The sequence below is a fragment of the Mchenga conophoros genome, linkage group LG12 (genome assembly GCF_057382185.1).
Source record: "Mchenga conophoros isolate Kocher_MC1m ecotype Shallow Benthic linkage group LG12, M_conophoros_male_GT1.1, whole genome shotgun sequence".
Lineage (NCBI taxonomy): Eukaryota > Metazoa > Chordata > Actinopteri > Cichliformes > Cichlidae > Mchenga > Mchenga conophoros.
In genome coordinates, this window is record NC_140537.1 from 10405067 (window position 1) to 10549245 (window position 144179).

General features: G+C 41.2%; 7 protein-coding genes and 1 long non-coding RNA gene across 10 annotated transcripts in view; 1 reads left to right on the forward strand and 7 right to left on the reverse strand.

Moving 5' to 3' along the window:
- The window catches only part of LOC146562153 (lymphotoxin-alpha-like), a 6680-nt gene extending 5011 nt beyond the window's left edge, over positions 1-1669 (reverse strand). The window contains exon 1 of the mRNA XM_085293661.1: positions 1227-1669. Within this exon, the coding sequence (XP_085149787.1) occupies positions 1227-1439 (213 nt within the window). The 5' untranslated portion in view covers positions 1440-1669. The remainder of the gene's footprint in view (positions 1-1226) is intronic.
- Positions 1670-3613: 1944 nt separating this feature from the next.
- On the reverse strand, positions 3614-45122 carry LOC146562154 (multiple epidermal growth factor-like domains protein 9). Its single transcript, XM_085293662.1, has 6 exons — positions 44433-45122; positions 37507-37726; positions 18813-18952; positions 13698-13847; positions 6199-6468; positions 3614-6002 (listed from the first exon to the last, which is right to left on the reverse strand). Exons 1-6 carry the CDS (start codon positions 44977-44979, stop codon positions 5491-5493), a joined length of 1839 nt encoding a protein of 612 aa, XP_085149788.1. The 5' UTR covers positions 44980-45122; the 3' UTR covers positions 3614-5490.
- Positions 45123-51131: 6009 nt separating this feature from the next.
- Positions 51132-64765, reverse strand: dhfr (dihydrofolate reductase). Its single transcript, XM_085293668.1, has 6 exons — positions 64610-64765; positions 64086-64135; positions 54771-54876; positions 54445-54568; positions 54086-54201; positions 51132-51859 (listed from the first exon to the last, which is right to left on the reverse strand). The coding sequence occupies exons 1-6, from the start codon at positions 64699-64701 to the stop codon at positions 51778-51780; spliced, it is 570 nt and encodes a 189-aa protein (XP_085149794.1). The 5' UTR covers positions 64702-64765; the 3' UTR covers positions 51132-51777.
- On the reverse strand, positions 64764-73306 carry gtf2h2 (general transcription factor IIH, polypeptide 2). Of its 2 annotated transcripts, none has more exons than XM_085293667.1 (15): positions 73232-73306; positions 72478-72578; positions 72315-72392; positions 72178-72214; positions 71643-71729; positions 71505-71555; positions 70855-70909; positions 70548-70653; positions 70378-70468; positions 70075-70270; positions 69245-69308; positions 69051-69154; positions 68854-68956; positions 68736-68775; positions 64764-67328 (listed from the first exon to the last, which is right to left on the reverse strand). In XM_085293667.1, exons 2-15 carry the CDS (start codon positions 72531-72533, stop codon positions 67218-67220), a joined length of 1179 nt encoding a protein of 392 aa, XP_085149793.1. In that variant the 5' UTR covers positions 72534-72578; positions 73232-73306; the 3' UTR covers positions 64764-67217. The 2 variants fall into 2 exon arrangements, with proteins under 2 accessions (XP_085149793.1, XP_085149792.1); XM_085293666.1 differs by having other exon boundaries at positions 73025-73250.
- Positions 73307-73971: 665 nt separating this feature from the next.
- Positions 73972-89747, reverse strand: oclnb (occludin b). The gene is made up of 9 exons (XM_085293665.1): positions 89635-89747; positions 88971-89033; positions 86942-87611; positions 85898-86062; positions 84456-84571; positions 83104-83208; positions 82774-82945; positions 74195-74236; positions 73972-74109 (listed from the first exon to the last, which is right to left on the reverse strand). Exons 2-9 carry the CDS (start codon positions 89009-89011, stop codon positions 74011-74013), a joined length of 1410 nt encoding a protein of 469 aa, XP_085149791.1. The 5' UTR covers positions 89012-89033; positions 89635-89747; the 3' UTR covers positions 73972-74010.
- Positions 89748-90771: 1024 nt separating this feature from the next.
- On the reverse strand, positions 90772-99768 carry marveld2b (MARVEL domain containing 2b). 2 transcript variants are annotated; one of them, XM_085293664.1, is made up of 8 exons: positions 99632-99768; positions 97208-97550; positions 96324-97090; positions 95134-95169; positions 94861-95039; positions 93175-93346; positions 93047-93097; positions 90772-91840 (listed from the first exon to the last, which is right to left on the reverse strand). In XM_085293664.1, exons 2-8 carry the CDS (start codon positions 97533-97535, stop codon positions 91724-91726), a joined length of 1650 nt encoding a protein of 549 aa, XP_085149790.1. In that variant the 5' UTR covers positions 97536-97550; positions 99632-99768; the 3' UTR covers positions 90772-91723. The 2 variants fall into 2 exon arrangements, with proteins under 2 accessions (XP_085149790.1, XP_085149789.1); XM_085293663.1 differs by having other exon boundaries at positions 96324-97550.
- Positions 99769-101590: 1822 nt separating this feature from the next.
- Positions 101591-108113, forward strand: sdf2l1 (stromal cell-derived factor 2-like 1). The gene is made up of 3 exons (XM_085293669.1): positions 101591-101824; positions 107214-107410; positions 107506-108113. Exons 1-3 carry the CDS (start codon positions 101647-101649, stop codon positions 107782-107784), a joined length of 654 nt encoding a protein of 217 aa, XP_085149795.1. The 5' UTR covers positions 101591-101646; the 3' UTR covers positions 107785-108113.
- Positions 108114-110041: 1928 nt separating this feature from the next.
- LOC146562160 (uncharacterized) lies at positions 110042-111059 on the reverse strand. Its single transcript, XR_014894535.1, has 4 exons — positions 110976-111059; positions 110778-110864; positions 110535-110673; positions 110042-110403 (listed from the first exon to the last, which is right to left on the reverse strand). It is a non-coding gene; the product is annotated as an uncharacterized LOC146562160 (long non-coding RNA).
- Positions 111060-144179: the final 33120 nt, after the last annotated feature.

A 144179-nucleotide genomic window follows, 5' to 3' on the forward strand; every position in this document is an offset into this window, starting at 1 on the left:
CACTGTCATACCATGATCGGATATGGGTCGCATAGTCAAAAAAGTCGGATTTGATGCGCTTTCGCCTGCAGTTTGAACGTAGCCTAAAAAGCGGTTAGTGCAGTGTCCTGTGGGACCTTTTCCTAGGCAACGAAACTAACACAGATGATAGGTTGGGTTCTTCCTCGGTGTCTTTTACAGAGGCCGTTTTTAAGGTTTCAGCATTTTTAAGCAAGTACGTTTCTGCAGTGTTGCCAACTCCTCAGTAAGGAAAATCGCTATTGGCTGTCCTAGAAGTCGCTAAATGACGCCATCGCCTAATTTTGCATAATTGGTCATGCTAATCCAATTGTAACCTATGTTGTTGGAGAGAGAAATAACATCGTGGAAGAGACATAAAGTGAGTAAAAACGTCCTAAATGCATTTAGAGTTTATTTAGAACTACAAATTAAATTTCTTTTAGCAATTATTGTTTTTTTTTTGTTTTTTTTAAATATCACAATTCCAACCCTACTCCTTTACCCGGGCTTGGACCGGTGAAAGTGACCCGAAATAGGCACTCTGGTGGAGTTACTTTGTGTGTGTGTTTATAAGTAGCTTTAAACCTTGTGATCCACAAAACAGCAGAAGAGTAAAAGAAGAACTGACTGCGTTACAGCACCCGCTGCTTGTTGAGAGTAAAAGCGATACGCGCTTTCACGTCTTTTTTTTTTTTTAGCGAACTTCCCAACAGTCGCTAAGGGGTCTGAAAACTCGCTAAATATAGCGACAAAGTCGTTAAGTTGGCAACACTGCGTTTCTGTAACTAAGCACTCCAAACTACAGCTGCGCGGTAACAACATTTGGGCACGTGCGCTCTGTTTTGCTGGCCGTGTGCGTGTGTGTCGAGCTACCGCGCGTGCTTGGATTCAGTGTGCCCACGACTCACAAGTGCGAATAATTTCGTGGAAAGTACGCCGCCAACGCGCTTTGGCTAATGCTGTAGCCAAGTTTATCAAAACATTGCATGAGGGAATAAACTTTGACCCGGCTGGCTTGGAAACATAAAGAGTAGAACATATCTTGAACGCATCAGCCGAGGATTTAAAGGCGTATGAGTTAGCTGCGTTTATAATAGATTACATTGTTTAATATGCGCTAAACTATTCTCCTCTCTTTTTGATTTTTTTAAAGCAGTGTTAAAATAATATTTCAGCAGCAGCAGCTCTAAACGGAAAATCTTAAGAGTGTGTCGGGTATATGTTACCTGGCTGCCCGGCGGTGCATGCCTTTGACTTCGGAGTAAAATCGTGATTAGTAAAGGCAGAACTCCTGCAAGCACCAGAACCAGCACCAAGGCTAAAAGCTTAGCCATTCGCCTGTTTCGTGTCTCGTTCGGCGACAGTAACTGAAGAGAGGTGTTCGGGCTTTGAAGTACTGCCTCCTCCCCTACTTCAAAACCCCATTTGTCTTCCTCCATGCCTCTGCTTTGCTATTCCCGGATTAGCCGCTGGCTCCCATACTCCATCTCCATTTATTAGCGTGGTGTCGCCCACGTTGTTGCAAGTCTCGCTTTAAATGAGTTTCACCGGGTATCGAGTATCAAGCACGAACTTCCTCTTTTTTGGGGCTGGCTTTTCTCTAACACCGTGAAATACGTTGGCTAGTTTGGTTTTTAGTGGAACCAAAGCACGAATGCTAGGAGAGGGATTGATTATAATATAAAACCACGACCATAAAAACTCACCTCCTGTTGAACACGCTGTGAATGACAGTCCCATTAATGACCATTGGCTAGACTTTGTTTTTCAGCTGCTTGTGAGGACACTGACAGTGTTTTCGAATGAACGTCAGCACTCTGCTAGCTGTTATCTGCCCCTTTGTCCAGATGTAATTTGCAGACTAGCTGTAATCACGTCCGTGTAGTCTAGACATAATAAATAAATAATTAGTGGTATGCTGTAGTAGGTTTACACATTTTCCAAAGAACTAGAGGATGGTGTAGCTTGTGAGCGGAAAAACAACATCTAGTATAAAACACATAGTTATGAATGCATTGAATCAGTTTCTGCAAAAAAAGAAAAGAAAAAAACCTTTACAGTAAAACAAGCTGAACGATAACTACAGATAAATGGACTGATTCTTATATAGCACTTTTCTACTCTCCCGGAGTACTCAAAGCGCTGTATACAACATGCCACATTCTCCCAAACTCACAAGCACTGACACTAAACTGAGTGCTTTTCTAACAACATCCACACTCCGATGGATGCATCAGAGAGCAACTTGGGGTTAGTATCTTGCCCAAAGATACTTGGCATGCAGACTGGAGGAGCCAGGGATCGAACCACCAACCTTCCGATCAGTAGGTCACATCTGATAAGGTTGATTTAACCTCTGCTGGGGGTTTAAAGGCAGTCGCCTGCTGGGTTATACAACCAAAAGGAAACGGGAGCTGCTTTGCAAGCGACATTAATTTTTTCCCACTTATGCAGGGCTGGTTCATGGGGGCAGCTGCCTCAGCAGAGAAGCCTAGACCCTCTTCTCCTTGGCCATCTCCTCCAGCTTGTGCAGGGGAACACCAAGGCATGCCCAGGCCAGCTGAGAGATATAATCTTTCCAGCATGTCCTGAGTCTGCCTTAGGACCTGCTCCTATTGGGACATGCTAGTAACACCTTGCCCAGGAGGCATCCTTGTCAGATGCCCGAAACACCTCAACTCTCTCCTTTTGATGTGGAGGAGTTAAGGCTCTACCCTGAGCCCTTTATGAATGGCTGAGCTCTGTACCCTATCTATAAGGGAGACACCAGCCACTCCTGGGAGAAAGATAATTTCTTGTATTTTGCTTGTATCTGCGATCTCGTTCTTTCGGTCACTACCGAAAGCTTGTGACCATAGTTGAGGGTAGGGACCACGGCCTAAGACTTGGTGCTGATTCCCATTCCTGCAACATCATCTGTGAAAAGCGGAGATGAGATTCTAAGAGCACCCAAGTGACACACAGTCTATTACACTGCACCTCCTATCGTTCTCATTTATTTGCAGTTTGTAGTCATACTGGCATTTAATCTGTCCTCCATTATTCATGTGCCCTATGTCATGTGACATTATTCAATGTCACATGACATTACGACAAATTTCTCATAATGTTATATAAAATAAATGCTGCTGCAGCATTAGTTGCTTACATAGACAAAAAATTCAGAGTGCTATGAAAACAGAAGCTGATAATATATCAATCAATGAAGTGTTGTAGATTACTGATCTGAGTAAGTTGGCAATGTTAAGCAATTTTAAGTAGCCTGCAGTTGAAAAAGACTTTGAAAAAGAATTTAAGAGAGTATGTCAACTGGTTAGCAGCAGTCAGCCTGCAGTAATTAGGGCATTAGTTACCTAGAAACAATCTGTGAGTAAATCAAGTTCCTCTTCACTCATCTTTGTAATTGTGACTTCCTTTGATTGTTTCGGTGAACAGTAAATGTTTTGCATTCTTCGAAAGGAATGATTCCTTGCAATCACCTTCAACTTAACAAACAGGATTTTGCATCATCAGAGCCAATATGAAATCTCAGCTGTCCAGTAGAACTTGGAATATTTTCTTGGAATTTCCCACGTACTTTGGTTTATGCAATGTAGCAGTTTAAATAACTGAAATTAACTGAACAGAAACTGACTTTTTTTTAATCAAGGGAAAGGAATAATGTTACATTTTTCAGAATGTCACCGGATACCTTTTGATAACAATTCCCTTTTATCATATATAAACTTTTGTGTGTTGCGTACAGGATGTAAACTGAATGTTTTAATTTTTTTAATTTGCACAGTGGAAAATAAAAGGCTTAAAAAACCCTGCTTGCAGTGTAAATTTTAAACAGCTAACATGTGAGTATATTTCTGTACTTTTTAAATGAATTGAGACAAGTCTTTTTTATGTCTCAGGAGGGAATTGTTAAAATGTGATAAAGAGATGTGCAACAGACATAAACAACAGTTAAACCCGTTTTTATTTGAGAGTTGGGCTCTGACTGTGAGGTATTATTTACACTGCTCTTTTTTTTAAATTCTTTGTTATGAGTTGTGGGTGCATTTGAGTTCTGTAGCTGCGTGTATGGCAAAGTCAACTGAGAATAAGAAATCAAAATACAAAAAGCCGCAGGTCGACCGCCACATCACGCTCTGGGAAGTGAAAGGTTGGGAGCTTGTTGAGTGACAGTGTCCACATGGTATTCTACCTGTACAATAATAGTGCTACTATTCACATTCATCTGTACAATAATAATATTTACAGAGATCACATTAGGGAAAGAGCCAGTACCTGAGGAGTTGGTTTCATAATTAGCTTTACTCATTCACCATGGTAAAAAGAAGCACACCCACCCAATGGTAGCTATATTCACACAGAAAACGTGGGGTCCTGTCTGGGATCAGGTGGAAATTGCATCAATATTACAGCAACTCACTGCTTGAGATGATGCAATTTGATTGTAGGTGAGAACAGGATGTGTGTGGGTTTTTTTAAACATCTGCAGGTTGGTTTCACTACACAACAGTATCAACAAGACAATACTGTTTATGTTTTTAAACTCTCTATCATCTGAGTCACAGTACTCACCCTATCTAAGAATGAGAAGCACTTATTGAAATGGTTTGTTCAACTTTTGCTGAGGAAGGCAGCAAAGAGCAGATTAGATTATAAGATTATGGCCTTTTACACAATCCGAGTATGTGTCACTGTCTCACCATACTGCCAGAAGAAAGCAGTCTGTAAATACCAGTTGCAGTTTCTTTAAACAAAACACTCCTCTTAGATGTTTTAGGTGAGCTGGCACACTTTAACAAAAGTGAGAAAGCTATGAACAAAAGATGAGGTCACTAAGACGCGTGTGCTAACAGACTTTGTTTCCTTCTACAACTCTCTCTCCCTCTCTCTCCAAAACACACCAACTATACATGAAAACATATCAGCCAGTTCAAAGTACCATTTGACAGCACATAAGATAAAACACCATGAATAAACACAGCATACATGTGCAGCATTTCTCCCAACCAATAAATAAGAACAGAATACAAATTCATTAAATAACAATCATCGTCTCAGATTGAAATCACCATACCAAGTGATTCAGTTATAACTTAAACAGTCACAAATTCATTTTAAAAATATCTGAAATGTTAAGCTCCTGGAAGTCCTCTGACTGGTTCCAGAACCATTGTTTCAGCCAACAGGTGCATACTTTCACCAGCCTCTCACCGGCCCTCATTAATCTCCCCAGCAGTGCCCTCTGCAGGCAAGACTTAAACTGGTTTCTTTGGACCCCGTTTCACTGATCACCCATTCCACCCGAAATCGCACGAAAAAGTGGAAACTCTTTACTTTGAACTCTCTATCAGGTTGCCAGGTGCTGTAAATGCTGCAGATGAGCAGTATAATGACAAACTGTCAAACATGAAGGAGCTTTGGATTTGGTGTTTTCCAGCAGCTTTATGTCATCTGTAAATCTAGGTGACTGCTTTGGAAATGGATGGAGAGCTAAGCTTTGTAGCAGTTTCCCTGCGTGGTGAGTGCCAGCTGGCCATTGGGCGCTACTTCATTAGCCTCATCCTCCAGCAGGCCTGACACGTCAGCGTTGGGGATGCTGTCGTGGTAGCTGCTGAAGCTGATGTTGTCCTCTTTCAGTTCAATGGTCCAGAAGGGGGCGTTGAGCTTGCGGTTCTGGTACTCCCTGTAGGTGTACACGCCTCCGACAAAGCCCAGCAGTAGCAGCACCACCAGGATGATGACAGCCAGAACGATGACGTTGAACTGAGTCCAGGTGACCTCTGTCAGGGCAGCTGTGGTGTTGTCAGTGGGGCTGCTTAGACTGGTCAGCAGAGCCTGGGTGGTGGAGGAGGTGCTTAGTGTGGTACTGGTGTTGCTGCTTGATGTGAAGGCTGGGATCCCTCTTGCTCTGGGAGACATCAAAGTAGTGCTGGTGGTTATTGTGGTGGAGGAGGATGTGGGGTGCTTTGCTGTAGCTTCTGGTGTGGGAATAATTCGGGGAGCTGAGGAGAAAAAGCATTTCAAGTATTTAATCATTTCAGATTTTATTTTTAAACATTTGAGACTACAGAAGACCTTTTCTTCCAAATTTTAACCCATTATTTTTATTCCTTCACTTAAGTAGCTTTGCATGGTTTGTAGTTCTATATAATGCTCGTTTGTAATCATCTTCAACCCAGCAGTGTGTTTTGGACTTACTCGGATGGGTGCAGTTAAGTTTGCGGTTGTCCCCTATGAAGCCGGGAGCACAAAGCTGGCACTGCGTCCCAGTAGTGCCGTTGATGCAGCGGAGGCAGTGGCCAGTGTCAGGGTGACAGAGCTGGGGCGGGCCCAGAGGGTCTGCATTTCCATTGCAGTCACATGGAACACAAATCCTAGCTGATTTGTAGAAACCAGCACTGCACTCAACACAGTGTGGTTTGCTGTACTGGGGAAGGCACTGGTCACATACTGGAGAGCCACTTTGATCTGTACAGGAACAGAGGAAGTTGCACATCAGCTGCTGATCACTGCTATTTATGACTTTCAAGTACACAAGCATGATCTGAGCTTTGTTTGAGATTTAAGTTTACTCATGTTAAATATGAGCATTTGCTAGATTACACTTACTGCAGGGACAAAAAGAATGTTAAACACATATAAAAAAAAAAAAACCCACATCAAAACACATTCTTTAGTCTCAACTTTGATCGCTATATCATTAACATACATCCATCTTATTTCTTCTGCTTTACCAGGAGTTTATCCCAGCTGCCACAGGGTGAGAAGCAGTTTGCACCCTGCCATCAGTCTGTCACATATATTACAAGCAGAGGTTCTAAAATCTAGCTGTAATGATGACTAGCAATATTATGTTGTGTTTTCTGAAGAACCCTCTGAACATGTATGATCTTGTGTTATATTATACAGCCCGAAATGAAACAGCTATTGTCGGGCCACTAGGTGGCTCAAGCTGACAGTATATGGATGTGAGAGAACCATGTTGTGTCATATCTCCAGAGGAGGGTGTGATTTTCCCTGTTTGTCCTGTGCAACTCAGTGAAAACACAGAGTGCTTATGCCTCAGCCAGGCCCACTATGAAGTACTCTGAAAAGGTTTTACATTTTTTTAGTGTTTTTTTTTTTTTTTAATTCTGGGTTAAAAAACAACAACAGTGATTTGTTTAAAGCTCAGTAATAGCTTGTATTCAACCAGAATTTACATGAACACTGTTCATCTGCAACAAGTGCATGTCAAATGTCAGCTTTCTCCTAGCCTTGAGCCACTGGTCACATGACATCTTCTGGCACGTCAAACAGAGACTGCAGTACTGAAGTGCACTCCCTTCAACAGCGTTGTGTCACCAAGACACCACCGTCATTGGCCTCATTCAGGATGGTGATGAGTCTGCATACCGGCAGGAAGTTGAGGTACTCTGGTGCAGTCAGCACAACCTGGAGCTGAACGCTCTTAAGACTGTAGAGATGACAGTGGACTTCAGGAGACATCCCTCAACTCTGCTCCCCCTCACCATATCAGACAGCCCTGTGTCGACAGTGAAGATCTTCAAGTTCCTGGGTACCACCATCTCCCAGGACATGAAGTGGGAGACCAACATCAACTCCATCCTCAAAAAGACCCAGCAGAGGATGTACTTCCTGAGACAACTGGGGAAGTACAGTCTTCCATAGGAGCTGCTAATCCAGTTCTACACTGCAGTCACAGTCTGGTATGGTGCAGCCACTAAACAGGACAGGAGCAGACTGCAGCGGACTGTACGGGCAGCAGAAAGGATCATCGGCGTCTCCCTGCCCTCCATCCAGGACCTGTACCTCTCAAGAACCAGAAAATGGTCAGGGAAAATCATCACAGACCCCTCACACCCTGGACACATACTTTTTGACCTGCTGCCCTCTGGCAGACGGCACAGAAGCCTGCAGACCAGGACCATCTGACATAGGAGCAGTTTCTTTCCCCTTGCCATCTCCCTTCTAAACGGTTGACCTGTCGCACTGCTCCCACTGCCAGACTGCAACTGCACTTTATGTGCATTCTGTAGTATTCATTCCACCTCATTTAATTTCTGTCATCCTGTATACTATGTATATAAGTTTAGATTGGTTATTTATAGTTGGTTTACACAGCTTTGTGTATGTATGTGTATGCATGTATAATGTATATATATCGACACGTGTGTGTGTGTGTGTGTGTGTGTGTGTGTGTGTGTGTGTGTGTGTGTGTGTGTGTGTGTGTGTGTGTGTGATTTACATTGCTGTGCTTGAGAGTCACCATCTACCGGAACCAAATTCCTTGATTGTGTCTGCACATATACATGGCCAATAAACACGATTCTGATTCTGAAGTAAACATGGTGGCAGCCTTGATGATTAATCAAACCAAATGATCAACGCCTTATTTGAACAAGTAAATCAAGTCTGAATTGGATAAATTTCTTATCTGCCAAATGATTAGAATTCTTATTTTGTAATAAGTATTCAGTTTTAGATTTTAATTACAAGTAATATTATTTTAAGCTAAGTATGTGTTACACTGCCCAAAGGGCTCCAGTGTTTGGCTAACCAGCCTTTGCTTTTAAAGGGTTAATCTGTCTGCAGTAGGAGGATTTTTGCCATATGACTTAGAGGTGGGAATCATCCCCATGACACAAAATTATCACAATAATTCATTCAAAATGTGGTATTGTGATTTTGAACATTTAGTGATATGCTTAGTATTGCAATTTATTACCTTTTGTCAACTACAAATTGTCAAAGTCAAACCTTTCCAGTATCTTTTTTAATTAATAAAAGTTATCTCATGTCAGTTATCTTTTTGGCTGCAAAATGACATCAAGCATATAATATGGGCAGAAATCTGTGACATTTTCAAACCATAAATTCAATTTCAAATTAGACTAATTCAAATTCAGTTTCTGATGGCACAGATTTCTGCCCATAATACAACGCTGCCAGTAAAAACCGCCATAATTGCCATAAGACAAAAATCAGTCAAGTCTGCAATCAGTCTGAAATTGAACTTGAATCCCCTCGAGTTGTGCTTATTGAGAGACTCATACAGACTGATGACAACATGTTGGCAATCTGTTTGCATTTATAAATTAAACAGCAAGTATTTGCAAACTTTCAACAATCTGTCAGAGAGTTATTTCAGTCAGTCCAAGAGAATATGAGAACAACATAGGTAACTATCACTGAAGAATTCATAGTAAGACCAGTGGTCATCCTGAGGCATCTTAATTGGCGCCATTAAAAACTAAGGAGCAGCGTTGCTCCTTCTCAGCCACTGCTTGTCCAACTCTGGAACAACTCTGGTCTAAGTTATAATTAAACTAATTTAAGTGACTGAATTGTATCACAATACATTATGCTGCTAACAAAGCTTTGTCTCTTTGAGAGCATATGCACAAGCTAATGTGTGCTAATGTAAAGCTAGCCAAGAACGGAGACTGATGCTCAAGCCCAGTGCACGCTGACCCCAGCCCTGAACTTCAACAGACAACAGGGATGTGCAGTCTTCCAGAATAGTAGTGTTTCTATTTCTATTTCTACATGTTTCTACAGTAGAACATTGAGGTGATTACCTTGGAGTCTTTTTTGGCCCATTTTCAACTTCTCTTTGTGTATCTGATGTAACTGACCAAGCCTGCAAAATTACTTTTACACACATGCGTGTGCAACAGACAAAACACAACATCAAGATGGTGGGGATTGGAGGATTGTGTTATTTACCTGGTAGAGGGGAGTTTTTAACACATCATATAGCAAACATTTACTTCAATCTAAAGGGGTTAGACAGGTTAGTAGTGAATATTCCACCAATATAGGTAAAAAGTTTTTGCAACATGAACAATATGGCAAACGGTCCCATTGTTTTCCCCTTTTCAACACAAGCTGACAAGCCTGCAGTTCCATTTTACTGGTTCCCAGATTGCTCTTCTCATCAAAACACTGTTGCTGTCCAAAGAATAACAGGTTCCAACTTTCTTATAACAAAGACTGGTTTCTGGCACAGAACCACAGAATGTGTGCTCCAAAACTAGGAGCCACTGATTTTCTTCTGACAGAACTTAGTTCTGCACTGCTCAAAGTTCTGCTCTGAAACTTGTTGAAAAGTGTGTGTGTCAACATGTTGGTGGTGGAAAATAAGTAAAGAAAAGAACCATCAGTTTGGTTCTTAAATGTTCTTTTTATTTCTTTGACGCAATCTGATTCTGCAGTGGGATAAATCTCACTGATACCTGAGCTACTAAACCTTACTGTTCGAGCTTTGATTTGATGTGTAAAACTGAACAGCAAAAACTGGGTCATTGAGCAGGGGGTGAAGGCACACAATTTGGCTATGAGAAGTTGAGAACTCGTATAAATAATGTGTGTGACACTGCAGCATAGTAGACCATTCCCTCTCCAGTCGTCAGCACAGGAGAGCTGTTGGCATTGAATGATTTAAGCACAGATAGCTGCCTTCCAGTGGCCTAGATGTTGGTCTCCATCTACTGTAGTTACACGGCTGTGTTGATTTCCAGCAAAACTAAGGAAGGCACATCTGATAAGGTTGATTTAACCTCTGCTGGGGGTTTAAAGGCAGTCACCTGCTGGGTTATACAACCAAAAGGAAACAGGAGCTGCTTTGCAAGCGAAAAGTGCAAAGCACTCCTCTTTCCAACAGCACACACATACACACATTTGAGTGGTACTGTTAGGCAGGCAGGTCCCACATACACAATTATATAACACAAGACGATTTAAACAAATGAGTCAAAATATCTGATGAAGCTTAGAATAAACTGAAATACCCTGACTGTTCTATACCACTGGGTAAAGACACAATCATACATGGATGATTTAATATGTGTGACCCACATTCTGAACTGGTGCAATGCTCCATTTCACCTCTCCGAGTGTCAGTACAGAGGATATTCATTTACTGCAACAGGCCACATCAGCACATTTAGGAAGCATCTGCCCCTCACAGTGGAGCCATGATACTGCATTGTGGCATCTTCTCACTTGTCACTGTTGCCGGGGCAACCTATACAGGGAGGCTGATCTCTTTCCAGTTCTAGTCTTGAGTCTGTGAGATCCTCGACAGCTGTGCACCACTAACATGAGAGCACCTCACCCTGTGAACCATCCCAAGCATATTTCAAGCTGTCTAAATAGAGGACACGATGATGCCCATCCCCCTGCTCCAGTCTGCTGCTGCCTGGGTGGCGCTGAAATGGCCCAGCTGTGAACATGCCGTCCCAGCTACGCTCTGCCTGGTTCATGTCCCATCCCCTCCCTCCCACATTTTGTAACCTCTGCTATGGCCCCTGGCAGTGGCAACCCTGATCCGCCAGTCTAAGTGCATCTATACATGGCTGTTGCCATGCAGGCCACCACCAATAGTGGTGGAGGGCATATCAAGATGTAGCAAAGCTGTGTGCCCCAAAAGGGGGAAGGGCAAGGTGATAGAAGACAATAAGCAGTAGAAAGCGAGGCCAGTGATGCAATGCTGAACGCAAACCTCCAAAGGCAGTTTGCAGAAAGGGTTATGGTGCAGTTCAACAAGGATGAGCTGTGATGTCTGAAGCACACAAACTCACACCATGAGAGACTCATCACTTGCACAGCACATGTAGCAAGGTTCCTGGTCATATTTTATTTAACGCCTGGAATGAAGTTCAGGCAATTTGAAGGTAACTGCCAAATTCCCTTGTTTGGTGGACAGCACAGTATCTTATTTGAAATTAAATAACTGCATTTCAAAACTGCAGTATTCTGCAGGTTCATCACATGCAAACTGGTCTGCCTTGCATTTGCTTTAGTTTCAGCTGATTCTTAACTTAAGTATATCTAAGGAAGTATATCTATGCATGTTCTTTCATAGGATGGAGCCTATCCCAGCTGTCTTAGGGCGAGAGGCAGGCTACACCCTGTACAGGTCGCCAGTTGCAGGGCTAACACATAGACACCAACAACACTTTGCCCTCACATTCGCACCTATGGGCAATTTAGAGTTTCCAGTTAACCTATTCCCACTAACTGCATGTCTTTGGACTGTGGAAGGAAGCCAGAGTACCCGGAGAGAACCCACGCAATTAAACCTATTTACAACAATTTGAAAAGGTGTGTTTTTTAAACTTCAAAACAATAGCAATTGAAAGGCTTTCTTTACTGACATATTGATGCCAAGCTCATCTTTGGTCCATGATTTTTTCTCTATTACATATATATGTTATTTATGTTATGTGTTTCTCACTCACCAAATGTTAAATTTTGATTTTTTTTACTCAAGAAAATTGAAGGTGATTGCACATTGATATGGGACATGTGATACACCATTTTATCATTTCAAACATTGTTGTTGACCAGATGCTGATCTTCATTTTTTTTTTTAACTACTTCCTTGCGATGAAATTAAAGGAAGAATTGAGGTAGTCTGAGAATGTTATAGAGACTGTAGTTCAACTCAGATGTCAGCTCCACAGAGACCTCCAGGAGGTTGTGGAAGTAGGGCAGCAGCAGCCTGAGGTGAAAGAAGTGGGAACTAGAGTGCTGATCTTTGTCTGGAAACGTCGAAAAGACTGTGGTTTACAGTTGAAAAGTTATCAGAAAAGCGCAAAGGAAATAATTGATACTCAATTTCCAAAAAAGTTGTTTTTGCAAGTCAGTTAAATCCCACATATAAATAAAAATAATACAAAAAGAACATATCTAATGTTGTGACTTGCAACCATGTTGGCATTTAAAAAAATACTGCATTTTAACACACATATCAGTAAAATTCAAGAAATGTTGCAATACACTTGGTGAAATATACACAAATAATAAGATCAGTTAATTACACGACTGGATATAGAAAAAAGCAGCAGATAACAATAGGGAGAGAATTATCACTTTTCATAGATGGTATGTTTCCAAACTGTTCAGCAATTTTTGAAATCATTATAATTTCAGAAAAATAAGCCATGCTAATGTAATATCTTAAAGGACTGAAAGAATCCTAAAATGACAATGTGAGTGACTCATCTTTGAGCAGTGAAGCAGCACTGTATTTAATGGTACAGTTACAGGGTGCAAAGCAGTGGCTGCACAGTGAGAAACATGCTGCTGTTATCATATTCAAAATGAGTTTATATCTGGAATAAACTTTCTCAGTTTCAATATGTTGCCTTTGAAATAATAGTTTTCTTTCAAATGTACAGTGGATTGCAAATCACTGGATTCTCTTTATACTTTACATTTTATGCGGTGTTGTGAATAGGCAGATCCAGGAACAGGACCAGACCTTGAAAGGCTCATTTTAATTTCACTCCATTCAAAATCTGCCAACAAACACAAGGTATGTATGCAGTATATGTGGTATTATATGTAGTTTGCTTTTTAGGTTATCTAACATTTGGCTGCTGGTTGCTTATCTACATAATTTCTCTGATGTCACCTTCTTTCCTTTTCATTACATCTCCCTTTGACTGCATTTCACTTTTTAGTTTGTATAACCAGCCAACAGTAGACACCATGATGTCATTCCGAGTTATTTTCAGCAATAACAGCTTGAAGGTGGAAAATGCTTTCCAAGACATCATCACTGTCAGGTTTTTATGTCATAAATCCCAGGATTAATGGAGTATAAAGCCAGGAGGCCAGATCTGCTTAATCACTGCAACAAGCCATTGGATGAGCGCTAAATGCCTGACATGTGAACAAGTGCTCACCAGTGTGACAGGTGCCATTGGAGGTGGAGTTAGAGCAGGGGCATGGCACACAGGCTTCGGTCAGGGCAGCTCCAGGACTGCGGTAAAAACCAGGCTTGCAGTTCTCACAGTTCAATCCGTGGGTGTTGCCCTCGCAGTTCAGACACACTCCTGAAAGGTAGAACAAAGGTCACAAGATTAGCTGTTATTCTTTCTTGATCTGCTTATGACAGAAAACGAAAGTAGTTGGTTATATAACAATGTAATCTGACGACATTTTAAAAATCTAAAGCAAAGTTTTTTAAGACCTTTTTAAGACACTCAACAAATGTGAGTTACACTCTCAGTCGGAGGAACTCTCATTTATACAGTTTTAAATATAAAGCAATACTCAGATTGGTGCCTTCCTATATATGTTCCCTGTTTGCAATGCAACATGCTGGTAATTTCTCCGTCCACAAGGTTACTTGTTGCTTTCTGTTGTACTTGCATGAACTGAACTTGGCAAAAAGAGCTTTTGTGCAGAATGACTGGAAAATGACAGAATTCATTTCATCAAGTGCTTTAAAGCAAAACTAAGAATCCTTCAGGCCAATTCCAAAACATGAAATGGTTTCAATTTTAATTGAATATTAAATTAATTAATTAATTTGTTTGTGTGTGTTTGGCGTGTGTTTTATTGTATAATTTTTGTAATTGTGAGATAGTTGCTGGTGGCATCTTGGCCAGGTATCCCTTAAAAAGAGTTCTTTAATCTCAATAAATGTTAATTACAAAAAATTAACACAGAACCATACTAAAATCTTTTATTATATTTGGGTTTTCATAAACAAGCAACTACTAGTGCAAAACAACGCAAAAAGTCTTGAAGCAGAGTGTATTTGATGTTTTTGTTAATACATAGCAGTAAAATGTCTTTGGATTCTGGACTGGTGGTCAGACAAAAAAATACATATTTTTTAATAGTTTTCACTGTTTACCATCAGGGTGAGGAGTAAGAGTCATGATTCCTATTTTTTTAAACATACCATCAAACCATTATTCGCTCTTACAGGAACCTCATTTAATGTCTATCAGGAAATAGCCAAATAATCTATTAGAGCTTCCTTGGGTTGACATACTTAACCACATTCTAAAACATATCAAATGGCTGTGAGGACAAAGCAACAACTATGCTGAGACCGCTTAAGGTAACAGTTGCAATTTCACCAAATGTGCAGCTAATATTGCTGAACGCCAACTAGCATGCTAATATCGCTGAACTGTGAGCTACCAAACAGACAGACAGTGGATGTGATCTGGCTATTGGAACTCACTGGCTAGCCTATTGCCATTTAGAGTTTTAAGTAATATAATGTAATAGCGAAATGGTGAATTTGGTTTAAGGTTTAAGATAATCTGGCACATTGCAAAGCAATCACCTTGCACTACATGCAGGCAGCCAGGTGGGCCAAAGAGAAATACTTTTAGAATGCTTTGAGCATGTTAACAGGAATGGATTTTTAACTTTCATGTTACTATATATACTTAATCATTCAATAAAAACCACAGCTCACTTCAGGATGAAGTATGTCGAGGTTATATTGAACTCCAAGGTAACATCCTGGCCTGTTACAACATACCAATCCTGGATTGACCAATTGCTTTAATGTAATCGCATTATATTTATTAGGCTTGCAATATATCCAAATCAGTCTAATAGATGCCAGGGTTAACAGGACACCGGTAGAAAATACAGGTACTGGGGAACTTGTTTTAGTCTTTCTTTTAGGATGCCTGGGTCGTTGACCCAGGGTTTTGAATTTATTATATTATTTATCATTTCTAATCTTGGGTTTCTTTGTTAGAGTTCTCTTTTATGGTTTATGTCTCTGTGCATCCTTAGTTGCTGTCTCCCCTGTCTGTGATATCCCCATGTCCAGTCAGTGTCTGTGTCTGTCCTGGTCCCACGTCTCTGTTCCCTCTGTTGTAGTGCCTGCGTGTGAGTCTGTGTCTTTAGTTCAGTCTGTGTTATGTTTCCTGTTTTATTTTGAAGGTCCATGTCTGATGTTAATGTATCTGGTTTCGCTTCCCCTTGTCTCGTTAGGCCTGATTTGCCCCAGCTGTGTTTCCCTCCTGTTACCCATTCCCTGATTGCTCCCTCTGTGTATTTAAGCCCTGTGTTTCTCTGTGTCCGTGTTGTGATCTACCCTCATTTATGCTGTGTGTTCTGGCTGCCTGCTTATGTAAGTTCATTTGGATTTTTGTTACGTTTTGCCATCCAGCATTAAAAGCTGAGTTTTGAAATACACTTTTGCCTGCCGTGAGTCTGCACTTTGGGTCCACTACTCCTGCCTGCACACAGCGACACCTGACACTTTCCAGCCTTGTAATACCTGCAAGTCTCTTTTAGGCAGCTAAATAAAATCCAGGATGCTATGCCTGAAAAGGTGGGTACAGCTTTATTGCTCACCTATAGAACTTTCTTTCCCAAATAGGAAGCATTTCAGAAGTAGATGATTTAAAAAAACAAAAAATATTTTTGCACTCTGCAAAAATGTTAATAATGTTACAAAGGCTGTGCAACTGCACCTTTAACACACCAACCAAGAAACAAGTTTTATTTATTTATATATAAATAGATCAGTCATGTCGACAGATATGATTAGGACAGATATGACTGATAGGTGTGGATGTGGGATTAATACAGTTTTTAGACTACATAAAGAAAGTGCAGTTGTTTTGAATGTTCAGTGAGACCAGGGAAGGACTGCATAAATACCAGTTCATTTGCATGTTGTATTTACCTCTTCACTACAACATGCTCTGTCTTTCAACTTTACTCTCCTTCGTACCTTTATTTTCATTTAATGTTTATCTACAGATAACATTTAAATTTTACTGAAAACATATAAAGCAGGCTTTAAAACACTTGTTGGAAATACTTAATGTGGGTTGTTGCATTCAAGGAGATGTCCATGCTAATTCTCACTTTAGCATAACTGCATATTTTTCACCTTTTTTAAATTTAAAGAATTTTCAAAACATACTCTTTGCTTCAGTGCTTTATTTAAGAAAAAGAATCCCAGATTAAAGGCATTGTTATTCTTGTAAATATCTGTGACGGCAATCACCACTATTGTGCTGTTTGGAGTTGAGCTTCGATGTTTGTTTGAACTGTTTTGCCTCTATGAGCTCTGACAAAGGTTATGTAGATGTGACTCAGTCTGCCTACAGGCTTATGCCATATCGTTGTGTAACCAGGATTTCAGCCATCACCACACAGAGATTAAATTACTGTTTAAAGAAGAAGACAGAAAAGTGAATATCTAAATGCAACGACAGCTTGTTTTCAGTTCAGAGACACCAATTTATAAGCAGAATTTAATATGTTAAAGTATTATGAAATTTGAATGTATGTTTTAAGGTTCAGAGAGAGAGATTCTAGTGAAACATCATCTTGTTTACTTATCCCTGCATTAGATACTTTTAAGGTTGAAAATAATGTGTTTATGAGACAGTGTTTGGGATACTGCCTAATTTGCATTTGTGCAAGGAGTTCCTGTGTGAGCAGCCTTAGGGAGAAGCCACAATCTCTCTTTAAAGGGAGCTGTCAAACCTGAGCTATGGCAATCCATAGCACTATGAACACTGAGCCCAAGTGAAGGCTAAAGAGCTCCATCTGCGCCTGCATTATAATGCAAAGACATATGCCGTCTAAAACTGCTACACACATGCCCCACCCACACACACTGCCCCCTGTGCAGTTCCTCCTTTTCGGGGTTGTCACTAGCCAGTGATTTCTAAGTCTCAAGGCCTGACTGCTGGGAAGCGAGCAGCAATCCTCCTTTACATTTGAAGAAGGTGCAAACTCTCAAGAACACAAACCGAACTGGAATTGCACCCTAGTGTTTAACTTGCTTCTCGGGTTGCTGAGACCACAGACTACAGCAAATATTTACTTCAAGGAAGTAAAGTGGGGGAGTTTTGTGCTGCCAAAGATTAATTAAACTCGGCATTAGACTGTTCTCTGGGTATGCGATCAAGGTGTTACTGTAACCTGGACAAATCCAACATTTGAATTTAAAGAGTTTTGAGTATTTAATCAGCAAAGACTGGACAATTTGCACTGCTTTTCTTATGCAATGCCAATGAACAAAACAGTGCATGTTGAAAACGCTGCTTCTTTCATTCCAAGCTCTAACAGATTGGTGTTGTCCATGTCAGGGTTCTCAAGAAAAAGCCCAATGCAAAAGCATCCAACTGAAATTGACTGACAGTCAACTTTGGGATTTGCTTGTCTTCGCCTTGCTCAAGGACACTTTGACCCTACAACTAGTAGGTGTAGCTGATCAGTGTTTAAGCTTCAACTCTATTACCTGGAGTCTCTGAGCTGGACTTGTTCGCTGCCTTTTGGAGCGTTTCAATTGAATCATCTGACAAATAACACAAGCTGGTGTATGCTACAGACCGCCAAAGAAGTCTGCGCCTTTATTGAGTGAAATTGTAGTTGCTAGCAATAACATTGCTCCAACACAGTTTACTACTGGCTCTGAAAATCCACTCTGACAGCCAAAAACCAACGAGTGATGTCATGAATTTGGGGTTAAACCATCACAAGATTTATATACATAAATATCAGTTCCATTTACAAATACAGGTTATCTGTTGTCATTATTAGTAGTAGTCAGTACTGGTATCATAAAAAAAATATATTTTGTTTTTATGATGATTATAATTTTAAGTGAAGTTTCCATGTAAAATGAAGTAGGATAAAAAGCAGAGAGTAAAAGTTGTCCTCTAAAATGAAGCTGATTGTTTTCTTGGACTTTATTTATTGAGAAAAATGATAAAAAAAAAATAAAAATCAGTCTCTGATAACAAATTACTTCAAAAAGGAAAGTGCTTCCAAATAATATTTATTGGAGTCAGTTTGTCTAAACAAAAGCTCTTATTTTGGAATCAGATTGTGCGGATTTGCAGGATTTTCTGTTTACAAGGCAGATGCTTTCACTAACTAAGCTACTGTGGCTCTTCACAGCTGACTCAGACAATCCTGAATAATGAAAAATTACAAAACAAAATAGGTTAGGTTAGGTTTTAGTGACAATGAAAATGAGATCATTGAACTGCAGCGTTTGTCCTCAGCTGACTCACCGGACTGCGGATGGCAGTAGTTGGTGTGGTTGTTACACTGGCAAGGCCGACAGCCAGTGCTACTGAAGTCGAAGAAACCCGGGTAGCAGTCATCACACTTCGGTCCATACACTCCTGATTTGCACACACATGTCCCTGAACTGTGGGGGCAGAACAGAAGACAAAAATCAATACCCAGTGGATCAAATACAGTCGCAGAAAGCATTTCAGTGGACCATAACACCATGGCAGCATGTCAATGAGGTACTCTGTGTGTGTGTGTGTGTGTGTCTGTGTGTTTGGTTTTAACAAAAGGTTTCCCTCCACGCCTTGATTAATTACATGAGGTGATTTATTAGTGGCAAATGTGGTAAGAAATCATGTAAAGTAATTATATACTGGACAAAGCTATGTGGTGCTGCTGAGTAGCATATAAAGCCGGATTACAAACAAAGGTAGCTTATTAGTGGACCTCCCAGCATGCACTTTTTTGAGAGTGGTTACCTTTGATGAAAAATACACATTGTGCAAATGTATATTTATTACATACAAAGGTAGCATAAATCAAGGTTCACGGTTCTATTTCTTGAATGCTGAAAACAAGCAACTCTTAAGCAGCTCTTATGTTTAAAAATATTAACAGCAGACATTTGAGATGTTTTAAAGAATACTGTGATCTTTGTCTGTCAGGTTATGAAACGTCAGAGCATCGAGAATCAAGGCTTTTATTGGCCACATTTTCTTTACATAACTGAGAATGATTGCTTTCAGCTGAGAAAATCTCATTGTATAAAACATCTCCAAGAATCCTCCAGCAAACTTAAATCCAATTACATCTGAGTTCTTCAGCCATAACACACTCGCAACTGAGTTATTTCACATGATAATGTGTCTTTCATAGATCAGACCTTTGCTCTCATTATGCTATGTTTAAAAATAGCAAATGCTCATTAATACAGTGTGAGTGTCAAGAAGAGATTTTGTTTTTCTCTCTCATCCACCGCTCACTGGAGGTAAATTCCTTGGAAGAGAACAATGCTAAATCGAGCCCGATCAGCTCTTAAACCCAGACAATGGACTCAAAAATGTAATCTTGGGACAATGACTTCAAAACAATTGAAGCAAATCACAAGTGACTCGAAGCACTTTCCATGAATGTGTGCGTGGGTCTTCATACAAACAAGGCTTTGTTAAAACAACTGCACTTAATGCAAATGAAGAGGCCCATAGCGATGCTTAGTGAGGCGTGGGCACTGTTGAAGACGAGGCTGGGAGATCAACAGTCCTCGATCCTCTGGCTACAACACACACACAAACATCAGGCACTAACAAAAAGTATCAGCGTGATACATCATGACCCTAATACAAGCAAGTGAAAGATATAATGTCCAGCTGCCAAAGGAAAAAATAAAAACACGATACAAAAAAACAGATTTATTTAAAATTGCCATTTATTACTAAACAGAAAGATACTTTGCTCATCAAAAAATGACAGAAAATGTAAAGGGATTTGTTTTTACAATAGCCAAATTATTTGTGTTAGATTAGATTACGTTCATTGCCATTCTAAACAAAAAAAAGTTCTTTTTTTTTTTTCTTTAAGTGATTATAAACGAGTGTGTGGGGCTTATAGAAACTAGACTTTTGAAAACTGATTCAACATGAATTTTGTGAACCTGGAAAACTAACTAAACTAAAACACAAATTATTGGGGCAATATTATTTGTCTGTCTTTATCTGTTAGTTTGGTCAAACTTTTAGCTTGCAACTTTCCTGATGAGTCAGCGATGTGTGTTTGTAATCGAGATTCTATTTTGGCAAAATCAGCATGTGGTCAGAGAGCGAGGATACGCCTAATATGGTCATCTTAAGAATACCCCATGTTTACACCTTCTGTTTGTGAGAAGCAGGTAATATGAAAACTGCTTGTAAAGTTAGGGGGGTAGGAGCTAGAGTTTTGTTTTTAAATGTGCTGAAACTTCCATATTTTATTGAGAAGAAAACAACTTGTAATGTTCTATCATTCAACTCTAACATTCACTCTGCATCAGGATCTGCGGTTGAGTGTACTTGAAAGCTGACTTTTGATCAAATGTGCAGCATCCCAGTAAGGCCAGATGGTCCACTGGCTTTGATTCCTTACTTTTCCTTGTATAAAATACAACCTTTCACCTTTGGCTAATTATACATGTGTATTTCTCTAAGAGGAAAAAATAAAAGAAAGATGTCAAACAAAAAACACTATACAGCATGCAGCTGCCTGAAATGAACACTAAAACATTTTTTAAGTATGCTATAATAAATAGCCATCTGTACAGTAATAAATACTACAAGGGACATCAGCTGGAAAATCAGCTAAACTAACATGATGCATTTTTCCTTTAAAACACCGACATGTTTCTGCTCCAGCTGCCTGGCAGTCAGTCACACACTGACCTGTGGCAATGCAATGCAATCTGTCATCAGTTTCTAGTGATCCTTCCTCTGTGTGGAGCTCTAAATAAAGACTCATTTACTAAGAGCTGTGCTGTCTTAGGTGCAGCCTGCAAATCCAACAGGCCCTGTGTTGCTTTGTCTCTCCTTTTAAAATACCTCTAATTCGGCGTTTTTCCTTTGGGGATCTTTTGTGGAATAACTACAACAGGTCTGAAAACCTCCAGGCCTTTATAAAGAGTTTTAACTTGGCTGGAAATTTAAATAAAGCTTTCAACAGACAAACTGTAATGCCAAAATATAATACTTCAATTGAAAGGTAATAGCCTATAGTCCCTGAAAATCGGTTTATAAAACATGTGGATAAAATAAAACCCAGCCTTCCCCCTAGATGGGTTCTACCAGAGGTTGATTCGTTCTGCTGTTATTTCTGCCCATTTAAAAGAAATAATTAAATTTAAATACATTCCTGGAGGGTTCTCTTGGGTGCTAAAAACTTTGATTGTGCCCACATTTTAGTATATAGGAAATGCTCTGCCCAAAAGAGTTCTGCTGGATTCAAATCATTACTTTTGGATCATGATCACACCAAAATAATCCTCTGCTACAAACTGGGAGTCTTGCCATCAGCCAGTGTTTTGGCAGACTCTCAGTGCTGCTGTTCATAAATGTCATATCCCTGCTACCTTCACATATTCAGCTCATTTCAACACACTTCCTCCTCCTTGCTTTAGTGCTGGGACTTCTCAGTTAATATGGTAGTCCTGGCCTGACTGATGTTAAACATCCTGGATCCTGTCAGAGGCAAATAAATATGTCACCAGTGACTGATTTATAATCAGAAAGCTTCTTCTTGCAAAGTTTATTCTTGTATTTCCCTCTTTTGACTGATAAAGGCCACCATTATGCAATGCCCCTTACACTGTCAGAACTGTCACATAAATTCTGATTTAACCTCAAACACTTTGCATGGTGTAACATACAGAGGACAGCAGATTTGATCTGATCTGTATTACTGTGGCTCATTCTATACTCCTACTGTTGCAACTATGTTTCCAATGATTCCTAGCAAGAGCTTTCTAATTCATATAACAATCGTCTGGTGATTAATGGTGAAAATGTGTTAGGATAACAGGATAAAACAAGTGTCAACATTTTGGTTACAGTTAACACAGAATTCTACACTGTGGTCTATATTTTGATCACAATCTTTCTGAAGTGGTTATTCTGAAGAGTTATCTTATCTTAATGCAGCTTTACTAATGACTTTACATTGACGTGGTATTGCACAGCGATGCAGCCCGTCTGTTTGTCTACTGTAGCTTCATCTAATCTATAGGAACTCATAGGTTTGAACTAGGCTTTAAATGTTTACGTTGCGTCTCAGTGGTCCTGCTTGTGAGATTATGAAGACCCTCTCTTTGTCTTCTGTGGCCAGAAGGAGGGGGTTTGTTATTGTTTTGATGTAGTTTCATGGCCCCGTGCTGGCCAAGCTGCTCTGCGTCAGATCTGTGTGTTAAGTAGGTCAGTATAACATAAGCGACAAAGCTTAACCCCATTCTGCTGCTGCTGCCACGCCAGCGCTGCCCCATTGGCTGCTCCTGTGTTGGATCAGGCCAAATGTCCTCTCTGTAACGGGGACGTTGACAGTTCAGTTAGCCACAAGGTTCAGTAAAAATAAACAAGGAAGTACACTAAGCAGGTTTAGTTGCTTTTCTGGTTGAGCAGTGAAATGCTCAAAGGGTGTGTTAACCAAAAGCAGAGCCAGATCTCCCTTTGCCGTCTTAGCCTTTCATCTGTATGAACGTGTCCAAATATTCCATGTTATAGCAGGGCTTAGCACGTCTGGTTTTACGTTCACTTCCCACGATCATGAAAACAAAACAAAAACAAGGGGGAAGAAAAGGTTCTCTTTTTTTAATGTAACATGCTCACATTTTTCTAGCACTTGGCAAAGTCATCTAGACTACAAGTCATATTTAACCATCGTTTATTTAGCACTTAATTCAATTTTAGCACTCTATCTACCTCAAACCAAAGCCAATTTACATTCTCCAATTGTATAGCAGCTCCTCTCCTTACAAGCCCAAACTCACTCAGTATTTAGTTTAGTCTGTGCTAAGATCATTGAATCAGCAGGATCTACACAGGGGGAGCAGAACAGCTTTAATGATTGCAGGGTTCCTTTTTTGGGAATCTCTAATGGTTTCTCACCCCAGTCATCTTCTGCAGTGCCCTGAGGTCTCGATTGGAAGTCAGCACTCCTAAGCTTTCTGTCTAGCTAACAGACAGGTCAACACAGGCACGCAAACCTGCTGTTGCATGTGTTTTCTTATTGGCACTCAAACAACCTGCAGTAGAGCTGCCGGGTAGCAGGGACTAGCAGCTGCCCTTATGAGGGGGGATTACACTCAGAAACTATCCTGTGCCTAACTACTGACTTTACAGACGCAATATTCTGCTTTTCAGGGTTTTCCTTAAATATTTTATACACCTTTTTGTGCATTCAACAGGTCAGCAAAGTGCAAAGGGAGTTCTTCTCTCCTCCAGTAAAGCCTGCTGCTGAACTCTCTCAAATTTCATGCTGACAACCTAGGCTTTTCCCCTGCTACTTATCAAGGTCACCATGTAAAGTTAGGCATGCTCTCAAACACAGAAAAAGCAGCTGCCTCAAAGGCCACCATTTTTAATTTACTAGCTACAGTCACTTTTGCTAAGTTTAAATCTAAAAATGTGTAAAGAAAATTGAATACCCATTGGACTGAGCCAGCTTAAAACTGCAATATGTGAAGAATACTATGGTTGCAATGAAATTCATCTCTCAAATGGTAATACCATTATAGGAAAACATTATTTGTGTACCTAATTAAATTAGCTAAAGGATTCTTTAAAGACATTTTAACCAAAACTTTCAATGTGCATTACCTTTAAGCCTTTAAGCTACCTGATATAAAACACTGAATAAATGTAGTCCGGAAAAAGACTTTTGCATTTTCTGCGTCATTTCTAATAATACTGTTCGCCACTGAAATATCACAATCGGTGCAGAGTAATGCTAGATGAACAGCAAAAATGCCTCCAGTGACCTGACATAGACACAGAAACATCTGTAGCCAAAATCAATATTTCATTACAGACTGTGGTGCTTTTTGACACAGTAATGGTAAAAAAAAAAAAAAAAAAAAAAAAATCCTTATAGACATTGCCCACAGGATCTGACCCACATACACTACTGACTCTTGTGTTCTGACAGATGCAAGATGATATTAAAGCTCTTTTGTCAAAGACTGGCCTGACCTAACCCAACAAACTGGGTAACAGTGTGTGTCCACTTTACATCACATGATTTGCAGACACACAGAATGCAAGATCATGAGAGAGCAAAAGAGGGGAATCTCATTAAGGTTGTTAAGAAGACTGAGCAAGGACAGAGTTACAAATGTCACTCGGCTTTAAACAGTCGCCAGCCCTGAGAGAATTCTATTAGAGTGGGTAATAGAGAAGCTTAGTGTCCTAGGACAGGGTCAGTAATGATCACATATTTATATGTCCGCATACAACAGCTGCTGGTGAGTTATTTAGTTAATATTAACATAAACAGGTTTGACAAGTTCCTCATTCTCACACAGCAAAGCACAGACTGCTATCCAGTACCGTACAGTGCTTAAAACAGTTATTTCCTTTATTTCTTTGTGTTCAAAAGGGGAAGGAAATCTAGCTAAACAGTTATTATTTAAACTAGTATAAGTCCAAAATTTCACTATTGGTGAATAGTGAAATGCATACCGAAATACCTGTGAAACACATTTGTATTTGCTAGACTACCTAGCTAATAACTGATAAGGTAATAATATCAGCTGAAAATATTGTTTAACTGATCAGTCAGGCTCAAACTGAAATTAACATGGTCCTATTAACACTAAAGAGGACCTATTCTGCTCCATATTTAGGTTTGGTTTATTCATGGGTCAAAATAACTGCCACTGCCATAAGAGAGCAGAGAGCAGGAGGGTGGAGTATTCAGTGTGCAATGGTATTTAGGGAAGTGATAAATCAATTCACATGAACGTCACAAAGGTTTAAAAAGCAGAACACTTCCCTGAAACAAGATGCACATCATCCTCATTACTTCTTCACAGCTGTAGATTTCCAGTAAAAATAAAAATAAGGAAATACTTTCTTAAGTAAGCACTATTCTACTAAACTACTGAAGGCAACCACCTATGTTACTATAGAATAATCCCATCTTGTAGTGGGTCTTAGTTAGGGATGGGTATTGTTTAGGTTTTATCCGATACCGGTGCCAAACCGGTACTTTTGAAATGGTGCCGGTGCTTAAACGGTGCTCGAACCGGTGCTTAAAGAATGGAGAACAAACTTTGTCCAAAAACCTCTTATGTTTTTATTTTTAGCAGTCTCTTTTTTCTACAGAATGTTAATCATTAGCTTTTTCTGTTGATACAATATACCTCCTTTGGTTGGAACTGGTGCTACACTGGCAGGGCTAGGGCCAGGACTCTCCTCTTCGGGTTAATGGGGGATGTTGCTAACTCCGGGTCCGATAACAGGCATCACACCCGCAGTAGATGTGCTCGGTGTGAGATCTTGCAGCAAGCTATCAAATACGGTGCATTTCTCGGCTTTTAAAAAAACGCTATGCGTCGCCAGGTGTTTCATCAGATTCGAGGTGTTACCTACTTTGCGCAGTATCACCTTAAAGCACTTGTTGCAGGCTGCTGAGTTTGCATCTTTTGCTGTGAAGTACAGCCAGACTTTTGACCGCTTCGCCTTGGGCATTTTTAATCTGTAGCTCTGCTCTAAAAGAACGTACGTGCCTGGGCCCGCTTACTATTCTTGGAAAGTTAAAATGATTGGCTAGAATCCAAAGTGTATGACATCTCAGGGGAAAGAAAAGCACCGAAATAAAGCACCGAAATGTGCGCTGCTTTTCGGTCTGGTTACCACCGTTTATGTCAGAACCGGTGCCATAATGGCGCTGGATATCGGTACCCATCCCTAGTCTTAGTGCAGGACAACAGGTTCCTGTCATTTTAGCTCCTCTGCCTATCAAGCTATCCTGTCTTTAATAAGAAAACTTTGATTGGTTACCCAATCAAACAGGTATTTGTAGCTGTCCTTGAGGTCTACAATGTTACTTTCTGGTAGTTCGATCCCCTCAGTTCTGACTACCTTCCCTCTCTTTGTTGCCATCTGACTACACTTCTCCAATCCAAATGACATTCCAATGTCATAGCTGTATATCCTGGTGGTGTGGATCAGTGAACGGATGTCTTGTTCACTCTTGGCATACAACTTGATGTCATCCATGTACAGGAGGTGTCTGACAATTGCTCCGTTCCGTAGTTGGTATCCGTAGCCAGTTTTGTCGATGATCTCACTGAGGGGGTTCAGGCATAGGCCTGGGGGGCAGTGGGGACAGAGCATCTCCTTGATAGATCCCGCAATTAATGGTGACTTGTGCTATGGGCTTGAAATTGGCCTCTAGTGTGGTATGCCACATCCCTGCTAAGTGCCTGATAAAGGTTCTAAGGGTCCTGTTGATCTTGTACAATTCTAGGCATTCCAGGATCCAGGTGAGGGGCATCTAGTCATAAGCATTCTTGTAATCAATCCAAGCAGTACAGACTGGTCAGTCTGCTCTTGCAGTCGTGGGACGACTGCTCTGTCTACCAGTAGCTGGTGTTTTGCTCCTCTTGTATTCCTGCCTATTCCTTTCTGTGACCCACTCATGTATTGAGCCATGTTCCTATTCATTTTAGCTGCTATGCTATGATGCCTGACAGGAGCGTCCATGTGGTACTGAGGCTGTGACTGAGTCTCATTGGAGTAACCATCTGGAAACCTGTGTGATTATGCAAATCTTTAAATGGCATTTCTAAAGGTTTAGACTTCTGCAGGAAATCCACCTTCTAACTTACATAGTAACCAGAAACTCCTTTACTCCCTACACCAGAACCTTCAATGCCATTCAACTGGCTGGCATTCCTCCTGGCGTGGAATTGCATTTCTAGGGAGGTGCACGTCCAGTGGCGTAACTCGTGACATAATTTACGGCATAGATTTGATGTAGAAGTACAATTCACGTGTAACAGAAACTACTTTTCATAGTTTTGTTCTCCAGTGAGGCAAAGTTTGGGGGTTTTTTCGTTGTTGTTGTTTTTTTTTTGCTTTGTTTGTTTGTTTGTTTGTTTTTACAATCTTACCCAGCCCTTAGTTTTGTTATATAGTTTTCATTCATTTGTCATCTTTTATTTTCCCAAACTGTGGCTTAATGTCTTTATATTGAGCATTCACCACACTTAACACTCCTCCTGTGAGCAGAGGTCACATCATTATCAGCAGTTCTGTTGAATGGTGAGTTAATCTACAACCCAAGGCACTAAAAAGTTTGCTTGTGCTGAAAGATTTCCGTTTCCCCATTTTGTGTGCCCACTGCAACTTAGTTAAAGAACACAGATGATCATTTCACACTGAGAACAACTAATGTCATCTCAGGGTAAAGAACAGTCCAAATGCAAAGTACTGGAAGGCACTTTGGCCTCTTTTTATCCAACCCGACTTCCTCTTCCTGACATAAGCTACTGCTGTCAATTTATAAATTCATTAGTTTGATCACATGTGACTCTGAGTTTGAGGATAGTGGCAGATATTCATTGAGCAGGGCTTGGGCATGCTTTATTTTCTCTTAGAGGCTATACAAGAAAAAACTGACCTTCCATAAAGTGGTTTCTGCCTCTGTGCAGAAAAACGAAATGAAGTAGATATTCTAGAAAGAAGGTCTTGCTTTTCAATTCTAAGGAACAAATGTGGAATTCTGGCATTTAAATTGAAGTTTTAGAGAACTGAAAATAGGCGCTTTTAAGCATCTGCCTGAGATGTCGTGTCATCTATATTTGGCTAGCCAAACAGATAAATGCACCAGCAAACAAAAACAGTGACTCAGAAATGCAGGGGACATTCTTAAAAACACTCAGCATGTGTATGCAGCATGACAGCACAACCAACAAAAATCTTCTACTTCCACCCCGGCAAATGCCCCAACAGAGGCTCACAGAAGAGCACAGCGTTGAGCACTTGCTGTGGGCTACAGGCTGTCCGGCAGTTACATAATGCTGCTTCACACAGCAAAGCTCAGACTTAGTTGCTCGCTTGGATTTAGGAAACTACAACTGTGTTATAACTAAATGCTGCCATTAAAGCCTATCAGGCTCTCGACAACCGTGCCAGACTTTCTAGACCTTTTAAAAAGTGCTCTAGAGCAATAGTTCTACAGGATTTCTGTGGGTCTTTCAAGGTCGTTTGCAGTTTCTTTTTTTTCCACATGTTTTTGGGTGCAGTATATTTTCAGAGGAATATTTTGTGTTAGTTAAGACACAACACTGACCTATAAATCATTCAATCATAAAAAAGGCAGCTAACCTAGGGGATGAAACAGTGCTGTATCTGCACTTGAAAAATAACTGAGCAAAGACCCAATTAAAGGGAACTTAATTACTAGCAACTTGTCACAAAAACACAATATGTTATCACTTCACAAGCTGAATCTATGAAAAATGCCAAAAATAACAGTTTGACAGACAGTTTTGCACCAACAATGCAATTCCCAAAAAAGCTATTAGCTAAAAACTGTACACAGACATTTTAGGAAGCAGCATTGTTAGTTTCCAACCTTCTAAATATCACATTATGCCAACAACACAGGAACAATATGTTGATGCATAATCACATGCCATGTTTTTGAAATCTTTATGTAGAGAAACAGACATACATAATCTACATAATCTATACATTTTATTCATTGTTAAGTTATGTAGAAGAAACATTAACAATTTACATCTTCCTTAGCAAGGTTTCACCATTTCCCATTTCATATTTAAAAAGAAATAGATTCCAACTCAACAAGTACAGTAAAGGTTTTGGTTTGGTTATACTGACCAATTTTTTTTTCCAAACAGCCAAACTCTCTTATTCCTAAGGGTGTAACTTGCTCTGTCACTCTAGTAGAGTTGGCTTGTGAGCTTTCTGCCATTGTCATAGTTGCAAATTATTCCTGCCTGGCCTTAATTAACCCACTGTCAGTCCAAAAGTTTCAGGAAATTTGTATTTTTAACTTTTTTAGGCACAACCATTTAAGAGTTGTAGTTGAATAGCTTCATTAGCACAGAAAAATGTTCTAATACTATTTTTTTCTTCAGCAGTTCTGGGGCTAAGAGCTTAATTCTTGTGGAAATGCGGCTGTGCATTCTGTTCAGCTCCGAAGAGCAAGCAGACAGTCCTACTTGTGTAAGAAAATTCATCCAACAATATTTTAAGCAACACTTAAAATATCAAACACTTGTTTGATATAAACAAAGTCATATAATCCGCAGTCTTAAGATGTGAAATGTTTAACTGTTTTCAGCCCATTTCCAGTCTTTATGTCAGACTATGTGAAAGAGGGCTCTTAGTGAATCTTCTGACAGAATTAAGTAAATTCTCTAAAATGTTCCAGTTTATATTCTTGCTTTGGTTGAATATGCAACGTTAATGACAGAGAGTAGGAGGAACTTTACAGGTGTGATGAGATGACTGTCAGGAGTGAAACTCATCATGTTCCATGCCTAAAGGTAACTACTCCTCCCCAGCTTCTTGACCAGGTCAGTAATTCCTGAACTAATTCTTTGAAATCTTGGTATAATTTCTGCTGTTATCACTGTGATTTCAGTGAACATGACCACAGCACAGACTGCCTTTACTTCAGCTCATTACTTAATGGGAAAGAAACCTAAAGCAGCAGGCCAGGGGGTCTGAAAGCTGGTTAATCTGGATAAGTTACAATGCTAAGCTCCTGAATGAGGCTAGGCTAGGCCGGGATGGTTATCAGAGGCCAGGCGCTGTGTGAAAGCCCAGAGCCCCAAAATAACCTTCTTGCCTCCACCTTTACCATCATTTGAAAGTGCTGTGCACGCAAAATCTCAATCAGCATGAAAAACACATCCTGTAGTTGCATCACAGGACTCCACCCAGTAGGATTTAGTTCAGGTGAGTAACATGTTTCTCGGGGCATGACAAAACAAATCCTCCACACGCTGCGGACACTGACTCAAGCTTCTAAACAGCAGCTTTCCTTTTCATGGCTAGAGGCAGAAAGTACAGCCGCTATTTTTACCGCATTCCTAACCCACACACGCAGCTTCTTTTCCCAGTCTGTTCTTGTGACTGTAGAAAGGCTGTGTACAAGAGCTGTTATGTGTTCTTTGACTGGATTTGAGAAGTAACCGGGGTGGGTAACATTTTGACATCTTCCAGGAGGCCTGCAGCAAGACAACCTGGATCAATGAGCAGAATAATGATTGCGAATGAACACCGTGTCTGAGCACAGCTGATCCCTTGAACATCTCGGCCCCATCTTTAGAGATAACAAACACTAATTCACAGCAGGCAGTCTGTTCAAGCTTGGTGTGTCACAGCAGTTTTGGAGCTAAAGTTAAGACTCCTTTAAAATGCTGTAGCCAATTTGCAGGTACATTACAAATCAGAGCCTTTGTCCTGATAACCCACTCTATACAAAATGTGTACAGCTGGTCTACATGATAAAAATACCTGAAAGGGTTCATGGAGGCTCAAAGTAAATCTCAGTAGCCTCATAAAGAGGATTTGTTTCAGAGTTTAGATCACAGTGACACAATTAGAATCTTAGATAGTGCTTCTCTACTCAACCTCAGCAATCAAAACGCTTCATACAACATGTCTTATTCACCCATTTACACCAGTTCATACAAGCACTTTTTTCTGTCCAACATTCAGTCTGATGGATGTGTCAGAGGGCAATTTGCAATATCTTGGCCAAGGATATTTGGTATGCAGGCAGGGATCAAACCAGCAACAATTCTGATTACCTTCTGATTAGTAGATATCCTGGTCTACCTCCTGAGCTACAGTCACCCTGTGTTCGACAAACTGGTGGTTAAATGCAGTCACTCTGTCGTTAACTCACGTGCAAATCAGTGCTGTCGCTAAGCCCTTTATGCAAAACATGTTCAAATTCAAGTTAAGCCAGTGACTGAGCCAGTGTTAAAGGAAAGCCCGAATGATGTCTTCGTTTTATTGATTTTACTGTTAAGTACTGACCAGTCGTAATATTTCTCTTATCCAAAATGGGTGAAACCTTTTTTTTCCCTCCAGAATTCAAACAAAAGCTTGAGGTCATTTTCAGGTGTAATCATGTCCTAAAATTTATTAGCATTAGTCCCAAATTGGCTTCCATGGTGTCAGAATTCATTTTTCGAGCAATAGTTCTCCAGTCTTTCTGAAGGTTGTTCTCAGGTTTTTCTTTGAACACTGAACATCAGTGGGAACAGGTCTTCTGGAATAATGAATCCAAATTTTACATTTTTGAAGTAGGACAGAGGTACAGCAGTGAGTGTTTGCAGCCATTTTAAAAACATGCGGAGGCTCTGCCGTGGCTTGTGGCTGCATTTCAGGCTGTAGCATTGGGAGTGGGAGAAAAACCCATTCGATTTTGATGCACCATGGAACACAATCTAGGAAAAATCTGAACAGTAACAGATTAATTTTTCATCATGACAATGATCCCACACACACCACCAATGCAGTAAAGGGATACCTGGATAGAAAAAACACACAATGAAACACTATCAGTCATCGACTGGCCTCGCCAGAGTCTAAATCTAAACATTAGAAACATTAGTAGGGGCAATCATGGCTCAAGAGTTGGGCATTCGTCTTGTAATCGGAAGGTTGCCGGTTTGAGCCCTGGCTCCGACAGTCGTTGTCTCGGTCGTTGTGTCCTTGGGCAAGACATTTCACCCGTTGCCTACTGGTGGTGGTGAGAGGGCCCGGTGGTGCCAGTGTCCGGCAGCCTTGCCTCTGTCAGTGCGCCCCAGGGCGGCTGTCATCACCAGTGTGTGAATGTGTGTGTGGAGAGAAGAGCTGCCCCAGCTGTGTTTCCCTCCTGTTACCCATTCCCTGATTGCTCCCTCTGTGTATTTAAGCCCTGTGTTTCTCTGTGTCAGTGTTGTGATCTACCCTCATATATGCTGTGTGGTCTGGCTGCCTGCTTGCTTATGTAAGTTTATTTGGATTTTTGTTACGTTTTGCCATCCAGCATTAAAAGCTGAGTTTTGAAATACACTTTTGCCTACCGTGAGTCTGCACTTTGGGTCCACTACTCCTGCCTGCACACAGCTGTTCATGACAATTTGTATTTTCTGTTGTACAGTTCATTTGCTGTTATGGATAAAAAGTGTCTTTTTTTTTTTTGTTTCAAAATAGCTGATAACTATTCGCTGATAGCTGCCAGCATCTGCAAACAAATATAATTCTATAAAGTGGTTCTATATAGTGTGTAACTGTTAATATAGAGCGTTATTAAATTTATTGCTAATGCAATCATATGGCACACTGGCTTCTGAGGAAATTTTAGATGGCACTCATCAGAAAGGTTGCCTACCCCTGGTCTAGACTTTCACGCTTTACCTTATACACTGTATTTCCATTTATGTTTGCACGTTTTAACTGATCACTGCACCCATTTCCCAATTTTCCAGGACAATACAACGAAAAAGAAAAAAGGCTCACCCTACTTATCAAAATACAAAGTCATGCCATTGGCTAATGATCAAGTGGACTGGCCCATACAATCTGAGCGCTTAAAGAGCTTTCTACTACAATCTTCCTGCCATCCACATTCATACAATGCTTTCATTCTATGTCTTATAAGCACTTCATCCAAGAAGGACACACTTGCACTCTGATGGACACATAAGGGCAACTTCACTTTGAAACACGCTGGAAGATCCAGACACTGACCGTGGGTTAACAGTAGGTCAACCAACCACTGTACCTTCTGATCAACAGCCACTTCTGCCCTTACCTGAAAGTCTAGGCTGTGATTATGTATACAGGGAAAAAATAATAATTAACTTGCTTATCTGGCTCTGCATTTTTATGCCAAATCCACCAGAGTTGTTGCCTGTTTATACACACAACAGTCAAGAAACCATGTTTAACACCAAAACAGCTTCAGAATTGACTCTCTCTGTTTTGTCCTTCACCAGTTAACAAAATACTCAACTTTACCTGATAAATACTAGCAATGTGGTTCTGGGCAATGTAAACATCTATTTCTGCTGGTCACTGTTGGAGCAAGCAGTAAGGCTGAACCAAAACAAGCTGAAAAAATGCTAAAATACAGCCCCCCTTACATTCTATACAGAGATACAGTTGACATGTGCGTTTTATACCACAGTTAGTCAGAAAAGCAGTAAATATGTAAACAAAGCTTATCTGATTTACTAGTGAGACACAGCACAGAAATGAGTTGGGTAGGTGGATGATTGTGTATAGTGTAAAGCGCTTTGGGGTCCTTAGGACCAAGTAAAGCGTTATACAAATACAGACCATTTACCATTATTGAAGTAGTGTGGGAATATCTTGACAGAGAATGGAACAAAAGGAAGCCAACATCCAAAACAGGCTCTGGAATGACCTCCAAGAACCCAGAAAAAATATTTTACTTAACTACTAAGAGATTAAAAGACAGCTTGCCTACAACAGTCTAGACTAAGCACCCTAAGAAGGGCTAACTGATGGCACGACCATAGCTGGACTGGCCATTGGGCATACTCGGGCATGCTCGGTGGGCCGATGATTTTTTTTTCTTTTGTAAGGGTATAAAAAATGAAAGGTGGTGGATTGGCCAGATACTGGCCGGTGTGTAAAAATAACTCAGTTGTTTGGTGGTGGCTATGGCGGAGCTTCCACAGGGAAAAGGGAGGCAGGAGGAGCAGAGACCCAAGGCAGCACCGGTCCGAGTGTCAGGTGAACTGAACTTCAGGTAAGAAGTTATGACCTGCAGTCTATCTGGGTCAGATATAAATCAAGTTTAGGTGTAGTTTATTTTCGTTGTGCTGACTTTTTACAGTCAGTTACAATAACTCGTACTGCGTACTAGCTAGCATGACAGAGTTTTCATCAGCATTGTTGTAGCGAACTTTATTTTATTCATAAGGTTAGTTAGTAGAGTCGCCAACCCGCATTCGTCCCGCATTCAGAGAAAAATATTACGAGTTTCGTATTGAGCTGAAAAGGAACAGTTTGTCCCGTACTTCAGCTAGAATGGAAAAAGACACAAAGCTGGAGTTATTCTGTCGTTACGCTGCACAGCTGCCTCTTCTCTCCCCTCTCTCTCCTGTTGCTACTTCAATCATGAAACTGATCAATGATCAGCTGATCGGCTTTTCTCTCTTCTTTGTTTATCGCCCACTTTGCGCCAGAAAGAGGAAACCGCCGAATGTTGCGCTAAACAACAGCAGCACGTTTAAGCTTGATCAGCTGTTGTTAGAATTTATTTAATATTAATTTCTAGTATCAGCTGATGTTTGCTGGAGCCACAGCTGTAAAAGCTGCTGGTCATGATATCGGTTTGGTTATCTGGTGAGAGGGAAACATGAAGATGAAACCCGGAGATGTCCTTACTGAATCATCAGAGCTGAACAGGTGATGGAGAAACAGGTTTACCTTTTAGGTGACATGAATGAGTTGAATGGAAGTTATGAACTGTTTCTGAGAGACAAATAACACCAAGTAGCTGACAGCTGGTAACTGTGCAGGGGTCTAGCAAAGTGTTGCCAGGGGGCCAGGTAGGGCATTAACAGGGAAAGGGGGGCACAAAGAAATACTTTCTTATTTTCATTTAAAATGTCTGGCTGTTATTAAATAATTATCTGAAGCTTACAACCAAAGTTTTTATCTGACGTAAAATGAATAGAAATCATACATATACCAACAAGACTGTACATCACTGTCACAATCGCGTTTGTTTTCATCCAAAGGCTTTATGGCTTTAATACCTGGTGGGCCGGTCTGTAGTCAAAATGCCCGGGCCAATTTTTTGTCCCAGTCCAGCCCTGGGCACGACACGCAGTGAATTAATCTGAGAAGGCGCATTAAAAAATAAATGGCCAGGCCAGCGGTGCACATCGCAAAATAGCTCGCATAGACACATTAGTTGTGCCGCTTCTTAATGACGGTATCTTAACCAACAACCCCAACTACCAGATTCAACTTGTAATTGGCTAAAAATAACTTAGCCTACTGGTGAGAGGGATGTTGTTAGCTTTCCATATTCCGACACTTCAAAAGCTTCAGGAGCTGTCCGCTCAGCGCAGCATCAGCACCACGGAAATACACGGATACATCCGTAGACTCGAGACAGAATTCACACTGCGTTTTTGGGGCTTTCAGGTGTATGGACCAATGTTTTATTTTCTGATCAAACCAGAAATCTTTAATGAGCAGCTGGATTTGTCTCGCATTAACTGGCTGAGTTAATGCCAGTTAATGCAACATCGAAGCAGCTGGAATCCATAGCTGTGCGTGTTCATGCAGCTTGCATTTTCACCTGCTGTACATCACTACCTGACAAGTTTAACTGTCTTCAGAACATTGCAGAGGCCTTATTGACAGTATTTGGCTCTACATATCTGTGTGAGCAGATTTTCTCTCACATGACTGTCCTCAGGTAGCTGTCTGAATGCTGGACACTCGGAGACCTGTGTATCTGAGTGGGAGACCAGAGATCACATTAACATGTGTATCCCTGTATTAACAAACATGCCATATTGGCCCAGTTTATTTTACTTATCATTGTTGTGAGGAGACCATAAATAGCATTTGTGTTAGGATGCCTGGGTCGTTGACCCAGAGGTTTGAGTTTATTATATTATTTATCTTTTCTAGTCTTTGGTTTCTTTGTTAGAGTTCTTTCTTATGGTTTATGTCTCTGTGTAATCCTTAGTTGCTGTCTCCCCTGTCTGTGATATCCCCATGTCCAGTCAGTGTCTGTCTGCCCTGGTCCCACGTCTCTGTTCCCTCTGTTGTAGTGCCTGCCTGTGAGTCTGTGTCTTTAGTTCAGTCTGTGTTATGTTTCCTGTTTTATTTTGAAGGTCCATGTCTTATGTTAATATATCTGGTTTCGCTTCCCCTTGTCTCGTTAGGCCTGATTTGCCCCAGCTGTGTTTCCCTCCTGTTACCCATTCCCTGATTGCTCCCTCTGTGTATTTAAGCCCTGTGTTTCTCTGTGTCAGTGTTGTGATCTACCCTCATATATGCTGTGTGGTCTGGCTGCTTGCCTGCTTGCTTATGTAAGTTCATTTGGACTTTTGTTACGTTTTGCCATCCAGCATTAAAAGCTGAGTTTTGAAATACACTTTTGCCTGCCGTGAGTCTGCACTTTGGGTCCACTACTCCTGCCTGCACACAGCGACACCTGACACTTTCCAGCCTTGTAATACCTGCAAGTCTCTTTTAGGCAGCTAAATAAAATCCAGGATGCTATGCCTGAAAAGGTGGGTACAGCTTTATTGCTCACCTATAGAACTTTCTTTCCCAATTTTCCAGGACAATACAAAGAAAAAGAAAAAAGGCTCACCCTACTTATCAAAATACAAAGTCATGCCATTGGCTAATGATCAAGTGGACTGGCCCATACAATCTGAGCGCTTAAAGAGCTTTCTACTACAATCTTCCTGCCATCCACATTCATACAATGCTTTCATTCTATGTCTTATAAGCACTTCATCCAAGAAGGACACACTCGCACTCTGATGGACACATAGGGGCAACTTCACTTTGAAACACGCTGGAAGATCCAGACACTGACCGTGGGTTAACAGTAGGTCAACCAACCACTGTACCTTCTGATCAACAGCCGCTTCTGCCCTTACCTGAAAGTCTAGGCTGTGATTATGTATACAGGGAAAAAATAATAATTAACTTGCTTATCTGGCTCTGCATTTTTATGCCAAATCCACCAGAGTTGTTGCCTGTTTATACACACAACAGTCAAGAAACCATGTTTAACACCAAAACAGCTTCAGAATTGACTCTCTCTGTTTTGTCCTTCACCAGTTAACAAAATACTCAACTTTACCTGATAAATACTAGCAATGTGGTTCTGGGCAATGTAAACATCTATTTCTGCTGGTCACTGTTGGAGCAAGCAGTAAGGCTGAACCAAAACAAGCTGAAAAAATGCTAAAATACAGCCCCCCTTACATTCTATACAGAGATATAGTTGACATGTGCGTTTTATACCACAGTTAGTCAGAAAAGCAGTAAATATGTAAACAAAGCTTATCTGATTTACTAGTGAGACACAGCACAGAAATGAGTTGTCTCTCTTCAGTTGTGTTGACAAAACAAACTGACTTTTTTGCCAGAGGCTGCCCTCGCGGGGAAACTGAAAAAGCAGCCTTACCTGTCACAGAGGTGGTTCACTGCACCGTATGAGTCGCAGGAACAGGGCTGGCAGCCACTGGTGCCATTTGTGAAGTAATCCTCCTCGCAGTCCTCACACTGCAGACCAGTGTAGCCCTTCACACACGAACACTGACCGGTGCTCTTGTCACAGTCGTCGGGATGTGAAATCCCCTCAAAGTCACTGCTGCAGTTACAAAGGATCTCTGAGTGAGTGGTGGCTGGGGTGTGACAAAAAAACAGGAAAGACAAAAAAAATGTAAATAACGCATGAAGGACAACAGTAGTGAAAGCAGGTCAGTACTGACCACACTACACAATGATGAACATTATTTATTTCACAAATATTATTTCACAACAAAACATTTCAAATGCAACAAGCAGTGACTTGTGTAATGTGCAAAACAGGGATTTTAAAACCTTTTTGTTGTGACCCTTAAAGATGAAAATGCATATGTTTCCTTCAAAGTCATAAACCATTCAACTTTTCATCTATAATTTTATTTTTTTTTACCCTGGTTTCACCCTGCTTGTTCAACACTTTCTCCTTTTCACTCCCTGTTTGTTTAGGTCTAGCAACAAACTACTTTGTTGGGATTAGGTAAAAAAAACAAAAAACATTGCGGTTTGGGTTAAAATACATCCTTTCACAATGTTAACCATATCTTAGACAGCAAACCTCTCCCATCGGCAACAAGTGTCTTTGCCATTTCCTTGGATACCACAGTTATGTGTCCCACAACTGTGACAACCGCTAGCAGATCTATACAGTCCCGATCAAAAGGTTAAAGCGCTTGAAAAATGGCAACAACAAAAAAAATATCATATTTTGTACGGTTGGATCTTAACGAGGTTCTAACAAGCTTGGAACCAAGCTTTAACATGGAACAAGGAGAAATGGGAGTGAGACAAAACATTTGTTTGAGCATGCAATTTATTAAAAATAACACTTAAAGTGAAACTTTTTGCATTTGGAGGTCTCTAAAGTTACACCACACCCTCTCCATGACCCTAGATAGGTCACCAGTGACTTGAGCCCTACCCCACGAAGAACCTTCAACAAACTCTGAGTGTAAAAGTAAACTCTGAGTTGATTAACTCTAATCTGTAACTGAGTTCCCTGTTCCAGACCAGCTGATCAGAGCAAGTTCAGTCATTTCAGAGCATGTTCATGCGCACATTCAGCTGCACATGCATGAATGTGGAAAGGACAATCTGCATTTGTAATCCGGTGGCCTGAGAGAAATGAACACATGTCAGTACTGACTATGATATTTACCTGAAATCACAGCAAGGAAGAGGAGTAATTATAATCATCTTGAGATACTATGTCATCTTCATAATAAGTATGAATGTTTAATTAAAAAAAAAAAAAAAATAGATACAAAAAAATAAATGTCTGCTGGCATCTTTTACCCAACTTGAAGTGTCATTAGATGAAGCTGGAACCCTAATTTAGGTTTGATTTGTGAATCTAATTATTCAAACTGTAGGAGTCAGAAACGGAGGATTAAAATATGAAGAAACAGATCACAGTTTACTGATAGACCTGCTGTTAATTACCCAGATAGCAAAAGATCATTTTGTTTTTTCAATATTTATTCAGTAAAAATTGAATCTACTGGAGTACTATAACAACCTCACTTTTTTTAAAAATACAATTTTTTTTATTTTTTATTTTCCCCACTACTGAATAAAAACCCCTTAATGAGATTTACAGAAAAACTCAGCTTTTATGTTCCCTTGTTAACCTGATCTAACAGCAGCTTCCCTTACAAATGATGGCTCTCTTACAGTCATAACAGAGATGCTGTACGTTACTTTCCGTGGAGCTTGCATTGAATAAAGACTTGGAAAAGTACTATTAGTAAAGCTAAACATGATTTTACTTCAATACTTCAATACAGTCTTGGGGGATCAGCCATTTTAAATAAGGAGCACAGATTGTGCCAGGGAGTAAGCCATTATGAATGGATCTAATCAGAGGAGCTAAGAAATGATGAGAACCAAAGATCCGGGCCTGACTCAGTCAGAATCCGTGATCCATATCCATTTTGGATGTCAATGTGAGGACGCCACTTGCACTTGGCCTAACCCATGCAAGTGTTTGTAAAAACCCACTGAGACATGTTCAGACTGAATTTCAGACCATGTACCTTTCAAAATGTTGTTTTATAGAGCCTTATCTCAAAGATCCCAGCTGTGACAGGCATTTTTTATGACTATTACCATTTACTATATGACAAGTTATTCATCATTGATCAGTCTTCTCTGTCTAAAGACCCTTTTCTTTAAATAGTGATTGCTACAGTAAGGCTCAATAGATGTTTGCAGTGGACAAAAACAGGCTGTCACTCTGATAGCTCCATTACTGCCTACAGAGTCAGAGTTAGCAGGATGGAGACTAAAATTTATTTAATATTCCGAGTAGATAATAACTCTGTCCTTATATACTGACAACTGAGTGAATGTCATAGCACTCATGTTAATTAAAAAAGCACACTAACATCTAAGTGTTTGTAAAATGAATTATGCTTTTACAGCAACTTTATGAATGAGGAAATGTGGCATCACACAGGTGGATCAGGTGCAGCAAGAGGGGAAGAGTGAGGAAGAAATTGAGACTTTGAAGTTTACAGAGTCTGTTACCATGGTGACTGATTCAGTTTTTCCTGGAACAGAAAACCCAGAATTTCACTCATCTCAGTTCAAACATTTGACCTAATGTTTTAAGCCTTTTTATAGCTGATCATGCTGTCACTGTCATTGCAGCATTCCACAGCTAATGGAATCGGCGTGATGCACTGTGTTTGTAAAGAGCGAAGTCTTTATGCTAGCATTTGTCATAAACCAGTTTAGCCCAACATTACACAGACACCTGCCTTACACATTTACTGAATCTGGAAACTTTGGAACTGGTAGTGGAAGAGAAATTTAATTTGAAAATGGACCAAATGTGAGCATGCCCAGAAATGAAGACACTAGGTGCTGCCCTGGCTTCCACCATCGTTCACTTTAAGCTGCACAATCGAACCACAGTCCACTAATATCATCTGTGTCTAGGAGCTGCCCACTGTGTTGTGCTAAAGAAGTGCACAAAGTTACACTTTGCTCATCCAGATTTTTCAAATGAAACCTTGTCTTTCTTTGGCTGGTTTCTGTTTTGTTGAAAGCACAATTCACTTATGCTTCAAAAAAACAAAAAACAAGATTCCCATCTCATGGAGACTCTAGACAGTCTAGAGATAAGTGTGCAACTGTGCTGCATATGGAGGATGTAATGACAGACATGTGGATGAATCCACAGAGTGCCAATCTATTATTCATCTGATCTCAGGCTAGGTGTGGCAACTGAAGGCTCGACTGTGTGTCTCCATTCTGTGCTCAGCAGTGAGACAAAGAAAACAGACAAATAAGAGAGCAGAACAGCATGTTTTTATATGTGGTGTGCACACAATATCTCAACTAACATTAAGAGAGGAAAGGACAGCTAAATTTTAATGCATTCCCGCTCAGGCGTCCTACTCAGATTATACTCGTCTGCCACTGCTGCTTGGAGTTTTATGTAACTAATAAAGGCCTGTGGTTACGCAAGCTTGTTGAATATACAGTCTGGGCCTTTGCTACAGCAATGTCCGCATAGGAACTGTCAGTTCTGATCACGCCTGAAAATGTGTGCGATCCAGTGAATGCATCACCCCTAACACACGCACAAAGTTCATTCTTAAAACCCAGCTTCCGCTAGGTGTGAGATGATTCTGTGAGGCCGCGGCAGCAAGTTTGATTTAGATTGCACTGGAACTGCGTGCAGCGAGGAAGAGAAGGTGAGGAGGAACCGAAGCAAGAGTTCATCTTTCTCCTATTTAACTTGCTGTAAAGGGTTGTGACAGCATGGCTGCTGGTATTCAGGAACAGACAGTGGCAGACTGCTCGCCATGAAAAAAGAAAAAGAAAAACAAAACAACTGCCTCCTGTCCTGCCTAATTTAGAGCTTGCTATGGTGAAAACAATCATTGTGCTTTGAGATTTGTTTGGAGAGTCAAAACGCATTATCTTCCATGAAGCACTGGGAGACTTTGCAAAGTAAAGCTGTGGAAAAACACCACATGGTATTGGTCTATGGGGCCTCTGCCCTGGAAGAGAATCTACTGAGGTAGCCGAGCGAGGCGTTATCCCGAATGATGTGATGATGTCGTGTGAGTGGCCTTCACGCTACAAGAATAGAGAGTTTGGAGGGTTTTGAAGTTACAAATCTAAACAAGGCCAGCTGAAGTTTCCATTTATGACCTGACACGTGGCCATGTGTTTCATTTTGACCTCACGGTTCACGTAACAAAGTGGATCAAATGACTTAAAAGGAGAAATGACTAAATGCCTCACTAACATGAAAAAGGATCCAGGAAGCAGTTTGGTAAATATGCTGCATTTTGACTGAACACTTCCTGCACTCTGGTAGAGTATATTTGCATGAATCGCAGTTCAAAAATCTTTATTTATCTGCTCGCGTGCAGAACCTGTTTTTCCTCTTTGGGCTAACTTTTTTTTCTTATTGGCTGTCAATTATGAACAGAAGGTCTGAACAGCAGGTGGGTGGGGCTTCTGTGATCCCAGCCAAAGTTCAACATTTTAACTTTGTTGCTCACTCATTTATTTCTAGCTCCATACTTCAATCCTTGAACTCTACTAGAGCAAGAAAACCATTCTTAGTTAACATATACTAGGCCCTGGCTCACCTCCTCAGTTCGCCTTTTGACAGAGACAAAGCTGTTTGTTTCATTCTGCTTTACTAGCGACTGTCTGTTCACTTTTGTGCTCATAGCGAGAGCTGACCATATTAGGGATATTACCTCTATATAACCAAGAGCACAAAAAACAGCCTGAAACTCAGTGTTTAGAGCTGTAGCCTGAGCTTTTAGCTGATAGGGATTACTTGTAGGTACATTAACCTCATTATTTGAACAATCATTCCTTTTTAATGTGAGCATCCACCATTGTGACAGTGTGCATATGACAGAAAATAAGGTAAACCAATTCAAAAGCTTATTTTGTCCAACCAGAATGCTTATGGCCCAAACAGACTTACATATTTATTACTTACATATTATGAAAAGAAAAACTCGAAAACTGTTTTTTTGATAACGTTTAATCAGTATCAATAGAATTTTTTCTTGTTTATGTGCCATGTTATAGACTTATAGATACTCACAGCTAACTATAACAGTAAAACTACTTACATGTGAAATGGATAATGCTGATGTGGATGTTACTTTGTAAAGGGCCACTCGCGTAAACACTGTTGCAGACCAAGCAGACCCCCATGCCTCCACCCCCTGTTGAAAAAGCACTTCCTGATGGTGGCAGCCTCTTGGCTTGACGAACAAGACAAAGACTCCAGGGTGTTTATGTGGCCTCTAAGCTCCCACAGGATCCCCTGCTAACATGCAGGTACCTGACAACACAGATGAACACCTTGAGGGATTCCATTTCCATAACATAACAGGTCAGAGCTGGGGAATATTGTGCTTGTGTTCATTTCTGGAATACAGTTGTGATCCAGCACCAAGAAATAACCTCTGAGCATCCACCAGGTCAACGGTGATCCACTTGGCAGCAGAGTTAGTTTGTATTTTAGATATATGCCACTTTCAGAAACTAAAACATGTTGCCTCTCAAATTAGGCCTCTTATGTATATTTTAGCATAACGCTACTTCTGTTATAAGGTTAAGCCAAAATCAAACTCGAAACAGTCAAAATGGAAGATGTTCTTTAACAATGTTCCACTGAACATTTGTGCATCTTTAATGGCCCATCTACCAGGAGTTCAACCAGAACCCAAGCTTTACTTCTTTCCTCCCAAACCAGTCAAATCTGGAGATTTCTCAATAGCCATTTATGGCTGCAGTACACCACAACCAGCTTTCTTAATCCGCCACCATCACTAGGATTAATGCTGACAGTCAGGTAGGACACAGTGAGGAGAACAAAGGGGTCACTGTAAAAAAAACATGACTAGATTGGACCCCCTGGTGTGGGGAAGCCAATATCATTCAAATACAGTAGCCTGAATTTTACACTTAGGTTCAGGAGGTGTGCAACTGTGTGTGTACGTGTTGGTGTGTGTAGTGCTCTATAAAGCTACAAGCAGAACACAGTGTGGCCCGGGGAGATAGGGGATGAAGCTTTTACAGACAAAAAGGGAATAGACAGTGTTGAACAAGAACACATAAAAACCATTTTTATGTGGTTACAACAGGATAAGGGCAAAAGAAAGCCAAAGCACGAAGACACACCATCTGCTGAAGGTGAATTTTGGACATTTGTGCGGTATTTGTGGCAGACTGGAGAACAACACCATGGATGCTGAGATGTGTGTGAGGTGTGAGAGGAGGAGGAGGGGGCAGACTCCCCCACTGTCATTGCTCATTCATGGCTTGGCCTGCCTAGCCATTTTGCTTGGATGGCCTTGTTCTGAATATGCCAAGCAAACAACAATGGAGAAGATGAAGCAGCTATATGAGCAGCGTATTCCCTGTCAGCTGCAAACATGGCTGCTCTGACTATACAGAATCAAGGCTTGGATGAATTCTCTGTGAATTGGAGAAACTGAGTGAACAACAACAGGATTACACACCCCCTCAAGCCCCCCACACCCAACCCCAACAACGTAATATATGTCACACTCGTCCTAAAATAATAATAATTAAAAAATGAAACCCTATGTTAGAACGGAGCTGTGCAGGGGAAGCATCTAGGCTCTTGCTTATTTTCAAAGGGGCACACTATGCACTCTGAGGCGTCTGCCCATTGTTGCAATCTGGTTAATTCGGTGGATGCGTCAAACCCACGGAGCCACCATCCGAGCCTACTGATGTGACTGCGCAACACAAACGTTAAATCTGCAAAGGTTCCTGCTTCACAGGACTCACCCTGGCTGCTCTCCACTGAGGTAACAGATGTGTCGATATTATCCGCAGCCCAGGCATCGTTGGCCGTGCGCTGGGAAACCATGGACACCAAGGTCTGCAGCATTTTCTCCGGAGTGAAGAGGGATGTTCGCGCGTCGGCGGACCGCTTGCGCACGCCGGTTAGCCTGGAAAACGGTGTTGTTTGTTCTTTAGTGTATGGGATTATTCCAACATCAGGGGCGTGAATTGTGCTGGTGGGGGTGGGTGTCGGGTCCGTGGTTGGCGTTTTGGAGATGGCCGTGGTGGTGGTGGAAGGATCGGCTGAAACAATAGTCGGCAACGGTGCGAGTCCGGCTGAAGGCGAGAGAGTGAACCAGCTCTCTGGTAAACTGCGAAGCATGTCGTTGCGGAAGGTATCCCAGGCATCGGAGGCTGAGCCGCTTTTCCCGGAGATAGACGACGCATCGTAGGTACTGATGCGGGGCGCAGCTTCAGAAAACCCACTATATACATACAAAATAAATAGTAAAAGCAGAGATATGTACATCATTAAGGACGTTAACGTCATGTTCAGCCTCAGCTCTCCATGTAAGCCCCAGTAATGGTCTTCCTCAGACCGTTCCCTGAATGGACGTGTACTCCAGCATTGATGTCTCCCGGCGGCGTACACTGCTGTTTGTTGCCCTATGAACCACCGTCAACACTTCACCTGCGCTGCAACCTAGCGCGAGCCATTCCTCAGATCGACGTACCAGTGAGCCAATGGGAGCCCAGGAAAAATGCCCACGGGGCATTCGATCGCTCGTTGATTGGATAGTCCCTTTTTCACGCCGCAGACAATAAGTTGTAAATTATCAAGTGTCTCAGCCTCCCCGAAAATTATAACCGGTTTCCATTCATGAATTTTTTGTATTGATAGGGTACTTTGTAAAAATAATGTGGCAAATATAAGTTTATTATTTTTTGTCCCATTTTACACCTCAGTATGCGCCCGCTTAGGTATGGAAATTTCCAATAATTGCTGGCCTAAAGGTCCAATTATTGCCTTGCTCTTAATAACACCACAAGCATTAACTGTCATAAAATTTACTAGCATCATTAAAAAATTTCCTGGAGCTACTCTTCCTGAAACGCAATCTACAGCTTAATAAAAAGCTCTGTGTGAAATAAAGGTGACTTGGGCATAAGTTTGAGTGGATCATGGGTATTTTCTCTCCTGACGTATGTGAAAACGAACACATTTTTGCTAAACCCTGGTTGTGAAACCGCATAATCCATATTCCATGTCCTCACCAGTGACATGGTGGCATATTTGGGCCAAGCATCAAACAGGAAGCTGACCATGGAAAGCGCAGGCTGCAAAAGATCACGGGTTAAACAGCGGGCAAGCTTAATGTACTACATGTACAACAACTAAAGCAGTAATACCATTTTTCCGTTTTTAGTTTTCTCATTTACCCAAAATGGGACAGCAAGGCTATGAGCGAATGGGACCGTGCTAAGGCTTTGCTAATAAAAACGTGTGAGTCCATCAAACATTTAAACGCAGCGTAACCATCACCTAGTCATGGTTAAAAAAAACCCCACAATGAAAGCTGTACAAGCCTTCTACCAAGAAGATGGTTTGTCAGGTCTTCAGTGTTGTTATCCAGCAGATGTGATGTGGGGAGAGCTATAGTCAGAGCATGCTGCTCCTTTAAATGTGTTTTTATATTGCATAATAATCAAAATGAGTCCGGTTTTAATATTGTATTGTTTTAAAAAATTTATAAAAACAAATAATTATCTTTACATACCTGTTTTTCTTCATCGTGTTTTCAGCAATACCTATCTTGCATGTGGTGAAATTGTCTAGAACACACTGACAGGTTTAATGTTGCATTAAAATACTCACCCGTAAGAATTATAGGACACTTGTTATTATAAAACAACAACAAATATGTAAATTAATTATATTCAAGCAACACATTTCCATTTTTGTTCCACTAACAAAGACCAGACCACTTAGAAGATGTTTGGTTTATTAAAAATATAAAAGAGTAAAGCTGGAAAAACTCAGGGTGCAGAGTGTCCTCCTGTGAATCCTATGGTTCCTGTGCTGAGAGAGAGTTACAAGAAAGAAAAAGAAACACAGTTCTGGGATGGAGGTAAATGCATTAGGAAATGAGGTGCCGTTTTCCTTTGAGCTGAGGGTGGCCCCCGCAAACCTCTCTGCAGGATACCCAGCTACTTTAGTTCAATTTTATATAAATAAAATAGAAATGAATTCCACCAGGAATGGAATTATTGTGACACTACAAAAAAGCAAAGCTTTATATTTTATAGATTGTTATTTATGAGTCAATTTATTCATTTTACAATCAGTTTTCATTCCTAATTTTTCTAAGGAAACAACAAAAATGTGCCTTCAAAAGTAGAATGAAAAAAATTCTGCAGCATAATTGATTACTAATTGATTTAGTAATTGATTATTAAATCAGTAATAACATGCACTGCCTTAACCACCCAAATATTCCCTAAAAATATGGACATCGTGCCACTTCAAACATACAGTTAATATCTGCAGTATTACACATATGCGTCACATGTTGATTTTATAGCAAGCAAGTTTTTAAAATAAAAAAAGTTAAGAAAACCCTTTATTCGTGATGTTTTCTCATATTTGTTAGCTGTTCACAGTGCCCGGTACTGGTTAGAAGAATTCTCCAAAAGTTGATTCTGTTCATTTGAACGTAACGTTTTCAGTGGGAGAAACGTTTCGTCACTTATCCAAGTGACTTCTTCAGTCACAGCCGACTACATGTTTCCCCAATCTTAAAAACAGTACATTTGCATAATGACTGAAACCAGCCCACTGAAGGAACAATGGACTGGTTTCCTTCAGTGAGGAAACCTGCAGTCAGCTGAGACTGAAGAAGTTACTTGGATGAGTGACGAAACGTTTCTCCCACTGAAAACGCTACGTCCAAATGAACAGAATCAACTTTTGGAGATTTACTTACCTGGATGATTGAGAATGCATCAAGACATTAGAAGAATTCAAATGTTCAATTACTGTATATGCTGTAGATCTGTTTGCAAAAGTAGTTTTTCCACACTTGACACTTGTTAAGTAATTTGTTGATGATACTAACGCTCTCCTTTGCAGCGCTCCTCTCCTCGCTGCTCCAGATTTCATGTGCCATCTTAAACTCGAGGTGGATGCCAGTGCTGTGTGGGCTGGAGCAGTGCTCCTGCAGGAGGATTCACTCTGTTACTTCTCAAAAAGCAACCATCAACTGCACAATAGTACAGCTGAAAAAGATATCACCCAATATGTATTTATTTATATTTACTCCTGAAATGTTTGTTGAGAGGATTTTGTAAATAATCTTTGTTAAGTAGTGAACTGTGAATATTTCACCACAGCACATTTCAGCAGAAGTGAGTCGTTTTTTGTTTGTTTTTTTTTTTGTTTACCTTTGGTTCCTCTTGTTCATTGATAGGGAGCCTAGATTAGAGAACTGTCTTTTTTAAAATTTCTGTTGTGGAAGCTCAACAGAAGTTTTTTTTTTTATGTTTTGGCATTGCCTACTTCCAGAGCAAAGAAACTGATTCTAGCATCTTAAATGGTATTGTGCTGTTGCTCTTTTCTTGGGGCTGGTGAGGAGTAAGGATTGGGGAGTCACGTTATGTTTAGGTTGTGCCTACGCAAAAGTTTAGACGTTTATTTTAAGGTCACCACAGGAAGTAAGGGTATGGTCCCTTGATTTCTTGTAGTCAGTTTATGATTGGCAAGTGTTTGTTGCCCCCTAGTGGCCTCATGGGGCGATAACAAGTCAGTTTGTTAGAAAAGCTCGGAATCATATGGCCATATTCAGAAACGGTAGTGTAGCACACGTGTATACTGTGAGCAACACACATGATCCGTTACACCAAGGAAAAATACTGAAAGCACGCGCACGCGCGCGCACACACACACACACACACACACACACACACACACACACACACACACACACACACACACACACAAAGAAATGAAAAAAAGAACCATATTTAACAATTCATGTAATTTGACAATATTTTGAAGGTGTTCACCAGAAATATTTTTTTATGTTACTGTGTCCAAGCCAAACTGCTTATCCTGCAAAAGATACAGAGAATTGTCATGCAACACTTGAATAACACAAAACTACTACACTCAGTTTGTTTTGCAAGATGTTTCACAAAATAAAAACACACATTTGATCAAAACACATCATATACAGATCCAATATGTGATTAAAAATAATGACGTCACATATAATCTTTAAATGTGCAGTTTATCAAGTTTCACCTAGCAGTCTATACCTGCCTTCTCCTTTCTTTTCTTACATCTTTCTCCATCTCTGCAGTGAAGTTAGCTCTAATTTTTTCTCTCCCTGTGAGTTCCTGTGATTTATTTTTAATTTTATGTCCCAGGTGTGTGTTACTGGGGCTACAGTTGCCGATACACTGTGCATTGTTTTTGTACTATATCTTCTATTATGTCTTCCCTAGTTCAGCTTTCACAAGAGTATCCTCAGGGCAAATTGTGTAATAAATGATGCAAAGAAATTCAGTGTGCTTCAGGGTACTATTTAATATTAATATGTTATTTAGTATTAGTGTTGTTTCAAAACATTACTGATGGAAATGACCATTTAGCAGTGCTTAAGAAAAGGTGTATGACTTAAACTGAGATTTATTTTACATTATTCCCAGTATTAAGATGAATTGACAGGTTTGAGTTGGATAAAAGGAACCAGCTCCAGAACAATTCACCTCAATTGGAAAATAAAGATTAAGTAAATTCTAATTTCAACAATTTCCCTTCATTTCACGAAGAAATAGTCTGAAAACAGAAAAGGGGATAGTTAGAAAGACTTATGTGTGTGAAGGGTTCAGATTTACATATGGGCCCCAGTTTTATACTCCATTAGACTCCACCAAAAACCTGCCAAAAAAGTTATTTTTACGGTAAGTATCGCTGAAGAATCCTTAATAGCTGCACAAATAATGACATGAAGAGTTTTGTCCCATGCAGAATTCACTTCCTGCTCCTTTTGACAATGCCATAAAGGTCTGTGGTCCAGCTGGGCATGGCAAAGGTTAGCTGCTATCATCATATTTGCTCAGTATGTAACTGTTAACAGCATCAAAATGCTAAAACTATAATAAAGGCAAAGTCAAAAGATGCACCTCATCAATGTTTATAGTTCATGATTAAGAAAAAATTCAAGATTCAAAGATTCAAAGCATTGTCATGTGTACAAAGAAAATAATTTCTCTGTGCAATGAAATTCTTTCTCTGCTGTCCACACACAGATGCCGGTTAATATGTACAAATAGGACTAGAACAGATAAAATACAAATAGTATAAATAAATAGAGACAAAAATTGAAGTATTAAATAGATTTGTGTGCAAAAGAGCTATGAGCTTAATATGCTGGTTTGATATGTAAGATGACCTGATGTGAAAAAATTATTATTACTGTTAAAATAGGTCAGCTGTTCAAGAGTCTGATAGCAGTGGGGAAGAAGGAGTTGTGGAGTCGGGATGTTCTGGATTTCACACTTCTAAACCTTCGTCCCGAGGGCAGAAGTGTGAACAGTCTGTGTTGGGGGTGTGTGGGGGTCTTTGAGGATGGAGGCAGCTCTCCTCTGTTGCTGTGGCAGGGCATGGTTTGTCGCTCTGCTGCTGCGGCCCAGAGGAGAGAGCTGTGGTGTGCAGCAGGAGGTCGTTGAAAAGGTGCTGCAAAGAAGAAATAATTGTGCAAATATACAGTCATTCATCACGTGCTGAGTATCAGTAAGGTGAACAAGGTCTCACAGTTTGACGCTTATCCCATGGCCCAGGTCAGCAAGCTCCTGGACCGAGTAGGCACAGTTCATGTTTATTTATTCATCCAGGGGCTACTGGCAAATTTTCTTGGATTGGATGGATGGAGGTACAGTAACTGGTAAGTACATTCCTAAAACAAAAAAAAAAAAGAGGTGAGGCTGGTCTTGGGGCTTGCCAGTTACTACCACTGGTTTGTGGTCAGACCTGACCAAAAGGTGCCAAGGATCTTGTCCAGTGAATGGAGCAGTACCAGCTGGCATTTGTACAGGTAAAGAAGGCCCTCTATGGGGAACCCTTACTCTACACTACTCAATTTTCTCTCCCTTTTATTCATGAAATGCCTTGAATAGAGGGGTGGGGGCAGTTTTGTCCCAGCAGGTACTGGAGGTCGATTGCCTGGTCGTTTGTATCAGCTGAAAGCTGTCAGAGTGGGAAACCTTGTAGACTTTACTTTGCAGCCATTTAACACTCTAATAAAAGTTTACCAAGTTAACAATCCTTGAACCAACATTCTTTTAATAGCCAGCAGAGGGTGACTCCTGTGATTTCAGAGACACTTTTGATTGTATGTAAATCTATGAGAAAAGGGGCAAAAGTACTCTAGGTCTCCAAAACATGCATCTCAAAGCTTCTCTAACTAATTTTCTATGGTAGCTATCAACATCTTTTTTCCAATGACAGCTTTATCCTACCCTTATTAGTGAACATATAGTGCTTAAGAAGCAAACTTAGCTGTTGTAGCCATCCATTTTGTAGCTTTTGTCAAAAAGGTAATATAAAATAAAACTGATGATGTAGATCAGTGAATCAATTTGTTGTTCACGCTTGGCATTCAGCTTGGTGAAAGGGATAAAAAAAAAAAAATCTAGAACATCTTATACAAGATTTCAAATGTATTTCATTTGAATAACTATAGAATTAGCAACAGTAAATTCCTTGAATATCAGCAACTGAAATCCATCGTACAGGAAAAATTTAATCCCAGTCAACACAATCTATAAAAAGCTACTTGGGTAACAAAATCTCTGTATCCCCCAAATGGTAATCAAAAATGTATAAGGTGTTGTTTAAAATTGACAATTGTTCTTGCAAAAGCAAAATGTGTTCGTCACCACTGTGCATTCAGATCAAAATTCTGATTGCAAAAGGAAAGAGGACAAAATAATAAATAAATTAAACAAGTGACTTTCCAGAAGCCACAGTTGCACTTTATTTTGTTTACTTTGCTGTGACACATTTATATGAGAAAAGAGATCAGAGACTACACCTTTACATACCTCTTCCTTTTCTAAGATCATTCATTACTTGAAGAAAACAAAACTGAACAAACTCAAATCAAACTAGATCTAGTCCCAGCATCACTTCCATCACACCTGTGAAGTGTGGTGGGTCAATTCCAGTACTACTTAACACAGGTTTGTTTTTGTTTTCCGCCGTCTGTTCCAAACAATAAGTCCAGCATTTACATAATGGTGATCATTTACAAATCACATCAACTTTTTTGATTTCTGCGTTGCCTCATCATTCCTGGATGCTCTCATAGACTTCAAATCGGTACTGAATCCCATTCTCCTCCTGCAGCTCATGTGGTACATCTGGAAACCTGTAGGAGAAATGATCTTTAACCTTTAATGCATCTTGATTCATCTACAAATAAAGTTTAGAGGCAAGTGCATTATTTCACATTCAAATACCCAATTTCAACATCATTCACATAACACTTTATTATATAATCAACCTTCAACATTTTCCTTACTTTGTTATGTGTGTACCAAGGAGTATTAGAGCTATTGATCATTTTGAGAAGGAGGTACAAATTTTGAGATAATTCTTGAAATAGTATTTTGAATATAAAGTTGAAATGTGTTGATTAGTTGTTTTTCCATGATGAACTGCCACGGCTGATGTGACCCTATACAAAATGCCCGGTGTAGAGGATCAAACAAATTATTTTCCATATAAAAAAAAATTGTACTGCGATGATGCACTGCACTGCATTATTATTTTTTGTGTAGTGTCAGATACTCCCTCTCGACACTTGCATGGACAAAAATAGTCACACGGCTCCATTATAGAACTTGCAAAGATACAAGAATTTCATGCACTGGCCCACAATGGGACAAATGGGATTCTGGTGGATTACAGTAAAACTTCCAAATATCAGTGGCTCATGGTAGTGCCAACTCCAAGCAACAGTTACCTCAAGCTTTATATTATAAGGTAAAGACCCTACAATAATACAAAGAAAATAGAGAAAACAATCAGATGACCCCATTTGAGCAAACACTTTAGCAAGAGTGGGAAGGAAAAACTCCTTTTTAACAGGAAGAAACCTCTGGCAGAACCAGGCTCAGGGAGGGGCAGCCATCTGTTGCGACCTGTTGGGGGTGAGGGGAGGAAGACAGGACAACGACACACTGTGGAAGAGAGCCAGAGATTAATAATAACTAATCATTAAATGCAGAGTGGTGTATAAACACATAGTGAGTGAAAGGGAAACACTCTGTCCATCATGGGAATCCCCCAGCAGCCTAGACCTATTGCAGCGTAACTAAAGGAGGATTCAGGGTCACCTGATCCAATCTATATGCAAAAATATTCAAAATGAGACCTGGTTCCACAGAAGAGGGGCCTGGAAGCTGAAGTCTCTACTTCCCATTCAGTACTATATTTCAAAGATTTTCAGGGCCGAGTTCAATAACCTTAGTTTTATCTGATTTTAGAAGGAGTAAATTAGAGATCATCCATGTCTTTATTTCTTTAAGACATCACTGAAGTTTAATTAATTGGTGTGTGTTATCTGGCTTTATGGATTGAAAAAGTTGGATATCATCTGCATAGAAGTGAAAACGTTTGCTATGCCTTTTAATGATAGTGCATAAGCATAGTGTAAACAGAATTGGTCCTAGCACAGAATCCAGTAGAACTCCCAAAATTATCCTCTTTACACACAAGTAATTAAGTGTGTGAAGAGGACTCTCAATACAAACAAACAAACTGGAGACTGTTAGATAGATATGTTTCAAACAACTGCAGTGCATCACCTTACCTATCAGCATGCTCTAACCCAGGGGTGGGCAACTCCAGGCCTCGAGGGCCAGTGTCCCTGCAGGTTTTAGATGTGTCCTTGATCCAACACAGCTGATTTAAATGGCTACATTAGCTCCTCAACATGTCCTGAAGTTCTCCAGAGGGCTGGTAACGAACGAATCGGTTGATTCAGGTGTGTTGACCCAAGGTGAGATTTAAAACCTGCAGGACACCGGCCCTCGAGGCCTTGAATTGCCCACCCCTGCTCTAACCACTGTAATAAAATATAAGGATAAGCACAGAGACAAGTAAACTGACAGAGGCCATAAGAAGATCATTTTCCCTTCACTAAAGCTGTTTCTGTGCTGTGATGAGCTCTGAAACCTGACTGACTGTTTGACAACTACTCTTTCAAGAACCTTTGAGAAAAAACAAAGGTTGGAAAATGGCCTATAATTAGCTGACAGATGGGTCAGGTGATTGCTACTGCCAGCTCGACAGCCTGTGGTACGTAGCCAATTAATAGAGATAAGTTGATCATATTAATATTAATTGAAGCATTAATTAATGGTACGACTTCTTCGAGTAAGGGCCTGGTGGACGATAAATAAGAAATAAAACAGTTTTCTGGATTTTCCAGCTAGGGTGGACAAAGCTAAGCATCAGGGAAACTCCTCGGCCTGTTCTTCGAGGATTCCCGACAATTAGTGTGACTCAGGGGTATTTTAGTTCTGTTTAATGATTTGAAATGTGTGACAAATATGCATAAACTAGTGCCAAGCATGTGTGATGGTCTTACTCTGGCAGCAGACGATATTTGTCCAGACTGATCTCAGGTAAGAATGTGTCGCACTGAAACTGCTTCAGAATTTGAGTGACAAACAGTCTTCTCATTCCCGTGCTCCCCATCATCTCCTGGATGATCAAAACATAATTAAAGAGAAAGGTGTGTAGTTGCAGCTTCTCTTGAAGTGCTTCACTATATAACCATCAATAGTAGCAGTCACCAGTGTGACAGTAAAAACCACTTTGGAGTAACTATTTAGAGTCCAGCTGACTATTAATATGTAATCAGTTAGCCTGGCCTACTCTTTTTTGGTTAATTCAAAATGACCAATTTCTGACTCTAAAAAAAAGTGGAAGTGAATACAAACATACCTTGTAGAGAGAACTGCCCCCTATAACCCAGACCTGATCGGCCTGATCAGCCAGTTCTGTTTCGATTAGCCTGAGGGCTGAGCTGAAGTCTGACGCCAAGTAGTGTGCTCCTGCAGGGGGCACTCTGGACCAGAATGACCAGTTACAGCATGTCAGTTAGAACAGGGCAATACTTTGTGTAGCAAAACTCTGCACTGAGTAATAAAATATCCCCCCCCACACACACACACACACACTCACACAGACACGCAGGAAGTCAATGCACTGCACACTGGGCATTATGATAAAACGTGACACCGTGAAATGGCACTGTGTGTGACAAATACTTGCACTTCCTGCTGAGGACAATGTTGACTCTGTTGCTCAGAGGTCTGTTCTTCTCTGGGATGGAGTACCACGTCTTCTTGCCCATGATCACCACATTCTGCTTGCCTGCACAAAGACAGGTTTTGAATTCATTTAATCAATTATTATTATCACATGTTTTAGCGTGCAATCTCCAGTGCATGGAGTGTCAAACTCCTTTTATGTCACAGGCCACATACCGCCCATTTTGATCTTAAGTGGGACGAACAAGTGAAACTCCACTTTGTGTCTGTGTAATTAAGTTAAATATGTAACTGAAATTTGTCAGAACTCTTCAGACTTAAATTGTAAGAAATAAATGTGTAAAATTACAGAAAAAGTCCTGGTAGCTGACCACCCAGTCTTTTGTTTTGTCTTTTTTCTCCGGTCCTCTCCTCAATCAGGAGTGACATGTTTAGCTGCATGTTCTCCTTAAATTGCTGGCTGTCTGAGTGGTGTCCAAAAAAATGATGTGGGCTTTATAGTAGGGGTGCAATGATACTCGTATCGATATTGAACCGTTCGATACAGTGTTTCGGTTCGGTACGCATATGTATCGAACAATACAAAATTTGTAATTTATTTTGAGCGCTCAGTGAATCTGCGTTCGACTACTCTGCCTAGGCTGCACTGTCGAGCGCAGATCCACTGAGCGTTCAACACAGACAGCATTGTCAGAAGGAAGAGCGCAGGGCAAGCTAGCGAGACAGAAGTTAAGCGCTCCTTGCAACATGGCAAATTGAACCTCCCCCACCCTCATTCAGATCTGGCGTTTGGAATTATTTTGGTTTTCATGTGACGTATGACCCTGAAGGTAAGCGCGTCATGGACAAAAGTAAAACAGTATGTTGGATGTGCCACGCAATGCTCAATTACATGGGTGGGAACTAGTGTGTTAGCGCAGTTAGCTCGTTAACATGTTGGCCGTCTAGCCCCACGCACGGGGCGATCCGCGGTAGCTCATTAACGGAGATTTGCCGTGTTGTGGCGTTAACGTCATTTCAACGAGATTAACGCTGACAGCACTAGTGGGAACACAACGAATATGACTGCACATTTACGCCGACATCATCCTAGTGCAAAATCAAGTGGAAGCAGACAAAAACAACAAGCATGCATGCTACAAACTTTACCAGAGTCATTTAGACAGCCGTTAGCACATGATTCTCCTTATGGGGACCTGATATGTTTAATATTGTGGCGAGCTCAGACAAGGAGGAGACGGAGGTGTCGTTTGGTCTTGCTTCCCGTGAGCTAGCCAGGGAGCACAGCCATTTATTGACATCTGCAGAAGAACACTGCCGCTAGCTAACTGCTCAGCGCGGCAACCGCACAGCAACAACAACAACACACAGGGCACCCTCTGACCCCGGAAGGACACACCGTTGCAGCGAGAGGGCGTCACCCGTCACTATGGCAACATAAACAAAACATAACTGTACAAACAGAACCCCGAACAGCCCTGACCCGCTACAATATGCTGCTGAGAATATAGCCCAGAAGAAGCGGATAGTATTGCTTTTATTTTGGAAAGAGCCATTTCTCTGTAATAAACCCTTTTCCAAAGATGAGTGATTCCTCAATCAGATACAGGGCTTGCAAAATCGCTAGCCCGACGTCCTGGGGCTAGCGATTTTTCCAGTCGGGCTACCAAAATCTATCTCTGCCCTGCCCGTCGGGCTATTGAAGGAAAAATATATGTCAATGCTTTTGCATTCTTTCGGAAATGTAGCTGGGTAATTATGTCATTGGCATCGGTGAGCCACTGTCAATATGTGACATATTGGGGGGCAGGGATAGCTCAGTAGGTAAAGTGGTCGCCCCATGATCGGAAGGTCGGCGGTTCGAATCCACTTAACGGCTACCCTGTACCGTCCCTACACACTGCTCCCCGGGCGCCTGCTTGGTGGGCTGCCCACTGCTTCACTGAGTGAATGGGTCAAATGCAGAGAAAAACAAGTAATTTCCCCATGGGGATCAATAAAGTATCCATTATTATTATTATTATTATTATTATTATATTGAAATCGCATTTGAATTTGCGCTTGTTTTTTGCTTTCACTTTGCAATCGCGCAAACTGTGTATAGAGAGCGACAGTACTGATTGGTGAGTGATGATAATTTGCGCACCAATTCCTCTGACATCGTCTTATCAATCATTCGCTTACAATGCAAACATGACAAGTGAAATCTCCCGCAGCTTAAACATGTGAGAGGTTGATCGCGCAGAGAATCGCTGAGCGTTATGTGAGTGCGTGTGTAAAAGCAGCAGGATATATATTTTAGTTCTGCTGAGCCAAATAAGACAGGTCAGGGTAAAGAAGTGACAGCCAAAGAAAAGCTTACCACAAAACGGAAAAGTTATGACAAATAAGACTATAAGGCAAAAAGAAAGTGCAGTTTTATGGTTTCATGGACAAAAGAATTTCTGTGGCTGCAATACGACAAGCTAAATAACCGGGGCTGCACATAAGTGGTCCGCAGGTGCGCATTCGCTGTCCAAAAAAAAACAAAAAAAAAAACAAAACGCGTGTTTGCATACATAAGATTTTCTGGAGGAGGACAGACATTTGTTTAGAACTCTTAAAGATGTCGAAGAAACAAAATCCTTTAAGCAATTACTTTGGTGTTCCTCCACCTCCAAAATGTCAGAAGGAGTCCGAACCATAAAAACAGCACGTATTCTCGGAAAAGTGGTTGCAGGAGGTGAGCTGGCTTCAAACAAATGATGAACGCACAGAGATGTGGTGCAGAATGTGCCGTGAAAATCCCACTCTAGCGGACAAAAACAGTGCTTTTATATGGACACAAACGCGCGTTGCAACTTCTTATCTGGTGCGCGTCTTTTATTTTGACAGCGAATGCGCACATGCGGACCACTTATGTGCACCCGTGTAAATAACATAATGTTCTGCCGAGTGTGTTGTTGGTTTTCTCTCGATTCCTGAGTCGACAAGCGCCTTTGTTACTGGGACCAGTCATTTTAAGAAAGGCCCCCATTAGAACCCATGAGAAATGCAAGAAATGCATTATTGCTCAGTCTGCAATATCTTTCCCAGAACAAACACCAATTGCAAATAACATACTAAAAATAAACCTGAAAAATCTGTTTAGAACAGCGTACTATGTTGCAAAGAGTGAACTACCACTGGCAAAATTTAGCAGTCTTTGCAAACTTCAAAAAGCAAATGGCCTAGATCTTGGTTCCACTTGCCTCTTACCCGTGACTTCAGTGGAAATTTCAAATTCAGGATCTGACACAGACTGATTCCATGTCCTACACAGTTCTTACAAGTTCATAGAAATTTCTGTTCAATTAGAACCAAGTATTTGAGTTGATGATTGTAATTTTTATACAATGTTGTAATTTGTTTTTCAACAATTTTTTGACTGATGTTTTGTTTCCTTTACAATATTATACTTTAATGTATAATATTGTAAAGGAAACAAAACATCAATCACAAAATTGCTCTCTCTTTTTATTCGGGCTACTTACATTTATTTTGGGCTACCAAAAAATGCCCGAAGGGCTACCAGAGATTTTGAAATTTTGAGAGCCCTGAGATATATTTATTTTTTTAATTACTTTTGTTTCAGCAACATTAAATTTAAAAACTGTACTTTTGAGTTAAAATATATATTTATAAGTTTAATAAATGACAAATTAAAAAGGCATGAAAATTTTTTTTGTATCGAAAAAATATCGAACCGTGACACCAAAGTATCGAACCGAACCGAACCGTGAATTTTGTGTATTGTTGCACCCCTACTTTATAGATAATTGGGAAACTTTCTGGAGCCAACCTGGACTTGTTAAGAGAGATGGCATCCATCCCACTTTGGATGGAGCAGCTCTCATTTCTAGAAATCTGGCCAAATTTATTAAACCACCCCAAAATGTGATTATCCGGAGTTGGGAGGAGGAAGCAGAGATGTCTTACATGCCTCTCTGCAGCTTCTCTCCTCCCATTATCCACCCAAAACCCTGACCATAATATCCTATTAAAGCATGCAGTACACGTATTACAGGTACTGTCCAACAGTGGTTTGTATCATATCTATCTAAAAGAGTTCAATTTGTTCATGTAAATGGAGAGTCCTCTTCACACACAGGTTAACTATGGAGTTCCATAGGGTTCCGTGCTAGGACCAATTCTATTTACATTATACATGCTTCTCTTTGGCAGTATCTTCAGAAGGGATTGGATACATTTTCACTGCTATGCAGATGACACCCAACTTTATCTATCCATGAAGCAACACCAATTAGTTAAACTACAGGAATGTCTTAAAGACAAAGACCTGGATGCTTTCTAATTTTCTACTTCTAAATTCAGATATAACTGAGGTCATTGTACTCGGCCCTGAAAATCTTCAAAATATGGTATCTCACCAGATTCTTACTCTGGATGTCATTATCTCAGCATCCAGTAACACTGTGAGGAACCATTTTTTTGACCAGTATATGTCCTTCAAACACACATACTAAACATATATACGACTGCTTTTTTCCATTTGCACAAAATCCCTAAAATTAGAAATATCCTGTCTCGGAGTGATGCTGAAAAACTAGTTCATGCATTTATTACTTCTAGGCTGGACTACTGTATTTTATTATTATCAGGATGTCTTAAAAACTCCTGGAGAAGTCTTCAGTTAATCCAAAATGCTACAGCAAGAGTAAATGGTAAATGGACTGGTTCATATATAGCACTTTTCTACTCTTCTGAGCACTCAAAGCACTTTATTGACAGGGACTAAAAAAGAGAGAACATATTTCTCCTATATTGGCTTCCCTTCATATGCTCCCTGTTAAATCAAGAATTGGTATGATGGTATGGTCCCTGTCTGTCTTTTCATGTGACTGGCCACATAGTGTGCCCCATCAAAATAAAGTCCCACCCCTACCTGCATAGATTCTCAGCAGGGCTGAAGATTCAGCTCCCACATACAAGCGGGCCATTAATAATTAATAATAATAACAACCAACTTCTGACAAGCTTCTGTTTTTTCACAAAACCCAAAGTATGGGTTTGACATAATGACATAATTATGATGGGTCTGGACAGAGGTAAATCTGTGCTAAAATCCTGAGCTACATCTGTTGAATTGGAGTGTGTTATGATACACAGTGAATTACTTTTCGATATATACTACTCTCCAAAATATGTAGTTTCACAATGATAGTGTAAAACATATTACATTATTTACCATGTTGTTTAGTTTATGTGGATGTTGCAAAAAAAAAAAAAAAAAAGGAATGTCACACTTTCCACAAATCTGCTTGGATCCCAGTGACGTAAACTTCGTCATTGAGCAGTGAGTGAAATAAACCATGAGGTGCAATCAAAGCATTGTAAGATGTTGAAAGTAAGATGGTAAATCTTACTTTCAACATCTTACAATGCTATGATTGCACCCATTCCCCAACTCTCTGTGAATGGTACTCAAGGTCATTGATCAGTTTTTGATCAATGGTCATGACAATATGCATATTCATGATTAAGGAATTCTCAATAAAAAATTTTTGACAACAAAAACAGAGTAGCATTCAGGTAGCTGTAGGGCTGCAGCTATCAGCTATTTTAGTAATCAAGTAATTATCGATTATCCCATAGATTATTTTACTCTGATGTGCTGTGTAATCCATTAATTTAAATGTTATTAGGAAAGGATTAGACAAAAGTAGGAAAACAGTCAGGAAATACTCTTAAGTGTTCAGTTTCTATGCCATATGTGCCAGATACAAGATCCAGAACAGGAGTGTCAAATGTATGGCTCGCGGGTCACATCTGGCCCATTTTTGTTTGACACAATTATATCTGTCCCACGATTAATTTCATAAGTCAGTTATTAATTGTCCATCGGTATGTGGGAGCCGAAATCTCAGCCCTGCTCATAATTCATGCAGACAGCCGTGGGACTTTTGATGGGCACACCATGTATGTCTCCCTACACACCAAAGAAAAAGTTAAATAAATGAGCTGCAATATCTGTAACTTGGTCAATCGTTTTTATAGTCACTATCTAGATGGGTTTTTTTCTGTAATTTGAGGTTATCACGTTTATTATTTTTACGTTTCAAAACAGTATTGCCAACAACCAGAGTTTTCTCCTCAACACATGAGGGTGGCTTCGGTCGCACTGACTACAGGTACAAGTATCATTATTACTAAAGGAGGCAGAGGAGTAACTAAACTTCTGACACACTGAGCAGGAAAGTGCAGGAGGGACGGGTGGAGAGGCCATGTTGCTAGAGATCTGGCTACGAGCTAAACTAAGCTAGCAAATCCAGAAAGACACACTGAATGAATACTGCGAATATAATTAGTGGGTGAATCGAATTATGTGCTTTGGCGTGTGTGAGCTTTTTATTAAAATTATAGGCCATTGTAACAGATAAGTTATACAAAAACACCATCATTCATAGTAACAGGAGCAGGGAGTGATACTCTACCATAGCACCAACACCAAGTCGTGTTCTTTCACCAACATGTAGGTAAAATAACAGGTAACTAGTAGGTGTTGGATTAGTATGATCGGAGTCTGCGCTGCGGGACTGTTTTGATCACGCGGACTGGGAAATGTTTCACGTGGCTGCTAGGGACATTGATGAATACACAGACTCAGTCTGCGGATTTATCAGGAAATGCGTGGAAGATGTCGTCCCATCCAGAACAGTTAAATCCTTCCCAAATCAAAAACCCTGGATTAACGGAGATGTTCGCGCGGCACGGAGCACCGCCTTTGCCTCCGCGAACACATCGGACTACAAACACGCACATTACCAACTCCGGAAGACGATCAAAGCAGCCAAACGTGAGTACAGGGACAGGGTGGAGCAACAGTTTGACAACCCTCGGAGTATGTGGCAGGGACTAAACACGATCACAGACTTTAGAGGGAAAACCAGCACACCGCAGACCACGGCCTCTCTGTGTGAGGATCTAAACGTATTCTATGCTAGATTCGACACAGCGAAAACACCATGAGACCGGACAGTGTGCGCACCGCGGATGACGTCAGTGCGCACACTGTGTCTGAGGAGGATGTGCGGAGGTGCTTCAGGAAGGTGAACGCACGCAAAGCTACTGGTCCGGACGGGATTCCCGGCCGCGTCCTCAAGTCATGCGCGGCTCAGCTGGCTGGAGTGTTCACGCACATCTTCAACCTTTCCCTCTCTCTGTCTGTAGTCCCAGCCTGCTTCAAAATGGCCACCATCGTCCCTGTACCCAAATCCTCCACCATCTCCTCATTGAACGACTGGCGACCTGTAGCCCTGACCCCCATCGTAAGCAAATGCTTCGAGAAGCTGGTCAGGGACTTCATCTGCTCTGCACTACCCGACTCACTGGACCCTCTACAGTTCGCATACCGCCACAACAGGTCCACTGATGATGCCATAGCCCTGACACTACACACTGCCCTGTCACACCTGGAGAAGAGAGACACGTATGTGAGAATGCTGTTTGTAGATTACAGCTCAGCATTCAACACCATCGTTCCCTCGAAGCTGGACAGGAAACTGCAGGATCTAGGACTGAGCAGCTCCCTCTGCAGCTGGATCCTTAGCTTCCTGTCTGACAGACGCCAGGTGGTCAGACTGGGCAGCATCACCTCATCCCCCATCACACTGAACACTGGTGCTCCACAGGGGTGTGTACTGAGCCCTCTCCTGTACTCACTCTACACCTACGACTGCACAGCCACTAACAACTCCAACATCATTGTGAAGTTTGCGGACGACACTACAGTGGTGGGTCTTATCACCAACAGTGATGAGACAGCTTACAGGGAGGAGGTCAGCGCCCTGACCCACTGGTGTCAAGACAACCATCTCACCCTCAACGTCGCAAAGACAAAGGAGTTGATAGTGGACTTCCGGAGGTGCAGAGAAGTACACACCCCCATCACCATCAGCGGCGCTGCTGTGGAGAGAGTGAGCAGCTTCCGGTTCCTTGGCGTACACCTGGCTGAGGATCTTACGTGGTCAGTACACACAAACAAAACAGTGAAGAAGGCGCAGCAGCGCCTCTTCTTTCTCAGGAGACTGAAAAGATTCGGCATGAGCCCCCGCATCCTCAGGACCTTCTATCACTGTGCCATTGAGAGCATCCTCACTGGATGCATCACCACCTGGTATGGCAACAGCACCGCCTACAACTGCAAAGCTCTCCAGCGAGTAGTGCGGTGCTCTGAACGGATAATTGGAGGTGAGCTTCCCTCCCTCCAAGACATCTACAGGAAGCGCTGCCTGAGGAAAGCGGGGAGGATCATCAAGGACTCCAGTCACCCCAGCCATAAACTGTTCAGACTACTTCCATCAGGAAGGAGGTTCTGCAGCATCCGGTCCCGTACCAGCAGACTGAGAGACAGCTTTTTCCATCAGGCCATCAGACTGCTGAACACTTCATAGACACCTCAGCTTCACTACTGGAACTTTAACATTATGCACTCCATACTGTACAGTAATGCCACTGTTTTGCACATGTCTCACTCTGTATATTTTATTTTATTTATTTTATATATTCTATTCATTGTTTACTCTATTTAATTTGTAAAATATGTGTACACACACACACACACACACACGTAGAAAAATATTTAGTATACACATCCAGAAATGCATATACTATTATATATTGTACATATATTTATTAGTTTCAGATGTAGCCATTCTTGTATTTTGCTTGTTTACATTATTGTATTTTGCACAACTCTGTTGCTTGTGAAGCTCGCACACAAGAATTTCACTCACATGTGCTGTACCAATGTACCTGCACATGTGATGTGACAATAAAAGTGATTTGATTTGATGTTAAGCAGAGAAATCCAGAAGGACGAATCTTGGTGAATTTTGCAAAGAAAAAAGAAGAAGATTGAAATAGCTGTGGTAGACATGTAGGCCTACCTCAAGAAGAGGGAGGGACAGGGTAAGGGTGGAGTAAGGTGCAGTCTTAAAGAGATAGGACACTGTAAGTTGGTATCAGGAAAGTTTGTAGCCAAGCAGCATTGTTTGTATATGTGTTTTTCTTGCTGCTGTTACAACCAAGGTTACGTCCACACGTACCCGGGTATTTTTGAAAACGGAGATTTTCCGTTTTCAAAAATACCCGGGTACGTGTGGACGTAGCCCAAATTTCCCCTTGTGGGACAATTAAAGAATTATTCTATTCTATTCAACCCTGGCCCTTCGATACAAGCAGCACACTTGTTGCTTTATGTTCATGTTTAAGTTAGGTCACTCAGAGAACTTTGACCTGTGACTAAGCAAAGACAAGGTGGAGATGAGTTACCTTTCACTGACGGAGTTGCTGTCATCTTTCGGAAATGTGCGAATTCCTTACTGTAAAAGAACATGTATGTTTACAGATGTACATTTTAACGTCGCTACATCAGCTCGCTTGACCTTAGGTTAGACTTAGCTTGTACCAACAAATGTCCCATATTTAAACTGTTGTGAATGAATTGTTGGCCTATAATCCGCCAAACACATCTCAGACTTATTTCTCATGAATGATATTAAGTCACTTTGAGCCAGAAACAACATTTCTGTCACAGTGTAGAAGCTGCTGTCAGGTTTTGCCAAAGTCACTTGTACACGTCCATTACCCAGATAAGATATTAAAAATGTTTTCTTCACCAGAGATCTAGCCAAAGCATATTGATTGTCTGAAGATATGTACAGTGATTAAAAATGTAGCACAGCCGATGTACAGTGCCATACAAAACGGTTCATTTCAGAAATCCTGTCGATTAATCAATATAAACACAGATACTCGACATAAGAGATACAAAAACATCGGCCGGCGGGACTGACCTGAGCCTAATGGGGTGCCATGGCAGGTTTCCCTTGTTGCCGATTCCCCGGTCAGGGCACACGGCCACAATGGCGTTCAAAACGCGGGCCATCGTTACCGTGGACTGACACTGTACACTCCCGCCACAGAAACGCCGGAAATGACGACGATTGCTTCTCTTTTTTTTCTCCAACTTTATTTCAACAGAAACCTTTTTTAACAACAGCAAGCATAATACATGGAGAACACAATGTATTATTGTAGTGCAAAATTATAATACAGTGGAACAGTATGTATAATTAAACAAATAGGATAGAAATACAGGTTAAAAGGGGGACAAAAGCGAGAGATGCTTTGACGCCGAATAATTAAAGAGATTAAAAATATTACAAATATTTTTGGTTTTTAAAGCTTTCTTGTTGTGAGAGGAACAAATTGTAGTCAGAGATCTAATTCTTTCCTGAAAGGGGAGAAGTACGGTTTCTTGTTTGAGAACTTACATTTAATGGTGAAATACATCTTTCACTTTATTATTAGAATAGAATAGAATTTTATTTCGAACATGCAAATATAACTGAAATAACAAGAGAAAAAAGAAAAACAAAACAAAACTTAAAAATCATCAAATTTTCATGTATATATTTATGTCTATAGAATGTGTGTGCTCGAAAAGGAGTAGTTTACACTTCTACGGTTCCTACCCCCTTTACCCCCTTACTGATCAAATAAGTGATGATGATGATGATATATAGCGACAACGGTGTAAACTCTGTGCAGGAAAATACTATTGTACGCAAATTCAGCTTTTCTTCACTTCCAGTTAAAGTGGGTTTAAAGCGCACCGCCATATACTGCCCGCTTGTGGTCATCTTACAAACAATGTAGCATGCAGAAGCTGCATGTTGCATATAATGATGCAAGGAGAATCCTTCTTAGGATACCTAGAGGGTCTAGTGCCAGTCAGATGTTTGTAGCTGTGGGTATTTGGACTTTTACGGAATTTAAAGTTCACTTTTAGAGAACGACTGGACGGCTCTAGAAACAGTATAATTTTAGCACACACAGATCCGACAGTGAGCCATCCTTTTAACTATGGAAATAAAGTCTGTCAATAAAGACTGAATTGAAATTGAATTGAATTTATGGATGCGGTATTTGGCGAGGAGTAAAATCAGATTCATGAGGTAAAAAGCTCACTAGAGTCAGTATAACCAAATAAAAACGTGTTTTGATTACAATAAAAACATGGTACAAATTTTGATAAGATGCTGTAAGAGATGCAACTAGTGATATCTCTCCATAAAATCTGAGTAAAGGTACACAGCCAAAAGTAAATGCGAGCAGGTCTCTGGGACAATCTTACAAAAGGCGCAAAATGTGTCTATGTCACTTATATTTTTAAAGGAAGCTTTTAACAGGGTAAAATCTATGAATTAGCTTAAATTAAATCTCATTTTGTTAGTAAGGAGGATTTTTTGTTACAAAGACCAAACCTTTTTCCAGTCAGTGTCCTGACAAAATGAGTCCAGAATTAAATGGATGGAGGAACAGAGATAAGTGACTCTTGAAAAAGAGACCCAATCTTGGCATTCACACCTTTACAAGAGGAGAATCAAATCTGACCTAAAGGAGACTCTTTCAGAACAGGGTAAGACATGAACAGATGTGGGGAGACAGTGGTATTTCTAAACAACATGGATAGCTGAGATGGTATGGCATCAAAAACAATACAGAACTCCTTTGGGTGTATACCCAAAGGAGTTCTGTATTGTTTTTGAGTAATTATATAATAATCCTGCATTACTGAATACTTGACTTACAAGAAGAATCCCTTTATTAAACTCGTTTTCAAAGAATAGTGACTTATTCTTGTATAGAATGTTACAGTTGTTCCAAATATAATATCTTTGTGGAGAAAAGTTATGTTTATAGATCAAAGACCATGCCAAAAGAGCCTGTTGATGAAGGTTTGAGAGTTTAATTGGGATTTTCTGAATACTGTTAGTTGCAAAGGATAATAAAGTCCAAGCCACCCGAACATGAAAAGATACTGACGAGAGATGAAAGATGACTGCTTCTTCTTTCGGAGAGCTATACGGCTTGTCTTCTTTGTGAAATAACACAATTCTGCTGAAAACATTTGCATTTTTTTATTTAGTCAAAAAGCTGCCGTCTTAAAGTACATCAAAGTCAAAGTCAGTCCTAAGTATAAGGGTAAAATGTAAAACGCTTACAACTGACGAGTGGGTGGAACCCCCAAAATCCAAACTCAACGAAACCTGCTGAAATTTAGCTTGAAGTACAAGTGTTCAGCTATCATGCTACAGCCAGAGCTAGAGTACAAAAACATATTTTTACAATGCTTACCAAAGATATCTGACATATTTGATGACAGAAATCTTTATGTATGTGGTAATCTGATGACAGAAACCAATGCAGCAGCTCAGCAGCTGTATTTACAGGAGTCTCTCCACCTCAAATTATGGACTAAAAGCATCTCATACTCCCAGTCATCAGATCTCAAGTGTTCAGTGAGAAGCTCCATAAGAATCATCCTTGTTGGAAAAAAAAAAAATCACGTGACCTCATTTTCATCCTATCAGATGTGAATAAAGCTTGTGTAGAGATTCAAGGAACAGTCTGACAGTAAATACAGCAGGGACAGCAGTGCAGAGACTCGTGGATGAAGAGATCACACTCCACACAGAACACACTGTGACACGATGGACAGCTGAACATCTGGAATGTCACAGGTATGCAGACAGAGCAAATAAATAAAAGGCAGATAAAGACATTATACAGTTTTTACAAGAAAAAATCTAAATGAATCCAGCAGGGCACAAAGTGTCACAGCAACTGAAGGCGGGCCCCTGATTTCACCAAAACTTAAGCTCTGCCAGCCAGCACATGTGGGTGGAAATGTGTGCTGCTTAAATCTGTAAATAATCAAGTAGTCTGCTGACTTATCCTATCTGCATTCATTCTTAGATGGGTATAAATTTATATTTACATATACTTTAAATAATTATTTAATCTTTAAAAAAAAACCTAAATAATATACATATAATAACAACAATAATATTGATACAAAAGGGGCAGCATGGAGACACTTATATAATTATTATTATGAACTGAAGATGATGGCACAAGTCACAGTTTTGACAATTTCACAATGAGGTACATTAAAATTGTTCAAATTTTCAAAGATGCAGTTTTGTGCAGGTTGGTGAAACTATCCATCTTCACTCCTGAGAAAGTCTGTCTCTCGCCTTATTAGCAAATACCTTTTGTGAAACAATTTGCCTCTGTTTAAACATCTTGTGTTTTTCTGAATGAAATGTGTTTGTGATTGTTGCAATGTTTTTTTTCTTTTTTTAAATCTGACAGCATCCCAGCTTTGTGGAATTGGGCTTATATCCTCCTGAGAACCGAGGAAAAAAGGAATCTTCCTGTTGAACTTGTTGTGTGATTTCCTTGCTCTTTGGAGTGAAAAGATTCCACCCAAACACATGAGATATCTATGGAAAGCCCAGCATATCCTCTATTTAGCACATCAGGACTTAGTAGGGTAGCTCAAATAAGTCAAAAGATATAGACTAAAAACACTCTACATGTCCTCCTGGTTCTTAGGAGGACATGTAGAGTGGTCATGGTTTGGGATGCAGACAAATTTCAGCAAGAGTGAGATGATGGCTATCCACTGTATAAGGAAAAAGCAAAAATCTTGCAGATTCTGCATATTCATATGCAGATGCCTGCTGTATGAGATTGTAGGTGTGTTAATATATAAAACTGGTGAACCTCATGGCAAATTTAAAAGAACGGGTAACTATACTGGCTTGTCACAGACCACATTTCCCCCAGTCTTCGACAGAGATGCTGATCTTTAGAGCAAGCCAAACAGAAGCTGGATGTTATGTTTCTGAAACATTTTGTGAATTAAAGCCAATATTAAAGTGTGTCTTGTTATTCGCATACCCGTGAGCAGAAATCACTTGTAAACCTCGACAAATGACTCAATTTACACAGCAAAGACTGAGGGCAGTTGACTGTGACAGGCAAACTGGCTTTTATGAGTAAAACTGGAAGTTCATTTCACAACAAGAATAACACTGTGCTGTGCTGCACAGATATTCAGCCACTTACACTTTTATCCTTCAGCTCTGCTTGACATGCCTGACAGAACCTGAAACCAAACCACAACAGTATAAGACATGCAGTGAAACACCATCTGCATCTCAATGTGAGAGTAGATCACAGCTACCTGTCTCCTTGGAGGTTCTCCACTGGACTCTCTACAAAAGCTTGGAGGGGGAAGAGGTGGTGAAAGGATCTGGCAAGATGGGGGGCCGACACCAGAGTCAAACCTTGGAGATAAAACAGCACATAGGCCAGTCAACACACAACAACAAAAATAAAAAAAATTTTTCCCATCTAATCCTTTAACTGAACAGTACATACCACACACTTTACACTCCACGGGAAGCTCAGTGTAAGTGGCGTGGCACTGTGGACACAAATATCCTCCCAGAGACAGACCTGGACCACTGCTGCTGTCCAGATGACTGGACAAACACAAAGACGAGCGTCAAAACAAATATTCATTTTAACCTGCAGTCTTAGCCATGCGGTTAATCGCACTGCTTTCTACTCACGACATGCTGAACGACGGCTTGGCATCCTGGTCAGTCACAGAGGCAATGGTATGCTGAGGAAAACCTGAGCAAACACAAGGTTCACATCAAGTGGATTCAGTGAGAATGACTTACTTTTTTTCTCCAAATCTTGGTTCTGTTTCAAAGGAATCATTTCAAAACGTCACCACAAGAAATAGCTATCAGAAACTCTGAAGGATTTCAACACTAATCTAACCATGAACAGCAACTTTCACAAGAGCTTAGAAGAAGCATTATACAGACACACAAAGCCACAAAAGCATACAAACACAATTCTAAAGACCTAAAGGTTCATCAGCACATAATAAGATCAACAGTTTACAGATGACACAGAAATAACCACTGCTTTATTTTGAAGGAAAACATCTCCAAAGTCTAGCAGCTGAAAGTGAGTCAGATTTGCTGATGCAGTGAGGGAATAAAACAAAGCAGAACACTACTTAAGAATCACCAGAGCAGCAGCAAGCACTGAAGCTTAACAGAACAAAGCTTCTGTGTTTAGACCTGCTGACAGCATGTACCCACATTGTACCCTGGACAGTTGGACAAGTGCGTTACTTTTACTGGTGGCCTCAATATTGGACGCAACGTACACAAAGAGCTTAAGTATATGAGAAGGTGAACGTGACACTTCCAGTGATTACTTGGGGTTCACCAGTGTCACTGGTTTAGTTCCATTGTTTTTATTAATAACTTTGATCCACAAGGAAATCCTACTAATTCCAAAGGCTTTTGCTGCAGCTGTAGGTAAGTGACGGGAGAGGAGCTGACTGAATACCAAGAGATGGAGACAGCGTCAGCATACTCACCCATGCGGATTAAAGAGCATTCAGAGGAGGAGCTGGCAGGAGGTGGTTTGATGTGAAGCATCAGCAGCTCTTTGAAGTGGCTCTCATCCAGGATCACGTGGTACGAGCCACCTGTCTCTCTCGTCAGCACTGTACATACCCGGACCTCTGCTGACAGACCGATGACAGACACCCGCACCTTCAGAGACTTCAGGGTCTGACGGAGGAGATGGAGCACAGAGCTGTCTCTGGACCTGAGCTAACTTGTCTATAAGATAATCAATGGACTGATGACTCTCAGCACAAAAAACAGAGTGGCTTCACCTTGATCAGCTCATAGATGTTGGCTGGGTCACATGTAGTGAGACTACTGAGGATGATCAGGATCTCCCGGCTCGTGTGTCCAGGCATGTGCCTTCACACAGAGGCAGACAGCAGCTCAATGACGTCTCACTACAGAAGCTAATCAAAAACAATGACTCTGCTAAACCTACTTGAGGGTTTGTATGGCCAGGTTGAGGGAATTGTAGAGGGACGGCTCTCCTACGCAAACAGTGTCCACAGCTTTTTTCAGAGCAGTGATGTGCTTCTTTGGATTTCCTGGTGATGCCGTGAAACAACACACACACAGTACATTTGCATTACAGAACAGATGACGTGAGGTTTAAAAAAAAACAAAAAAAAACCAAAAAACTAACACTGGCACTGGCACACTGATGCTAATTTAAAAAAAAGAAAAAAAGAAAAAGGTTTAGTGGCAAATCAAAAAACATTGGTTCAAAGAGACCAAATCACAGATACCTGCCAGATCAGTCAGCTTCTCAGCCCTTTTGTTCTTTGTGGTGATAATACCAACCTACAAAACAAAACACAGCACAACTCACTTACTAGCAGTCACTCATTAGTCTCTGGAAGTTTGCTGAACATCCGCACACAGCCGAGTGTAACCCAGCAGCAACCTGGGGCCAATGCTGAAACTCTGGCACCTCCAGTGGACCCGTAAGACTGGCTTCGAAAGCATGTCAGGACACTCATATGTTAAACCTGACATATACAGATTAGAAAGCATGTTTACAACCCGGTCAACCTTCACGGACAGGACGTCTCTCCATTAGAACTGCATGTTGGGCCATTTCCACCAGGGTCTGTCACCCTCACTAATCTAAGACACCCAACTGTCTTTGTGCATTTTTATAAAATTATCAGGTGTTGCTTTGTGGTAGCATGAAGTCTGTGCTCCAGGTTGGCAAATCAAACTTTTTTTTGTCTGTCACAATCAGCAGGCGTATAAGCTGAGCAGCCCAGCCTTAGAGGGAGCATGAGGAATTCAGTAGTTTAGGAGGAGCTAAGAGTCAAAAGGAAACTAACTGGATTGGGCATCTGAGTAAAAGTATGAAACCAGTGTGTGTTTGTATACAGTGACAAGGGGCAGAATATGACTTATGGCATACCTGGCTGATGGGATTTTGGTCAAAATATTCATCAACAAATACTTCCATGAGCTGAGGAGGAAAGAAGAGATGAGATGAGATGGTTAGCAGACAATCACACTGTAGCTGCTGGTGTCCAGGGAGACAGCTCTGCTTTACCTTGAGAGTAGAGGTGAGGCGGTTTGGTTTTAAGTCCTGGTCTTCCATACTACGCGAACAGTCAATCACCACATACACGTGACGCATCTGAAGTACAAAACAACCTTTAACATCTTAACTTTCTTTTTCAATTTTTTCAAAAAAATAGATGTTATGCACAATATTAACCAGCGGGTATGTTGGGCTACAAATATAGAATGTGCAGCAGATCCTATATTGACATGAGAGCTCAGAGGCCTTGGCTTTGTGCTACGACAGGAAACTTCTCATTCATTTCAGGTTTATTTATAGAGCACCAAATCACATAAACAGTCACTTCAAGGTTTTAAACTGAAAAGTAAAGATCCAGCAGCATTCTGCAAACACATGATATTATACAGATATACACACAACTACTCACATATTTAGAATAATTAGTTAACTGTGTGTAAATTTTCTATGCTTTATTTCAGAGTGCTGAAACAGCACTCCACTTCAATAACGAACCACAAAAAGTGTTACGCATGTGGGAAACACAAGGCTCTGCACAACTCACCATTCCAAGCCTCACTTGCCCATGGCTCTCTATCACCCTGTGCAGCAAAGAAAGCATGAGATGAGGAGCAGGAGAAGACAAGCATTTTCATCATGGGATGGATAGACAGACAGACAGGCAGACACAAACACGCACACCTTTTCCGTTTGGACTGGTACAGAATCTCTTCCACTGTGGCTTTGAGTGAGCCTGACTCGTCCTCCTTCAGCACCTCCCTGAGGATGAAACATATTCCACAATAATCCAGGGAATGACGACACACAGCTCAAGCTGCAGATGCACATGGCTGAGCAGTCTCACCATGTCCTCTCATAGCCCCCTTCCCAGCGCTTGGCTCTCTCTGGTTCTTCATCCATTGTGTTTGGCGGCCAGAAATTCAACAGACGCTCCCAGCCAAATCACTGCCAAACCAAGTACACACATTCGGTACTACAGACTCACAATAACTCATGACACGCTGCATTAAGGATAGGACGTATGGCCACATTTCGGTTATTGCTCATTCTGCATTTAACCCATGTGCCTTGCTTAGAAGCACAGTGGCAGTTATCGATTACTGTAGATTACCTCGGTGACTAGCTACCTTCTAGGAAGTTGGCGGTAAATAAAAACATGTTAATAAAAACCCCATCATCAGACCAAACAGCACCTTTACGTACGGGTCGTTATCAGCGCCACAGACCTGCCTGTAAGTAGAGTCAAGCTAACAGATGTTGTAAGTGCAGTCCGCTGAGCCACAGCTCATAGCCCTCCATGTTCTTCCAGGACAGCGTGAGGCTGACACTGGGTTCGCTGACCTTACAGTGAGAGAAGCGACAGATGAAGTCGGGTTTTGAAATGAACTTACACTTTCCACCACCAACGAATTACTCCAGCTCGTCGACTCTATTCCGCCTGCTAGCTAGCTAGCTAAAAGTCCTGATAAATCAGTGATTTTCATGCAGTTCAAACAACAAGCATGATGCGGGACTCACATCATGCAGTTACACAGGACTATGATTTTAAACACCTTATAACTTACTATACTAACTAAACAATAAATATAAACACTCACCAACTCTGACTATACTGTAACGCAAGCTGTGCAACAAGACTTTTCCTCCGGATGGAAACGGGCAAAGAAGAGAAAGGATCCGGTGACATACTATTTATTATTATCGTAGCATGATGGCCGCGGCATTATAATGAAAGTTTACACAGTGTCATATACAAACAAATAGCTTTGTGATTTTACATCATACTGTACATATCAGGGAGAGTGCAAAAATCAGTGGGAAAACTAAAAAAAATGACAATGCTTAATGGTAGTTTAATGCAGTACATGGCAATTGTTAGAAGTTATTAGCGCCCAGATCCATGAACATTTATGCTATGTGCTAATAACATAAGCTCTGCGCCCATACTAAACAGAGTTTTCCTTTATATCCATCATGCCAAGGTAATAAAGTATAGAAAAGTTTACTTCAGAACAATCGAAAGAATAAAAATAAACATTTACAAGAGCACATGCACAGCTACTCCGATACCGAACAAATTTATAAGTCTCATCTTAACTGTGCCCACAATTATGCAAAACATTTCGGATCACAAGAGAAAAACAATAAAGTCTATAAACCTTACTTGTTTTTCAAAATTTTACTTGTGGAACTGAGAGGTAAAAAAGAAAGAAAAAAAATCCACATTTTATTTATCCTTTTGTTGTAGAAAAACTCTTACTTGATTGGCTTATAAAAATGCATTTCATAGGCAAGAGCATCACTATAATAATAATCATACAGGAGTTCATCATAAACTGGACAGTTCAGTTCATAGACAGGGTCTTGGGTTGAAGGTTCAGGGTCGACGGTCATATTCACTGATCTTTCTCTTGATGTGCGACAGCTTGGATCTCAGATATTTACACCTCTTCTTCTTAATCTGGTACTCTGATGACTGTGGACAATACATAAGAAAGGTATTGTTGTTTGAATTCTTTACACACAAATTTCACTGCTGAGAATGTGAATAATAACCTTACCTTCTTGAAGTCCTTCAGCCTGTTATAGTCACTCAAGGCATCCTGAGATCAGATTACATATATTAGTTGGCTAAAGAAGTAAGCATCATCCCAAATTCTCACACAGAACTTTCTTTTATGCTAAAGTTTTCAAACCATTTCTAACACTTTATTACTGGATTTATTATTTGATTTTGAGTAGAATTATTTGAATATAAGCAAACACATAATGGATTGCATTTTTATAGTGCTTTTCTAGGCACCCAAAGTGCTTTACAATTCCACTATTCATTCACTCTCACATTCACACACTGGTGGAGGCAAGTTACAGTCTTAGCCACAGCTGCCCTGGGGCAGACTGACAGAAGCGAGGCTGCCATATCGCCCCTCTAGCCAACACCAGTAGGCGGTAGGGTAAAGTGTCTTGCCCAAGGACACAACAACCAGGACAGAGAGAACAGGGGGATCGAACCGGCAACCTTCCAGTAGATGAGCTTCCCAATTCCCCTGAGCCATGGTCGCCCCAACATATCAGTCTTATAAAGTTTCCTATAAAACCAGCCACCTCGCATCTGCTGTTAAACTGTTGACAGTTAGAAGCTAAATTGTTGCCTTGCACTGCAACTTGTACATTCACAATGAAATTGAATACAATGTAAATTTCATCAGATTTAAAATTGTAGGATTAATTGATGGCAAGACTTTTTTGAACAGTCTTTAGGAATGGAGTCTAAAACAAAACAACCCCCCCACCCCCACCCCCCATTTTGCTGGTTCAGAAAGTAAGGACTGAAGTTAACTCAGAAGGATAAATTCCAGTACTGAATTTTATGCCTGTGGCACATATTCCAGAATATGTGAATATTCTTTTGGTTAAAACTTTATTTGTGAAAAAAATTCATGAAGTCATTACTAGTTAAGGTTAAAGAACTAGTCAGTTCAACAGAGATCTGACTTTTTGTCAGCCTGCCTAAAATAGGGGTTGTTATTTTCTTTAATCTGAGATGAATAGTAAGATATTCTAGCTTTACAGGGTTGTTTTTGTTTTGTTTTTTGTTAAATAGAGCAGCAAACTCTTTTTCCAAGCTAAATGAAGATCTTCTAAATAAGTGACATGCCATTTCCTCTGTAACTTATGGGTTATCTGCTTTAAGGTGGACATGTGTGAGTCATTAAAAGGAGTCACCACTTCTGATTTGAGGCTTTTTTTTTTTTTCCAGAGGAGCTACAGTATCCAGAGTCATACGAGTAGTAATATACCTGTACTTTTTTTTGCCCCCCCCCCCCCGAGGGCATTCCCCCCCCCACCCCCCACCCCTCTCCCCCTACACCCCCCACCCGGGCATTTCCCCCCCTCCCCTATCCCCCTCCGCGTCCATGTGCGTGTGCACGTGCGCGAGAACGGACTTTTTGCACGTGCATGTGTGTCCAGGGGTCATATGAGTTCACATGTGTTTAATAGAGTATTATTTAATGAAACCATAATGTGTTTTAATTAAACTCTTTTTAAAGGATTGTATAGGTCTCAGAGTTCTGTTATTTAGACATAGGTGATTTAATTGAACTACTTTAGGGGTATTTTAACTAGTTAGGAGCCTTTTGCATTTTCTTCAGTGCTATTTAGGAGCAAATAGTTTTAAAACAGAGGGCCGCAAATAACAGGTATCCCTTTAGAAATAAACAGTGATACTTCTAAAAACCGTGTATTCCCACACAGCATTTAATTTAGCTAGTTTAGGAAGATTTCACTTTTCTAATAGTTTCACAGGCTAATAGTTTTTAAATAGAGCACCACAAACAACATGTATCCCTTTAGAAATAAACTGTGATACTTCTAAAAGTACATATTCACACTAGCGCTGTATCAACCTCAATGTGGCTTTAATGCAACTAGTCTTATAATTATCTACTAGTCTGCAACAGTTAGACTCGCTGATTACACATAGCTGATTTAACTACTTTAGGGGCATTTCACTTTTCTAAAAGTTTCACAGGCCAATAGTTTTAAATAGAGCACCGCAAACAACATGTATTCTTTTAGAAATAAACTGTGATACTTCTAAAAAACACATATTCACACACTCTGTAACAGTTAGACAGAGGGGGGGTACAGTTAGGCTCCCAACAGTCTGTAAAAAAGGTATGAAGCAACAAAAGAGGAGACCTTATCAAGAGCATCCCAGCCCAAAGGTGTTTCTTCACAAATAGTTAATTCCCACACTCTGCAACAGTTAGACTCGATGATTACACATAGCTGATCAGAGGGGGTGCAGTTAGGTGCCCAACAGTCTGCAAAAGAAGTCATGAAGCAAACAAAAGATGCTCCTTATCAAGAGCATCTCATCCCAAAGGTGTTTCTTCACAAACAGTTAATGGCTTTAATGCAACCAGTCTTATCATGTCAGAGGCCAACAGAAACCATGTCCAACAGAGTCTCCAAAGGCCTGCCACCTTTCTTCCTTACATCATGCTCTTTTATCTCTACATCTCAGAGGTCAACTGAAAGTAGCCCCACCTATATAAAAACACCCCATCAGACACACAGTATTTTCCTCAGCACTTCACAACTGCCGCAAGGTATAGCGTTTTAACTTGTTATTTTTTCACCTGAATGTGCATTGGAGCCGACTTTGCTACCCGCACAGAGCGTTTCTGACAGTCGGACGCTGCTTATACAATAGAGAAAAGCAACAATACAGAGTGTTTCTCTGCTCCAAGAAATCCGAGGGCCTTTCACAAGGTAAGCATGTCTGTTATACCCAGGGCATAAATGTCTGTATGTCAGTGCTGATTATTCAAACATTGTTTAAAATGTGACACATATGTTGTCCGAAAACATTTCCTCTAAATTTGCAAAGTTACTGATTTAAAAAATATATATTTTCGAATTTTTAGTTGCATGTCAAACATATGATAGACTCTTGAGCATATTCGTATAGCTAAATTCACAATGGTATAACCGTGCTAAATAAAAGAGGCCCAAGCACCAATGCACTCTAATCCACTCCGCTAAACTGTATGTTGATAAGTACATGTAGCGTATCTCTACCTCTACAGCTGAAAACAGTTTGTATCCGCACTCTGAGGGTCTGCTGAATTGTTTTAATGGCACTTTTTGACGAACAGCAGATGATGAAATCCTATTTATTGTAGAAACTGTCCCTAAGCTATTGTTGCTCATACTTACTGAGGTCCCTAGCTACTTCCTTACTATGTCAGTAAACTTTTTTGAAAAGGAAGCTGCTGTAGATTTAAAGAAACATCTTAATTGAAGCAAAGGCAAAAAAAAACTGGAATGAATTTTATGTGACTGTTCATATTAAAGCCAACAACAAGTGAAAATCCAAAAACGGCTCCAATCCTTTGTATTAATGATCTCCCCCCCTCTCTCTCTCTCTGTGTGTGTGTGTGTGTGTGTGTGTGTGTGAGTGTGTGTGTGTGTGTGTGAGTGTGTGTGTGTGCCCTCACAGAAGGAAGGTCACAGCAGGAGCTTTTCTCAAACGCATTACCAATCAGTTTTTTACAAGAAGTGTAGCTCATACAATGGTATAAATGTATTCTTTGCGATACTTTATAAATATGAAGCTAAAGATTTTGAGTTCGTGCACATTATGAAGCAAGAATCTAAATATCTGTGTCACAATGATTTCTATAAAAGCGTGTTGTTTATGGGGATAATGTAACAAATCTTTTGTGCGTCCTATTAATGATCAATGATAATTGAAGAGGAACCCTGACTCAGGACATTTTCATGACAAGTGACAGCGCAGACAACTACTAATGAGAGAACCTGTTTTATCATCATAAACACGATGATATGAAGCATCGTTAAAGTGTCACTTCAGTAATGTTGACTCATGTTTTTAATAATGACATGTTTTTAATAATGACTTTAAAACACTAAACTCTAATTTCTGTGGTTTATTTTAAGTTTACAGAATATAACATGTTGTGATACTGGGGAAAAGGGGTAAGGTTTGATAGACTAAACCCTTACACACATAACGTGAAAAACCTAAAGAGTGTGCGAGACTGCTAGCTGTGTTGTTCAGCAATAAACTTATCTACAAATGTGTTAGTAAAGAGTGACTTGTACTTCTGTCCCATTAAGCAATGGTTTAACAAATTTCACTGCAAACTATAAAAGGAATCTGGATTTAAATAGAACACAGTAGTGCAGGAAACACTAGTATGTGTCTATGGAACAAATCTCCTTCAGCGTTCAAATGACCAAAGTGAGGCCTACAGGCGTTTCTCTCAGTTGGTTGTGTTCAGGGAAAAAGCAGCTAAATACACTGAGACTGCTCCACATTGTTAGTGAGTTAACTCTGGATATCTGTAGGTTTTGTCAAACTTGGAGTGAACAAAAGCAGAAAAACAGTAAAAGATGCAGACGGTGAAAGTCTGGTTTATTTCATGAACACAATGAAACATTTTACAGTCCACAGAGCAAAGTAGCACACATGATAAATAGATACACATAACACGGACAGTGAGAAGTAAAACTCGTCGTCTTACCACGTTATATTCTGTAAACTTAAAATAAACCACAGAAATTAGAGTTTAGTGTTTTAAAGTCATTATTAAAAACATGAGTCAACATTACTGAAGTGACACTTTAACGATGCTTCATATCATCGTGTTTATGATGATAAAACAGGTTCTCTCATTAGTAGTTGTCTGCGCTGTCACTTGTCATGAAAATGTCCTGAGTCAGGGTTCCTCTTCAATTATCATTGATCATTAATAGGACGCACAAAAGATTTGTTACATTATCCCCATAAACAACACGCTTTTATAGAAATCATTGTGACACAGATATTTAGATTCTTGCTTCATAATGTGCACGAACTCAAAATCTTTAGCTTCATATTTATAAAGTATCGCAAAGAATACATTTATACCATTGTATGAGCTACACTTCTTGTAAAAAACTGATTGGTAATACGTTTGAGAAAAGCTCCTGCTGTGACCTTCCTTCTGTGAGGACACACACACACACACACACACACACACACACACACACACACACACACACACACACACACACACACACACACACACACACACACACACACACACACACACACACACACACACACACACACACACACAGAGAGAGAGAGAGGGGGGGAGATCATTAATACAAAGGATTGGAGCCGTTTTTGGATTTTCACTTGTTGTTGGCTTTAATATGAACAGTCACATAAAATTCATTCCAGTTTTTTTTTGCCTTTGCTTCAATTAAGATGTTTCTTTAAATCTACAGCAGCTTCCTTTTCAAAAAAGTTTACTGACATAGTAAGGAAGTAGCTAGGGACCTCAGTAAGTATGAGCAACAATAGCTTAGGGACAGTTTCTACAATAAATAGGATTTCATCATCTGCTGTTCGTCAAAAAGTGCCATTAAAACAATTCAGCAGACCCTCAGAGTGCGGATACAAACTGTTTTCAGGTTTAGAGGTAGAGGTACGCTACATGTACTTATCAACATACAGTTTAGCGGAGTGGATTAGAGTGCATTGGTGCTTGGGCCTCTTTTATTTAGCACGGTTATACCATTGTGAATTTAGCTATACGAATATGCTCAAGAGTCTATCATATGTTTGACATGCAACTAAAAATTCGAAAATATATATTTTTTAAATCAGTAACTTTGCAAATTTAGAGGAAATGTTTTCGGACAACATATGTGTCACATTTTAAACAATGTTTGAATAATCAGCACTGACATACAGACATTTATGCCCTGGGTATAACAGACATGCTTACCTTGTGAAAGGCCCTCGGATTTCTTGGAGCAGAGAAACACTCTGTATTGTTGCTTTTCTCTATTGTATAAGCAGCGTCCGACTGTCAGAAACGCTCTGTGCGGGTAGCAAAGTCGGCTCCAATGCACATTCAGGTGAAAAAATAACAAGTTAAAACGCTATACCTTGCGGCAGTTGTGAAGTGCTGAGGAAAATACTGTGTGTCTGATGGGGTGTTTTTATATAGGTGGGGCTACTTTCAGTTGACCTCTGAGATGTAGAGATAAAAGAGCATGATGTAAGGAAGAAAGGTGGCAGGCCTTTGGAGACTCTGTTGGACATGGTTTCTGTTGGCCTCTGACATGATAAGACTGGTTGCATTAAAGCCATTAACTGTTTGTGAAGAAACACCTTTGGGCTGAGATGCTCTTGATAAGGAGCATCTTTTGTTTGCTTCATGACTTCTTTTGCAGACTGTTGGGCACCTAACTGCACCCCCTCTGATCAGCTATGTGTAATCATCGAGTCTAACTGTTGCAGAGTGTGGGAATTAACTATTTGTGAAGAAACACCTTTGGGCTGGGATGCTCTTGATAAGGTCTCCTCTTTTGTTGCTTCATACCTTTTTTACAGACTGTTGGGAGCCTAACTGTACCCCCCTCTGTCTAACTGTTACAGAGTGTGTGAATATGTGTTTTTTAGAAGTATCACAGTTTATTTCTAAAAGAATACATGTTGTTTGCGGTGCTCTATTTAAAACTATTGGCCTGTGAAACTTTTAGAAAAGTGAAATGCCCCTAAAGTAGTTAAATCAGCTATGTGTAATCAGCGAGTCTAACTGTTGCAGACTAGTAGATAATTATAAGACTAGTTGCATTAAAGCCACATTGAGGTTGATACAGCGCTAGTGTGAATATGTACTTTTAGAAGTATCACAGTTTATTTCTAAAGGGATACATGTTGTTTGTGGTGCTCTATTTAAAAACTATTAGCCTGTGAAACTATTAGAAAAGTGAAATCTTCCTAAACTAGCTAAATTAAATGCTGTGTGGGAATACACGGTTTTTAGAAGTATCACTGTTTATTTCTAAAGGGATACCTGTTATTTGCGGCCCTCTGTTTTAAAACTATTTGCTCCTAAATAGCACTGAAGAAAATGCAAAAGGCTCCTAACTAGTTAAAATACCCCTAAAGTAGTTCAATTAAATCACCTATGTCTAAATAACAGAACTCTGAGACCTATACAATCCTTTAAAAAGAGTTTAATTAAAACACATTATGGTTTCATTAAATAATACTCTATTAAACACATGTGAACTCATATGACCCCTGGACACACATGCACGTGCAAAAAGTCCGTTCTCGCGCACGTGCACACGCACATGGACGCGGAGGGGGATAGGGGAGGGGGGAAAAATGCCCGGGTGGGGGGTGGGGGGGGGAATGCCCTCGGGGTGGGGGGGGTGGGGGGGCAAAAAAAAGTACAGGTATATTACTACTCATACGCAGTTAGAATGTAACACTATTAACAAGATAATCAACCTCTGTGGGAGTAGAGTTCAGGTAGCTCCTCTGCATTGTGCTGGCACATATCATTGAAGAAGATAACAGTGGAGGAATTATATCCTTTCACTAAGTTACAGCACTTTCAGAAAGACATCTACTGTGTAATATTGTAAATCTAAATATTATAAAGAAATGAACAGAAAAAAAACAGGTTTTTCTGGGAAGAATGTTATATGTCATATGTAAGAAGAAGATCCAGAGTGTGCTTCAAGTGGTGGGTGGGCTCGTTTACATTTTGAGTGAAGCCAGTTGGCTCTAATTACAGTTTAAATGCTATGTCATTTTTAGTATCTACATGGATGTTTAAAATAAATAACACACTGTAAATATTTTATCTGAACTGAAATCTAAATCACAGTCATTGTTAACTCATTTTGAGTGTTTGGTTTTTGTTAGATACTCATTAGGTCGCTTAACTGTTATTGTCTGAAAATTGTTTGTGTAGTTTTCATTGGTTTCTGTTTTAGATTTAGTTTTTTTTTAATTATTATAATATGGAGAATACTTTTTAAAAAGTGCAGTTTTAATTTTTATTTCAGTTACTTGAAATGCCTTGTGCTGGTTAAGTATAAAAACCTAGGGTACGGCATACATTTATGAAATGTAAGACTGCGTTCTTCCATTTGCGCAACATCTCTAAAATTAGAAATATCCTGTCTCAGAGTGACGCTGAAAAACTAGCTCATGCATTTATTACTTCCAGGCTGGACTACTGTAATTCATTATTATCAGAATGTCCTAAAAACTCCCCGAAAAGCCTTCAGCTAATCCAAAATGCTGCAGCAAGAGTGCTGACAGGGACTAGAAAGAGAGAGCATATTTCTCCTGTTTTGGCTTCCCTTCATTATCTTCCTGTTAAATCCAGAATTGATACATTAAAATAACAGCCTGCATTCCATCGAAATCACTAATGAGATGTTATGGCACAGCAAGAACATTACTAACCAAAATAACAACGTAAATAACGTTTCAACGTCCCTCTTCTCAGCTGTTTCTCTTTCCCTCTTTCTTTCTCCCCTTCTTTCCCCCAGTCAAGTCTGTCCCGTATTCAGTAAGTGAAAATAAAATAAACAATAAAAGGTGAATCAAATGGACCATTACGGCAAGGCTGGGATGGTCAATTTGGTAAAGTAAATCCGTTGGGCATCTTTCTTTGCCTTTAGACAATAATTCTGATGGCAAAAGAGCCAAACGGGACAGGCAAAAGAAAAAAAAAAGAAAAAAAAAAAAGGGTGGACCAGCCACCTTCCCTTCAAAGAACCAGACAGATGCTGCCGCCCTTACCATGAACTCTGGACTGCCATCAGAATGTCGGTCCAGTTCTCGGTCCAGGTCGGCCAGGTCCTGGTTTATGCCGTCCAGCTCAGCCTGTAGGTTCTTGTATTCTTGGTGATCCCTATCAAACTCCTGTTTGTAGGCCAGACGCTCTTGCTCATCCAAAATGGGGGGAAACAAACTATATGCAAGAAGACAATTCAGTACATAACCAGTAAAACAAAAGAGATACGAATCAGTCAAGGTCAAAGACAAAGTTCTTTATTACCAGCTTTGATCTAGAAATAGCAGATTAATTGCAATCAGCTAATAACTGGCAATGGAATCACATGCACTCACACACTGAAATCTTCTTCCTCTAGGTCATCCCCAGATTCCACACCAGTGTCGTAGTCCCTCAGCCTGGGCTGCAGGCCTCCCACATAGCTGCTGATGTCAGAGTCTCTGCAAACAGGATTTACTGATTCATCCATTTTTGCAAAAGCCTTATAAGTATCTGCCATTAAAACAAACACACTTGAACCCTTGTAGCATGTTTACAGAGCCAACTGGTCTCAAATATGGTTAATATGGTTCCCCATTATCCTTCAGTACCTTAAACTTCAAAACTTATGGATGAGCTGACCCATCAGAGATGGATCACTGTGATCGAGTGCTACTACAGAGTTATGTGCACCTCTTCTCTTTGCACCAGACCTCATTTCAAATTTGGTACAGGGACACTGATCGTTTGTTGACCTGATTTGAACAGAAGTATCCCCGTCTGACCAGCTGGAGTTCCCTCTACACAGCACAGGAAACAGTTTCTGCAGCAGCTGAGATGTTCATCTTCGCAAAGTTGATAATGATGCACTTTTACACAACCATGAAGAACAGTTTCTTATTGACCCACACTCACAAATAAATGTATCTTCATTGTACATTTCTATTTGAAATGTTATTATTTTCTGTGTTTCAGTGAGTGTTTTTCACTACAGCACCAACAATAAAATATAATACCAACAATCCCTTTTCTTGGGAATTTAGCGACGTTAAAAATATAATCAAAGAGGCTTTGGTGGTGGATTGTAAGTGTCATGGTCTGTGTGGAGTTATGTTCTCCCATGTCTGTTTGGGTACTGTGTGGGGCATTTTCAATTTGTCCCACAGTCCGAACACACAGATTGACCGTAGGTGTGGGTGTGAATGTGAAAGTGAATGGTTGTCTGTCTTACTGTGTTAGCCCCATCATAGACTGGTGACTGTTCAGCGTCTACCCCTCCTCACCAGCTGGGATAGCAGGTGCCCCACCCAGAAGTCTCCAAGCTGTTTTATTTTAGATGAACTTTGGTGGTTTACAGAGGAAAATTGTGTAACTAACTCCATCAGGCCACAGTCCTGATCATGTGAGCCCCCCCCCGCCTCTGCACCCCACCCCAGAACATTTAGTCCTACAAAACTTCATTTACAAAAACAGACTGACAGTGATGCTGCATGTGCAAAAGGCCAGACACCCAAGGTAAGACTCTATCATGTTTTAAGTAAACAAATTATACACTGTTCAGTCATTTCAGTAATTTATTATTCAAGAATAAAAACCCAATAGAGCTGCTAGCATCACTATATCTGTAAAAAACAAACAAAACAAAACAAAAACCCAATTCCCCCAGTGCTTAATGATACCTTTTCATAACAATGAAGAACATGCTTACCCTGGTAGGTATAGAGGCTTGTTGTAGTCCAGCTGGTCTAAATAGTCTCTAGAGGCCCCAACTTTATCGTTATGGTCATTAACAAACACCTCTGGATCACCAGACACGTTGGTCACCTGAAGCAACAAACATAGTCAGCCTCAGAGTTTCTACAATGCCAGATTGAAATTAAAGGGACTTTTCCAAATGATGAGCAGTTTAAGGGTGGAAGTGGCTCTACAAATATTTTGAGTTTAGGTTTAAGGTGAAAATACCACGATTATGTCTTCAAAGATTTTTCACATTAATGAGTTTCGTCCCATATCGTTAATGAGAGTGCCTTATCATAACCTAATGAGATACTACGCTCATACTTGAGGTCATGGAAACCTGTTTCCTCCATATGAAGCAAGAAGCATCCGCAGGGACCAACCGGTTCCTCTACTTGTCCCTGTATGTCTGAATACCACAAATACCTTCACTATTGTCAACAAGAAGTCTTAGTCAGTGCCTTTAACCAGCACACCTGATGAAATCTCAGGCCTGATGGTGCTACTTGGAAAGTACACAGCTGGAATTAAAGCTACATGGACATAATACTCAGATACACATTTTCCATTTTTATCACTACCATCGGAAGACAGGGAATAAATTAATTAATCTGAACATGTGAAAGATCTAATGAGTTAATGTTTAAAAGAATAAAAATATAACAACATGCTGTTTCACTTTAGATGACATCACAGTGACACCACAGCACATCATGCTGAAACTAAGAGTGGCTAAACAGACCACACCCAGAAACTACAGGTGAAACCTCCTCTGCCCAGTGTCTCTCTCACCTGTCACACACACACACACACACACACACACACACACACACACACACACACACACACACACACACACACACAAACACACACACACACACACACACACATCAATTCTCAGCTTTTGTAACAAACAAGTTGTGTAATTTCTGAAGTAGTAGTAGTGGTTAGAATCTGCAGCCAATTACATGAATTATGCTCCTATGCATCTTTATTGCCATTTACAGTGCTGTTAGGATGTCCCAGACTGTTTTAATGTTCTTAACAGTCTGTTTAGAGATTACACAGATCAAAACCAAGCATTCTGAATAGTGGATAAGAGCAGATAACACATTATCACCCTGCAACTGACTTTAATGTTGTGGAAATTTTAAAGCCCTCTGACACACCTTAGAGATATTGTGTGTTCCAGCTCTTGACTGCAGATCTGTGTCATGTTTACAGTATTTAAAATATTCAAAAATATTCACAGAGAGTTGGAGACTGAGTGGGGAATTTGTTGAGCTGACCTGATATATTTAGTTCAACCTTAATTTGACTGAATTAAGTTACGCTGCAGCTGATACAGGCTTTTGCTATTTAGTAAACAGGTAAATGCGACGCTGATGTCAACACAGTCACACACAGACTCACCCACTCCCCGACGCTGTTGTGGTGACCAACATTGACAACCTTGACTTCCTCCCAGAGAATGCGTTCTGGGCCCCAGCGCCTGATCTGTTGGCGAGTCTTGACCGCAAACACGAGCAGGATGATGAGGGCAACAAACAGCAAAAAGCCCATAACCACAGCGATGGCCTGCAAGAAGCACAACCAAGATCATGGAGCTGAAGTAATACCCATTATCAGGGATGTAAATGACAGGCAAGTTTCACACATTTCCCTAAAAATCTCAATCTTATAACACCTGCCACCAAACAATGAGTTGGCCAAAGGACATTTGCAGGTACAAGTCTGCCATGAAACAATGATTCCAAATTCATGTAGAACAAACTGGGTTTCCAGTATCACTACATGTACTAGTTGGTTTCCAACGGCACACTTGCTCAGTTCAGCTGATTGCTGCTTTAGTGCAAAAATGTGTAGAAACACACCCAATTCCTGATCACCAACATGTATTCTGCTGCTCAAGATATCTCCTGCCCACAAGCGACAGTCAGTGACGCCGTTTCTGTCAGGGTTATGGTGATGTTTGCAGTTCTTACAGTTAACATTTAATGGCGTCAATTTAACAAAAATAAGGCAAGCAAACACTGGTGTTCAGTATTTTCCCCAATTTAAGAAATGTGAAAAGTTTGGAGCTCAATTGCACCAGTCCCTGAGTGCACCCAGAACAAGCTGATTTAGTACTGAAAGAGGGGCACACACATTTGTCAGGTTTTTGTTTCTTTTGCTTTTAATAACTTTGAAGTAGACGAACACATAAAGTTCCAATAAAATGAACATTTGCAGACTTTTCTCTTCCTGACACCACTCAGTTCTATTGCATTTTTCTTCTAGTCTTTTGAAGTCGTAATTTCATCTTCATGTGTCCATTAACTGCGAGTTTAATTTACTGCTACCTCTCTGGCTGAAACTAAACAAACTCTCAGTATACACAGAGAAAGGAACTACACAGAAACCGCACATCCTGTGCCAAAGATCCAACCACACATTATTAGAGAAAAAGTGTCTCACCTCTTGGGGCTCCACCACGCAGTAATGGTAAAGGTATTGGTTTAAGAAGAGGCCCTGGGGCTGGACCTGGTTCTGGAACTGGGCACACATCTGTACCACCTGGTTGTAGTACATAGACCCCGTGGACTGTGCTGTTGGATTTATCGCCACCAGGTACACAATAGTGGCAATAATCATCAGGAATGCCAAGATGGCGCAGATAATGATTGATGCCAGGTAGAACTTTGATGAACGGGCAGTACCTTGCCTTGACACAACCATGATGAATATAATAAGCACAGCTATGAAGGTAATTGCAGAAATGGCAATGATAAAGCCTTTGCCAGATCTGGGATCCATTTTTGTTCCTCCATAGCCAGAATAGGAACCACCATATCCACCACCATATGAGCCACCATATGAGCCACCATACGTGCCCCCATAACCGGTTCCATATCCACTGCCATATGAGCCTGGCATGAGACCAGTTCCGCCCCCCATGAGACTCATTTCGTAATCCCAGGCCAGTGTGGAGGCCACACAGGCAAACACAGCCACACACATGATGATAATGATGATGCACATTATCTTCATCACACCAGGTGGTGAATTCCAGCGATAGAAGTGAAGCACCTTATTTCCAGAATAATAGGAAAATGCTGGGTTGGACATGACTTCACTGTGCCTGTGGCTGGAACAGAGGAGAGAAGATGAGTTGTGGTCATTGTCAAGACATGGAAAAGCAAACACCAAGTACTGATATAAAAATAGCAAGGCTACCCCAAGAATAAGGTCTAATATTGTCAATGTTTTCATCACAAGGGCAACTTCTCATAATGGTGTGATCTACTTCACGTCATTGAAATGAACAGGTTATCACTTTGAAAAAGAAAATCCTCATGTCATCTAAAACCCAACTAAGCCAAAGCCTCATTGATGTCCATCACACATTTTCCAAAGGCTAAAGATGATTTAAAAAAAAAAAGTTTATTAGGGATGGATGCGTTTGTCAAATAGTTAACAAGAACAACAAAAAAAACTTGGTAGAACTCAAGTTTTTTTTAATACAACAAATTGTTTATACACTAATAAGCCAAAGATCTATGGTTTGAGCCCAAAAGGTGACACTAATGCTGTTGGGCATCTGACGTAAAAATCTAATCAAACGTGAATCGGCCCACTGCAGCAATGCCTTGTGAATACTGGAGCGCTGGAAAATGGCAACTATGAAAACTATGCCAACAGTCGGGTGACAAAGAGAAATAGTGTGGGATTGAACACAGACAGGAAAAGCACGCACAGCTAAAGACGTCAGAAAGTCCGGCGCGGAAGCGGTTTACCTAATAACAGAAAATATGCATTCTGTGGCCCTACAAATACAACAATCCAGTCATTTGAATTTTGGGTGGGGGCCACTCCTTAAAGAATACTGAGTTAGTTCCCAGTGAAAATGAAACTTTTTTTTGGATGCCTTAAATTGCAATGAAACATTTTTGTCATGTATTTGAAATTAATGTTAGAATAGAATAGAGTATAATAGAAAAGCCCTTTATTGCCATTGCACATGTACAATGAAATTATGGGTGCTCCATGTCAACTATGCAGAATAAAACATAAAGAGTAGGACAGCAGGAATAAATAACAAACAGGATAAATATATACAGTCAAGAGGAATATATACAAAACAAGAGAAAGCCACAAAATAGAAAGGCATAACTATTATTACCAATTGCCTGAATTTCATCACACAACCTTTTACGGTCTTCTGATGCCTATATTGAAGCTTTTTTAAATGTATTACTGGCAATTTAAAAACAAGCAAACGCTTGCTCAAAAATGATGAAATTTGTCACTTTTGTTATGTGAAAATCCTTTAAACCTTACATTAATTTAAAATCATTGAATTCTGAGGCTTTTCTTCGAACATGTCTACATTTCCAGAGGTTTATTTACCATAAACACTGCACTGAGCTTAAGTCAGCTGAGTCCATAAATGACTAGATGAAGCAGGTGTCTGTGCGTAGTGAATGATAAAGGGAATTCAGCTTACCGTTTTTTGCCACTGTGGTTGCTGTGTTTGTTGCTCGGCATACTTAAGGTCAACTTCCACTCACTCTAGTAGGACAACACACAAGAAGCAATGAGCATTCAAAAGCTTTTGTATAATGTCATGTGTCAGACTAGTTTTCCTGCTGAGGCACATACCAGCTCTCAGCCTTTTGTTACAAATGTGTGTTTGTGCAGATTTCCTAGCTCACATGATTTCTTTGTTTTTCTTGTCTAAGGTAACTGAATCAATTATGTGATACATACTTTTCAAAAGTCAACACTTCAAATTGCGTTTGATTTTCTGAAATGTGGGGCTAGGAATGATTAGAAATGATTGGCACTAATATTCATGAAGTGCCTTACTTTGACGCTTTGTTAAAAATGATATATTTTATGGTCATCTCAAACGATGAATGCGAAAATCTAACAAACTAGTGACGTATCAGGGGACCAATGTCTGGCTATGGAAAGCACTACGATGGAAAACAGCGCCTGTGTTTATGAGGAAGCCTGTTAATATGGTGGCCATTTCAGATTAAAAGCAGCTGTCTGAGCAGATAACACTGATCCATTCCATCACTTGTAAACTGACTTTAACATCAATGCTCATCTCTTCTACTTCAAACTGTCCGTAAACTCTAGTTACACCTTTAAGAGGGACCTACCTGTGTGATGATCGGCGTCCTGCTGATGAACACAATACACACTCACTGAAATACGAACGCAAACACTGTGCTCGCGACCGCCTCCATCCACAGCGCGCACTCAGGTAGCAATGAGACGGGCATATAGGCGTGTGCTCGTCACGTGGTCGCCTCCTCCTTGAAACAGGACTAACCTGTCCTCAGTGCCTGCATCTTCTGGAAACAGGCAGAAGATGCGTGTACTCTTCCAGGAACTGTTTGAGCTTTATTTCCAGTGCTCTTAAAACCAGATTATAAACAAATGAACTCTCAATCTGCTCCACTTAAAATAACAAACATAATCTCTTTTGAACATCTATTTATCCCGCAATTTCGACAAAAAGCAGGGTTACTATCAAGAAATGCGAATCCCGACGTGCCAGACTTGATCGCTGTTAAAATGCATACGTGCACTAATTCGATGTACCTGAAACCTGAGCCGATGTCCCCATCCCGTCTTCCTACTGTTGTGAAACTTGGTAGGACAAACAGTAACCTGTCAAACCTGTTCTGCAGGTAGAGCTTCTGCTCAGTGCACCGCTGTGAGTCCAGCAGCCACCTTGACCCCTGCATCAGTAGACCACTTCTAGTAGCCCGCATGTTTCTTTGCTTTTTGGACAGTTTCTAGCAGACACACCTTGAGAAAATATTCTATTCCTTTACCCATTTATCAGTGTCACTGCTGTCTTTGTATTCATTTTCATTTATACAAATACTCTTACTTAACACGTGAATGCAGAGAAACTCTTTGTTCAAAGTCCATTTTAAATTTGGTGTGAGTGACAATACTGAGTTTTTCAGGAACAGCTGCTGCAGGAAAATGTCGCTGGGTCTGCTGTTTTTGGATAGCTGTTAGTTTATTCATCAGAGTAGCTGCAAAATTAAAACCCCTGGAAGCAGAACTTATTACCAATCTTTCAATGGGCACCGTTTCAGGTAGGGGTCATGGGAGTTGGCATAAGGATTTTTGGCACCAAGAGTCATATTGTGTTCCTTGAACAGAGTGGTCGGCTTTAAAGGTTTTCCCATGAAATGAACAGTGAGTAGAAAACAACAACCTGGCACTAAAGGAAGGCACTGCAGCACACATTGATAGAAACAAAAAACTTTAATGAAGGTTACAAAAGAAAGGTACCAGAAGACAGCTTGGTGTTCATGGAGCTGTGCGGTCGGAGACAGGTCAGAGTTCAAATAGTCAACTGATTCAAGGTTCTGCTGGGAAACTTTAATGTCCTGTGATGCGTTCCCTACCTCCTCATCTCGCTTTAACTTCAAGCACCTAAAAGATCTCTTGTGGAGAATCTGTTCATCATGTGGACTGACCGTACCAACCATTGCACCACCATGTCAGCCAATTTTAAACACATATTTACTATGGCAAAGTTGTACAAATCACAAAGCAGAATTTACATTATAGTTAAAAATATAAATTCAGAGCACAGGTTTCATGTTTAAATGCAAAATAAGGCAAATACACATATCTATCATATGACCCCAAACCAAAACTACAGATAAAAAAAACAGTGTCCAGTCAGAGGAAAGCAGTCAACTATCTTTATTATCTTGCCCATGAATAAAAGTAACTGTATTAAAGTTTCCATAGCAACATCCAACATGAAGATTTCATCTCTTTGCTTGTCTACCAGTGTTCTTTTGAAGTTGCTGTTGTTGCTGTTATGCTAAGCTAACATGGCCATCTTACAGTCTCTAAAACAGCAAAATCCCCAATATGTTCTTTTACAACTATCGGGGAGTGCTGTGTGCATGTTCATTTACCAACACTCTGTTGAAGTTTACGGTTTCCGTGACTTTTACTATTCCCTCTATAATGACGACACATCCCAGACGATGTTCCTTCTAGTGACAGTGAGTCTACCATCCATCATGATGGAGTGACTGCAGTGTTTTCCACCTATTTCAATGTGATAATGTCACCTCTGTTGTCAGGAATTATGGTTCAGCAGTAACGGGGAGTTTCACTTGGAAGAGACAAGCGTCTTTTTTAAATTTACACCACAGTCCCACTGTTGTGTTGTCACAGAGCACACCTGAGCACACCTGTGTTAACTGCTTAGTTGGCATCGCTGTAGCCCACGGACTTGTTGTACTCTTGAATCTTCTGTTTGATGTGAGAGAGCTTGTTCTTTAGATACTCACACCTCTCTCTTTTTTCCAAATATGTTGGGTCCTAACAAGGAAAACATAAATCAGTAAAATTGAGTACATTTCTTCACAAAGATTTCAGTAAACCACACAAGTATTAAGAAACCAGGCAGTACATTTGAACCCTAATGGTGACACACCATTAGAGGTCTCAAGTTGGGTTTTTCAGACTTTCAGTGTTCGTTTGCTTGTCAAAATATGAAAACAGGATAGATAGTACAAGAAAGCTGCCATGATTAATCTGAGCTAGAGCTCCAAATCACTGTCATTGTTATGGCCTTCTATCCTACAAAAGCCATTACCCATCACCTGCTATACCACACAACAGTAAGGTGATTTGGCATCTGCATTTTTCTGATTCCTGTAGTAGGATTTGTATGTACAGCAGCAGAGAGACTTAGAAAACCAACTCATCTATCATCTGTGACAGTGGATGTGAAGTAAATTTAAACAATTTACTTGTGCTTTTTCACTAAAATAAAAGGGAAGAACACTTTTTAAACTTTTTTTTTAATGATTTATTCATTTTAAGTGGTACTGTGCACTGGGTTTGGATATTCAGCAGGTATGACCCTTCTATGAGGAGTTTATATGTTTGCTTGTAGGTTTTATTTTTATTTTATTTGTTTTCTTGTCAGGGAGGTGAGGATGCTCCTGTAATAAAAAACCATGTTAGATTAATGCTGCGCAGTAAAGCACTAGATTATTAACCTCTGGGGTTTCAGTTCCTTGACTAAAGTCCAATTAAAAATGACTTCCCTTCTCAGACTGTTGCATTCGCAACCCAAGCCCAGTGAAGTGACAGAAAATGGATGGATAAAAATAAAACAATAATGAAACAAATACTGGAAACTACAAAAATATGAGTCTAACACAAGAACGATATATAATGGTTAGTGAGACAAGTGTGACTCAGCTGAAAAACTGCATTTATTTTCCAAACAAATTCATATGTTGTAAATAGATTCTTCTGAGGTTTGATGAGAGTTTGGAGTTATGCACTCAAACAAGTGTCTGCTAGGTTTTTTGGTTTATCCAAACCTTTCTGTAAAACATCCCCCCCCCCAAATATATGAAAGCACAACAGAGTGTTAGTGGGGCAGCTCTTTGATCTAAGTATTATTAAAAATAATAACTGTTATTAACAGAGACATGAAGGGATATCTTTTACAGAAACACCCCTTCCCTAAGACCCCAGTCTGACAGACAACAATTCATGATGTATACTCACAGCTTTCTTCCTCTGATACTCCATTAAAATACCATTTATCCGCTCCTTCTCCTGAAACAAAGCAAACGTGTTACTGGATGTAATGTTACAATGTGTGTGTCTGTCTATCTGCTCGCTAGCAAAATTACCATTTGGCTGGAGGGCCGGGATGGAAGGTTCGCCATCATTTCATCCATCTCTTCGAACTTCTTGGCCATGGCCTGGACTTCAGCATGCAGTTCTTTGTACTCAGCATACTGGTCATTGAACACAGCCTTGTACTGGTCCCTCTCCTCATCTGTGTAAATGCTGGGATACTTCCTGTAGAAACAGCAAAGGAAACAATATTTCTTGGAGCACTGGCAGCTGAATGTGTCTAACACAGGTGTTTAACTGGGATACCCTCCTTTATCTTATCTTACTTATCTTATTCTTGATCTTAAACTGCTAATAAAAATCTGATTTCTGAGGATGGTTTAGAAAATAGTTAGTTTGGTAAACTGGTAACTGAATAAACTACTTTCTAAACCATGTGTGCACCTTTAATTTTTGTCTTACTGACACCAAATCCATGAAAAGATCTAAGATCATAAAGGAACCAGTGAAGGCAGCTTAAATATGCACTCAAAAAATAATTGTTTTTGAAGGCTCAGTAATGTTCTACTAGAGCTGGTCAGAGGAGTTTTTAGCAAACTGTTATCAAGCACAAGTAATAATGTACTATTTGTAGTGTGGATTTAACCCACATTTAGAGTTGTGCTGTGTATTTAGGCCAGCAGGACACTGTGTGATGACACTTTCTGGATAACAATGGAGTTCAGTGATAAAGGAATTAAATGTGTGGCAATACTTATTTTTGATTCTCCATAGGGCATTCTTTGACAGTGTAGCACATTAAATGCCAAAGACCAGCACTTCCTAGTCCTACCCACACTGGGCCAGAAGGTCTATCTGATGTGTGTCGGTGTTGTTCCTGGATCATCATAATAATATTTGTCCAGGATCAACATCGCATCTGACCAAACATAGTTATGATGTCATAGCTTTGCGGATGTCCACTCAAGAAAAAAAAAATCCAAAATGAGGGCTGTTAGGGCCAAGGTGTGATTGTGGTGAGGGTTTGGTGTGTGATGTGATGGTGTTTCCACATCGCAAAGCTATGACATCACTACAGTATGACTAGTCACTTGCAATGATGAAACCTGGACCAACATTAAATTTGTTGATCCAGTAACTGGACCGACAGGAGGACATCAGATGGTGTAAACAGAAACACGCGCAACAAGCTACACATGAACTGTATGCCACTTTGTGTGAGATGGGCCTAACGTGAAAGTGTGACAAACAGTAGCACTGGTGAAATGGTTATTCAGCCTTTGTAGCAGTGAGTTTTCTAGAAGAGCCATAATTCACATAGTCTGTACTGGAGTGTTCACAAACTAAAAGAGGTCACACCATTCTGGGTGGTTTGGAGTTATGTATTTTTCATTTACAGACGTAAGTGTGATACTGCTTTCCCAGAATACCCATGTACAAAAACACAGTGGTCATCATTGCACTGCTGGAGGTTTTATTTCTGTTAAAACACTTTAATTTAATTCTATTTTATTTATATAGCATCATATCCAATCAGCAGTCCCCTTGAGGCACTTTATAATGTAAGGTAAAGACACTACAATAGGGAAACACTGCAACACGAGAACAAAATTGGGGACTGTGTTTAATCAGTCTGTTTGTATGTCAAATGTACATGTGACATCTGATACTACACTAGGGCCTCCCTGTTAAATGCACAATACACAGCTGGAAGACGAAACCTAGATGGTAATACTCACGCCACATAGTCGGCTATAACAACAGGTTTGGGGATGTGTCCGGCTGGTATGTGACCACGGAGGATCTCTGGCTCTGGTGCCATGAGAGGAGCAGCTTTTAAGTGGTTGGGAGCATCCATGATGTCTGGCTGAATGGTGGGGAGAGGGGTCTGCTCCGACACCATGGAGGATGGACCAAGCTGCGGCAGGTAAACATAGACACATGTTCAGATCATACATACTGTGTGCACCTTGGTGTCTGCAGGAACATTTCAAACACTTTCTCATACTTACTATAGAGAGTGGGACAGATGAGCCAATGGTTCTTATCTATTGTGTAATGAAAAAGAGAAACAGGAGTTTACTGACATTGGGTAAATACACCCTCTCTGCAAAACCTAAGCTGTGATGCTATGTTCTCTTTAGATAGAAGAGGTTTTCTACTCCCAACCCTTCCAAACAAACCACGCTTGTTCAGTCGCCTTGAGGCGACTTATGTTGTGATTTGGCGCTATATAAATAAAATTGAATTGAATTGAATTGAATTAATTCTACTGTCATGAACTCTCACGTTCACTGAGGCCTGTACAATCTGACATGAAGCTCTTGGGTTGTTTTACTGTGTCTCTGAGCAGTGCATAATCTGATCTTGGGTTGAATTTGCTTTGACATCCACTTGTGAATAATCTTTCTCCTTGTAGAATGCTGGGCTTCAGTTTGTTTCTTAGCTTAATTTCCATGGTGAAATCATCAAGGTGTGCAACACACGAATAAACAAATGGACTGGCTCTTATATAGCACTTTTCTACTCCATCTGATCACTCAATAGAACTTGCCTTATTGACCCAATCATACAAGCACTTTTTTCTATGCTTTTCTATACACAATTGAATATTAGATTAGAATAAAAACTGGAGATAAAGAGAATAACAGCTGGCTAGTTCTTTGGGGGGCATAACTATTCAAAAACACAACAGGATAAGCATCACTGCTCAGTATTACTTTTCAGTTTTATTGTAGGGTTATTACCTAACAGTGTAATGCACTTTGAAATTGCTGTGGCTGTTGTTGTCATTTGGTGCAATAGAAATAACACTGAATTACACTGAAAATAAAATTGTTGCATGTAAAAAAAGCTCATCCAGTGAAGCGGGTGATTACTTAACATTACTTACAAAGCGGTCTTACAACAGCGTCCAGGAATGCTGACTCTATTTTCTAGAGGATTGATTGGCATTAGGTTTTGGTTTTGTATGTGCTGATCTCTTATCTTGGATATAAAAGCACAGGATGGGTGCAAAAACATGATAGTTTACTTACTGGGGTACACTGTCATGTAATAGAATTAATGTTTTATTACATGACAAATTTAACCCTAAGCCCCCAAAATGTTCTCTGGAGTATCTCCAGGCCTCTGCATTAAAGGTCAGATTAGGTATTTAGCTGTGAATATTATTTTTGTGCTTTTTGTGTGTGTGTCAGACCTCCTGTGCCAGCCCCTCTTTCCTCATCCTGGCTGCTTCATGTCTCCACAGCTTCACACACACCGCTGCACTAATAAAGTAGAGCACCATGGTGATGAAGATGAAGATAATGGCTGCTGTCTGGCCAGACTCGGTGCGACAGAATGCACCGTTCACTCCATTATTGAAGACTGGCGAGTAGCACAGCCCCCCTCGAGTTGTGTCATTCACATACACCAATCCTGCGGCTAAATAGAGCACACCCAGCACCAGATTTATGGAACACTCTGTTAGAGGCCACCATGAGGAATCCAGAAGGATGGCTCTGTAGTACAGGGTCATGCCAAGAACAACCAGAATAACTGTCACTATCCATGCAAGGCCAGCCACAACCAGAACAAAAGGCGTCTTGGGTCCTGTGTATAAATAACCCCCAGACCCATATGCAGCAGCGCCTCCACCAAGCCCTCCATACAGCTGCGGCCCAGAGTACCCATACATATTGAACCACTCATTGTCCTTATGAACGTAAGCGCAGACACAGGCAAACACTGCAGCTCCAAGCAGCAGCTGCACACCGCCCAGGATCCTTAGCAAGCCAGCCCATGACTTCATGTAGGAGTAGCGCGCATGATATTCTTCCACCCGCTCCTGGTACGTCTGAACTGAGACATTGGTGGGCACTGCAGATGCAGAGTCAAATGCTTCGGCACCGAGCAGCAGTCCATCTCGCTCCTTTTGAGATGTGTAGCTGCCTCCAGAGCCACCATAGCGGTCTCGATAGGAGCCTGGAAGGGAGGGAGATGGAGGGGCAGAGTGAGGCGGTGAGCAGGGGACTCCTGATGTGGTGTGGCACTTAGCACTCTTTTTGGATGAAGGAGCAGGGGAATCAGGGCCAGACCCACCCTTGCTACCACGGTTACTGCTGTTGCCACGGAAAAAGTTCTTGACAGAGTCAGGGATGAAGCGGCGAACTGGCTTAATGTCCATAGCGTCCCGGTCTTCGTCCATTGGGTCGTCATTGCTGGGGGGATAGAAAGCTTCAGGTCCAACAGGTGGCTGTTCAGGTAGAGGGGGAGGGGGCAGGGAGTCTAAGCTGACAGCTGGCACTGTCCCATGCAGGAGTTGTGGAGGTGGAGGTATTGCAAGGTCCCCATACAGGGAATCTGCTGGGACCTGGTCATAGAGTGGCATCTCCCTCACTCGGTCAAATCTGGAGACTCCTGAAAACATCGCAGCTTTGACTTTCTGCAAAGAGAAACAGAGAGGATTACAATGGCATAGTACCAAGATCTGAACTTACAGCACCTCTAAAATAAAAACACAGGCCTTAGTTTCATTCCTCATCTTCTCGCAGCTGCTTCCTTTAGGGGGTACCAAAGGAGATCATCTGCCTCCATCTCACCCTGTCCCAGCATCCTCATCTGTCACTACATCCATGAACCTCCTCTGAGGTCTTCCTCTTTTTCTCCTGCCTGGCAGCTCCATCTTCATTATTTCATTATCCTTTGGATAAACTGGACACTCTCCCTCCACTGCATATGTCCAAACCATCTCATCCCAGACTGAGCTGTCCCTCCAATGTACCTATTGCTAATCCTGGATTGCTCATCTGAGCATTTTCAGTTTGGCCTTCTGTCTTATTGTCAGTGCCACCGTCTCCAAAGCATACATCATGGCAGGTCTCACTACCTACTTATAAACCTTCCTTTTCATTACTGTACACTGCACCCTGCCTGCACTCTCTTCTTCATTTCTCTTGGGCACTGCCATTGGAGGTATTTAAACTCATCCACCTTGAATACCTCTGCTCCTTGCAGGTTCACTGATACAGTTTCACTGCTTTCCATAAATCATGACAGCACTGTACTTTTGAATTTTTGCCAAGGTCCAAGAAAAAAATATCAGCTACAGCGAGAACTTTAATAAATGATCAGATGACACAAATTGGATGAAACAAATTCAGAATGTAATGTAATTCCATTAATTGAGTCATAAATGCAAAACGTATGCTGTAAAGCCAACTGTTCGTCTGCTGGTGGGTGACCAGTCTTTACTCAATTTGAAGAACAGTAAACTGTTTGGATTTAAATGTCTACGAATTCCAAAATTATCCCTCTAAGATAATAAAAGTACTGTGATTATCCAGTCTGCACTGCTGTGTCAGTGCTCCACACAGGAGCTCCAATAAATACTTGGTATACCGAATACCCACCAACTCTGCTGTGGAGGAATTTTGGCTTGTTTTTCCTTTTCAGAACTGCTTTATGCTGGAAACACTGACCATTCACACCTCAGCAGGTTTGGGTCCAGACTGTGCTTAGGCTATTTTAAACTTAGTTTTGGAATTTTGTGCTTGGTTTAGATGAAAGAGGAACCATGTCTTCTTAAAAGATCATACAATAATCTCTCAACACCTTGAGGCGATTTTGAAGCATGGGAAAGTATCATCCACATAAATATTTCCTAGCTTTCTTGTTTTCTTATATGTGATGTACAAGAAAATGTCCTTCATCAACCAAGTCTATTTCTCGGTCACTGGAGTCTTTAATTCAGGTCCCCACTGTAGGCTTGTCTGCCACTAAGTGTGGTGCAGCTGACTGCAATCCACTGTGTCTCACATCTCATCAGTCAGGTCAAGGTTTCAGCGCTTGTCCTTCATTTGGCTGCAGAGCAGCACTCTTGCCATAATTAAAATGGTGAATGCCTCACACCAGCAGACTTTTCAGTCAAGGCTGTCTACATGAGGCATCTTCCATTTATTAAGTTAATATAACTGTTATTTGTAAAAACTGGGAAAGCTTAAGGGAACTGTAGCAAAACAGCTAATTCCATGAGTAAAATGACGAGAAATGAGCACAAGATCAGAGATTTTGTTTTGTTTTGTTGTTTTTGTTTAAACAGAGAACATTCACAATAATTTCATTTTTACGTTATTTGTGAATATTTCTAGAATATTCTCAGTATGACATTGCACAATAGGACGTTTTTTTCTCTTGCTTCATGGCAGCACTCCTCAATAAGTAAACTAAAGGAGAGATTTGTAGTTTTACAGAGCTTAGCTCAGACTCCCCATGACTCAAGGCTCACAAAATATACACTATTTAGGACTCCTAGCTTAATCTCTTATGTTGGTCACAGGTTCTTCAAAGGGCGTCTGTACATCAGCACAAGGTACCGCCTTTACCGTCAGGTCCCAAAAGCGCACCGACACATGATGAGGGTGGCAGAGCTGGGAGTGCACGGCTTGACCACAACACACAGAGCACTTCAGACTGGAAGTCCATCTGTTCCCCTCCTATTCAAACTTCACTCATTCGCTGACTTACCTTCTCACTGGTGTCGGTGCTGGTCTGTGACACAGGCAACAGCCTCCTGTCTTTGTTTTCTCACACTTATAGGTCAGGCATCGCTATGAACAGTGGTTAAAGCGCAGTCAGGAGCCGGAAAAGCAAAGTGCTCGCACCTCCCCACCGCGGTAAAACTTACCTGACCTGTCCGGCCAGCCTCACGATGCGTTCACGGCCTCTTTTCACATCTGAATCCTCACTCTCTAATTCTTACGCCACATTATTGTGTTCCCTTGAGTAAAGGCGACTTTCAACAACCGTTTTTATAAGTAATATTTTAATACATTTATTTTTATTCTTTTGCAAAAAAAAAGTATCACTTATTATAACTGTAAAAAATGTTGATTGGAAACGTAAGTGATATCGGTAGCTTAGCCCCTTATTTCTTGATAGATGTGAGCGCAGTTTACTCTATAGAAATGTACTTCCTCAGCATAGGGTGATCCTTATGAGTCCTAATATCTGATCCTAATGAGTCAGAGACATTATGAGATGGTGATTAAAAATCTATAAAAAAAATTAAAAATACAAACAAAATACCGCACTGTTGCAGAACATGTAATTAATGCTGCAGAAAACCACCAGTCTGATAGTTTAATGCACAGAGCAGTAAAATAAACATATTAATTCCAGTGACTCGTTTTTTGAATGGCCGATGTGATGATTAACAGGCAGAGTCAATCAATCTGCAGGAAAAAACATTTATCAAATACTGAAATCCAAAGGGACGCTGAAAAATGGCACCTACATCCATATAGCTATGTTGTAGGAATTTTAGGATTTAGGATTTTAGGGTAGTTTAAATTTCACTATTGACAATTTATGAGATTACATTTGATGGTTTTATACGTCTTTTACTTTGCACGTCTTCTCCCAGACACTTTGTGAGTCGATCCAATGTAAAAGTAAACCAAAGAAGAGAGAACCTAAATTCGGATTCTATTCTTTTCTTCTAGATTTAATTATTTTCTTTTCTTTGCTATTTTGTTTATCCTTCTGTCTCACCCTCACCTGTTTCTTTCTCTCTTTGTGTGTGCATGTGTTAGAAATGAAGGATATTCCACCAGTGACCATTGCCAAGTTCTTTATAATGATCGGGTACATTACATTCAGTGTGTTTTTTGGATCAAATGAAGTACTCCCCCGTGCTCAGAGGGCAACTGGATTGTATCGATACAAAGTGACAATAACTATATTATTTAAAAGTTTCAGAAAGGCCAGAAGAGAGATCAGAGGCTGACAGCTGACTATCAATGATGACAGCATAATGATTCAGTGCACTGGCATGAACATAAGTGCACTTTCGTGGTCAAGACAATACATAATTAATACATAATTTTTTCTCTGTCTTGTATGTATAGAAATACGCTTCTAAATTAGATAACATAAACACATCTAGACTAGACAGGTTACTGTGTATGTTAAATTGTACAGGTGGTGGGTGCCATGTGTCCCATCTCCTCCCGCTCTCTTCTCCCTTCCCCTCACTGCCAACTGGTAGTAGCTGATAGCTATCTGGAGGAAGAGCCTTTGCAGTCAGCGACGATCTGAAACATCACCAAATGCTATTTCGTCTTTTGAGAAGATTTTTTATTTTATTTTACTGTTCACAGTATTTGTTAAGTAGATTTGACCTGAATCCATCTGAGTGGCAAAACCACATCTTATCTTGTCTATTTCGGCTCATCTGAGTTCCCAGGCCAACTAATGTTTATGCCAATGTACCACGGTTATCCAATCATCATCATCATCATCATCATCATCATCAGAGGGACAGGCAGTTTAAATCGGGAATAACGTGTGAGGGGCGGAGCTGCTTCTGCATGAATCCTACTACTGTTTGTCGTTAACTGTTATAACGACGCATATGCCTATTCTGACCAATCACGTGTTGACATTGTCTTCCGTATTTTAGGACTTGTCAAGTGGTGATTGGTGGAAAGCAGCATTGCGGTTCGGAAGTGAGTGCCGGTCATGACAGCAGAGACACAAAGATGGAGGTGGTTGGTACTATCCGCGGGCTCATCAGGTCGTTGCTCTTCTTGCTGCTGTGGTCCAGCTGTGAAGGACGAGACTCGGAGCTCAGTTATGTGACCTGCGGCTCCCTAGTCAAACTGTTTAACACCAGACACAACGTCCGACTGCACTCCCACGACGTTAAGTACGGCTCAGGTAAGTGTTCAGAGAGCTGCCGGTGTACGGCCACAGCAGCTCTGAGGCGTCAGCATTGCGCTTACTGTGCTAGAAGAGCTTTGTAGAAGCAAAAAATACCCGGAAATTCAACCCGAGCACAACTTCCGACTACCTTTCCCCACGCTGAAGTTAAGAAGAGGTTCGCTCCATGATTGCATGTCTTAGTTAGTCTTTGGGAGCGTGCTGCTTTTGTGCTATAAGCACAAGAATGAGAAACTGATATTCCCATCAGTGCAGTTTGGCATTATAGAGTTACCTGCTTTATAAGAGCATCCATTAAGTCAGTGAGTTTGGGGTCGTCCCCATCAAGCACCAGGGTTAGGCTGACTTTCACATCTGCCATTTGGTAGAGAGGCTTTAAGTAAGGTTTGCATACTGTAACAGTGACTCACTGAAACTATGAAACTCACTTCTTTTTCATATCTTACGGTCCTAGCAGATGTTTCGGCCTTGTCCCTGAAAGTTGCTGGTTTGAAAGCGAGGTAATGCTTGTTACATGTGTAGCCAGCCTGGGACAAGTGCACATCCACTTTAGCCTCATGTGACGTCAAACTTTCTCAGATAAGTCATTTTAGAAGTGAATATAGCTGAAATCATAGAACAGCCTAGACTTTAACTGATGTCAAGTCAGCTTGCACTGACGTCTCTTTTGGGTCTCACATTTAAATGACAAAATCAACACTTTGAATTCAGATGTAGATATTATGTCTGCTTCATTTGTTATGGAATGACAGTTGAGCAGGCCTCACCCAGCTATCAAGCTACTTGTCAGTCAGTTTTCTGTTAATTTTTTGAACCATTGAAATCAGACATGTGTATAAAGATGACTGTGGATTTTGTAAAGCTGCTTAAATGAAATGTGGTGGTCTACAGGTATATTTGTCCCACAAAATATGGACCAAACTGTCCTGTAATAGTGGGAAAGGCAGGGCACACCTGGACAGGTCACTAGTCTGCACAAAGGGCAGTGGAGAACATTCAAACTCCACACTGAATCTAACTGTAGTCAGAACATTATAAGTTTGACAGGCTGCATCACAGAATAGAATATTCAATTTATTGAGCTTAACATAAAGGGTAATTGGCTCCACATATTAAGCACACAGTTACAAATCTGGGCTTTATATTGGATGGTGATTGTAAAATGGACAGACAAATGGCGTAGCATCTTTCATTTTAGAAAAATGGGTAAAGGTAAAAACCTATTCTCTGCAGGCAGCAGAGACAGTAAAACATGCCCACCCCTTCCTTATTGCGACTTTTAGTTAGGAGAAGTTGGAGATCATGCAGCATCATACAACAAAGTTGACATCCTGTCCACTGTTGCAAGCTGGCATTCCTGCAGGTCATGTACAGCTTGATTTTCGTAACCTGGCACATTGTGCCGTTACTGCTGCAGCTGGGTTGAAGACCGTATCATTTTGTCGGTTTTTACCCCTATTTTAATGACATATCAGTGCAGAAGCTCAAAGATGTACAGATAATACAGAAAGACATGTTGCAACAGTTTGAAAGGGTGAGACTTTGTGGAAAATACTTTGAAAACACGCACTGCAATGTCTTTGCTTCTAGTTTTCTTCTACTATATGAGTGCTGATGTGGCGGTATTGTCAGGTGGGAACATCTTGAGTCTCTAACCCATTCAAAACCCCAACTCACACCTTATGTCAAGTGACCTCAGTAGGTCACATGATAGGGTGGGCCAAGGTGTCACAGTGGTTTCAAGTGAAATCTCTGGGAAACGCAGCTAGCATCTCAAGCTTCAGTGATTTAGTAATGTAACATATTAGTTTTGTTTTTCTAAGCTCTAATGATGATGTTGATATTTATATAACAAAGGAATGGCCCACACCTGCCCATGAAATTCAGTTACAAAACAAATCTGGTTTCTTGCAAGTGTTGTTTGGGCAGAGCTGTAATGGCAGCTGCACTAGCTGCAGTCTTCCACGTGTATTTTTTTCCTGTGCTAGTGGTTGCTCTTTTCCTATCAGCATGTAAGGATGGACAAGAACAATTGTAAGTGTATGCTAGACTCATCTGTTCCGGAAAAACTGCAGCCTTGGTACATAAGCTCCCTACCATGCCAGTGGTACTTGACAGATAATTAAATAAATACACATTATTATAAATATTATATCAAAGGGTATCATAAGTATCAATTCTGGTGACATCCCTGATATATAACAATATAAAATATATACTTAAAGTCTGAACAGGGACGTCCACTTTTACACAAGATCTTCAACATGTGGATGTGACAGGATCTGATGTTGAATAATCTTGTGTACAGAGCGAGACTGATGGGGTAGCGAGCTATGTTGACCTTAAAGCCTTTCTTTCTATGTCAAAAAATTGGCCCTCTTTTTGCCCAGCTAAATCACCATAGCAACTTATTCACCATGGTAACCTGGTTGGGAGCAGGTTATGTGTTTTGGTTCAAAATTGTCTGCAAGAGATTCTTGAATGTTTAAGTGCATTAGACTGCTGTTCAACTTCACTGTCAGCTGTAAAGTACCAGCTGAGACTGCACTGTGTTGTCACTGGAATGTGCATGTGTTCAGCTGGTGCTGCAGAATGGCCAAATGTTTTCATACATAATTCTAAATACAGAATTAAGCTGCTTGTTCTCATTTATACTGCTAGAATTACAACTACTAGGACACAGGACATACACCAAGAATGAATGAATCAATGAATCTAATTAATTTCACTGTGATCTTCAGACAAAAGTGAAGTGTTTTCTACGTCTCCTATATTAGGCTGTGTGACAGTAACATTTTTACGCTATCAGTATTAATGTTAATAGTGATTTTTCTACTGCATTAAACTCTTGTCCTACTTGCAAAAGCATTACGTTTTACTGTTATATTGTCTTGATGTTCTTGTTTGGATTTTTGTCGTTGTCATCGTCATCTCTATCATCATTAGATCGTGTCTGATTGGAGTAGCCCACACTCAATGGGATGATGCAGTCCTTTTCTCGTGAGTGCGCTCAGAACCTGAAGTAGAGAGCCTGACTTATCACAGAAACCCAATAACAATCATGGCAATATACATTTCCTCCAAATAGCATTTCAGTTTTGTTATGGTAGTCAATGTTCAAAGAAAACTCAACTGTGTTGAACTTCCTTCATCGTTCACTCCTTCTGTCAGGAAGGCTTTATATCCTACGTCCCGATGAACAGAATTAAGTTTTTAGGATTTCATTACCTGGAAGATACCATAGAATAGTTTGTAACAACGCTGCTAGTTTCCTCTCAAGTATAAACCTACAGACTGCACACAGTCTCCAGCAATTTCTAACGGAAGAGTTTTATTCTATATCAAAAACCTATTGATTGTCCCTCAGCAGCGCCTGTTGATCTACTTGTTGTTTTCAGAGAGAAGTGCATATTCAATTCAATTCAATTTTATTTATATAGCGTCAAATCACAACAACAGTCGCCTCAAGGCGTACAGTAGATCCTACAATAATAGATACAGAGAAAAAAAAAACAACAATCATATGACCCCCCCCCCCCCCTTATGAGCAAGCACTTTGGTGACAGTGGGAAGAAAAAACTCCCTTTTAACAGGAAGAAACCTCCAGCAGAACCAGGCTCAGGGAGGGGCGGCCATCTGCTGCAACCGGTTGGGGTGAGAGAAGGAAAACAGGATAAACACATGCTGTTGAATAGGCAGAGATGAATAACGGGTACGATTCAATGCAGAGAGGTCTATTAACACATTGTGAGTGAGAGAGGTGACTGGAAAGGAAAAGCTCAATGCATCATGGGAATCCCCCAGCAGCCTACGTCTATTGCAGCATAACTAAAGGAGGATTCAGGGTCACCTGGTCCAGCCCTAACTATATGCTTTAGCAAAAAGGAAGGTTTTAAGCCTAATCTTGAAAGTAGAGATAGTGTCTGTCTCCCGAATCCAAACTGGGCGCTGGTTCCACAGAAGAGGGGCCTGAAAACTGAAGGTGGGCCATTTATATGGATACACTGTAATAACATGGGAATGGTTGGTGATATTAAAGTCCTGTTTGTGGCACATTAGTATATGTGAGGGGGCAAACTCTTCAAGATGGATGGTGACCATGGTGGCCATTTAGAAGTCGGCCATCTTGGATACAACTTTTGTTTTTTTTCAATAGGAAGAGGGCCATGTGACACATCAAACTTATTGGTAATGTCACAAGAAAAACAATGGTGTGCTTGGTTTCAACGTAACTTTATTCTTTCATGAGTTATTTACAAGTTTCTGACCACTTATAAAATGTGTTCAATGTGCTGCCCATTGTGTTGGATTGTCAGTGCAACCCTCTTCTCCCACTCTTCATACACTGACAGCAACACCGCAGGAGAAATGCCAGCACAGGCATTCCAGTATTCGTAGTTTCAGGTGCTGCACATCTGGTATCTTCACACCATAGACAATTGCCTTCAGATGACCCCAAAGATAAAAGTCTAAGGGGGTCAGATTAGGAGACCTTGGGGGCCATTCAACTGGCCCACGGCTAATATCCGCCGAAGGGAAGTTCGACTAATGCCACTCTCCAGTGACGTGCTATGCTGTGGGCTCTTGCTGAATGAAGCTAGGACAGCCACTGCTGTTTCTTCATTAGTGACAGTTTTCTTGCGTCCACATATTGGGCAAATCCAACACTGAACCAGTTTCGCGAAACTTAGCAAGCAGTTTGCTAACTGTAGCATGGGAGATGGGTGGTCTCGTAGGGTGTCTTGCATTGAAATCTGCTGCAATGACCCGGTTACTGCGTTCACCAGATATCAACACAATTGTGATCCGCTCCTCACGTGTTAACCTCTTTGACATGTCAATGGCTGTGAACAAAGAGAAACTTGTAAATAACTCATGGAATAATAAAGTTACGTTGAAACGTTATTTACGTTGTTATTTTGGTTAGTAATGTTCTTGCTGTGCCATAACATCTAATTAGTGATTTCGATGGAATGCAGACTGTTATTGAAGTAAATGGGCAGAGTTGGAGATCATCTGCAGAAGGTTTTGGTTATATTAGCAAACCTTGAGAATGAAATTGTATATAATGGGCATATAGCCTGTTCTATGAGCACAATGCTCAACAACAAGTCTTTATCTACTTGGCTGCTGAATCTTAACAGGCTTGCATGCACTGAGCACTCTGTGCTTCATTGGTGGAACAGTAATTAATAATTCAAGATCAAAAGTACTATAAATGCATGATGCCTCGATGCCACTTAATTGTATAATTTTGTGTGTGTGTGTGTGTGTGTGTGTGTGTGTGTGTGTGTGTGTGTGTGTGTGTGTGTGTGTGTGTGTGTGTGTGTGTGTGTGTGTGTGTGTGTGTGTGTGTGTGTGTGTGTGTGTGTGTGTGTGTGTGTAGGCAGTGGACAGCAGTCTGTAACTGGAGTGGAGAATGCAGATGATGCCAACAGCTACTGGCAGGTTCGTGGGAAGCCCAACAATCCATGTCTGCGTGGTGCTCCCATCAAATGTGGCCAGGCCATTCGCATCACACACATGAAGACTGGACGAAACCTCCACACACACCACTTCAGCTCTCCTCTGTCTAATAACCAGGTCAGACACACACAACTGTTTCTCTTGCTCTTTTAAACACATGTGGATGTTCACCAGGGTACAAATGCTTCCCTTCTCCTCTGCACCATCCACAGGAGGTGAGTGCTTTCGGAGAGAATGGCGAGGGTGACGACCTGGACGTGTGGACGGTTCAGTGTGAAGGCATTCACTGGGAGCGCGACGAGGCTGTGCGCTTCAAACACTTGGGCACAGACGTCTTCCTGAGTGTGACGGGCGAACAGTATGGCCACCCCATACGTGGACAGCGGGAGGTGCACGGCATGAGCTCCCCCAATCAGCACAACTGGTGGCGTACTATGGAGGGTGTCTTCATCCAGCCCAGCCAGGAACCGCTGCGCCACGATGAACTCTGACATCATCATCATCATCATTAGGAGACATGAGCATGGACATGCTTCTGCCTGGACCTGATGTATGACTTGACTGAGAAATCTTTTCTATGTGAAGCACTCGGGGTGTTTTGTGACATGAAGGGGGTTGGCAGGCATTATTTGTGTGTACGTAGTGTAGCCTCAATATGTTCTTTCAGCTTCTTCCTTGGAGAATGTGATGAGGGATAACATTGAGCCAGGGGAGATGCATGAGGATGGCTATAGCCCTGAAGAAAACTATCATTTGATTAATTTTGTCCAGAAATACATAATGACATGTACTGTATGTAATAAAGCCTTTCTTTATTTCATATTTGGTGTATATAGGTGTAATTAGAGCACACTTCACTGTCTGTCTTTTCGCCACTGTTCCTGTGTTTGCAAGGTTCTGGTATCTGGATTCTTTGCTGAGCTTATCTAAGCTTAGCAGGTTGTCTAGATGTCTCCTGCTACCTTAACTCTAGCTGCTGCATTGGGATTGGCACAACACAAGACTGGCTCCGTTATTGATCCTGTCAGCCTTTGTTTACACTGCAGTGTACAACCTGCCAGACTCACAAGGTGGCAGAATACTCCACCTCAGTGCTGAGTCCAATTACAATGCTTGGTTATTTATTGTAATGTGTAACAGTTGATTGTTTTACTGCGCTTTTGTAGAGTGTTGCAATGGAGGAAAACCCTTATCTTGTGACCCCATAGTCCCCCGTAGCACAATGTTGGAGGTCTTTCACAAAGGGACCACAAGCACTCTGCTCACTGTGAGTTTTCTACTGTGGCTCAGGAGATCGAGCAGTCTGGGCAAGATACTAACCCTACGTTGCAGTATGAAAGTGTGTGAATGTTAGAAAGCGCACTCTAGTTTTTTCATAAAGGCAAACTTTAAGAATGGCTCTGTGATGGAGATCAGGGCCCGTATCCCTAAAGAATCTTTGTGCAAAAAGTGGCTCCTAGCGGCCAAATTCTAAGAAAATTCTCAGAGTCATGACGTTTTCTTAGAATTTCCCCTAAAAGTGACACGACTATCCCAGTTAATATAAAAGCTATTCCTCGAGATTCCTAGCGCTTAAAAGGGCTCCTAAGGTGAGATCTGCTAAGAGCAGGGAAGAGGACTTTTAGTGGCTTAGGAGTTCCCCTAAGTAGCTGCACAAAATGGCCAACAGAAGAGGCAGGAGAGATGTCCTGCAAACACTGGATGACAGGGAATTATTGAGACGCTACAGATTGGATCGTGCAGGAATCATGTTTGTGGTGGATCTCCTTAGAGATGCAATTACTTCACCAACTCGACGCCACAACGCTATTACACCGGAGACTAAAGTAATCACAACCCTGAGGTATTTGGCAACCGGGAAAATGCAACAATGCAGCAGTGATGACTTGGGTCTGTCCCAATCCTCCGTCAGCAGTCATCACCCAAACACTGACAGCTTTGTCACAACCTAATATTGTGAGACAATTTGTTTCATTCCCGCTGGATGCCCGCACTTTACACACACATAAAAGGGCATTTATGGACATTGCAGGATTCCCTGGCGTTGTGGGTGTAATTGATGGAACACATGTGAGAATAATTGCACCATCAGAGGACGAGGCTGTCTTTGTTAACAGGAGGAATTTCCACAGCATCAATGTGCAAATAGTATTCAATGCGGCCTGTAAGATTTTGGACATTGTGGCTAAATGGCCAGGCTCCACACATGATGCGAGAATGCTCTCCGAGAGTAGCATCAGACAGCTTTTTGAGAGACGCTATGTGCCAGCTAATTACCACTTGTTAGTGGACAGTGGCTACCCATGCAAACCATGGCTCCTTACACCTTATCTCCAGCCACGCCAAGGGCCCCAACTAAACTATAACAGGTAAGCCAAACAATACAAAAATCATGGAAATGAAATGCAAGCAATATGTTAGAGCATCCAAGTAGTGCAATATTTCCATCAAATAATTAAAGGTCTCTGTATTCTATTGTAGGGCCCACAAGACAACAAGAGCAGTGGTGGAGCGTGGCATAGGCCAGCTTAAGAGGCGCTTTCATGTTCTCCACAGAGAGATGCGGCTGAGGCCTGAAAAAGTCAAAGTCATCATAGCCTGTGCAATATTACACAATATTTGCAAGGTTAGACAGATTGCAGAACCTCTGGAGGATGGTGGTGAAGAAGATATTTACATTCCACAGGGGAACCTAGCCCAGAGTGGACTGCCTTACAGGGCAAACTTCACAAATTTACATTTCAGGCAAGCTGTAGCCCCATGTCTTTTGAGAACTTGTGATGGTATTAAGAACTACCACAGTTTTACTGCACATCACCTGCAATTGTTAAATGCAAGACACAGAACACAATCTGTAAATGGTTTATTTTTTAGGTGTTCAATTTTAAGGCGGTAGTACTCCTCCTGAAGGGAAAGGACTTTTTTGTTGTTGTTCAAACACATCAATTGTGAGTTGCAATCTGCTCTCCTGCAGGGATGCTGACAGAGCAGGTGCTGCGGATGGGAATGGTGTTTGATCCGCCGGGCTATCCTGAGTAGCAGCTGCAGATAGTTCAGGCGGCAATCTCATCGGCAAACTTGATGGGCCCGGTTCTTGTGATGGCTCCATGCTACAGAAATACATAGGCCTAGTTTAATTATTGTTTTGATTAAATTAATTTAATACAATGAGCATGGATAACACATGAAATGGCTTCTGCAATGAATAAACACTGTAGATATGAATAACCCTATGTCCTACCTTTGCTGCACTTCAAGGGCCTGCATCATTGATGTGTCAATGCCTGTTGGCAGCCCGGTGACACTGACCTCAGAGTGTCCCAGGACTTGAAAGACAGTGTCAGCCACCTGGGACAGCCGCTTTGCAGGTGGTCCACCCCCTAGAAAGAAACAGTCAATGAACACAGTACTTAGGCATGTAAATTAACTTTGCCAGCAGGCGCAAGTTGCCAGATTATGTGGTAGGCTATAATATTTTGCTCACCTGTGAGTGAGGATTCCTGCTTGTGTGCTGCAATCTCATCTTTTGCCTTGGACTGCAGCACATATCACCTTATCTCACAACCGTCGCCTGTCCGCACCACCAGTGGAAAAGAGGCATTGATTATTTGGGATATTGTGTCCCAGGCGCGCCTCTTGCCTTGGCTAGTGACAGTTGGGCCAAATTTTCCTCGTAACATACCTTTATGTTCATTCACCAACTGGGCCAGCAACAAACCTTGCTCCTCAGTCCAGTTCGGCTTGCGAGTCCTTTTTTCTCCATTTTCTGTGTTTGTAGGATATTTGTTAACAAGCCTTTATAAATAGACCAGCCAGCAATCACAGACATTGATAAAAGCTGAGCCGTGTTACCCTCATTAAGACCACACTGGACTTGTAACGTTGTGATTTCTACTTCATTAAGGACAGCCCCTTGAGATAGGCCATCTTGTTTTCAATGGGGTCCATATGGGAGTGAAAGTACAAAATATGCCAGCTAGGATATTAATATGAGCAAATAAGACACGAATCATTATTTGAACAGGGTGTAATGAGTTTAAGTTTTCACATATTTTAGATTCTAATGTTAGGCTATAACCCCTACAGCTTACTATTCATTTTCCAGATATTTTCTTGAATGTGAAATATTATTCACAATTACAGTCAGCGTAAGATTAGAGTGTATAATTATGTTTATTGATTTGAGGGTACATCCTTTGCTCATTATCACCAAAAACTCATTTCCATCAAACTTGTAGGATCAACCAATCACGGCTTTTGAAATGATGACTCATACCTAGCAACGGGGTCAACCACACCTCCTCACTAAGATAAGATTTTCCATCCATTCCTTGCTCAGAGTTCACTGAAAATGTTCTGGAATCACTTCTAAGCTAAAGCTCCTGGCAAGGAATTTTTAGGTTAAGTTAGGAGCTCTCTGAGAGGATTCTCAGAATCTTTAGGGATACGGGCCCAGGATAGCAGCCTTTGATACTCGAGTAATTAACATAATTTTAAAATGCTTTAATTAGCCATTCATCTTAAATAGTAGCCTAAGTGAGGAACACGAGTCATTATGTTGTGTATTCATTCAGCATATTTAACAAATTCAGTAATACCGAAGCTCCAGTTTTTCAGTGCTGTCAGCAGATGTACTGTGCTCCATCTGTCAACAACCACCTCTGCTATATCAAGTAAAAACACAAAAGGACCAGCAAAATGATGAATGGATTGAACAGTGGAATGACATCAGTTTTATTATTAAATGTTAAAATATGGAAGATGATGGTAAACACTACTGCTTTTCGCTCTCTCATTTGTTACGTCCCCAGGCTAGTCTAGGGGTTAGAAGGGACCAACATAAAGGTAAATAGTGAAGGAAGAGCCAAGATGGTAAGTTAAAAGGTTTATTTCTTGCTAGAAATTCTAATTCAGTTCTAGTTCAGACTGAGGGTTAACTTCAGGGAGAGGTGAGACCAACATAGCAAACAAAACATCCCTGATATGAAAATAAAAGGAACTTGCCTAACACAAAGAAAACAAAATATACAACCTGTAACAAGTGCCACCTGGCAGTTTGTTGCTCTCTGCCAGGTGATTGGCTGAAGAGCTTTGAAAAGGTAGTGAGTGTGTGGGGTGAGGTCAGTGCTCTTCTGTGGAAAAAAACAGGTGATTAATTCACTCGGGTGCGAGTGGGTATATTGTCGTGTGACTACGAGTTTTAATAGAAGAATTGATCAAGCCCTAGATTGACTGCGTGCAGGGAAACTGATCAATATTCTGTGCTGTCTCTGCTGTCCTTTTTCGTCCTTTTGATTGATTTGTAATTTTGTTTTGGTTAGTCCGTCCAGCTGTAAAGGGGGTTGTTGGTTGGGAGTGAGTTGTGTAAGGGTGGACTAACCTCCCTTTTTGTTTTTTGTTTGTGCCACTTCTCTTTATATCCCAGATTGCAGGTCATGCATTCCCAGCTGTGCTGAGACCTGAATTGTTTGCAGTGCTTGCCACAGATAAATCGATTGCAGTGTCGCTAAACGGGGTGTGACAGTTTGCAGTGTTGTTATTTTTTGCACTGTTTGTGTGGTAAGTCTCATGTGCTGCTGGGATATCAGCAGGACGTGTTTTAAGTTCTGTCTGAAAATAACTGGGAAATTGTATGTTTAATTAATGTAATAAATAAATTATCAATTTATTTCCTTGCCCCTTTTACTCGTACCTTGTCCTCTGTTACAAACCTATAACCTACCTAACATCACATAAACAGGAGGAAACAGGGAATCAAAACAAAAGGCAGCTCTCCCCTACAAGCAGTCTGAACTCAGAAACACAAAATGCACATACAAGTCAAAAAGGCATGCAATCCTGCACAGGTACAGCAATCAAAATGGCCAGGGGGCCCAGAAAAACAGCTCCACAGGCATTAAGTAGTGCTCTGCTGATTGGCAATTAGGTGGATTCTGTGAGCAGCATCCAATCAGGACAGAGGAGGTGGAACCTAGACAGAACATAGGGCATTAGTTCATAAAGGAAAACCAACATCCTCCTGAACACATTTTAAATGGAATCTCATTGAAGTTTGGCCTTTAACAGTGTAGGGTATACCCTAACAGCTGTAGACTAAGAGCTGATTTAGGCTTCTGCAGGGACTCTGTAGAGACTCCCACATAACCTATATGATGTACAGCAATTGTTGCTTTTTGTTTACTTTGTATGGAAAAAGGTTTGCAACTTGTACAGAAGTTCTCTTGTGCAGTCCTCTGAAAATATAACACCTCAGTCTTATCAGAAGAGTTTTTGGTTATATCAAAAGTATATAGATTCTCCTTTGGCTTCCTGTCATTTATCTGAATTGCAGTGATGTTTTCAGGCTGGATTATTGATCCAGTAGTCGCATAATGTTGTTTTTTACTGCAGTGAACAAGCTGTATCTTTCTATATAAATTAAATTAAAGTACATTGCTGATAGGTCACCAAGCAACTGCAACATCACAATGATTTGAATTTAGTAAATCTATCCCATAGCACATAAAAATTAAATCAATCTTATTTTCTTATATTTTACTCTTGTGAACCAAAGTCATTTCTCATCTCATGTCCTCCTCCTTGTTAAGGATTAGGGGGAGGAAATTCCATGATCTGTGCAATTTTATTATACAGATTGTTTGTATGCCAGTGATCCATTACAATAATTTATGGGACAGCGTTTTCTCCTCCTCTTTCATAAATGATGCTCCAGTGTTTCCTATGCTAATGGAAGCACTGAAGCTCCTTTATTTTGTATTTAAAGAATAGAGATAGAGAAACAGCTCTTATTATTGCTACCACACAGATACCTCTGGCTCACCTTTCTCTCAGTTAGGAACCTTCTGAAGCAAAATGGACTGTGTAAAAAAAGTAAGTGGAAATGCATATGAGGGTTTGAAGGGACTGAACAGGCCGATCCCAATAGTTGCCACTGGATCAGTGTGACATGTTACCTTTCCAGGGAGGTGTCCGTTGGGATATGCAGTAGGTTATTTCAGAGGGGTTTGTGGTTGTGATGTACAAATGATGCAGATTTAACACTGAAGTATGAATGCACAATGAAATCTTCTCAAGAAGAAGGTATTCATTGTCTGCAGTTGCATTTAGTTTTTCAGCAGTTTGTCTCTATGGCCACAGTTATCAAATGGACTGGTTCCTATATTTTCTAGTCTGAGCACTCACCAAAAGTTGAGTCTCTTCATCTGGATGCAGTATTTTCAGTGGAACGTTTCGTCACTCGTCCAAGTGACTTCCTCAGTCTCCGCTGACTGCAAGTTTCCCAAACCTTATAAACAGTACATTTGCATAATGACTGACTTTGCATAATAACTAGCACCACAACCACAAACCCCTCTGAAATAACCTATGGCTTGGAATTGAGTTCCTTGATCATTAATATGCAAATTCTTATGACATCAACAACCACTGATCAAAGACCACTGATCAATGGCCATGAGTACCATATACAGAGAGTTGGGGAATGGCTGCAATCACAGCATTGTAAGATGGTGACAGATGTACCCTTAGGCCCCCTCCTTGATTCAGAGATGGTCTTTCCCTTTTCACGTAAATGGCCTCTTTGACTCCCTTCTCAAACCAACGTTCCTCCCTGTACAGGATCTGTACATTCTTATTGCTGAAAGAGTGTCCACCGTAGGTGTAAATTGACTGAGTCCTAGCCTGACGAGTTGGCTGTTCTGTGTTCTGCCGTCCACTTTGCCAGAGGTTGTTTGGTTTACCTAATGTATGGCAGTCCTCCTGGCACTTAACAGTGTACACTATATTACTCTATTTGTGTCGGGGGACCCGATCCTTGCGGTGGACCAATTTTTGGTGCAACGTGTTTTGGGGTTTAAAAGCCACAGAAATGCAGTGTTTAGAAAAAATGCGTCTCAACTGTTCCGATACTCTTGACACATACGGGATTACTAGGTTTTTGTTTAGGCAGCAGTTGTCCTTCTCTCCTGGATCGACTGGAGCTTTCTTTAAGTGTCTTTAGGTGTCAAATAAACAATCTTGAATCTTCCCAGCTTTAACAAATGTCCGGCTGGGATAACCACATTAAATCAGGGCCTTCTTAATGTGATGTTCTTCTGATTCCCTGGCTGCTGTGTCTGTGGGGATGGTGTTCGCTCTGTGTTGTAGCATCCTCATGACACTCAATCTATGCTCCAGTAGATGATGAGAGTCAAACCTTAAATACGTATGCGTAGGTTTATGGTACACATCACCTTTTAGATGTCCCCCATTACTGATGGAAATCTCACAGTCTAAGAAGGCTAACCTGCCCCTTTTCATATCCTCTCTGGTGAATTTGATGTGTTGGTCCACAGAGATAATTTGATCTGTGAATTTTGGTAAGTCCTGAGACTTGATTTTCACCCAGGTGTCATCCACATACCTAAACCAATGACTTGGTGGTGTTCCAGGGTAGGATAACAAAGCCCTCTTTTCCACTTCTTTGATGGCCTGTCCCAGCAATGCAAAACCCCAGCATCCAACATCAGCACGGAGGAGACGAAGGCACTCATAAGTAGTCCTGGACTCAGCAGCTCCACAGTAGTTTTTCAGTTGCACATACAGCTAATTTTCAAATTCAGCACCTTGATCATGATGCGCTCGTGCTGGAAAGCCAAATCTTAGAGCATAGTCATGAAAGATTTTGCATGCAGCAGTTTTACCTGATTTGGAAGTTGTAGCCTGGGCAAAAAGTGTAAAATGGTCAATGACTACAATAATGTATTCATAACTGGTCTTGCACTTTTCAAGGTGTGGGAAATCAATTGATATGAGTTCAAAAGGTTGAGTATTGACAATATTTGTCAGTGGAGCTCTGATCTCATGACATGGCTTCTTCTATTCAATTCAATTCAATTTTATTTATATAGAGCCAAATCACAACAAAAGTCGCTTCAAGGCGCTTCATAGATACAGAGAAAAACCCAACAAGCAATTTGACGACAGTGGGAAAGAAAAACTCCCTTTTAACAGGAAGAAACCTCCGGCAGAACCAGGCTCAGGGAGGGGCGGCCATCTGCTGCGGCCGGTTGGGGTGAGAGAAGGAAGACAGGATAAAAGACATGCTGTGGAAGAGAGACAGAGGTTAATAACAGATATGATTCAATGCAGAGGTCTATTAACACATTGTGAGTGAGAAAGGTGACTGGAAAGGAAAAACTCAATGCATCATGGGAATCCCCCAGCAGCCTAGATCTATTGCAGCATGACTAAGGGAGGGTTCAGGGTCACCTGGTCCAGCCCTAACTATATGCTTTAGCAAAAAGGAAAGTTTTAAGCCTAATCTTAAAAGTAGGTGTCTGTCTCCCAAATCCAAAAGGGAAGCTGGTTCCACAGAAGAGGGGCCTGAAAACTGAAGGTGGGCCATTTATATGGATACACTGTAATAACATGGGAATGGTTGGTGATATTAAAGTCCTGTTTGTGGCACATTAGTACTGTATATGTGAGGGGGCAAACTCTTCAAGATGGGTGGTGTCCATGGTCAGTGTTGGGGAGTAACGGAATACATGTTACGTATTTAAAATACAAAATATGAGTAACTGTATTCCGTTACAGTTACCGTTTAAAAAGGTGGTATTCAGAATACAGTTTCTTTGTTGAAATAAATGGATTACACTGCGGTACTTTCCTGTTTCATATTGTCGCGGGTCAGGACTGTTTGGGTTTTCTTTGACAGCTACGTTCTTTTGTTCCAGGCGGCAGCGTTACGGTTGCCATGGTTACAGGGCGACGCTCTCTCTCTCTCTCTGCGACTGTGTGTTTCCTGGGTGAGAGAGCGCCTTTTCGTTGTTGTTGTTGTGCTAAGCTAACAGGCAGAATGCTACAAGCATAGCTCTAAAGAATGTAGCATCATGGGCAGTGTAGTCCGTGTTGCAGGGAGAATGGACTGCCATACACGTTATATGTCTGTGAGCGCGAGGAGGGAGAAAAAGGGGAGTGGAAAGGTACGAGTTGTCATCGAGCAAAAATGGGAGCTGGAAGCATGTAAATATAATAATAACCACTGCAGCCAAGAAGAGAGCGTGACGAGCCCAGTTGTAAGTAAGCTATTAAGACTCGACTGTACGCTGTGTTCGTGTTTTCCTCCGAAAACAATAAGTTCAACGCCTCTCTCTGTCTCTCGCAAGAAAAGTTGACCCACACAACAAAGTAAAGCTATTTTTCGGCTACGAGCTGACAGGGACCCCGCCGTATTAGTCAGAGGTCCCTTTACTACAGTTCGGAGTCGCGGACCTTCAGTAATAGTAATAAATCACACAGCAATAGTACATTCACGTTGTTGTAAAAAGCATGATAATATATTAAGTAATCCAAAGTATTCAGAATACGTTACTGTCATTGAGTAACGTAACGGAATACGTTACAGAATACATTTTGGGGCATGTATTCTGTATTCTGTAATGGAATACATTTTAAAAGTAACCTTCCCAACACTGACCATGGTGGCCATTTAGAAGTCAGCCATCTTGGATACAACTTTTGTTTTTTTCAATAGGAAGAGGGCCATGTGACACATCAAACTTATTGGTAATGTCACAAGAACTTGTATTTTTATTTTTTATTTTTTATTCCTATTTATTCTATTTATCCCCTTTGTATATTTTATTTATATTTGTCTCTGTATTTATATATGTGTGTGTGTGTGTGTGTGTGTATATATATATATATATATATATATATATATATATATATATAACAGTTCTGTAACTGTAACTTCGGTCGTTGCTGTGCTTTTTTTGGAAGTCGAATTTCCCAGAGGAACCCACCCGAGGGATTAATAAAGTTCTATCTTATCTCTCTCTCTTATCTTAAGAAAAACAATGGTGTGCTTGGTTTCAACGTAACTTTATTCTTTCATGAGTTATTTACAAGTTTCTGACCACTTATAAAATGTGTTCAATGTGCTGCCCATTGTGTTGGATTGTCAGTGCAACCCTCTTCTCCCACTCTTCATACACTGACAGCAACACCGCAGGAGAAATGCCAGCACAGGCATTACAGTATTTGTAGTTTCAGGTGCTGCACATCTGGTATCTTCACACCATAGACAATTGCCTTCAGATGACCCCAAAGATAAAAGTCTAAGGGGGTCAGATCAGGAGACCTTGGGGGCCATTCCACTGGCCCACGGCGACCAATCCACTTTCCAGGAAACTGTTCATCTAGGAATGCTCGGACCTGGCACCCATAATGTGGTGGTGCACCGTGTTGCTGGAAAAACTCAGGGAACGTGCCAGCTTCAGTGCATAAAGAGGGAAACACATCATCATGTAGCGATTTCAAATATCCAGTGGCCTTGAGGTTTCCATTGATGAAGAATGGACCCACTATTGTTTTACCCCATATACCACACCAAACCATCACTTTTGTTGGTCCAACAGTCTTGGAGGGATCCATCCAATGTGGGTTAGTGTCAGACCAATAGCGGTGGTTTTGTTTGCTAACTTCACCATTCACATAAAAGTTTGCCTCATCACTGAACAAAATCTTCTGCGTGAACTGAGGTTCCTGTTCCAGTTTTTGTTTTGCCCATTCTGCAAATTCTGTGCGCCAATTTGGGTCATCCTCGTTGAGATGCTGCAGTAGCTGAAGTTTGTAAGGGTGCCATTTGTGAGTAGCTAATATCCGCCGAAGGGATGTTCGACTAATGCCACTCTCCAGTGACGTGCTATGCTGTGGGCTCTTGCTGAATGAAGCTAGGACAGCCACTGCTGTTTCTTCATTAGTGACAGTTTTCTTGCGTCCACATATTGGGCAAATCCAACACTGAATCAGTTTCGCGAAACTTAGCAAGCAGTTTGCTAACTGTAGCATGGGAGATGGGTGGTCTCGTAGGGTGTCTTGCATTGAAATCTGCTGCAATGACCCGGTTACTGCGTTCACCAGATATCAACACAATTGTGATCCGCTCCTCACGTGTTAACCTCTTTGACATGTCAATGGCTGTGAACAAAGAGAAACTTGTAAATAACTCATGGAATAATAAAGTTATGTTGAAACGTTATTTACGTTGTTATTTTGGTTAGTAATGTTCTTGCTGTGCCATAACATCTCATTAGTGATTTCGATGGAATGCAGGCTGTTATTTTAATGTATCAATTCTGAATTTAACAGGAAGCCAATGAAGGGAAGCCAAAACAGGAGAAATATGCTCTCTCTTTCTAGTCCCTGCCAGTACTCTTGCTGCAGCATTTTGGATTAGCTGAAGGCTTTTCAGTGAGTTTTTAGGACATCCTGATAATAATGAATTGCAGTAGTCCAGCCTGGAAGTAATAAATGCATGAACTAGTTTTTCAGCGTCACTCTGAGACAGGATATTTCTAACTGTAAAGATTTTGCGCAAATGGAAGAAAGCATTCTTACATATTTGTTTAATATGTGCGTTGAAGGACATGTCCTGGTCAAAAATGACTCCAAGGTTCCTCACAGCGTTACTGGAGGCCAAGGTAATGCCATCCAGAGTAAGAATCTGGTTAGATACCATATTTCTAAGATTTTCAGGGCCGAGTACAATAACCTCAGTTTTATCTGAATTAAGAAGCAGAAAGTTAGCGGCCATCCAGATCTTTATGTCTTTAAGACATTCCTGCAGTTTAACTAATTGGTGTGTGTTATCTGGCTTCATAGATAGATAGAGCTGGTTGTCATCTGCATAGCAGTGAAAATTTATGCTATGTCTTCTAATGATGCTGCCTAGGGGAAGCATGTATAGTGTAAACAGAATTGGTCCTAGCACTGAACCCTGTGGAACTCCATAATTAACCTCAGTGTGTGAAGAGGACTCTCCATTTACATGTACAAATTGGAGTCTATTAGAAAGATATGATACAAACCACTGCAGCGCAGTACCTGTAATACCTACAGCATGTTCTAATCGCTCTAATAGGATATTATGGTCAACAGTATCGAATGCTGCACTAAGGTCTAGCAGGACAAGCACAGAGATGAGTCCATTGTCAGAGGCCATAAGAAGATCATTTGTAACCTTCACTAAAGCTGTTTCTGTGCTGTGATGAGCTCTGAAACCTGACTGAAACTCTTCAAATAAGCCATTCCTCTGCAGATGATCTGTTAGCTGTTTGACAACTACTCTTTCAAGGTTTTTGATATGAAAGGAAGGTTGGAGATTGGCCTATAATTAGCTAAGACTGCTGGGTCTAGAGATGGCTTTTTGAGTAAAGGTTTAACTACAGCCACCTTGAAGGCCTGTGGTACATAGCCGATTATTAGAGATAGGTTGATCATATTTAAGATCGAAGGATTAGTTAATGGCAGGACTTCTTTGAGCAGTTTTGTAGGAATGGGGTCTAAAAGACACGTTGATGGTTTGGAGGAAGTAATTATTGAAGTTAACTCAGAAAGATCAATTGGAGAAAAAGAGTAACTTAACATCAACGGTACTAAGAGTAGCTGTAGATAATATTACATCTGTGGGATGATTATTGGAGTTATTATTGGATTTTATTATTATATTATTGGATGATTAAGTTCATGAAGTCATTACAAGTAAACGTTAAAGGGATGGTTGGCTCAAAAGAGCTCTGACTTTTTGTCAGCCTGGCTATAGTGCTGAAGAGAAACCTGGGGTTGTTCTTATTTTCTTCAATCAGTGACGAATAGTAAGATGTTCTGGCTTTGCGGAGGGCTATCTTATAAAGCAGCAAACTATTTCTCCAGGCTAAATGATGATCTTCTAAATTTGTGATATGCCATTTTCTCTCCAGCTTACGAGTCATCTGCTTTAGGGTACGTGTTTGAGAATTATACCACGGAGTCAGGTACTTCTGATTTGAGACCTTAGTTTTCACAGGAGCTACAGTATCCAGAGTCGTACGTAGTGAGGAGGTAAAATTATTAACAAGATAATCGACCTCTGTTGGAGTAGCATTCGGATAGCTGCTCTGCTCTATGTTGGTACAGGGCATTGAAGATGATAACCGTGGGTGGATTATATTCTTAAACTTAGTTACAGCACTTTCAGAAAGACATCTACTTTGATAAAGTCTACTCTCCACTGCTGTGTAATCAATTATTGTAAATGTAAATGTAATCAGGAAATGATCAGACAGGAGAGGGTTTTCAGGAAACACTGTTAAATGTTCAGTTTCTACGCCATATGTTAAAACAAGATCTAGAGTGTGATTAAAGTGGTGGGTGGGTTCTTTTACATTTTGAGAGAAGCCAATTGAGTCTAATAACAGATTAAATGCCATGTTGAGGCTGTCATTTTTAGCATCTACATGGATGAATCACCCACAATAATTATTTTATCTGAGCTCAGAACTAAATCAGATAAAAAGTCTGAGAAATCAGACAGAAACTCTGTGTAAGGCCCAGGTGGACGATAGATGATAACAAGTAAAACTGGTTTCTGAGTTTTACAGCTAGGGTGGACAAGGCTAAGCATCAGGCTTTCAAATGAATTAAAAGTCTGTCTCTTCTGTTTCATGCAAACATCTCATCTGTAGCACAACGTTGTGAACCTGTGTCCCACTGTGCTGTTCCCTTCACATGCCTAGGTCTATGCCCTGGGTGGTATTTCTGTGCTGCTGTAGAAGGGTGCTGGTGGTAAAACGGGCTGCTGAGATGCTGGTGTTGAGTTTGAATGGTTTTTTTTTTATTTGGGTAACTTCAGCCCTCAAATCTTTTAGCAGCACCATGTCAGCATGCATTTCTTTTATATCTCTGAGAAGATCGGCGGGAAGGAGGAACTCTTTTCTGGGCTATGCTTCTCTTTCCCACTGGGGAATCATTAGACTGGACAGTATATACAGTAGCTACTCATGATGGAGCTGGATTTCCATTTCATTTGTGACTGGGATATTTAGCTTCTCTAGCAACAATTCATCTGAAGTATTTGTTTGCAGTAGCTAAGGGATCATATTTTAGATACATACATTCAACCCCCTGAGAAGCAAGCAGGATTTTCTATCTCATGTCCATTGTCCTGATCAAGAAATTGTTGGGCATCTCTCTACTACTCTGAACCTCAGAGATGAGTTGTTTCTATAACTCTGTGGCACTTTTCTCCTGGTAATGAGACCTGAGAAGATAAGTTAGGTAACTCCTTAACTGCAAGCCTGGTGTGATAGCACAAATTATAGCATCAGTTATTTCTGATTCTGGGTAGCCTTTATTGATCCCATTTTCAATTTGTCTGGTCAGACTGGAAAATGTGAGTCTGTCTTTTTGCCCAGGCTCTCCTATTTGACCTGATATCTTAAAATCTTTGCGCCACATGGAGCTGTTCGTGCTTTTGGAACAATATTTCTCACTGGGGTGCGAAGACTTAAGCCAGGTTTCATGCTATTTCTCATCAAGTCAATGGTGATTGACAAGAGGATTTCTCTTACAGGTCAGGGATGGTCCTCAAGCCAAACATTGCAGTGCCTCCAACTTTTGTGCTCTTAAACAGGGGGAAAAGTCAGGAGAGATTAATGAAGATGCTAATGTGCAGCTCTTGCTTTCACTCATCTGTGTTGAGTGTCAGTTACAAAAAAAACACAACCAAAACCATATTTTCTCTGCAGACATTTGCAGACATTCTGGAATTAATTGATAAGCGATTTTCCAGCTTCGGCGCGAGGTTGTCTCTGGTCAACATTCTATATTGTGAATTCAATTTCTTGAGGGAATCTTTGGAATTCAGCCAGCAGCTGAAACACCATCCGGGTGTACATATCCGGTCGTCAAGTCTGACGTCACTAGCCGTGTCTGGGCCTAAACTTCGTTGCAGGTCCATATATCAAACGATCACTATGGCATTACTGAGAGTTGAAAAACTGTCTAAAGTCTTTCATCTTTAATAAAATGATCAGCGTTCTGCTCTACCAGGTGTAACAATTGAGTTTAACATCCAGGCATCCATGAAAACGGAATTTATGACATTTAACGGAGTTAGAAGTTAGCAGGGAGTTAGCTCGCTAGCTTCTATCTAAATACAATATAGCATTTCCTGACTGCGGGGTTTTGGAAACAAATTAAAATGTACAGCTCTGTTATCACTTCCAACATACAGACAGAAAACTAAACAGCAGTGACATTTGTAGGGTTACTGAATGTAACCGAGGACAAGGGATGAGTAAACGGGGCAAAGAAATAAATTGATCATTTATTTATTACATGAGTTAGACATGCAAATTCCCAGTCATTTCCAGACAGGACTTACAACACATCCTGCTGATATCCCAGCTGCATATGAGACTTACCACACAAACTGTGCGAAAATAACACTGCAACCCGTCACAACCTGCTTAGCGACACTGCAATCGTGGCACACACTGCAAACAATTCGGGTCTCAGCGCAGCTGGGAATAAGTGCTATGCATGGCCTGCAATCTGGGAGATAAAGGGAAGAGGCACAAACAATTAAACAAAAAACAAAAAGGGAGGTTAGTCCGCCCTTACACAACTTACTCTCAATCAATAACCCCCTTTACGGCTGGACGGACTAACCAAAACAAAATTACAAATCAATCAAAAGAACGAAAAAAGGACAGCAGAGACAGCACCGAATATTGATCAGTTTCCCTGCGCGCAGTCGATCTAGGGCTTGATCAATTCTTCTATTAAAATTCGTGGTCACATGACAGTATACCCACTCGCACCTGAGTGAATTAATTGCCTCTGGTTTTTTCCACAGAAGTGCGCTGACTTCCCCCCACACACCCACTACCTTTTCACAGCTCTTCAGCCAATCACCTGGCAGAGAGCAACAAACTGCCAGGTGACACTTGTTACATGAAGTTTGGCTAGCTGGTATATAACTTTAGACGTACTGTATGCTAACGTCAAGGATGCATACAGCTCCTCCTCCCTCCCCCCACTTGGTAGGTCAGATCATAACCTGATTCACCTCACCCCCCGCTATGTGCCAATTGTGAGGAGGGAACCTGTGACCACCAGGACTGTTAGGAGGTGGTCAGAGGAGGCAATAGCGGAACTACAGGGCTGTTTCGAGGTGACCGACTGGGAAACACTCTGTGAGCCTCACGCCGAGGACATCAATGGGCTTACTGAGTGTATCACAGACTACATAACTTTCTGCACCGACTCCATTGTTCCAGCTCAGACTGTTCATTGTTACCCAAATAACAAGCCGTGGGTGACTAAGGACATCAAAGCCCTCCTCAACAACAAGAAGAGGGCTTTCAGAGGGGGCAACAAAGAGGAGGTGAGGAAGGTCCAGGTGTTACTAAAGGACAAGATCAGAGAGGCTAAGGACAATTACAGGAGGAAGCTGGAGTGGAAACTCCAGCAGAACAGCATGAGAGAGGTGTGGAGGGGCATGAAGACCATCACTGGATTCAGGCCAACCAACAGCAGGGGAGCTGAGGGAGGTGAGAATAGAGCCGACGAGTTGAATCTGTTTTTCAATAGATTCGACACCACAGTGTCTGCTCCCACCCCCACAACCTCACCTGCAGTCAGCCTGGAATCCAGAGCCACACCACTGTGCCAGCCTCTCTCTTCACATGTTGCCTCCTGTGAGATTCCTGACACCCCTCCCCCACCCATCACCTTCACTCAATACCAGGTTGAGATGCAAATGAGGAGACTTCACTCAGGCAAGTCTGCTGGACCAGACGGAGTGAGTCCCCTTGTCCTCAAGACCTGTGCCCCCCAGCTGTGTGGAGTCTTTCATAAACTGTTTATGCTGAGTCTGAGTCTGCAGAGGGTCCCGGTGATGTGGAAGACATCATGCCTCGTCCCTGTACCAAAGACGCCTCGTCCCAGTGGCCCCCAGGATTACAGGCCCGTGGCACTGACCTCCCACATCATGAAGACCCTGGAAAGGCTCATCCTGGACCAGCTGCGACCCATAGTAAGACCACATCTGGATCCCCTTCAGTTCGCTTATCAGCCTAGTCTCGGAACAGAGGACGCCATCATCTACCTGCTCAATCGTGTCTACACCCATCTGGACCAGCCGGCGAGCACTGTGAGGGTCATGTTTTTTGACTTTTCCAGTGCTTTCAACACCATCAGGCCGACCCTCCTGGGTGATAAGTTAGCAGCGATGCAGGTGGATGCTTCTCTGGTGTCCTGGATTGTTGATTACCTGACAGGAAGACCACAATATGTACGTCTCCCACAGTGTGTGTCTGACAAGGTGATTAGCAACACAGGGGCACCACAGGGGACTGTCCTCTCCCCCTTCCTCTTCACCCTCTACACCACAGACTTCAGCCACTGCACAGAGACCTGCCATCTTCAGAAGTTTTCTGATGACTCTGCGGTGGTTGGATGCATCAGCAGGGATGATGAGACAGAGTACCGGGCTGTGGTCGACTCCTTTGTCACGTGGTGTGAGCAGAATCATCTGCAGCTCAACGTGGCAAAGACCAAGGAACTGATCGTGGACTTCAGGAAGACCAGGAAACACTTGACCCCTGTTTCAATCCAGGGGGTCAGTGTTGACATTGTGGAGGACTATAAATACCTTGGAGTACACATTGACAATAAACTGGACTGGGCTAAAAACACCACAGCACTTTACAGGAAGGGCCAGAGTCGTCTCTATTTTTTGAGGCGACTGAGGTCCTTCAACATCTGCCAGAAAATGCTGAGGATTTTCTATGAGTCTGTGGTGGCCAGTGCGATCCTCTATGCTGTTGCATGCTGGGGGAGCAGGCTGAGGGTCGCAGATGCCAACAGACTTAATAAACTGATCCGTAAGGCCAGCAATGTTGTGGGGATGGAGCTGGACTCCCTCAAGGTGGTGTCGGAGAGGCGGATGCTGGATAAAGACAATGTTGGATAACACCTCCCACCCACTCCATGACATGTTGGTCAGTCACAGGAGCTCGTTCAGTGAGAGACTGAGATTACCGAAAAGCACCACTGAACGACACAGGAAATCATTCCTGCCTGTGGCCATCTCCCTGTACAACGCATCCACTTAACACACTGTTTGCTGCTACAACTACACATGTTTCTTTTCCAAATATTTATTTATAAGTGACTTATGTATGTATGTATGTATATATATGTATATATTGTACTATTCTTAGTTAGCGTATTGTCTGTCTTGTCTTAATGTTGGTTTAAAATGGAGCACTGTAACAAAAAATAATTTCCCCCAGGGATCAATAAAGTATTCTGATTCTGATTCTGATTCTGATTATAATGATGTGCTATGTTAGCATAATATAAACAAGCTAACTTTTTTCTCCACGCAAAAGTTAACGTGAGTGTTCTTGGTGGTCAGGAACAAATGTAATTGCTTGGCAGGATGCTGTAAAAGTACCAAAGTTCAGCCAGGAGAACAACTGAGATAATCCATCCACAATACGAGGTTAGTCATTCATATACTGCTGCATGGGCTGGGCTGTAGTTACATCCTAAGGTTTTAAAAACTGAGCTTAAATAAATGATTTGCGGTAATAAAAGCCGAGGGAGGTCAACAGTGATCACTGACTGTTTTAGGAGCTTTTTGAGATTAAATAGAAGAAAATACAAAACATTAAACATGTTAACAACACAAAAGCCATATTAAACGCAGACTACTTTAGGCCCAGAAGTAGGATTCGTCACGTCATCACTTAACGACCGGATTGCACCCTTATGGAACCTCTTTTTGTTTGTTTGATTGTTTGTTTTGTTTTTTCCTCTCATTCATTTGAACATCGTTTAAAATAGTATATGATCCTGAAAGAAAAAACAACACTTTCGGGGTCTTTTACAAAGCTTTATACTCACAACAGACACCCATCTAAAAATGAAATTGATTTCCAGCAGAATTCTATAAAGAGATAACCCCCCTCATAATAAATCCTAATCAAACTGGTTTCATACATGGGAGGCATTCATCAACAAATACACGTTGATTACTTAATTTGATAGATTATTCATGCAGTAAAAACGCTGAAACTACAATGCAATTGCATCTCTAGATGCAAAAAACAAAAAAAAAAACAAACAAAAACTTATTTGCTAGAGTTAACTGGAAATTTTTATTTGTAACTTTACACAAATTTGGTTTTAGAAACTCCTTCATGAACTGGTTAAAACATTATATAGTTTCCCAACAGCTTGTGTCAGGACAAATGACCAAACATCCTCCAGCTTCTGTCTCCAGAGGGGCACCAGACAGGGATGCCCACTCTCCCTTTCACTGTTTACAATTTTTATTGTGCCATCAATTACACCGGCTATAGTGAGTGAAGAGTGTTGAACATAAAATCATACTTTATGGGAATTACATGTTGCTTTTTCACCACTATTCACAAACCACTCTGTGAGGTAATTATATTAATAAACTCTTTCTCAAGAGCTTCAGATTATTTGATAAACTGGTTCAAATCTATAGTTCTTACAATGAATTGCTCCTTCCATAATTCTTCTTCCACCCCACTGTAATCTGGAGATATTAAATATTTAGGTATTAATGTTTCTCCTAGTCATGCAGATTTAACTAAATTAAACCACATTTCACTTTTGAAGAAAGTACAAGATGATCTGACTAGATGGAAGTCTCTGCTTATATCACTCACGGATAGAGTTGCTTCAATAAAAGTGATGGTTTTGCCAAGAATCAATTATTTATTCTCAGTGATCACGAGTAAACCATTGCCTAACTCGTTTGTATCTCTGGAGTCCTTTACAAAAATAAACCACTGCATTTTAGCTTAAAAACCCTGCAAAGGACCAGGGATAAAGGAAGACTAGACCTGCCTTTCACCACTATTCCATAGCTAACAGAGTACAATACATCTCAGGATGGTTAAAACATACTCTCTCAATTCAATTCAATTCAATTCTTTATTGCCCCACAAGGGGAAATTAGTTTAGCAGCAAGGGCAGCAATAGGAATAAACAAAATGCTAATAAAAAGCCACAAGACATTTATTTGCAATTAAGGGGACGAGTTGCAGTAGGGATAAAAGAAACCTGGAGTCTTTTTGTTTTCCTCACAGGTACTCTAAAACAACGGCCAGAGGGCAACAAGTCAAACTCACCGTGAAGTGGACGGTTAAAACAATTAACAATAAAATGAGCCTTCCTCAGCTCATGCTTGTTATAAATGGCAGAAAGCCCATCTTGCCAACACCCTGAGATTTTACTGGCAGTTTTTACAAAAAAGTCCCAACTGATTCATGTTCTTCAGAGTCATGTTACCAAACCAAGCAGCGATACAGAAAGAAATAATAGATTCAATAAAACGTTCTTTAAAAGACCTAATTTTCCTTAAAAAGAACAGTCTTTGCTGAACTTTTTTGGTAGTGGTATCAACACGAGGCTCAAAACACAGTTTGTGGTCAAGAACAACCCCTGAATACTTGTAACTCTCTACAATCTCAATATCAGCAGCTTTAATAGGAGATGAGCAGCCCTGGGGAGGAGAGGAGAGTACATCAGAAAGAACACTGTTCACTTTTACGCATTGCGACCTATTTGTCAAAAAGCCAACTGATCAAACTAGGATCAAGAAATAAAATTATTCAGTACCTTACCTGGAACAATGACAGCCTGTTTTCTAATCTTAGATACTGTCTGTAACTCTAGAGAAAGTGAAAAAATATGATGGAAAAATCCCACTCGACTGATCAGCACAAGTTTTCAGTAACTGCCCAGAAATGTTGTGAGGTCCAGGACTCTTAATCTTAGTGTGTCTAAAGAGATTAGCTGCCCCTCTCTCATCAATAAAAAATGATGGGGAAGTGGTAGTCAGAATCATAGAAGGCAGAGTAACACGACTCTTCCTCCAAGGTTTTCTTAGACGCTGACACGCACTGCCTTTCTTCCCATGTTTCCTTGAAACCTCAAGGCTTTTCAAAGTTTGTTCTTGACCAGGCATGAGAAACAAATCAGGGAAGCAATCCGTTCCCTCACAAAGTTAAAAATTTGGTTGAAAACTAAGTTAGAAAACACAAAAAAATGCCTGCTGCAGGTCGCCAGAAGAGAAGTGCCCCTAAGGTCCTAATTAATACATACACATTATTAGATACTTACATGGAGAAATCATGGAAGACAAGCACAATCCCACGCACAAATGTACAAACATACACTATCACACTCTATCTTGATTGACTGCCTCCAAACATATATTGTATTATTAGCACTGTGTGCTGTTTAATAACATTTAATATTTGTTATTTACTGTTAGCTAAATTAATTATTTACTGTTAATGCATATGTCAGTTGTTTCTGTGGTTTTTCTGCTGTGTTGGTTGTTTTTTTCCCCCCCAGCAGGGACTGAAGCGGTGTTTCTGTTAACTTTCTTCCCAACTTCTCTTTCTTTCTTCTTTTTTCATTTCCGTCCCATGGTCTTGTCCATTGTGATTGTTATAACTGAAAATAAAACATCCTAGTAAAGATCTAATCTAATAAAATATGGCTATAAAGGGAACCATTTTGCAAATGCTATATGGGTCCACTTGGGAAAGTAAATCTGTTGGGCATTTTTGGCCTTTAGACAACAATTCTGCTGTCCTGCTGGACAGGCAAGCAAAAACAATTGTTTTTTTTGTTTATTTTTACTTCAGTGCAGTTCAGCTGGGTTAAGTGATGGATGGAAAGAAATTTTACTGCAGCCATAGAAACAGTTCACAGGAAGGCAGAAAGGAGTTTCACTGGATCATAACAGTAAAATATAAGAAAGTACCAATTCTATTCATCACAGATTCAATAGAAAGAATTTGCCCACTGTGTGCACACTGCTGAGGCAAAAACAAAGCTAATTTCAAGTAATTTCTGCTCTGTTTCAATAAAATACCTGTTTTATTGAGGAACAATAACTGGGGCTTACCTCTAAACACTCAACATGAGGACTGAATGAAGAGTTTTAGGACAGCCAAAGTTTTGGCGCTTAACTCACAGCTTTGAGCATCCATGCAAAGTGTCGATTCTAAAAATAAACTCCAAATACCAGCTATAACAACCATAATGGGCAGGATTTTTTTTCAGCATTAGATGTGTGCTGAAAAAGACTTTAATTCACATTTAAATATTCTCCTCCTGAAAGTAAAACAAATACATAAGTCAGAAGGCCAGCTGCAAATTATTCCTGTTCACAACTGTCAGCCACAAACTGACGCTGTGCCTCGTCAGTAAATCCAGCAGCATTTTAACGTTAAAAGAACTCTTTCGGCTGCTGCAAACATTAGTAAATCTGACCCTACGTTTTCCTTGTTTTTTATAATTCGAGTCGTTATAATAAAGGCTTATTTGCCACAGGCCATTCTTGTTTATATGACAAACAAGCCACTTTTAACACTGAGAGGGCAGGGAAGCTGGAGGATCTTCCTACACCCCTGTTTCTTGCACCATGTCTGGGTTAGGAGTTGGCTGCATTCCAGAGTCACTGCTGGCTCTGGGGGCATCTTTTTGTCTGCACTTCAGATGTTTGGGTGGCTGTGAATGTGTGCGCGTGCGTGCATGTATGGTTAGGCCTTGGTCTGAGGTTTGCTGAGACTTGGTCCCTTTGGGACATTGTTATTGTGGGTGGGGGTTCCCCTCCGTGCCACTCCCCACTGGTTGTTTGTCTGGGGCTGAGGTGGCTGGCCTCTCCTCTGCTGGGGTCGGCTGCCTACTGCATCTGACTCTCTGGTACTCTTGACCTTGGGTTATGGGACCGCCGTCTGGAGCTGCCCTCTTCCCTCTCTTGGGGTGGATGCACGATTGTCATTGAGATGTCGAGGAGAGAAGGTCGCTTCACAATCAGAATGCAGAGAAGGAGAAACGGATTGTCCTCATGGAAGCGGGCAGTTGCAGTCTGACACATACAGGATTAATGATGCATTGAATTGTGAAAGGACCCAGAAAACAGTGTGTCAGCTTTCTAGAAATACATTTCAAAGGAACAGTTGCAGAGGACAGCCACACCTTTTGTCCCACGGTGTATAGAGGAGTGGGAGATCTCCTCCAATCTGCCGTACAGCAAGCTTGTGTTGTAGTCTGAAGCATCGCCACCTTGGTCTGGCGCCAAATCCTGCTGCTGCGGTGCAGTTGGTCCTGGAAGCAGGATTAACCGAAACCAAACAGCAGAGCACGGATTCCAGTTGTTGGTTTGTCCTCTCAGTTTGCCCATTAGACTGTGAGTGATAGCCCAAGGAGAGGCTCACTCCCACCCCAAAGCTGTGCAAAACCCGCTTCCACGCACGACACAAACTGAGGCCGTCATCAACAAGTAAGAGAGCAGTCTCAAAGACAGAAGGGACTTTAGGCAAGGGAACAAAATGGTCAGCCTTAGAGAATCTGTCCACGATGGTAAGGATGACCAAGTGACCAGAGGAACGCGGCAGCCCCATGACAAAGTTCAAAGTGACCAAGGGCAAAAGCCTAGAAGTCGCCTGGTGACTGCTTTTAGAACGCGCACAACATACTCATGTGCATCCCCCTCCAACAAAGGCCATCAAAAGGACAGTTTCAACAAAGACACCATATGACGAATGCCAGGGTGACAGGCGAAGTGCGCAGTGTGCAGCCAATGCAGGACACACGGGCGCACGGTGGATGGAACAAATAGCTTACCCGGAGGTCCCGATCCCTGATTTCCCATACCAAGGCCCCCACCAAACAGGAGGGGGAACAATTGTGCCCACGTCCGAGGCCTCAGCTTCCGAGGAGAATTGGCGCAACAACGCATCTGCCTTCATGTTATGGGAGCCCAGACGGAAGGAAATCATAAAGTTAAAGCGGCTAAAGAACAACTGCCACCTGGTTTGCCTGGAATTAAGCCGCTTCACGCTTCGAATGTAGACGAGATTCCTATGATCGGTCCAAATCACAAACAGATGTTCTGCTCCCTCGAGCCAGTGGTGCAACTCCTCCAAGACCAACTTAAGAGCTGGAATTTTGCAGTTACCGACGCCGTAATTTCTCTTGGCAGAACTAAACCGCGGAGAGAAAGAAAGCGCACATCGTCCGGCGAAATTTGAGACAGCACAGCTCCTGCGCCCGCATCTGAAGCGTCAGCTTCAACAACAAACTGCCTGGACACATCGGGGTGGGTGAGGACGGAAGCGGAGCAAAATAGCTCCTTAAGTCGTGAAAAAGCTTGTTCGGTTTCCGGTGTCCACTGAAAACCACGAGTGGGGATGTCAAACTAGTGAGCGGAAGCACAACGCAACTGAAATTCTTAATGAACCGCTGATAAAAATTAGCGAATCCCAGAAACCTCTGTAATTGCTTGTGTGTGGAAGAGGTCGGCCAACTCACAATGGCTTACAGGGGTCAGCTCAAAGCCACTGTCCCTTTTCTAGTATGTAACCCAAAAAGGACACTGACTCGGCATGGAAGACACATAACTCAGCTTTCACAAAGAGCTTATTTTCCAGAAACCACTGTAACACACAGCGCACCTGCTGTACGCGGTCATCTAGTGATCTGGAAAAAATTAGAATGTCGTCCAGATATGCAAAGACGAAGCGGTTCAAAAAGTCCTGCAACACATCATTGATCAGAGCCTGAAACACTGCAGGCGCATTGGTCAGTCCAAGGTCCAACTTAGTGAAAACAATCGCTTTCTGTAACGGGGCAAAGGCGGAAGAAATTAGTGGAAGGGCATATTTATTCCTTACAGTGATGTTATTAAGTCCGCGTCAGTCAACACAAGGTCTGAGGGATCCGTCCTTTTTCCCTACAAAAAAGAAACCCCCAGCCACGGGTGAAGAGGATGGCCGAATCAAGCCTGCCTCCAGTGACTCTGTAATATACGCTTCCATGGCAGCCCTCTCCGGCCCAGAGAGATTGCACAGCTCTGGCAACAGTTCAATAGAACAGTCATACGGCCGGTGAGGAGGCAGAGGCAGAGTGCAACGTTTGCTGAAAACTGGCCTCAGATCATGGTACACCTCCGGCACAGACGACAGGTCCAAATCTTCTTGTGTCAATTCGGGACCACTGGCCACCGAAGGAGGTAAAGCAGACTGTAAACAATGTGACAAACAATGGCTACTCCAACTCTCTATACGACGGGTGGCCCAGTTGATATGAGGATTGTGGCACTCGAACCAAGGATAACCCAAGACGACGGGGGAGTCAGGGGACGCGAAAACAAAAAACCGGAGAAATTTAGGATGATTGCCCAAGAGAATTAATGAGAAAGGTTCCGTTTCATGGGTGACCAACGGCAGGGTCTGACCATTGACGGCAATAACCAAAACGGGGACCTTTAGAAGCCCTGTTTCAATACCAGTGTTGTACCAGACCGTTGTTGATCAAGTTCTGTTCAGCCTCAGAGTCTAAAAGAGCTCGAGTAGAGTAGGTCTTGGTGTATTTATACAAGATAGCGGAGAGCTGCATGTGGGGAACCTGAGACCAAGAAAAGGTGCCACCCACTAGTTACTGATGGGCCTCGCCCTTTAACCGAAGCTGGTAGGTAGATACAAAGTGGCCTGACTGACCACAATACAAGCATAGCCGCAAACATAGTCTCTGACGCTCTTCGGGGGCAAGTCTCATACCACCCAACTGCATCGGTTCCTCAGCATTATTCCCAGGAGGCGACCATGCTTGGACCGGAGCGGGATGGAGTGAAGGTTGAGCAACAGTGGGCATTCCCCGTAAATGGTACTAGGGCCGGAGGAGCAGGGTCGTGAGTCGAACCGGCATTCTGGTTCGGGTGGAGGGGGCGAAGGACCGGTAGTCAAGGGAGGAATGAGTCGGGCTAGTGTTTCCTGAATAGCCATCAGGGTATCATTAACCCGACCAGCCTATTGTTCTGACTCACGGAACTGATGGGTCAAGCTCAACAGAGATTCCTCGTGTCTCTGGAGCTCGTCACTAGGAACCCGATGTGTGCGCTCTGCAGAGTCCATAGAATGGTCGGAATCTTCTGTTAGGCTGAACGAGCGGACTCTATGGCAGAACACACAGAAACGCAGGGAATGCAGAGTGCTCTTTATTTACAAGGCCCGGATTATTTACACAGGGTGAGAGGTTGTGTACAGTGACAAATAAACTGAGGGAAACCAGGGAAGGGAGCTGACACGAACTCAGAGTGAATGGGGAAATCAGCGCACGCAGGATGCAGAGGTAAAGATGAAGTTGATCTCTGTAGTGATCCCGGAAATACGGCTTCACCAGCAGCTGACAGGCAAGCAGTTGACGGCAGTCAGGGAGGCGACAATATTCCAACACCAGACGTCTGTCACACTGCTCCTAAAAAACGCTCCATCAAATGACGTCTGATGTACCGCTGGTATGCCAACATCCTACCTGTGCTGAAAAAGGAAGCAAACCCATGACACCACACCAGAGAAACACCACCTAATAATATTGCCATATTTGGAATACTGTGTGGAAGTCTTGGGAAATACATACAAAACTTCACTTCAACCAAGGGCGTAGATTTGGTTTTGGCATTGGTGAGGACGAATGATTCAACCACCAAACCCTGCCCCGTTTCTTTTTTTTCTTTTTTTTTTTCCTTTTTGTCTTTGCTTCTTGATAAAAAAAAAAAAAAGAAAAAAGAAAAAGGGAGAAATATACTTGCCTACATATGCTTTTCTACATGTTTTTAAACCATTTAAAATTACAATTCATAGTTCTATATGTGAATTATATCATGTTAAACTACTATTAAACAAATGACTAAGTATTTTAGACTTTATTTTACTTCAGCCATATTCCATATAAATCAGGTATCATACAAAAATAGCTTCAAATACAGTAATGAACCACCAAGTCATCATCCAGTTTCACCTGTGATCTTGTATCACCATTGCTCTCTGAGCTTTGTGTTGGTTCTTCTGTCACCTGACAAATAGGACATACATGACAATAAGAATAAAATGTGTAGCTGCTTCAGTGTTTCTGTCAATTATATTTGCAAAATCATGACTACCTCATGATATTTTGTCTCAAAAACTAACCACATGAATATCAGAATCAGAATCAGAATCAGAATGGGGTTTATTGCCAAATGTTGAGCAGGTTTACAACATTAGGAAATTGCTGCGGTGCTTCAGTGCAAACATGCTGTCATAAATATGTCAGTGCCGTTAGGATGAAATTATTGTGTCACCAACATTTTAATGTTGGACATATACAGGGAGTGCAGAATTATTAGGCAAGTTGTATTTTTGAGGAATAATTTTATTATGGAACAACAACCATGTTCTCAATGAACCCAAAAAACTCATTAATGTCAAAGCTGAATGTTTTTGGAAGTAGTTTTTAGTTTGTTTTTAGTTTTAGCTATTTTAGGGGGATATCTGTGTGTGCAGGTGACTATTACTGTGCATAATTATTAGGCAACTTAACAAAAAACAAATATATACCCATTTCAATTATTTATTTTTACCAGTGAAACCAATATAACATCTCCACATTCACAAATATACATTTCTGACATTCAAAAACAAAACAAAAACAAATCAGCAACCAATATAGCCACCTTTCTTTGCAAGGACACTCAAAAGCCTGCCATCCATGGATTCTGTCAGTGTTTTGATCTGTTCACCATCAACATTGCGTGCAGCAGCAACCACAGCCTCCTAGACACTGTTCAGAGAGGTGTACTGTTTTCCCTCCTTGTAAATCTCACATTTGATGATGGACCACAGGTTCTCAATGGGGTTCAGATCAGGTGAACAAGGTGGCCATGTCATTAGTTTTTCTTCTTTTATACCCTTTCTTGCCAGCCACGCTGTGGAGTACTTGGACGCGTGTGATGGAGCATTGTCCTGCATGAAAATCATGTTTTTCTTGAAGGATGCAGACCTCTTCCTGTACCACTGCTTGAAGAAGGTGTCTTCCAGAAACTGGCAGTAGGACTGGGAGTTGAGCTTGACTCCATCCTCAACCCGAAAAGGCCCCACAAGCTCATCTTTGATGATACCAGCCCAAACCAGCCCAAACTCCACCTCCACCTTGCTGGTGTCTGAGTCGGACTGGAGCTCTCTGCCCTTTACCAATCCAGCCACGGGCCCATCCATCTGGCCCATCAAGACTCACTCTCATTTCATCAGTCCATAAAACCTTAGAAAAACCAGTCTTGAGATATTTCTTGGCCCAGTCTTGACGTTTCAGCTTGTGTGTCTTGTTCAGTGGTGGTCGTCTTTCAGCCTTTCTTACCTTGGCCATGTCTCTGAGTATTCAAAGGAGCTTGCAAAGAAAAGCATCTGGACTTCTTTAAGTTGCTTGAAGATGTTTCACCTCTCATCCGAGAAGCTTCTTCAGTTCTAAGGTCAAATGGTGGAGAGTCCCAGATATAAACCTAGTGGGAGTAACCCCCACAGAGGGACAAAAGGACCCCCTGATGATCCTCTAATCGCCTGAGCCAAGGTGTGAAACTGGGTGTGGGTCCCAATCAGCCACGACATCCCGGTGTATTTCAGATCCAGCAACACGCTCAGACAAAAACTGGTTCACCCAAAAGACAAAACGCCAAAACACAGACTTAACAATGTGGTGTATGCTGTACAGTGCAGCGAGGAATGCCCAGACCTCTACATTGGAGAGACCAAACAGCCACTTCACAAGCGCATGGCACAACACAGAAGAGCCACCTCCACAGGACAAGACTCAGCAGTCCATCTGCATCTTAAGGATAAAGGACACTCTTTCGAGGATGCCAATGTTCACATTTTGGACAGAGAGGACAGATGGTTTGAAAGAGGAGTGAAAGAAGCCATCTATGTCCACTGTGAGCGACCATCTTTGAACAGAGGCAGGGGTTTACGACACCAACTCTCTGCCATCTATAATCCAGTTTTGAGATCCCTTCCCAGACGCCTTAACGCCCACTCACATCCTGGGCCAGCTGACCTCAGGAATTCGCATGATAAGGTGGGGCCAGGTTTCACAATGAACACACCCGAAACTCTGGCTGATTGGGACCCACACCCAGTTTCACACCTTGGCTCAGGCGATTAGAGGATCATCAGGGGGTCCTTTTCTCCCTCTGTGGGGGTTACTCCCACTAGGTTTATATCTGGGACTCTCCACCATTTGACCTTAGAACTGAAGAAGCTTCTCGGATGAGAGGTGAAACGTCTTCAAGCAACTTAAAGAAGTCCAGACGCTTTTCTTTGCAAGCTCCTTTGACTACGATGACCTGGATGACTGAGAACCTTCACAGACATCTCTGAGTATTGCACACCTTGTGCTTTTGGGCACTCCAGTGATGTTGCAGCTCTGAAATATGGCCAAACTGGTGGCAAGTGGCATTTTGGCAGCTGCACGCTTGACTTTTCTCAGTTCATGGGCAGTTATTTTGCACCTTGGTTTTTCCACACGCTTCTTGCGACCCTGTTGACTATTTTGAATGAAACGCTTGATTGTTCGATGATCACGCTTCAGAAGCTGTGCAATTTTGAGACTGCTGCATCCCTCTGCAAGATATCTCACTATTTTTGACTTTTCTGAGCCTGTCAAGTCCTTCTTTTGACCCATTTTGCCAAAGGAAAGGGCGTTGCCTAATAATTATGCACACCTGATATAGGGTGTTGATGTCATTAGACCACACCTCTTCTCATTACAGCGATGCACATCACCTAATATGCTTAATTGGTAGTAGGCTTTCGAGCCTATACAGCTTGGAGTAAGACAACATGCATGAAGAGGATGATGCGGACAAAATACTAATTTGCCTAATAATTCTGCACTCCCTGTAATTTTAACAGCCTCTGTAAACTAATATCCTGGCTTGTTCAAGGCTGCCGTTTTTTCTGACAGTTTCAATCAAAATTAGAAATGCTAGGAGACTGAGATAACTAATAGTGCTGCCTGATGTGCAGTTAGTTTCCAAAACACGTTATTTATGGTTACATACAATTTTAGACTGATGTGGGCCAAAGCCTAGCATTGCCTGTAACGTTATTATGACGGACACATTTTATGAGTGAACTTGACTTTAAGTGACTTACAGGTTTCTTTGAAAAATACTTTCTTATATCCAGGTTCTTCTTTTTGCTGCCATCCTCCTCTCCTCCTCCGGGTACTCTCAGCGCAGGCTTGCCGCTGCTAAAACTAAACAGAGCTCCCTGAAAGGCACAGCCAATAACATTGGCCATATTTGTCACATGAGGTAGGACTCCAGTAGAGAGCGTAACTCTTTCTGCACCGCTAGGTGAATGAGACGTTGACAGATCTTTTTTTTTTCTTTCTATTTTTTTTTTCTTTACTCGAAGAGATCAAATTATTGGTGGGGACAATTCAATAATCACTGGATATTGGTGGGGACATGTCCCTTCCGTCCATGCCAAATCTACGCCCTTGACTTCAACCATTATGTAAAATTTTGAAAAAAGCAATCAAGATGATTACTAAAGCAGGATTTAGAGACCACACTAACATTTTTTGAACATGTTCTAGAAATTAAAAATCCTGAAGTTTATGGATCTTATAAAATATAAAACTGCAAAAATTATGTACAAAGCCAGATACAATATGTTACCAGGAAATGTACAAAGGATGTTTTTTGACAGAGAAGGGGACTATGATTTGAGGGGAAAATTAAATTTGAAGACTCTTAAGCACGGACAAGGGTTAAAATGGTAATACTAAAGGTAATACCATTTGTGGGGTACAACTGTGGAACAGTTTTCCTGTGGACCTACAGCAATGTTCAAGCATTATTCAGTTCATAAAGATCTTTCGAAAACTGCTTTTGGAAGAATATGAAGCTGATAAAGTTGATGACTGACAGTATATATAAATCTGCCCAATTGTATCTGAATTATATCTATCACTGTAGCTATGGTTATACATGTCCTTGATTCCTTGTTTATTGTGTGGGCTAAGTGATAAGGGGAAGTTGGTTTAACACTTTTATTTGTTTTTGTTTGAGCACATACATTTGTATTGTCGTTAACAACGTGAATACTAAAAATAAACAAAACCGTTAGCAAGAGGAAGGTACAGATGGTCTACAGCGCTCAAAGCACTCAGACCATGATTCTGCCATTGAAATAACAGGGCCCTGTTTCAGGAAGCCGGTTTAGTGGAAAAACTGAGTAAGTATACCCTGAGTTAACGAAAACTCTGGGTTTTCGGTTTCACAAAGCGAGTTCAGCTGAAGCCTGAGTGAGTCACTATGACGACACACTCCGTGAAGCTAACCTGCCCCCTAGCAGGTTTACTACAACTAACCCTGACTGTCTCCGCCCCTTTGTCGGAAACCTGACAGTAGGAAGTGTCGGACATGGCGTGCCACTTCCTTGAAGAGCCAGTAGATCGTGAAGCCCAAATTCTCCGCAGAGCTCTCCGCCGGGAGAGAGTGATCAGAGCGCGTTTGGACATTTTATCATTTCCTGATGATTTTCTGTGCGAACGTTACCGTTTCTCAGCACAATCTATAATTTATTTGGATAACATCCTCAGGCCATATATTACGCATGTGACACATCGCGGACATGCTCTCAGTTCATTGCATATTATTTGTATTGCACTTCGGTTTCTTGCAAACGGGAGCTTTCTGTATAATATTGGTGACGCTGAGCACGTTTCCAAGGCTACCGTCTGTCGGGCAGTCAGGAATGTTACAGTTGCACTGAAACGTCTCCTGTACTCGTCTGTGGTGTTCCCCGGTCACAGACCCACAAGATTTATCAAAGAGGGATGCCACAAAATTGCAGGTATCAGGATGACCAAAACTTAATGTATGATGTGGTGATACTTGGACTACTACTTAAATTGCACATTTATTTTCAGGGTTCCCAGGCGTGATTGGCTGTACAGATGGCACTCACATTCCAATCATTGCTCCTTCAGTAAATGAAGGAGACTATGTGAACAGGAAGTCTTTCCACAGCATTAATGTACAGGTACATAGTTCCCTGTAGCATGTCAAACTAACAAATTATTTCATTATAGTAATGGATGCTAATTTGTGTTCTCTGCACTGTGAAGATCATATGTGATGCTGCCAACATTATCACAAATGTGGAAGCCAAGTGGCCAGGCTCTGTCCATGACTCACAAATATTCCGTGAATGTACACTGAGCACAAAATTTGGACATGGTGAGTTGAGAATACTTTAAAATATATAAAGACCAATTGCTTCAGGGACATTTGAACTGAAGTGTACCCTTCTGTCTTAGGAGAGTTCACTGGCTACTTGCTTGGTGATAGGGGGTATCCATGTTTACCCTATTTGCTTACCCCTTACCCTGACCCTGAACCGGGCCCACAGCAGCGATATAATCTGGCTAATTGCAGGACAAGAGCCAGAATTGAAATGACTATCGGAATGCTTAAGGCCCGGTTCCAGTGCCTGCAAAGACTCAGGGTCACCCCAGAAAGGGCATGTGACATTATTGTGGCATGTGTGATTCTTCACAACATTGCCACAATTAGAGGAGAACACTGTCCTTCTGAACCAAACATCAGCAGTGATCCAAACCATGAACATCCTGACCCTCCCACGGACATACAAGATGGAAGAGCAGTCAGAGACACCATATGTCACAATCATTTCTTTTGACCCATCACCTCAACATGTTGAAAGAAGAATAAACAGATTTTTTGTTCAACTGGCTTTATTGGTCGCCTGTATTTCCTGTACACAAAGTATTAAAAGATGTAAACCTCATAAAGTGTCTCTGTTGCTTCCTCCTCCTTAACAGCTGTCAATGTTTCTTCATTATTTTCCTGTAGTAAAGAAATAGACAACATTGCTGTTCTACTGTAAACTCATATAATCTGTGGAGTATTACTCACAACTGCATGTTGGTCTGGCTCAACAGGAGGCTGCACCAGATGCAGTACACCATCACCATCAACTGATAGAATATGAGGTTTATACAGGTCACTTATAACTTACAAGGGACCAAATGGCAATTAACAAACATACCAAGCACCTTACACTTCATTGTCATTATGCTCTCAAAGACAACCAAGGCTGAGGGAAGGCAAGATCAGTCGGAAAATAACTTCACTACAAAATAATCCATTATGGTAAAGAGTTTATCAAATGAATGAGTAGCACTGCAAAGGTGACTGTGAAGAAAGGATGTATGCACATCATGTATTATTTTGAATTTACCCCTTATGTAGGCACTTGTGTCTTGCGGGGTTATTGCCTCAGAGGATGTCCCGGCAGAGATGCCTTCGGCCACAGGGCGCCCACTGTTTTGGCTGAGGGCCAACTGCTCAGCCTCTGTGAGTGGTGGTGGTGGAGGACCCCCACCTGTTTTTCGGGCCTCCGCTTTTTTTCTGTTGGCTATAACGGGCCACATTTGAGCATACAGAGTAAGCAAATATGTACTTGTAATGTGCTCAGATAATTTCAATAAGTGCTTACAGAAAGAAAATTAATGTAGCCTCTAACTGCAATTGATTTACATGGGACAAACAGACCAAGCAGTATGGCTCATAATACAATTACACCTTACCTGTTTGGACTATATTTTTATATTTCATTTTTACTTGCTGCCAGGCACGTTTGGGGCCTGTTGGGTTGCACCTGCGCTCACATCACATCACAAAATAAAATGTATAAAATAACAAATAAAATAACATATGATAAAATAACGTGTTAAATGGGTGGAAATCCCTAGATCAATGTTTATATTAACACTCACGCATTGACTCTGTCGGCTATGTTTTGCCATGCATGCTTTTGCAGCTGTGGCTGTGTTACTTTTTTCCGCGGAATTTGCATGTTATCGGCATATGCTGCCATCAGAATTTCGGCCTCAAGCGCTGTAAGATACATTGACCGCGCCTTCTTTCCCTCCGTCTCCATGGTGACTCGCTTAATCTGTGCTCCGCTTATCAGGGCTTTATGTATCCTCGTCCGCGCGCTTCACTTGGGGTTAAAGCAACTCCGCGTTGACTGAACTAATTGTTATCAGCCTTTCTGAAACGGAATATTCCGAGTTGGACAGTTCGGGGTTACTCAACCGTGAGTGTCGTTTTTCACTCTGAGTTTTCCAAACCGGCTTCCTGAAACAGGGCCCAGGACAGGTTATTAAAAAAACAAACAAAAACGTTTACAAGTGAGATGCACGTTTTGTGGTCTATCTTCTGCACATTGTAGTTTCAACACAGCGTCATATTGGGTTTACGAGTGTCGTTCCAATTCTCAACACACGGCTCTTCTCTTTTCCTAAGTCATTAGATTTTTCTCCTACTGAATTTTAGGTGAAAAAGTCACCAAGGTCAGGAATCCGGTCGTTAAGTGATGACGTGACGAATCCTACTTCCGGGCCTAAGTAGTCTGCGTTTAATGTTTTGTATTTTCTTCTATTTAATCTCAAAAAGCTCCTAAAACACTGAAACTCTCCACATCTCTCTTGTACACTCAGGAACTGTTATCTTGTACTCCAGGGTTTACTATTCGTATTATTAGATTGGACCCTTTCTTTTTTCTTTTTGTACACCCACTGGTACTCCTATAATTATGAGGTGGGAGTGTATGTTTCATATTGTTTTATGTTCTTCAAAAAGAAAACGGCACATTGTTCAATTTGTCTTTTGTAAAAATGGATGCAGAAACTTTAATAAAAATATCTGAGGAAAGCGGGGGGGGGAAAAAGCTCCTAAAACAGTCAGTGATCACTGTTGACCTCCCTCGACTTTTATTACCGCTAATCATTTATTTAAGCTCAGTTTTTAAAACCTTAGGATGTAACTACAGCCCAGCCCATGCAGCAGTATAATAATAATAATGGATTGGATTTATATAGCGCTTTTCAAGGCACCCAAAGCGCTTTACAATGCCACTATTCATTCACTCTTGCATTCATACAGTGGTGGAGGCAAGCTACGGTTGTAGCCACAATTGCCCTGGGGCAGACTAACAGAAGCGAGGCTGCCATATCGCGCCATCGGCCCCTCTGGCCAACACCAGTAGGTAGTAGGGTAAGTGTCTTGCCCAAGGACACAACGACCAGGACAGAGAGCCCGGGGATCGAACCGGCGACCTTCCAGTTACAGATGCACTTCCCAACTGAGCCATACCCCGAGTATATGAATGACTAACCCCGTATTGTGGATCGATCATCTCAGTTGTTCTCCTGGCTGAAGTTTGGTCCTTTTACAGCATCCTGCCATGCGATTACATTTGTTCCTGACCACTGAGAACACTCACGTTAACTTTTATCGAGTGGAAAAAAAGTTAGCTTGTTTATATTATGCTAACATAGCTGTGTCGCTAGCGGTCACGTAGCACATCATTATATACCAGCTACCCAAACTTCAGTAACCCTACAAACGTCACTGCTGTTTAGTTTTTGGTCTTCATTTATGTTGGAAGTGATAACAGAGCTGTATGTTTTAATTTGTTTCCAAAACCCCGCATTCAGGACATGCTATATTGTATTTAGATAGAAGCTAGCGAGCTAACTTCCTGCTAACTTCTAACTCCGTTAAATGTGTCATAAATTCCGTTTTCATGGATGCCTGGATGTTAAACTCAATTTGTTACACCTGGTAGAGCAGAACGCCGATCATTTTATTAAAGATGAAAGACTTTAGACAGTTTTTCAACTCTCAGTAATGCCATAGTGATCGTTTGATATATGGACCGGCAGCGGAGTTTAGGCCCAGACACGGCTAGTGACGTCAGACTTAACGACCGGATAGTAGGTAGGAAATGCTTTTGGAACGTACCCTGTTAGGGTTAGCTTCACCCTAATGAAAAATGGCTCTGCGCTGCCAGCTACTGCGGTTCTTTTCCGTGTCCAGCATGTGGTGCTAAAGTGCCATAAAAGGCAAAGAGGGTCTGGCTCAGCAGCATGCAGCTCGTGCCTTTGCGCCGGTATCAGAGCTCAGCATAGTTGCAGACGTCAGGAGTCATGGATATCAGCCACATAAACACACGCATTAAATCGTTCCATTTTTGTCAAAACCTCTTAGTTTTGACCCGTTAATATGGACCGTTGTCTTTAAGGAAATTCTTTAACCAGCAGGAGTGAGGACTGTTAAGAAGCACAGCGTACGTTTGAGTGGAGTGGGGATGCAGAGATTCCC

What these genes read in the sequence shown, in the direction of transcription:
- oclnb (XM_085293665.1), bottom strand. Translation starts at nt 89,011, where the DNA reads ATGCCGAGCAACAAACACAGCAACCACAGTGGCAAAAAACG. An exon ending in GCGTGGTGGAGCCCCAAGAG is followed by an intron (nt 86,063 to 86,941) that starts GTGAGACACTTT and finishes TGCTTCTTGCAG; the next exon opens with GCCATCGCTGTGGTTATGGG. An exon ending in GGCTGAAGGACTTCAAGAAG is followed by an intron (nt 74,110 to 74,194) that starts GTAAGGTTATTA and finishes TATTGTCCACAG; the next exon opens with TCATCAGAGTACCAGATTAA.
- sdf2l1 (XM_085293669.1), top strand. Translation starts at nt 101,647, where the DNA reads ATGGAGGTGGTTGGTACTATCCGCGGGCTCATCAGGTCGTTGCTCTTC. An exon ending in CGACGTTAAGTACGGCTCAG is followed by an intron (nt 101,825 to 107,213) that starts GTAAGTGTTCAG and finishes GTGTGTGTGTAG; the next exon opens with GCAGTGGACAGCAGTCTGTA. An exon ending in CTCCTCTGTCTAATAACCAG is followed by an intron (nt 107,411 to 107,505) that starts GTCAGACACACA and finishes CACCATCCACAG; the next exon opens with GAGGTGAGTGCTTTCGGAGA.
- dhfr (XM_085293668.1), bottom strand. Translation starts at nt 64,701, where the DNA reads ATGGCCCGCGTTTTGAACGCCATTGTGGCCGTGTGCCCTGACCGGGGA. An exon ending in AGCAACTCCGTCAGTGAAAG is followed by an intron (nt 54,877 to 64,085) that starts GTAACTCATCTC and finishes GTCTTTGTGCAG; the next exon opens with GCAAGCAGAATGTGGTGATC. An exon ending in AAATATCGTCTGCTGCCAGA is followed by an intron (nt 51,860 to 54,085) that starts GTAAGACCATCA and finishes TTTCTCCTACAG; the next exon opens with GTTTCCAGATGTACCACATG.
- marveld2b (XM_085293663.1), bottom strand. Translation starts at nt 97,535, where the DNA reads ATGTTTTCAGGAGTCTCCAGATTTGACCGAGTGAGGGAGATGCCACTC. An exon ending in AAGAGGGGCTGGCACAGGAG is followed by an intron (nt 95,170 to 96,323) that starts GTCTGACACACA and finishes ATTACACAATAG; the next exon opens with ATAAGAACCATTGGCTCATC. An exon ending in CATCTGTCCCACTCTCTATA is followed by an intron (nt 95,040 to 95,133) that starts GTAAGTATGAGA and finishes TACCTGCCGCAG; the next exon opens with CTTGGTCCATCCTCCATGGT.
- gtf2h2 (XM_085293667.1), bottom strand. Translation starts at nt 72,533, where the DNA reads ATGGATGAAGAACCAGAGAGAGCCAAGCGCTGGGAAGGGGGCTATGAG. An exon ending in CTGGCCATACAAACCCTCAA is followed by an intron (nt 70,469 to 70,547) that starts GTAGGTTTAGCA and finishes CTCTGTGTGAAG; the next exon opens with GCACATGCCTGGACACACGA. An exon ending in ATGCTCTTTAATCCGCATGG is followed by an intron (nt 69,309 to 70,074) that starts GTGAGTATGCTG and finishes GTGTTTGCTCAG; the next exon opens with GTTTTCCTCAGCATACCATT.
- LOC146562154 (XM_085293662.1), bottom strand. Translation starts at nt 44,979, where the DNA reads ATGACGTTAACGTCCTTAATGATGTACATATCTCTGCTTTTACTATTT. An exon ending in CTCAGTGGAGAGCAGCCAGG is followed by an intron (nt 37,727 to 44,432) that starts GTGAGTCCTGTG and finishes GTCACACCCCAG; the next exon opens with CCACCACTCACTCAGAGATC. An exon ending in CAATGGCACCTGTCACACTG is followed by an intron (nt 6,469 to 13,697) that starts GTGAGCACTTGT and finishes GTTCCTGTACAG; the next exon opens with ATCAAAGTGGCTCTCCAGTA.